Source organism: Trichomycterus rosablanca, chromosome 13, assembly GCF_030014385.1.
Source record: "Trichomycterus rosablanca isolate fTriRos1 chromosome 13, fTriRos1.hap1, whole genome shotgun sequence".
Classification (NCBI taxonomy): Eukaryota; Metazoa; Chordata; class Actinopteri; order Siluriformes; family Trichomycteridae; genus Trichomycterus; species Trichomycterus rosablanca.
Window position 1 is genome coordinate 32,440,311 of NC_086000.1, and position 144,179 is coordinate 32,584,489.

At 39.1% G+C, this 144,179-nt stretch overlaps 3 protein-coding genes across 9 annotated transcripts; 1 reads left to right on the forward strand and 2 right to left on the reverse strand.

Annotated features, from left to right (window-relative positions):
* Positions 1-11,669: 11,669 nt before the first annotated feature.
* kif13ba (kinesin family member 13Ba) lies at positions 11,670-83,238 on the forward strand. Its single transcript, XM_063008062.1, has 40 exons — positions 11,670-12,752; positions 21,037-21,130; positions 35,598-35,610; positions 35,718-35,778; positions 37,399-37,491; positions 38,150-38,330; positions 38,941-39,028; positions 39,543-39,677; positions 41,738-41,850; positions 44,988-45,099; positions 46,045-46,257; positions 47,305-47,415; positions 49,908-50,042; positions 50,504-50,634; positions 52,128-52,214; positions 52,316-52,509; positions 55,124-55,367; positions 56,498-56,660; positions 57,177-57,323; positions 57,412-57,561; positions 57,682-57,807; positions 60,172-60,345; positions 61,331-61,488; positions 61,858-61,990; positions 63,096-63,242; positions 63,364-63,393; positions 63,507-63,606; positions 64,282-64,408; positions 65,458-65,513; positions 65,599-65,729; positions 65,825-66,001; positions 66,136-66,228; positions 66,409-66,561; positions 67,370-67,447; positions 68,793-68,843; positions 68,929-69,067; positions 71,938-72,068; positions 75,659-75,724; positions 77,193-77,895; positions 79,055-83,238. The coding sequence occupies exons 1-40, from the start codon at positions 12,683-12,685 to the stop codon at positions 79,270-79,272; spliced, it is 5,526 nt and encodes a 1,841-aa protein (XP_062864132.1). The 5' UTR covers positions 11,670-12,682; the 3' UTR covers positions 79,273-83,238.
* A 5,451-nt stretch (positions 83,239-88,689) lies between these two features.
* hmbox1a (homeobox containing 1a) lies at positions 88,690-118,238 on the reverse strand. 7 transcript variants are annotated; one of them, XM_063007513.1, is made up of 10 exons: positions 118,146-118,238; positions 102,170-102,694; positions 100,378-100,463; positions 98,571-98,681; positions 97,434-97,590; positions 95,347-95,429; positions 95,153-95,248; positions 93,899-94,011; positions 92,160-92,285; positions 88,690-89,518 (listed from the first exon to the last, which is right to left on the reverse strand). In XM_063007513.1, exons 2-10 carry the CDS (start codon positions 102,691-102,693, stop codon positions 89,435-89,437), a joined length of 1,380 nt encoding a protein of 459 aa, XP_062863583.1. In that variant the 5' UTR covers position 102,694; positions 118,146-118,238; the 3' UTR covers positions 88,690-89,434. The 7 variants fall into 7 exon arrangements, with proteins under 7 accessions (XP_062863583.1, XP_062863582.1, XP_062863581.1 ...); XM_063007512.1 differs by having other exon boundaries at positions 93,899-94,014; XM_063007511.1 differs by having other exon boundaries at positions 93,899-94,017.
* An 18,403-nt stretch (positions 118,239-136,641) lies between these two features.
* kcnk13a (potassium channel, subfamily K, member 13a) lies at positions 136,642-139,922 on the reverse strand. The gene is made up of 2 exons (XM_063007905.1): positions 139,541-139,922; positions 136,642-137,632 (listed from the first exon to the last, which is right to left on the reverse strand). The coding sequence occupies exons 1-2, from the start codon at positions 139,881-139,883 to the stop codon at positions 136,731-136,733; spliced, it is 1,245 nt and encodes a 414-aa protein (XP_062863975.1). The 5' UTR covers positions 139,884-139,922; the 3' UTR covers positions 136,642-136,730.
* Between the last annotated feature and the right edge of the window lie 4,257 nt (positions 139,923-144,179).

Here is a 144,179-nt window from a genome sequence, read left to right on the forward strand (position 1 = left end):
TATCTGCTGTTACAACCACATAACCACCTACATGCTGTAATAGTGAAATATATAGTTAAAGAAACATTAACACATGAAAACTGTTTAGATGTTGTACAGTGTATAAACAGGCAAATATTCATTCATTGTCTGTTTTAACACCTCTGTATCCTGGTCTGGATTGCAGTGGGTCTGATTCACTGGGTAAAAGGCAGAAAAAAACCTGTACAGGTTGTGAGTCCGTCACAGGGAAAACACACACACACACACACACTCATACCTAGGAGAACTTAAGTATCTTCAATTAACCTGACTGCATGTCTTCGGACTGTGGGAGGAAATCAGAGCACCCAGAGGAATCCCACAGACACAAGGAGAACATGCAAACTCTACACAGAAAGGACCTGGATCACTCCACCTGAGAATTAAACCCAGAACTTTCTTGCTGTGAGACAACAGTGCTACCCACCGAGCCAACATGTCGCCCTAAACAGGCAAATGTCAAGAATATTGCTTGTGCACAAGTAGGTAGTCACACATCAGTCCTTATGCACTGGGAAACTGATACACCAGTGGGTGACAAATAAAAAAATACCAACATGAAGTACTTTAATAAGTTGTTAAGCCACCCTGAGCAGTCAGAACAGTTTTAGACCATTCATTCTACAGTCTTTGAAACTGTATTGGAGCAATGAAGCATTGTTCTTTCAATAGGTATTGTCTCAGTTCATGGTTTAAGATGATGTTTAACAAAATTAAATTAAAATTAAAAAATTTCTAGTTGAACTGGGTTAAGATCTGGTGATTGCAACGAAATGATTATTTTGGTTTATTTTAATGCTCATCAAACCACCCAGTAGTTTTTCTTGTCTGGTGGAGGGTATTGTCATGTTTGAAGAGACCATTTCTATCAGGATAAAATGATTTATTATATTGATCAGTTGATAAATTACAATAATTTTGAAATAATTTGCATTACTCGTTATCTCTAAGGGACAAGCATACCTGTTTTGCTGTGGGGGAATGTTTGTCGGCATGGTTCAGAGAAACACAGGGATCAAAGGATCAAGCCTTCAGGTCTGTAATATGTTTAGTATTCACGATGGGGAGATAATTAGGTGATTAAAATCACACAAAAGGAATAAAGCTCATATGGTAAAACCATCTATGCTATTTAAGAAAAAGTCCCTAGCTTCTTAGAATGCTCTTAGAAAAGATATTTACTTTTGATGCTCATTTTTTCCCCCCCTGCAATCCACTAATCCTTCTGTTGAACAGCGTGAGTCATTCCAATCCCTCAAATACCCCGTATCTCTGTATCCTCCTCCCCAACACACACAGCTTTCTCTCTGTATTCTCCATGAAGGCCTGTTAGCCATAAAGCATTTCATTTTTTTCTGAAAATCTGCTGACATTTTGTAACACTAGTACAGGATTCCATTTATGTTTTGCAGTGATAAATGACTTTTATCTTCCTATGTGCAGTACAGACGGGGCTTTAAAAAGTATTCCTCCCCCAAACATCTAACCATGAATAATAAAACAACAAAAACAATTGTGTATAAACGTAAAAACATGGAATTAGTTACAAAAAAATAGTTTGATTAGAAAACAGAGATCTGTTTATGCACTGATGACCAGAGCGGCATGAGATGGTCCTGGGTTTGAATCCCAGGTGGAGCACTTTGGGTCCTTTCTGTGTGGAGTTTGCAAGTTCTTCCTGTATCTGTGTGGGTTTTCTCCTGAAGCTTTGGTTTCCTCCCACAATACAAAGACGTGTAAGTGAGGTGAATTGGAGATGCAAAATTGGCTATGATGGTGTTCAACACTGCACTTGAATTGATGAATCATGTGTAACCTGTAACTACCTGTCTACATGAATGGAAGTAAAGTGTAAAACATGTTAAAATCCTAATAAACAAACAACAACAAACAATGAGGACCCAAAAAAAGCAGCTTTTTAAAAGCTTATTATCCATTAAAAGTTATTCATTAATACGTATTCATCCACTTTTTAGGTAATTAGTTGAGCCATTTTTGACATGCCAGAAGTTATTTTTATGAGCTGAAATTAAGTTTGCGTAACGTGATTAAGCATTCATTTTCCAGTTTATACTGACCAGACTGTAATTCCCTTCTCTTAAAAAAATCATGTTGCTACCACCACCATATTTTACAGGATTGTGATGCCCCAAAGTTTTAATTTAGTCTTATAATTTTCTGCATTTTTGTTGGGGAGTCTTTTAAGTGATGTATTGCAAATTGTGTCTTCCTTGTAATTCTTTTATAATTTATTTATTAAAATTTTAACGTCATGTTTTACACTTTGGTTACATTTATGACAGACACAGTAGTTACTCGTTACACAAAATTCATCAGTTCACAAGTTTAATATCAAACACAGTCATGGACAAATTTTGTATCTCCAATTAACCCAACTGCATGTCTTTGGGCTGTGGGAGGAAACCGAAGCTCCCGGAGGAAACCCACCCAGACATGGGGAGAACATGCAAACTCATCACCGAAAGGACCCAAACCACCCCACCTAGGGATCTAACCCAGGACCTTCTTGCTGTGAGGCGTTGGTGCTACCCACTGAACCACCGTGCCACCCTAATTCTTTTATAAAGGTTTATTTGGTGTGACACCTTAGATGTTGTTAATCCATGATTACTCTTTAGCTTTCACCAGTGACAGCTGGTGTCACAGTAGCCATTCTAACATACACTATATGGACAAAAGTACTGGGACACAATTCTTAATCATGTAATTAAGGTGTAACATTCAGTCTTGTTGCCACAGGAGTAAAACATCAAGCACCTAGCCATGCCACTCTCCCTTTACAAACATTTGTGAATGGGTTGTTCTGAAGAGCTCACTGAATTTGTACTTTAATAGGATGCTACTGCAACAAGTCAGTTCAGGACATTTCTTTCCTCTTTGATATTCCACGTTTAACTGTGAGTGGTATTAGCACAGCAACTCAGCCACGAAATGGCAGACCACGTTAAATTACAGAGCGGGGTCACCAAGTGCTTATGAGCATAAGGCATGAAAATGGCCCCTTAGTTCCGGTAAAGTTAAATCTTAATGCTTTAGCATACCAAGCAATTTTTCACTATTCTATGCTTTTAACTTCTGTTCCAGCTTTACTGTGCCCCATTGCACAAAGAAGGTCTATAAAGGCATGGTTGGCTGAGTTTGGCGTGAAAGAACTTGACTGGTCCGCACAGAGACCTGACCTCAACCACACTGAACGCCTTTGGGATGAACTAAAATGGAGATTGTAAGCCAGGCCCTCTTGTTAACATCACTGTCTGACCTCACAAATGCTTTTCTGGATAAATGGGCAAATATTTCCACAGACACATGCCTTCCCAGAAGAGTGGAAGCTGTTATAACAGCAAAAGGGATGGGGGACTTCATAATAATGGCTATGGATTTAGAATGGAATGTCATAAAAGCTCCTGTAGGTGTAGTGTATAGGTCTCCCAATACTTTTGTCCAAATAGTTTATGTTCTTCTAATTTGTTAACTAGTTTTAGAGGAAAGTTTGACCTAGGCAGTGTGGTTGTAGTTTTATATTTTCTTTACATTTTTTTCCTTTTCCAGATCTGTGGTTCTTTATGGATTAGATCTCTGAATATTCAGATTCGTTTTTGCCTTGATTTTGACTTATGAGGACATACTCTACCATACTAATAGACATCACAAAGCAGTTTTCTATTTATACTTGTAAAGTAATTGAAAACAGCTGAACCACCAATTTCTTAACACAATTCTTGACTAACAACAAATTTAGTAAGTTGGCTAGGTATTGTGTTTACTTCTGTTTTAAAAAACAAAAAAGGACCCTATTCTCATGTGATAACCATGGTTTAAGGCACATACTACACATGAGACATGGTTAATGAAATACTGTAGATGTATGAGCCTCCACCAAGGTAAAAATTAGGGTCATACAGTAAAAGCACAGTGGTCCTAGTCTAAGGCAGGGCACCTTACTTACCCATCCCACTTTTTCCAACACACACACACACACACACACACATACACTAAGTAAAGATAAGTGTCGCCTCTGAAATCGAACTCTCTGGCTGCCACTGTCTGATTAGCAGCCGGAACAATTACTCTAATCGTGTCATCTTAATGAGCTCCTGCAATAAGCCATACTGGGGCCAGTAATCCTTAAGACCTTCTCCACCAGAGCATCGTCTCTTATCACCCCTCATAATAATGATAAATCACTTCAAAACCAACAAATTGAAACATGCAAACATCCTGCTTTGATGATCTCATTGTTCCTTTTGCAGTTTATCAAACTAATGTTTGAACAGCAACATTTAATGATGGGCCAACAATGGTTATGTTTGTGAAAAAGCGCCTTTATGTATTCTATTATTTTCTTATATTTGTCTCGCAAATGGTTATATATAACAAAGCAGCCTGAGTAAACATGAAATACACTTTTAAATTATCATTTCAGCTTTTCAATGATGAAAACAATTAAAACATTATGCATCACCAACTGACTCAGTCTGAAAAAGTAATTGCACGCTTAGTTACTTAAATTAATACAGTGGTATCTTGTAACTCAACGTCCCCTAAACTCATCATTTCCCTTAAACTTAACGTGTTCAGTTTCTTTCTTTTTTTTTAAATTATTTCTTTCATTTCAAATTAACAATAACCAGCTGTTTTGTTCAGCACTCGGCTTGAGCAGTGCAGTAAAACGTCAGCAAAGTGCGCATATGAGACAAATCTGCATTTGCGTGGAATTACAGTCAAATTCACTCTGAAATCTCCACATGTATCTGTGTTTAGCTGGAATTTTTGGATTGAGTTTCAAGGTACCACTGTATTTGTGTTTGATAAGACTAAACACACAAGGCTTGATCACTGCCAGCCATGTTAAATCTAAACATCACTGACTAAAAGATTGAAAGACTAGACATAACATTTAATTTAACAGTTTGGAAAGGGTAACAAACCAATTTGCAAAGCTCTGGGACTCCTGTATACTTCAGTTATGAGCCATTATTTTTAAATACAGAAAACTTACAGTGGGAAATGTTCCCAGAAGTGGCACATCTACTGAAATTGATTCAAGAGCATATCATAGACTCAAAGCATTTTCAATTCAAATTTCAATTTGTGTTCCGCTGCTGAGAGATACCTGATTGCATCTGAGGAGAGCACGTCGCTGTACACACCTCGTCCGACACATGCACAGCCCTCCTCTTCTTGCCCCTGCATTGTGCACAGGCGTCTCTTCCGCCAATCAGGGTCCTTACACAGCGTATGAAGACCCACCCACCCACACATAGTCCGGCCCCCACCCTGCAGATACGGTGGCCAATTAGTATCTGCTGCAGGCACTGCCAATTATGCCTGTTAGATGGCGCCTAGTTGACCTGAGGCAACACCGAGTTTCAAACCGAGGAGTTCAGAATCTTGGCGTTGGTGTGCTAGCGGAATATCCCGCTGCGCCAAATGTATTCTTTTTAAAGTTGCAAGGCAAAAACTTTTGCTAACCAAATGGAACAAAATGGCTTGTCTTGCATCTGCCAAAAACACCTCAATGAGTCTCAAGCCTTCTGAGATAATGTACTGTAATTAGTTTAAAGTGGAACTTTTGGGAAAACATGAATCCTGGTGCTTACACTATTTGGCCTAAGTATATAGACACCCATACTTATTATTGAGTTTTTCAGCCACACATATTGCCAAGAGGTTAAATCAGTTATATGATAAAGCTTTTAAAATCATGATATTCCCTTTTTTATTCTGTCATTCCCTCCTTTAGACACCTAATTCTCAGCTCACATCTTAGCAAAAAGTATCTATCTATCCATCCATTCAACTATCTATCTAAAATAATATTAGTTGTAGGGCTGAATACCTCTACTCCATTGAACACATATGGGATGAACTGGAATATTAATTGCTAACCAGGTCTTATTGTCACAAACTGGTGCCTGACCTTACAACTGCTCTTTTGACTGAATGAGAAGTGGCCTCCTCCATTGGGCATCATTGGTTCAAGTTCCAACATTGAAAGTGAGCCAGACTTTCTCATCCAAGAGAACCTTACCTCACAAATGCTATTTACAAAAAATGCACAAATTTGAAACCTCTAAAATCTTGTGAACTGCTGTTTTAGCCACAGGAAAGGTGAGTGTTCTAAATTAATGCCTGTGGTTCTGAAATGGCGTTTAACAAGCTCATGGCTGATGTCCACATACATTTGGCCATATAGTGTAGCTCCACTATATTCTATAGATCTACACACACAGGAATTACACGTATCATGAACAGAGATGCATGCAGTCGCTCATGCTGATGTAAGTAGAAAACGGAGCTGTGGGGTTTAGAAGGCTAGCAGTGGTGCAAGGTTCAAAGCTAATGGCCTTTCCCCAGGATGCCTTGTCTAAACACATCACAGCGGCTCCCTCTAAGGCCCAGTGAGAGCCCAAACATGGTAACATTTACACTAAATTACTGCACTTCAAAGAGAACTGACTGTGTCCAGAAACAATTAATTAAGACCTGGCTGAAAATGATTACTTGTGAATCTTTTAATAGAATTTAAAGTTTAATGACTGTTAATAATTATTATTGTTTATTTAGGAATTTCTATCTACAAATAAAAATTTTAAATGGCTGGCAAGATTACTGATTATTTTACAAAACACCCCATGTCAAGCAAGAATAGAGAAAAATTCTACTTGCAAACCTGCAACAATTAGGGTCATCAGTTCTCAAACCATTAAAAAGTCTCAGTAATAGGAAAGCTAATTGAACACAGTAGTAAATACGCCTTTGTCCCAATGTTTCTGAGTGTATTCCAGGCATCAAATTCTAAATGTGGTTATACACAGTCAAGTCACATTATTACGACCACCAGCTAATATCCAGCGTAACCGCTGTGTGCAGCACGAACAGCAGCTAGACGGGCTGGGAGAGACTCAGTAAGGTCCTGGTAGGTATGCTGACTGCAGTGCATTCCACAGCTGCTGGTGGGGGCACGGGGGAGAATCCATAGAGTGAACATGACGATCGAGGTGGTCCCACAGATCCTCAATTGAATTCAAGTCTGGGGAATTAGAGGACCAGGGTAGTACTTGGAAGTCTTGGTCATGCTCCTCCAGCCAATGTGGGACATTTCTAGCATTGTGACATGTCACACTGTCTTGCTGGAAGACCCCATCTGCCCCAGGGGAGACAATTTTACCCATGGTACTTTTACCCATGATAGAAACGAGGGATATATGAGCAGACAGCCTATTGCCCACCTTATATACCCACTAAGCCAGCTCATAAAAGATGACTTCCTTCATGAGCTATGCACAGCTGCTGTCGAAAGTAGGAAGTGGTCATAATGATGTGACTCGACTGTATATTAACAACATTCCAAAAAGTTAAACAGTAAAAACATTGGAATTCTTGGTTTCTACTTGTGCCAGTGAAATAAAAATCATTTTGAACAGCCAGCTCAAAAAACAGTGTGAAATTTCTGTGAAATCTGACTCATGTTAGTGTACTGGGTTTGATTCCAGATGTAGACTGATTGAGGTGTTTGAGATCATTGTGTAATTAGAATAAACCATCTGTAATCATTAGACTAATCAGCCTGTCAGAAAGCAGTCCTACAATGTGCTGCATCCCATAATCCCTCTCCATCTTCCTTTAAAATCAGAATGCTATAGCCTGACTTCTGACTTTCTAATGCCTAAAGGGTTCTGCTTTCCAAGCAGTTCACTTATTGTTAAAGTCTAGGCTTTTGGATCACATGGAAACTCAGGAAGTAGAAAATGATTTTTTGTCATTAACACGATGTAAAAAGATGTGTTCAAAGAGAAATTATGTATAATGAATATGTATACTGAATATACTGTATATATAATTAATAAGATAAACAGTAAAAGGCAACTACTCTTTTGCAAAGCTGTTTTGACATTTACAGATTATATTAATAAGCTGCTGTACTTTTAATAAAAGATGATTCCATGCAGTTCATGGCTTGTTTGTGTTTTTGTGTGTAACTGTTATTTCTGCTGCTTTCAGGTCATCCTGCTACACTGTGAAATCTTGGTCATGGGCAAATATTTGTATTCATATTTGCATTTGGACAGCTGACTGTGCCCTTATTGGACCTTTTATTCCAAAAAAATTATATGAATTTATATGTTGGCCCATCTATGTGTCTCCACTCCTCTGAGAATATATTTTAAAAAGTCATGAATGTCTGTGTGGGAATTCGCAGCCAGTCATTCAAAACAGCATATGTGAGGTCAGGCACTAACATTAAATGAGAAGGTCTAGCTTGAATTGGATGTTCAGACTAATTTCATAGTTGTTAAATAGGGTTAAGCTCAGGGGCTCTGTGCAGACCACAGTGTGACAGTATCACTGTTCAACTTTTTGACATAACACATACATATACAGTATGTGGAGAAAAGATGGCCCCAGAGAGTACTATAAAAAAGGCAAGTCAGTGGAGGCAGTGTGATGCTCAGGACAATGTTTTGCTGGGAAGCTTTGGGTCTTGCCATGCATGTTGATGTTACTTTGCCCTGCAACACTGCACAATTGTTCAGGAACGGTTTAAGGAACATGACAAAGAGTTAAAGGTGTTGACTTGGTTTTAAAATTCCCCACGTCTTAATCTGATCAACTTCAGCTAATATCTTCATGGTGCCAGACAAAATTTCACCTTCAGAGGTCTTGTGGAGTCTGTCTCTTATGGTCAACCTGTTTTGTCAGGTTTAACACAACAATAGAAAAATGCCAATCAAGCGCAACTGGAACTTAAATTTGGTTTGAAGGTGGCTCCCTCTAGTGCAGCACGATTTTCATATTTAGACCAGCACTTTCCTTTCGTGTATGAGCAAATGAAGCTGATTACATTGGAAACTGTAACATAATAGTGATTATCCTGCATGTATAAAATGCTTAGTTTTTTTGTTTTTGTTTAGAAATGTAAGTCAATGAGACATTTGCTGTTTGTTTTAACTGGATCACAGGATCAACATCAATCAGAGATACCAGAACAAGACTATTTTCTACATTACTAATGAACATGTTAAAAATAAGCATTAAAGTCATTGTAAATGATTGTTTTTATAAACCTATGCAATGGGTCTCATGCACCTATGCAACATCTGGTCTTAATAACTAGTAAGGGTGACAAACACTTGTCAGATGGAGTAAATCATAATACCAGTGTTAGAGACTCCTACTGCTGCAGCATTCCTGCATTTAGTGCTCATCTCCAGCAGATGTCCTCCCAACATTACAGCTTGGTTTTCAATTCATTCAGAGTCTTACCATAAATACTGCTTATACACCGACCAGGCATAACATTATGACCACCTTCCTTATATTGTGTTGGTCCCCCATTCGCTGCCAAAATAGCCCTGACCCGTCAAGGCATGGAGTCTGAAATCTTTTATCAGAACCAGCATTACCTTTGAGCTACAGTAGTTCATTTGTTGGATCGAACCACACAGGCCAGCCTTCACTCGCCACATGCATCAATGAGCCTTGGCCGCCCATGACCCTGTCGCCGGTTTACCACTGTTCCTTCCTTGGACCACTTTTGATAGATACTGACCACTGCAGCCCGGGAACACCCCACAAGAGCTGCACTTTTGGAGATGCTCTGCCCAGTCCAGCCATCACAATTTGGCCCTTGTCAAACTCGCTCAAATCCTTACGCTTGTCCATTTTTCCTGCTTCTAACATCAACTTTGAGAATAAAATGTTCACTTGCTACCTAATATATCCCACCCACTAACAGGTGCTGTGATGAAGAGATAATTTGTGTTATTCACTTCACCTGTCAGTGGTCATAATGTTACTCCCGGTCAGTGTATACATATTCATGAAATGTGAATAAAAATCAACAAACTGGTTTTTTTTATTTGTGAAACATTTGATATATTCATTTATTTTAATAAGCATGTCGTTTTCTTTAGGGTTGCAGAGGATCCAGAACCCAGAAACACAACATGCAAGGGAGAAACACACCAGGGCAGGATGTCAATTCACTGCACACACACTGAAACATCTGCTGGGTACTCTTGGGGGGGGGGGGGCAGAGTACACAGCAATGTCATGCAGACATGGGAACAACATGTAAAACCTCACAGAGTGACAGAACAGATATAGTGCTTCCTGTTCAGCTCAAAGATTTCCATTTCTATCTTATTAGACCAGAGAATCTTTAACTTAATTCTCATCACTCCATTCAGAGACTTTTCCTGAAGCCAGTCTAGCCTTGTTCCTGTATTTGTTTGCATTTATTCATCTCTCAGGTCTTACCAAACTCTCTGTCACCTATCAGTCTTCCAGCGTGATGCTGCCATGTATCACCATTGGAATGATATTAGCCAGGTGATGTGAAGTAGGTACAATCTTAAAACTTCCTGGAGTTGGCTATTCATTTATAAGTACCAGTTCAAAGTCATTCAATCATAAAAAATTTGAATCCAGTTTAAATTGGTGAGAATGGCTAAGTATATGTGGCGAGAATATACAAAATTCATCAAAGACAGTAACAGGAGGTAAAAAAGTTTCCTCAGACCCTGTTGCTGTGTGGGATCCACACTAGCACTTGTGTCACTGTCTCCCACCAAATAAAACTTATATTAGTATAGATTTTAATGATTGTTACGCCCTCTCAGTGTATACATATTTATAAAACATGAATGAAAATCAACAAACTTTTGTTTTTTTGTGAAACATTTTATATATTCATTAATGTTAAAGCGTGTCATTTTCTTCAGGGTAACAGAGGATCCAGAACCCAGAAACACAACATGCAGGGGAGAAACACACCAGGGCAGGGCAAACTTAATTACTTTTTGGGAGCGGAAAGGTGGCTCAGTGGGTAGCACTGTCGCCTCACAGCAAGAAGGTAGTTTGGGAGCGGTCCGGGTCCTTCCTGTGATGAGTTTGCATGTTCTCCCCGTGTCTGCGTGGGTTTCCTCTGAGAGCTCTGGTTTCCTTTCACAGTCCAAAGACATTCAAGTGAGGTGAACTGGAGATACAGAATTGTCCATGACTGTGTTTGATATTAAACTTGTGAACTGATGAATCTTGTGTAACTAGTGACTACCTGTTCTGTCATGAATGTCACCAAAGTGTGAAACATGACACTAAAATCCTAATAAATAAATAATTACTCTTTTATACTTTCTAACTTACATGTTTTTTGTAAGCATTAGTTTATTTTTTGTATTTAGAGTCTTTAAAAAGCATTAAGGTTGAAACAATTGATTTGCTAGTGCACTGCACCGAGCATTTTAATAGTCCTTGGTGCACTATAATAGAGAGTGAGAACCCATTCAGACTTCAGCCTTCAGGTCTTTTTGACCTCACCACAATGACGGAGAAAGTCCTTGCGAACCACATTGGCCGAAGCTCAAATTGCTTCCTAGTCGACTTAAAGTACACCACACCTACACCAAACCCGTTGGTTCAGAGGATCTGTAGTGCACTTGAGTAAAAAAGCGTGAGTTATTTGGGATTCGGCCATACATTAAGAATCTTGTGACCTCAACACAATGGCGGAAAAAGCGCTTCCACCCCGCTAGAACACCCGGATTCCAGGCTAGTGAGGAAAGCTAACTGGCTAACGTTACATTCACGAGTTCACCGCCTCTGCGGGCGTTTGGCTGGAAGGATTCTTGAACTGAAACTGACTGGATTTTGTTTCATTTGCTGTTTTTACGCGGACATTTACCATGACATAGACAAGAACTATAAACATGTCGTCTCAGGGAATGTGGAAGATTTGTCAGAACGGATTTACTTTCCTGTCTGTGTTTTAATGATGAGATTGGACGCGCCGGATCCGTTAGCCAGCCTGTGTTGTTGCTATGTAACATTAGCGGTAGCATTATATGCTAAGATATTTCTTTAGTATTTATAACCTGTTGTCTCAGTGGCTTTGAAAACCATCTGTTATGTTTGTTTTGTTTTTAAATTGTTTATAAATTGAGAAGACAGGCAAATTGACTAAGTCGCGTTTTAGTAATACGTCAGCTCATAAATAACGCCCGCATATGTATAAATGTCTAAGATAGGTTTTCTAACATAATTTACTGAATGTGTTTTTACAGTTGTTATATTTTAACTACATAGATAAATAACTAAGTTAAGAAATAGGAAAACCGTCATGTGTCCTGTGAAGTTATTAGGGGGACAGAAGATCTAGCCCAAGTCCCCATTAAAAGTCAGTCTGGCTTTTAAACTGTCTTAAAGACCTGTTGGTCATATAGACAGATTTGTAGCTTAAAGCTGTAAATTTGGTTTGTATTAGTATTAACATTTTATAGAATCAATAATTCATAGTAGTTTCTCGGTTGGCTGGCTACAGGCTTCATGTACTTGTGCTGAACAGGGAGGTGGCTGTATGGCTTAGGCTGTTTTTGCCAGAAGGACTTCAGTTTAGTTTATTATCATAATAGTTCAAAATGGTTAATGCAAAAAAAGTAAAAATGTAAGGCAAATGCTGATCACTTTTATCTTTCCATATGGCGTTGTGGAAATGTTACAGAAATAAGTAAAAACATTGGCTGCAAACATTGCAAAGTATTGTGTATATATGAACTTATTTAGCTAGGTGCTTCATATTGGGTCATCCAGACCAAACCTTTTAAAAAAACCTGTCCTTATCAGCAACCTAAAAGCAAACATGGGAGAAGCCAGCCTGAACAACTCCAATGTGAAGGTTGCAGTTCGGGTCCGGCCTATGAACCGGAGAGGTGAGTCCCCAATTTTATTTATTCATGACATCACACTGATCACCCTTTTATAATGATGTAACACTGTGTGTAAGGATATAGAAGCAACTTGGAGTGTAAGTGTGTAGACACCAAGTTTGTTTAAGTATCCAAATAGGGATGGCCTAATGCAAATTTCTGACCATTTCAATACAATGGCAAAATGAAGTCAAACACATGAGATGTTAAGTTGAAGTATTGGCCAACATTTGATCCAGATGTGATACTGATACCTCATGTCATAGTGGTCATAGTCATGTAGGTCATTTATTCAAACAAAACCTTACCAGTGTGATGGTGCAATGCTTTAAAGATAGCGTGTCCTATATTCACCTGTTAGTCAACACCACATATCTTCACAGGGAATTTAACCCTTTAATCCAGTAACAATACATATACTAACAATCAGATGAGGGTATCTGACAGAAGTATGCTATATTAGCAAAAGTGCATGGCTCCCTGACCATGAACTTGTTGGACATCCTTTTCCACAACCATAAACATTAAGATAGAGTTTGGATATTCATAGTGTCAAAAAAGCACGTGTAATCGTAAGCACTGATGTTGAGCAAGAAATCCTGACTCGCGATTGACCTTCCACCTTATCTCAAAGGTGTTCAGTGTGGTTGAGGTCAGGGCCATGTATAGGCCACTGGAGTTCCTCCACAATAAACAACTCAACAAACAAGTCAATCTGCGAACCTCACATTGTCCACAGGGGTTCAGTCATGCCGGAACAGGAAACGGCCTTACCCAGACTGCTGCCTGAATGCTGTGAGCTTGTCAAGAGCAACACTGACTGCAAAACATTCTTCATTTAAAAATTTGAGACGTGTGAATGGTTGGCAGTGCTTTATTAAACACAGTCATTTTTGCTAATATAGCGGCTTGGGGTCTCCTGTAATGCTTAAAAAGAGACTGAAGAACACATGGCAAGGAATGTGAAACAATTTCTCTATACAGAAGCTTTCCAGATCCTTTAGATTCCAAGGTCCATGCTTGTAGAGTTCTTTTCTCAGCTTATCACACACATTTCCTATTAGGTTTAGGTCACAGTGCTGGAATAGTCATGTCAAAATAATTTCTGCTTTTATTTTGAGGTATCCTGCTGGAGACCAGTCGGGTTTTAATTATCTGCTGGTACTTGGTGGAGTCCATAATAGCATGTATCCTGAAATGTTGTATATTAAAACATCCTCACAGCATTACAGATCCAGCACCATGATTCACAGTGACAATGAGGTTCTCTGATGCATGCATGTTATCCTTGTGTCTACGCCAAACCTACTTCAGATGTTTGTTTACAGAAAGCCATATTTTGGTATCATCTACAACATATTTCCACAGAAAGTTCAGGTAACGTCTGTTAAACTGTAGGCACTTGAGTTTTGTTTGTGTTGTTTTTGTTTTGGTTTGTGACAGCAGTTTCTTTCTTTTGGCGACCTTCTGGTTATGTAGGTGACGTCTGCTGTAGTTAGGTTGATGTTTTTACCACAAGACCTAAATAATGTTTGCATTTCATCAGCTGAGAGATGAGATGAGAAGAGATGATTTGGCTATAATAGTATAAAATTTTGCTGATATTTTAATAGAAAAATATTTTTTATTGCCATTTTTTGTCATTGTATATATTAATAAAAGGTAGCTTTATTTTAAATGAAAACTTACAAATATATTTGTGGAGGAGACTGTAGTGTATGTTTCAGTATTTTAAGATATTTACATCACATAATAAAATTATTTTTTGATATGGTGAGGAATTTAACCCAAATCAACAAAACTAAGCATCACATCTGTGTCATTTCACATTACTTGCTTGCACAAATTGCCTTGTTACCGTGTCTGTGCCCCATGTTGAACTGCTAGGGCTATGAACTGACAAATAGTTTTAAGGAATGTCAAATGTAATGCCCCGTCAGGAAGAGCTTTAATTAGTGCTTGAACCGTTTGCTACTGACTCTGTATAAAATCTACAGTCTAAATGCTGAATTGATTTTTTGGATGTTACTGTCACTTTCTCTACTTTACAATGTTTTCTATTAAATGAAGAATGGAGACCTGTTGATGTAGTACTTGTATTTTGTTGGGGCTAGTGACTAATGATGGTCAAGACTATTCTGACTCCTAGTGACCATATGGATAGTGTTTCTGCAGAACATCCTGTCTTTTGTCTGGATCTTCTTCATTGCTCATTCATTGTTCCCCTAATTGTACCCATCCATCTTGTTGTTGGCCATCCTTTTCATTTTTACTTTCAATTTTGTCTTTTTTAGTGTCTTTATTGTCTTTATCAGCATTATTGTCTTTCTAATGGAAAATTACTTATTCATCTTAACAATTTGATTAAAAATATCAATACCCCCCATTTGCGGTAATTACAGCATGTTCTCAAGCTGGTTTGGGCTTGACAAAAATTGGACAATCCGTGTTATCCCAGCATAATTTTACATTATATTTTTAATAAATGCATGCAGAAATGTTTGTTGTGGTTTGGGTCAGGTAATTATGAGAAAAATCTGTGATAGTCAGAGCTTCTTGATGTTCCTGGGCATACAAGTAATTATTGCTTATCTTTGAGATTTGTAGTGAGAAACGTTGTGTTACATTTATGAAAAATGGCCAAGAAATGGTAAATTCTTGTCATTACTAAATGGCCACTAATGATGACAAGAAACATTAATAGTGCATCATACAACTTCTTATAGCCTCGTCGGTAGTTTTTGGTAGATAAATGAATGTTATCTAGTTCCAACAAATTAGTGTTGAATTAATAATAATATTAACACAGTGTCACAGTGATCCAGCTGTTTGTCTTTATGCAATGTTGAGCAAGACTGACGCTCCATGTTTCTAAAAACGTTCATTCTAGCTAAAATAACTGTAGTTTACACAGCATCTATTTTAATACAGATTTGTATAATAGTGTGTATGACTCTTTTTTTTTTTTTTTAACTGTTAGGGTTAAAATGGTTGGATTAGATTTAGATTTTTTTTAGATTTTATTTGTTTGCCAAAATGTATACATCAATATTGTTTGTTTATTTAAATTAATAAACAACAATCCTGACCGAAAAGGTGTAGTCTGAAGCTTTAGCTTTTATTTTATACATGTTTACTAGAGATTTCTGATCTTAAACGCCATAAAATAATGGCTGGTTTGCAGTTTGGGACATTGGAACGTTAGGTTCAATATCAAATACTAATATTCTAAACCTTGGGTGTTGTGATATTTTAGGCTCATTGTCCACCTCTAGGTGTAACCGTTGTTATGTAAACGTCTCAGTCTATAGAAACTAAGTTGAACTATATACAAACTATATAGAAACCTCTTACTGGCAGTGTGTTTTCATTGGGCTCCTACAGCTAGTCTGAATTGGAACCTGGCCGCTGGATGGTGTTTGCCTAAGAAAATAAAAGCCATCACAATCAAACAGATCTGCTTCCACGTATGAAGTTGGTCTAGTAACGTGATGGATTTGAGTGCAGAATTCAGTCACAAGACTAGTAGGTCAGAACCCACACAGCAGGACGTCAGTACACTGAGATTTACAGTGCTGTGAAAAAGCATTTGCTTCCTTGTGATTTCTTTTATTCTTACTGTTTTTCACACTGAATGATATTAAATCTTTCTATCCTTATAAATAATGACATATAACACTGGAGAACATGAGAAAACACAAAACTAATCATTTATTTTAAGGTAATATTAATATATTAATATTAATAATGTATTTCTCAATTCTGCTTGAGCTTCAGATCATTCTCCTTTAGATTTTTTTGATAGAAAGCAGAATTTATGGTTACCTTCAATTATGGCAAGTTGCAGCAAAGAATCCCTGCACCATCACACTAGCACCATCATGGTTAACTGTTAATTCAATGTTCTGTTTGTGGTTTACTGTCTACAAAAATGGTGTAGATTTTTTACATTATGTTGCAGTATTAATGTAAAATTCATTAAAGTGCATATTATCTTATAATAACCGACTGCAACTTTATCTAAATTTACAGAGTGCATCTTTGTTAGTTATGGTTAGGATGATTAGTTAGCTCTTGTAACGAGTTGTTCCGTACAGGCTACTTTTTCCCAAATATTTACTGGTTCTTCTCACAGTGTTTATGTTCATGTTACTGTTCTACATTACAGCCATGTTTACTGTTACACTGTTTTTCATTGACGTATAAAGACTTGTTGATATGAAACTTAGTGTTTTATATATTAACAGGATGTTGGTTATTGATTAACTGTTGACTTATTGGTTAATAGCTATTGGCAAAATTTGATGCATTAGTCCACAGAATATTATGCAGAAAGGCTTGGGGGGTAATTGAGGTTTTTTGGAAAATGTAAGAGGGAAGCCCAGGCTGCATTTCCTTAGATGCTCCTCTGGGCTTTTTTCTGATGTCACTACTCTCTGTGGAATTTTTGTGTGGCCACTTTTGGGAAAAATCATCATAGTTCTAAGTTGTATTTATTTGGAAATACTGACCTTCACTATGGTTTACTGAATTTCCAAAACGTTAGATATGTAACTTTAAAATAACTTTCTTATCTCTTCTAGACTATGTTTTGAGCGCAATATGCTCTTTTTCACATTGCTGGAAATGTTCCATGTAAATAATGTTTAGGTTTAGGAGGATGTTTAGAAGGGTTGTTAATAATCATCAGTTATATTTGGTTATGTGTTTGGGAGTTTAAGCGGGTTACTGAACAGCCTAGCCATTAGCAGTTGCACATGACAGTGCATTGTGCCTGAATAAAAATAAGGCAGGTTGCTTGAGGAACGGCATCTGGTGTAAAAACTGGATCAAATTAGGTATGTGGACCAGAATGGTGACCACTATAATACAAGAGCAGCTACAAGAAGAAAAATAAACAAAGTAAATTTGGTTGCTTAGACAGTTGTGAAACTAAGGAGTCATTTTTTTATACAGGTCTTGTTGGTTTTGATTTAGTTTTATTTTTAATAAATAATATAATTAAAAAAACCTTCATTTCGTGTTTACTCAGGTTGTCATATTTTGAGTTAATCAAGTGTGACCAACACTTAAAAATAATAGAAATTAGATCAAGACCGACATGTTTAAGCAATGATTTTAATATTCTTTAAATGTATTTCCATACATGAATGTAAAATATAGGGTACTTTGCAGACTCCCTTTGCTTCCCTCTTTTTTCCCTACTTTTGTTCCCTCAGCTGTATAACTGCTGGACAAAAGAAGGAAGCTGACCTGAACAAGCTATAATGAAACATTTGCTAACATTGCATAACAGTACATTCCAGAGATGTAGAAATTTTTGACTTTCAAGGAACAAGGTTTTATACCCACTTTTTGTTAAGACCCATGTGCCAAGCCCAAAATCAAATGCGAGCAAGGAAGTGTCTAACTTTTTAATAATTTCCTGATGTTTTAGACCGACAGGATGTTATGACGTCACCGAATCTATTGTCTGATTAAAACAGAGGGCTAATGAGGCATTGTTTATTATTAATTAGTTGCAGTTAAACGTGAGTTCTATGTTTGTTCTTTTTCACTCATTCATACAAGCCTGTCTTCTGTTACAAATGCTACAGATTAAAACCATAAATTAGCATTGTTGGTCATTATTATCAGCCTCACCCCCCACCCAGCTGTTTGCTCCCCTCTCCACCCTGGAGTTTGAACTGAAAAGGCTCAGCCCTCGGTAAAGGGAGGAAGCATGGGTTTCCTCTTTGAGCATGAGGTGCTCATAGGCATTTTGGTTTCATGCTGTATCCTCGCCAAGGATTTCTGAGTCAGCGACATCCTTTCAGTTCTCTTCTTAGTTTCCAACACAGGACACCGAACAGTTTGGGCTTTGTCCTGCTTATGGAGAAATTACTTTTACTTTCCATCATGTGCAAAATGCCATATAGACATTATGCCAATTCTACATTAACTTTTATGTAATATTTAAGTCATGATAATTGTTTGGCTTTATTATATTCTGTACATTTCTTTACAAAGAAAATGTCCAATTCACCAACTTTAAAAACCTTGTTGATGATGTACAGTGTATCACAAAAGTGAGTACACCCCTCACATTTCTGCAAATATTTCATTATATCTTTTCATGGGACAACACTATAGACATGAAACTTGGATATAACTTAGAGTAGTCAGTGTACAACTTGTATAGCAGTGTAGATTTACTGTCTTCGGAAAATAACTCAACACACAGCCATTAATGTCTAAATGGCTGGCAACATAAGTGAGTACACCCCACAGTGAACATGTCCAAATTGTGCCCAAAGTGTCAATATTTTGTGTGACCACCATTATTATCCAGCACTGCCTTAACCCTCCTGGGCATGGAATTCACCAGAGCTGCACAGGTTGCTACTGGAATCCTCTTCCACTCCTCCATGATGACATCACGGAGCTGGTGGATGTTAGACACCTTGAACTCCTCCACCTTCCACTTGAGGATGCGCCACAGGTGCTCAATTGGGTTTAGTCCATCACCTTTACCTTCAGCTTCCTCAGCAAGGCAGTTGTCATCTTGGAGGTTGTGTTTGGGGTCGTTATCCTGTTGGAAAACTGCCATGAGGCCCAGTTTTCGAAGGGAGGGGATCATGCTCTGTTTCAGAATGTCACAGTACATGTTGGAATTCATGTTTCCCTCAATGAACTGCAGCTCCCCAGTGCCAGCAACACTCATGCAGCCCAAGACCATGATGCTACCACCACCATGCTTGACTGTAGGCAAGATACAGTTGTCTTGGTACTTCTCACCAGGGCGCCGCCACACATGCTGGACACCATCTGAGCCAAACAAGTTTATCTTGGTCTTGTCAGACCACAGGGCATTCCAGTAATCCATGTTCTTGGACTGCTTGTCTTCAGCAAACTGTTTGCGGGCTTTCTTGTGCGTCAGCTTCCTTCTGGGATGACGACCATGCAGACCGAGTTGATGCAGTGTGCGGCGTATGGTCTGAGCACTGACAGGCTGACCTCCCACGTCTTCAACTTCTGCAGCAATGCTGGCAGCACTCATGTGTCTATTTTTTAAAGCCAACCTCTGGATATGACGCCGAACACGTGGACTCAACTTCTTTGGTCGACCCTGGCGAAGCCTGTTCCGAGTGGAACCTGTCCTGGAAAACCGCTGTATGACCTTGGCCACCATGCTGTAGCTCAGTTTCAGGGTGTTGGCAATCTTCTTATAGCCCAGGCCATCTTTGTGGACAGCAACAATTCTATTTCTCACATCCTCAGAGAGTTCTTTGCCATGAGGTGCCATGTTGAATATCCAGTGGCCAGTATGAGAGAATTGTACCCAAAACACCAAATTTAACAGCCTTGCTCCCCATTTACACCTGGGACCTTGACACATGACACCAGGGAGGGACAACGACACATTTGGGCACAATTTAGACATGTTCACTGTGGGGTGTACTCACTTATGTTGCCAGCTATTTAGACATTAATGGCTGTGTGTTGAGTTGTTTTCAGAAGACAGTAAATCTACACTGCTATACAAGTTGTACACTGACTACTCCAAGTTATATCCAAGTTTCATGTCTATAGTGTTGTCCCATGAAAAGATATAATGAAATATTTGCAGAAATGTGAGGGGTGTACTCACTTTTGTGATACACTGTATATATTATATCCCTGTATGTTACTTCACTTTATTTCACTAACCCACCACCGCTGAGGTCCAGGTTCAGATCTGAGTGATGCCGTATATATGATTTATCATGATGTGTAATTCTTGTGTTAACGATTTACTAACGCAGTGGTACAACCATGTTTGGACAAGTTTTTGTTCCATTTAAACAAACAGATTTTTGAAATTATTTATGATGATGATTTTTCTCAGCTAAGCCTTGTTACCTCTGCATCAACACCACTTACCACTTTTTTGTTTTAACAAGCCATCTAAGGACACTGTTCACTTATGTTCTGTTTACTCTTGGTATGTTTGTTTTTCTTCCAGTAGGACCATTGTGATGGTTCATGTTTTTTTTTTACTAATCCTTCTAGTTTAGACCCTGCTGTCTGACAACAGCCATTCATATCTCATCTCCTCTAACATTTATACTGTAATTGATTTAATATTTGTTAAATAAAAGCAGAATTAGTGCACTGGCAGCCAGTCATAAAGCTTTCAGAGACCGTGTTGACAACAGTGTTATGAGACTAATTATAAAACAAACAAAAAGTTACCAATCTCCTTTCAACAAATATATGTCTGTATTATAGCTCTAAGATTAATTATTTTTTCCTCTGGTTTTAACAGAAAAGGACCTTAACACTAAATGTGTAATTGAAATGGAGGGAAACCAAACCGTCCTGCATCCAGCAAGTGGAAACCTAGGAAAAACTGATGCAAGGTAAGCTTACAGTTCAATCAATCAGACGTGTCACAAGCAGTGTCACAGTTGCCATTGGTGCAGAGGATATACAGTTTATTTTTACTTATTTTTTAACAAATTGGATCATAATGGATCATAATAAAATCATCTTAAAGTTTCCTGCAACATTCAAAAACTTTACATTATTTTGTAGATGTTAGCTTAGCTAGAGTTGTTCTATTAACTTTTGTAGCATCACTTGCGTTCCTTTTTGTGCTGATTTGTTTAGCTGATGGAGTGGTTGCACTTTTGGTGAAGCTGAGGCTGTGGAATGTGAGATTTTATGTCTTATACATACAGTGCTACTTTAAATGCAGATTTTCTGGGTGAGAATGATATGATACGACTGTTTTAAAGTGCTTATTTTTGTAGATGTTTACACTTTATGGACAAAAAGTATATATTTAATATGTATGTATAAAAAGAATTCTATAAATGATTTGTATGCTTTCAACTGTGGCAGCGTACAAACATACACACAGTGATACTGATGTTATTTGCTAGAGGGTGTTGTCATATCAATGTTCATTTTTAGCCATAATTAGCAAGGTAGTCGTACAGCTTTGGTCTAGAATTAATGGTTTCAGTTCGGAAATCTCTGTCTAAAAATTCCTTTGGTGACTAAGTTCTCATGCCTCTTTAACCATTGTCATGCCTCTTTAACCATTATAGAAATATTTATTGTAGTCTTTGCAATTGTAGCTCCTCCTGTGAAAGGATTTACGCTTTGTTTGGTTCTGCACTTTGGTTGATTTAAATGGACAGAGATGCCGAATAATTCAACGTTTTAACACGGTTATGGTTCTTTTGCTTTGAGACAGTGTCCATTTGTAAAAAGTGCTATACAAATAAAAAAAAAAAGGCTATTTTTAAAGCGTACTTTCTACAGTGTCTTCACTCACAGATTGAAGGAACATATTAGATGTTGGACTGATGGTAGTTACTCGTAGTACACGTAAATGCGGCCTAATACTGTCAGGCTTCCAAACCGTAGTGACTTTGATAAAGGACAAATAATTATAGCCGAGCCGCTCAGGTGGCGCAGCGGTAAAAAGAGACGCGCTGCAACCAGGGCTGGATTCTGAGAACGTGGTATCGAATCCAGCCTTGCTTTACCGGTTCGAAGCTGAGTGGCTATGTGAGCAACGATTGGCCGGTTGCTCATATGGGGGGTGGGACAAAGAACCGGATGTGGGTCTCTCTCTGTCAGAATGCGATTACGTTCTCTGCCGGCTGATTGGAGGCGCCTGCACAGAGATGAGAGAGGGTGCCCTTAGGGTGTGTCTCTCCGCATGCAACGCTGGGTGGCGCCAAACTCGTCAATGTGCGGGTGGCAAAGATGCATCTGGCTGCTGCTCGTGTTTCGGAGGGGATACGGGTTAGCTTCAATCACCTCCGTCAGGGCAGGGTTCGGCATTGACGGAGAGGAAGCACGATGCTAATTGAACAATTGGATGCGCTAAAAGGGGAGAAAAAGGGGTAAAATTAAAAAAAAAAAATAATAATAATAATTATAGCCAGACAGCAGTAAAGTACCTCCACAACATCAAATTTGAACTGTACTCACAACTTTGTGGGTTAATACCAGATGTCATAGACTTTGGTGCTCATTAATGAGTCTGGCCCATTTCAGGTCATTTTAATATGTGTGTATAGAGGGATGTATGGAAACACGGCATTAAACCCCTCTGTGTTTGAGACAGCATAGACACAGGCCAGTCAAAGTGCTCATGCCAACCTCTGTCTGCCATTGAATGTGTCAGGGGTTTTGCTAGTACCAGAACTAAAAATTGGTTCAGTGGAAGAAGGTAAACGTGAGTGTACTGAATACGTCTGCATTATTTACTCAAGGAGGGATGACAGCATGATGGACTGTAGGATTGTCCATCTCACAACCTGATGAAACTGTTATAGTTCCAGATATCACAGGACACATTCAGAGATCTTGTGGAGTCTATTAATTAACAGGTCACAGGTCTTTAGAGGTATATAAGGTGGGCAGGCTCATCAGAGTAGAGTGAGATGGACTTTATTAGACTGGTGTTCGCTGGTTTAATGCTTTATTATATAGAAGTGATAAGAATTATCGTTACTTTACTGTGGGTAATAAATAATTTTCTTCAGCAGGTTTATGTAGAAAACAGGGCTGGAAGGTACGACCATATATTCTGTCTGGCAGTTGGTGTTTTGGCTGAAATATAGCTGAATAAAAATGCTTTATGCAATATACAAAAGAAATCATTAAGTTTGGAGGATGAGACTGGGTCTTCATATGTACACAAGATTGGGATTTACATTTACTTTTGTAGCAGACGCTTTCTCTCCAAAGCCACTCACAAGTATGACTAAATACAATTTGAGTAATTGATGGTTAAGGGCCTTGATCAGGGGCCCAACAGTGGCAACTTGGTGGCTGTGGGGCTTTAATTTATAAACCTTCTGATTACAAGTCCAGTACCTTAACCACTAAGCTTTTTAAAGTCACTTCAGATCTGTTCTGTGTCACACTAGGCAGAAAGATACAACACAAGCAACCTGTTAAAGGGAAATACCACAATATGTTATATACTAGTTCCGTGATGTAAAATACCATGAGATAGAATTTTGGCTATATTGCCCAAAGCTAGTAGAAGGTGATTAATGGTGTTGGCCATCCAGTGGGGCAAGAAAATAAAATAAATGAAGAATTTATCATTCTGCTTGGCACAACCATAACAGCGATGATAAGATAATTGAGATGTGTTTCCGAAGCACGTATGACTATGTGTGTAGTGAAGCTGGCATGATGGGGGCAGGGGGGTAGTAGTGTATGGTTATGCAGTCTACCCGCCCCTTCATCTTGCCATGTGTCAGGACATAACTCTCCTGAGTCTGACTCTCCCTATTTTCTTTGCCCTTGGTTGTCGTGACGACATGGAGGGAGGTTAACCCCAGGTCACGTGCAACTAAAGATTTTATGTTGAAGACACAAACATCGAATTTAGCTTTAGCATCTGTCGACCATAAACATTTTTCCTGACTTGTTTTATGGGGTTAAACAACAGAACACAGTTATGCTCTTTTGCGCCGTTTCTCTGGCTTTAGTGTGAAGACAAAGGACGCGATGGAGCACGTTTTAAACTTGGAAGTGAATTGATGCGCCGCCTGCTGCCTTCACACACAACAGACAGTTTAATTGCAGAGCTGAGTTCATGAGCACTGCAGCACTGAATTGCTGGATGTGTTTATGCCCCCTTATATATACACACACACACACACATCCTAGATGCCTGAAATGGCACAGTTCACATTGGCACAAGATGGCTGCTTATCTTCTACCCACTGATTTTTATTTACTGATCTAGATTAGACACAACATATGATATGCCAGATGCAACATTTGTGATGCCATGACCTCAGGCAGCTGATGGCAGTGATTTATATGAGTCTTAATGCCTGACATTTTTACTGGTACAAAGAATAGAGCCCATAGCAAATCCCTCCATGATTTTATACTCAGAGACCCTATGCATTGGGGTAAAAAAACAATAGCCCTAAATTCACATGCTTGTGATGGTTGCAGCAGCTAGCTATGTTTTGGTTAGTATTAAGTGTAGTGTAGTTATAATGCTGGTAGTATAATGCAACTTACATGCTACATTTACATTTACTGCGTTCAGCAGACGCTCTAGTCCTGAGCAACTTACAGAAGTACTTCCACAGTAAACATTTCCTACTCTAGTTTAAGTAGACGACAGTCCAAGGATACAAATCTGCTGAAAACTCAGAACAAAGTTGTTTTTTTAATTTTTTAAAGAAATAAATAAGAACATTAGTACGTACATGTTAGTTCTCAGTCTAAGTGCTTAGTAAAGAGGTGATTAAGGTTTTTAATCGTCATTTGAAGACAGTTAGAGACTCAGATGTTCGGACAGACAGCGCAAGTTCGTTCCACCACTTGGGTGCAAGTTCAGAGAAGAGCCTTGATGCTCGTCTTCCTCTAGTTCTGGGTGGCGGATCAAGGCGAGTGAGACTAGTGGCTCGGCGGTGGCGTGGTACAGAGCGGGAGTTCTCTAAGGTTTCTTGGAGCTGGTCCATTTTTGGCTTTGTAGGTGAGCTACAGAAGTTTTTAACAATGGCTTCTTTGTGACTAACAACGTATTTTTAAACATGTCTTATTGTATTCTTGAAGATTTACCTTACCAAAAAATAACTTTATTTTAAACTTTATCCAGCATGCTTGCTTCATATAATCCACCTGATACCAAGATCATCTCTATTGAATTAGTCTTAAAATGCAGTTGTGTAAAAAGTAGATCCCCGAGTGCCCAGGTGGCACAGCGGGATATTCCACTAGCACACCAGTGCCGAGATTCTAAACTCCTCGGTTGCCACCGGTCAGTTGGGCGCCATCTAGCGGGCATAATTGGCAGTGCCTGCAGCAGACACAGCTCTGCTAGGGCGGGGTGACCGGACTTTGCGGGTGGGGTCTTCAAACGCTGTGTAAGGATGCTGATTGGCAGATAGAGAGCCGCCTGTGCAGAGTGCATAGGTAAAAAAAAGGGCTGCGAGCGGGTCGGAGGAGTACCCACCTCAACTGCAATCAGGTATCCTCCAGCAGCAGAAGACAAATTGACTATGCTAAATTGGGAGAAAATGGGAGAAAATGCATAAAGAAAGCAGAAAAAAGTAGATCCCCATGGTGATTAGGCCTGTAACAATAATGCTATTGAATCTTATTGGCCATTTTATGAGCAGCACCTAGTATATAGGTGTACTTTGTGGGTATTTAGTGCTAAAGTGGAGAAATCTGTCTAATTGTTCTTCTAAAAACTGTATTTATAAGTGTAAAATATTGAGATTCTTTGTTAGGCTCTGATGTACAGGCTAGTAAACACGCTTTGTTTCTTTCTGTTTAAATGTGGCCCTTATTAGTTATATTACTGTCTCACTGTTTAAACGTGAACGGTCATTGTGTCACTGAGGTTGTACATCGACTGGTCTGTGTTCTTATGTACCTCAGTGTTGTTAAGTGTGATGTTGCATCGCTTCAAACTTTGTGTTGTCCCTTCAGTGTCATGTACAGTGAAATTGGACAGTAATCAGACTTTAACTGTTGCTGATTCTTCTTCACTATATTACCCCTAATGACAGTAAGGTAAAACATATTAGTGTTAAAAAATAATTTAAATTTGAAATTAAATTTAGACCTCCTAATTGGGGTTACATAAATTCTTATAGCTTCAGCTGAGTTTGAGACACATCTCAAAGTTAATTAGAGTCCACCTAATGCATTATAAATTGATTAAACATGTTTAGACTGCATTGTCAGGGAAAAAACACAAGCCACAAAGTCCATTGTCTGTGGATTGCCGTGATCAAATTGTGGCGAGGCAAAGATATAAATCAATATCTAAGGCTTTCAGTGTTCCCCGGACCACAGTAGCCTCAATCATTTTTAAGTGGAAGAAGCTTGGCAAAACCTTGAACCTTCCTAGAGTTGGTCGTCCTACCAAATTCTGGATCCTGGTAGAAAGGGTCATGATCAGGAAGGTGATAAAGAACAAAATTATCTCTCTGGAAGTTTTCCCCAGTCCAGTGCAGAGGTTGGAGAACCTGTTGGGCTAACAGCCATGGATGGACTAGTAATCAAAAGCCAAATTGTCACTGTTGGGCCCTTGGGCAGGGCCAATAATTCTCAATTGCTTATATTGTATTCAGTCATAGTTGTAAGTTGCTTTGGATAAAAGTGTCTGCTAAATCCTGGAAATGTAAATGTAAACAGATCTAAATAAATCAGGCCTTTATGGCAGTCCCACTTGGACTCACATGAGGAGAAAGAGTCTCTGGTCTGGTGAGATAAAAAGGGAACTTTTTAGGCAGACCAGCAAGCACTATGTCTGGCAGAAAACAGGCACTGTTCATTACCTGGCAAATACCAACCCTGTGGTAGCATCATGCTATAGGTGGCAGGGACAGGGAGACTCTAGAGACTGATTAAAATCAAGGGATGGATGAATGCATCCAAACAAAGAAACATCTTTGAAGACCTCCTCCAGAGCGCACATATATTGCCCTGACAGTGACCTAAAGCACACAGTCAAAAAGACACTGGAATGGCTTTCTATGCAGGTCTGGCCCAGCCAAAGCCCAGACTTGAACCCCATCAAACATCTGTGGAGGATCTAAAGATGTAATTGCTGCCAAAGAGGCTTCTACAAAGTTTTGAATAAAGTCTGAATAATTAAACATTCAGTTTGTTTTCGCTATTGTGGGGTCTGAATACTTTCTGAATCCCCTGTAGATTGTTAAGCTGCTCTTGTAATGCATTTCACAAAAGATTATTGTTCTTTGTGTCCTTAATGTGTTACTATTTATAGGTCTATTACAGCTTGTATTGTAATTTGAAACATGCAGCCTCTTCTCAGACTGTAGTCTGTTTTCCAAACCCCATATTAAGTACTACATATTTTATTAAGTATTTATGGTTTGGGACACAGTACGAGTTTACAGGCAGGGAAATCACATTTTAGACATTTTTACAGAGGTAACATGCACTTCAGTAATATGATAATGGGGAACCTGTGAATGTACATGAATGTCATCAGTGAGAGAGAGAGAGAACCTGTGTTAATGCTGTTACCTTTCCAGTGAGGTGGTAGCACGGCTACTTTTAAACAAGCCTGGCACGCACAACAAACAAGTACCTATGTAAAACAAACCAACTAAAAAAACAAATGACATGGAGTACATGCTTGGAAAGAATCAGGGAACATAATATATCTGCTGTCAGAAAGAACACACACACACACACACACACACACACACACACACACACACACTACACATTATAATTCAAGTCAAACATTCGCTTTCCATATAGCATGACCTTCAAGTGCAAGTCTTTTATTTCATCAACCGCTCTGTTCTGATCAAGGTCACAGTGGGTCTGTTTCACACCAGGCACAAGGCATGAACTCCTTGAACTGGGTGCCTGTTTATCCCATGGGCTTCGGCTTCTCTTGTCTCAGGCATAGTTGATCATGTCTGTGTATATGCCCGGCCAGCTGGTAGCACCACTGAGATTTGCCCCTGGTGGGCTAGCGTTATAGACCGTGTCATCACCCAAGTGCCTCAAGTACTTTGTTCAATTTAAGGAAAATCTTTTTATTAAAGGAATTAAAACTTTTTTTCATTAAATGCGCAGTGTTTATTGTGATGGTTATTATATGAAGACTTCTTTTGCTTAGGTATTTTAACTTGAAAAACTAAAATGTGCAGTGCAGGCTGTCCGGCTTGACACATCTAAATCTCAGTTATAATGGGGAACAGTAACATTTGGTTATGTTTTTAATATGAAAAATTTCAGAGTATTATATAAATTGTGTTGTTTTTCCCCTTAAAACCTATAAATAACTTAATAATTGTGTTATCAAGCAGGTTAACCACTCAGTTATATTCCCCAGACTGTGTATTTACAAATAAATTATAAACCCTGTAGTTTATTACTGCTTTATTTTGGTAGTTTTTTTAAATTAATTCTGAAGATAGAAGTGCAAGATAAAACATGGTTTTGTGCTAGATAAAACATGGCTCTTTCTCTTTAATAAGCTCTGAGAGCTTGCTGACACAGTGCACTTTGCCCCACTGACAGAGCTCTGCACTTTTAGTGCTGCCATTGTTACATTTAGAATTTTAGTGTTATTAGAAATTCTTCTTTCTTTTTGTTTAGAAACATTTCTATATTTCTAAAGGTGAGGTTTCTGAGGATTTACTTCTGTTTTTGTTTATTTTAGATCATGTTACACACTGTAGGTGGATTGTCTACATTTCAAGAGTTAGTTTGAGTGGAAATTAGCTCTGTATGCATCATGTACCCCATGGTGTCTTTTGTTGACCCCAATGTGCTTTTTTTCCCTCATTCCTTTAATCATTAGGAGATGTCTGGTTTAATTTAGGTCGAGTGTACAGAATGTCATGTTTCAAGGGCATTTGCTTATTCACAAACAAGTGAAGCAGAATCAAATTTTCTAATTGATGTCAATTCCGCTGGATAGATACTGGGCACGACAGTGAGTAAGAATTATTATGACAAATTCATATGACGCATGATAGCTGTCTGTAAATTAATGTCATTACTGTATTAGATCTGTTTGTACTTGTTCCGTTATTCCATTATTGAGTCAGGGGAAATTTTTGTGAAAGGATTTAGATTGAAGATGTTTAATTTTTGCATCGACAGGGATATTTAAATGATGTGTAGTGTACTCTGCAGTAGAGTCAGCCCACTGTTAGGGACTAAATATAATTCTAGCACAAAGAATGAGGTCTCAAACGTCCGTTTGTATTTTTGTTTGAGCGCCTAGATTTTGATTTATTGAACATTTGAGACAAGACAGTGTGAGGCCACTTGAAGTTGGTTGCCTGCTGTTCCTGGTATGGGAAGGGTACTTGCTTTTCAGCTGATGTCAGTGTGTGGTGTTTTAGCCTTTGAAAGCGTTCAAGTACCATAGGGAGCTGCAGAAAATATTGAATTGTGTGGTGTGATCATTCTGACCAGTCTATGATTCTCTGGATGAGTGCTAATTAATCATGACATTCACAAGAAACATGTAAACAATTCTGGTTAAAATAATACAAGCTGACTATCACCACTCAGTTTTATAAGTTACAACACCTATAAAACCTTTTTTCCTGCAATTTCCTTTGGGATCAATAAAGTGTTATCTTATCTTCCTTAAATGTATTTATTGATATGTACGTTGTTTCATTTTTAGCGCTGCCAATGTGGCTGCTTACCTTTTATAAGTTACATTAGTCAAGGGGTTTTCCTAGTTTCAGTACCAAAAAAAATGTGTCTTTATAATGTATCTTGAAGAGGGAAGTAAAGGGCTTCTGCTTTTTCTACATAACTTAGATGGCTTTAACTCATTTAACCCATCTAACATACGTTCAATAAATTCAACTGATTATTTCATTCAGTTAGGCCAGGAGACGAAATGTTATAGACCAAAACTTTCTACATGGGTGACATGCTACAGGATGAAATTAGCATGTTCTAAATCGTAATGATGGCTAGTGACCTCAGTTTTCACAAAAACTATTTTTTGGCAAAATAATGTAAGTGCCCAGATATGCAGGAGCTGCAGCTGCCCGCTAGGAAACGAACTTAGTTTGCATGCATGAGCAACAGAGAAAGAAGCAAGTATGTGTGCAGAGTGTCACAGCTGCAGATGCAATCCTCACCCTGTCAGTGCCGCTAAAGCTAAGAGGGCTCTTTGACTCGCCCAGAAGCAAAGTGAAAGCAGACTGAATACTAAAATTCAGAATGATTTGGAGCCTGCAGACTGACTTCTGGGTATTTTTTGAGTAATGCAGATTTAAAAATGAAATAGCGTACGGAATTTGTTCTCATCTCTGATCGTTCAGCCTGGTGTTGATTAGTCTCACCTGCCACAGAGGTATTTCTGGGTAATTTTAGCCATATGCCTTTGCTTTAAATTGTGAGGAAAAATGTTTCCCACTAGTTTTTTTCCCCCCATTTAATCTCCCAATCTAGTCATTTTAAATTCCTGATTGTAAATCCACTGCTCTTTGCACAATCCTCGGTCTTATCAAGGAGGAGTCGGATAACCACACGTGCCCAATCTGTGGGCACTTCTTAGTGTTGGTTCCCACACAGAGCCGTATCGCGTACAGAGAACCAGATACCCCGACTCGTTCAGGTGTCCAGACCAGTCCTGGACATCACATATCGCAGCGGCAAAAGAAGAGATTCCATTCTAACTTTCCTTCCTCAAACACGGCTAATTGTGTTTGTGTGGAGGCCAGGCCAGGTTGGTGGTTGTACTGAGATTCGAACCAGTGAGTTTGAACACCCCACTGGGATGTGCTAATGCCTTATTCCGCTACACCTTTTGGATTGCTCAGTGTAACGTGTGGAGAGCCACACACTGCCATCCGTGATCAGCTGCCCCCCCGTGCAGGCACCTCCACCTGTCAGCAAAGTTACACCAGCGACAAAGAATCCTATTTCAGCCATTGTTCCTTCCCTACAGACACACAGCCAATCATGTGTCTGTGTAGGTGCCCGGCCTACTGATAGCAGAGCTAAGATTCGAACTTGAAGGCTAGTGATCTTGCCTGTTGTGCTAGTGTGCTTTACTTGTGGCCACCCAAGTGCCTCAAATATCCCAGTTTTTAGAGTTTCTAACACACTATACATCACTGCTTGGGATAACTACGGCTGTTCTGATTTGCATCATTGCATATTAACCTGTGTCTGTATTAGGGCACATTCACATGAGAAGCGTTTTGTGCTTCGCTCACCGCGAGCCTGGACGCAAATCACCGCTTTGCTCAGCGCTTGGCTTGAGCGGTGCGGTAAAACGTCATCCATGTTCCATGACACGAATATGCATTTGTGTGAAATAACCGTCAAATTCACTCTGAAAACATCCACATGCATCTATGTTCAGCTAGATTTTTCTCATGGTTTCACTTTTAAACTTGTGTTACAGCTTGGGGTGCTGAGAAATTGTGAGAATCAGCTTTTTCAAGAGACTCTAAAACGCTTATCGTGAAAAAAGCTTAACGTGGCTTAATGTACTAAAAGAACAACACGCAACCACTAAACTTCTGTCAGTTATTACTGCTCATAAGTTGGTGGTGGTTGTTTTGGTACAATAAGTCATGTTAAGCTTTGTTCACGTTAAGCATTGTTCGTACTGCCACGTCATATCAACCAGTTCGTCTCATAGGAGGCGCTTTTAAAAGGTCAGTGGCAAACTGGGTCAAAGTTCAATCAGATGAACTTTTGCAAGCGCAACATGGCAAAAGTCTCACTCCAAAGGAAACAGTGGTAAAGCCAGCGCAAATGTGAATCCAACGTGAACGCACCCTTATGGAGATAAGAGTCTCGTTGGAAGTGGTCGGATAAGTCCTTGACTCATGAGTTATGGCTGTTTGGCCAAGGAGGAGCCTTGAGTACCATATACACATTAGAGACCTTTCTTCATTCTCTGACCTTCAGGTGTTCATGAGAACGTACCAGTTCTGTGCCTAAAATACTTCTTCAAATTAATTTGGAAACAGTGTTTTAAAAACAGTGTATTAAAAACTTCAGGGAACTATTGAACTATTCCAACAATCCTCTTATTTAATAGCATGTTATAAGAGACACTGTTACGGTTAAAGACTTTACTGTCTCTGTCTCAGCTCAGTGGGAGAACTAAGTGCTTTTCACATAGGTTCTGTCCTATTTGTCTCAGCTGTTTCTTTTTTACCCTGCCAGCTCTGTCAGTCCTATACTCTGTTACCCAGCGAATGCCCCCAAGCACCCTGACACATTCTGTCGAGGGGGGTTCGGGGTGGAGGGATTGCTCCCAGCTATTTCTACAATGTGACGAGAGACTTTTTGTTCCGCTTATTATCCAGTGACAGATCTTTGTGAGGCATGGCCTGATTTTAAACGACAAGCCAAGCCCAGGGTCTGAGAAACCAAAGTGGCATATTTTCTCTCAAGCACTTGTTCTCTGTTCTGCTGAGCTCTTTCTGCATTCACTTCATTGCCTCTTATATACTTTATTTGCAAATTTAAACACAGCTAATAGGGTTTAAAGTGAAATTCTTTGAACAACATTGTGTTGTACACAGATTTGACCTTGTTTAAGATGTGTCTAGTGTACACATTTATTTGTTTTGTACCAAACATATGAGGCTATTGTGCTAATCTATAAACTGAAGACTTGTTGCTCAAGCGCAAGTTAAACTCAAAGCACCAAACTGATCAACTCAGGCCCCTTCCATGCTTTTAGTACATTTCTCTTCATTTAAAAATAAAGGCCCAGGTGGTGCAGCCGGATATTCCGCTAGCACACCAGCCCCAAGTTTCTGAACTCCTTGGTTCGAAACTCGGTGTTGCCACCGGTCGGCTGGGCATAATTGGCAGTGCCTGCATCAGATACTAATTGGCCACCGTATCTGTAGGGTGGGGGCCGGACTATGTGTGGGCGGGTGGGTCTTCATTCACTGTGTAAGGACCCTGATTGGCAGAAGAGACACCTGTGCAGAAGAGGAGGGCTGTGCACGTTTCGGGAGAGGCGTGTACGTTTCGGGAGAGGCGTGTACAGCGATGTGCTCTCCTTGGATGCAATCTGGTATCTCTCAGCAGCCGGAAGACAAAATTTGAGTGTGAAAAATCGGGAGGAAAATGGGGAGAAAATGCATTTTAAAAAATAATAAAATAAAGTAGCTCTAGTTTGTATTAGATTATCATATGGCACTTGTCCTCTGCTAGAGATATCGGATGTTCAGGTACAGGACAGTATTTGTCCTGTGAGCCTATAAAGATTACCCAAGGTTTAAAAGACTGTTGTTTTAGATCAGAAATTGCAGTAAACCCATAGCATGAACTTAGTTTGACATAAGGTCAAGTTCTGTATGAGAAATATGTATTTTTGTTGTACTTTTGCTTTTTTGCAAGACACTTAGCAAGGCAGATCATTCTAATATAGTGGCAGTTTGCATAGCACGTCAGAAATTTGCATCATCAAAGCACTTGTGCAGCCCACTCGGAAGTCCACCATAAGGGAGACAAACTGAACAGCTTTTGTGGGTATACTTGCCAGCTTTGGTTTGGTTAAAACGAACCCTGGTGTGACACTTCACAGGAAGTGTGAATGCTTCCTTTCAAATTGTGGTGCACACCAAATAAGCAGACCAATATTGTTTGAGCAGGAGGGTCTATTTCTAAATGAATTCTGGTGCGATTTGTTTCAGGTGTGAACACAACACGAACCTAAACATGTGAGGACCAAGGAAACTGAACTACATTATAAACACAGCCTTAATCCCATTTTGGATTAAACTTGGTTCAGTTTTTAATATGCGATTAACAAGCAGTTAGCTGTTCATTTAAATCTGATCATCAGTCTAATAAACCGCCTGTAGCTGTTTTCATTGGTGCTAAGTGATGATGTTTGTTAAAAGGCAGTAAGCAGCTCAGTCTGAGCTTTTTCATTATTAAGCAAACATTATGTTTGCACTGATCAGGTCACAACCTGGGCAACCATGTTTGCGAGATCAGCGTACTTTATTGCTTTTCTGTTGTGTGCATGTAGAGCTGTGTGGCGCTATCAAGTTCTCCCCGAGACATGATACAGTTCTGAGTCAGAGATATATTTACTCTGTACTCCCAACCCTTTCTCACCAAGTAATGATCTCTTTGTGTTCCGGTCCACTGCACAAAGTCCAACTGATGGACCCTGGGATTTTGGCAAACAGGAGCTTAATTCCTGGGTCCTAGTGCATGTTGGTTTTATTGTTAATCATTTACATTTGTCATCTAGCAGACACATTTATCCAAAGCAATTGTTACTGAATACAATATAAGTAATTGAGGATTTAGATTAACAATGGCAATCTGGCTGTAGTAGGGCTTAAACCAACAACTCTCTGATCACTAGTCCAGTACCATAACTATTGAGAGAACACTGCCCTGCGGTTTTAATCTGTTTTGGACCAGTGGCTTTGCAGGTTGTTTCTACATATTTTGCTTACTATATGGTTTCAGATCTTTATCCAGAATTTAATGTAATACAAAGAAAACATTAGATTTTTTTTTTTCATGACCACTTATTATTAAATAATATTATTAAACAAAAGTATTAAATAAAAAATTAATTATAAAGTAATTGCCCCTAAACCTTAACACTTGTTGTCATCTTAGCAACAACAACTAGGCCCTAAAGCAGCAAAATATTTTAAAACAATCACACTTACAACACTGATTGTTGGTACAGTGCTCTTATTGGGGAAAACCAAGAGGGGTCTTCCAAAAAATTTCCACTTTTGACTCGTCAGTCCACAGAACATTATTTTAAATGATTTAGCAGTTAAAAGGCTGTTCTGTTTGGTAAATGGAAGACAACTCCCCCATACATTTTAGTCCCTTTCTAATGTTGGAATTATTAAAGCTGAGCCTTTTAAAGTAGCAGGACCTGCAGTTTTTGCGTTTTTGTTGACATGACATTGAAAGAGGATGTTTTTGGGACATTCGTGATCACAAACATAAATCGTAACAGGTTTTGCTTTTAGCTACTGAAAACAAAAGAGCATTTAAATAGCAAATGCACAAATATTAAATCTATATTCAAAGTTACAATGTGACTGCACAACACCGTTGAGATTAATTAGGAGATGTGAGTGGCAACTGATGACATTGTGGGTAACATGTCTGTATAAGAGGATTAAACCGATAACGCAAATGATTATAATGTAAATATTGTCTCATGTCACAGGTTTAACGTGTTAAATTGTATTTAGAGGCCAAATGTGTCCAACATTGAATGTATGCATGTAGTCTAGCACAGTCATACTCAAACTGTATTGAATAATTATGTACTACATATGTAATCTATTTCTTCTGTACCTCTTTACCATGCCGTTTTGAAACGTCCTGGAGCAGGAGTCAGCCCAAGGTAATTTAATCTCTTATTGGAATGCTCTTCACCTTGTCATACATTATAATTAATTCATATGAGAAATGAAAACATTCATTTATTCTTTTGTACTTTCTGACCCCTAGACCTTTGCATACGACTATTGTTTTTGGTCCATGGATGAATCGGAAAAGGAAAAATATGCAGGTGAGTCTGTTTTCTATATTTATCCTTTTACAAAGATTGGTTTAGATATGTCATCCAGGAACGGGCTGATAATATGATAATGTCATATTATTTTTTTTTTACTTTTTTTTTTTTATTTAAATTTTGTCAGAGACATATCCACAAACAAGTGAAAGACACAAAGTAGAGGATATCCTAAATAAAGTAAATGAAAGAACATTGTCAATTTGCAAGAAAACAGTACAATTGTGGGTCTCCATTTTAACATTAGAACATTTCCAAAGAAAACGTATTCCCATAAATAAACAAACAAACCTACAAACAAAATAAAACAAATAAAATAATAATAAATTTAAAAATACATAAATAAATAAAACAACAAATAATATTTTTAAAAGAGAATAAATAAATAAATAAATAAATAAATAGATAATAAATGAAAATATACAATAAATAAATAGATAAGATAAATGATGAATTTTTTTTTTTAAAAAGGGGGGGAATGGGGAAGTGGAGGGGGGGGGGGGGGTACTCAGTCTATCGATAATGAAGATAAAGATGCAATATGTGTAAGAAAAGGGCGCCATTTGTCATAAAAGAGGGTGGTGCGACTATTAGAAGTTGCCAAGATTTTTTCCATTCTCAAGGCCTGCAACACATCCGAAAGCCAAATTGAAATGAAAGGAGGTTTGGAAGATTTCCACAAACGAAGAACGCATCGTCTCGCCATCAGGGAAGTAAAAGCCAGCACCCCAGACTGCATGGTTGACATATGAGGGAGGTTCGGGGAAAATCCAAATATGGCGAGAGAAGCATCTGGGACAATATTTAAACCAATTACCTTGGAGAGGAAATCAAAATAATTTGTCCAAAATACAGACAATGTGGGGCAGAAATAAAACATGTGACCAAGATCGCAAGGAGAAGCACCGCATCTATTGCAACAATCATCTACTGATTGTGGATAAAATTTGGCTAATTGCGATTTTGATCGATGCACCCTGTGTAGAACCTTGAATTGTAAAAATTGAAGTCTGACACAGGGCGAATAATGTCATATTATTGCTAAAACGGTTAATCATCTAATGTTTAAACTTTGCGTCTTTAATTTCCCCCTGTAGCTCTGAAGCTACTGTTGCTGACAAAACACCTCACCCAAGTTCATTTTCATAACTTACATCCACTCTCGCCTTAGGCCACATACAGTTTTTAAAACAGCTTTACCAAGTTATTTATGACTGGTAAAGTTGTGGTAATCTTTTTGCAAAGTGGTTTATTTAGAAAATAATGTAGCTTAGCAACGTAATTTAAAATTAGCTGTAGATTTGAGAAGGTATATACATTCATTAAGCACCTTATAGGTATATGTTTTTAAACTAATAAGATGCCTGTGTAAAAGAATAGCACTTTACATTAATGAAAGAAGGGATGACACTGATAAACCTGAATAACTGTAAAAGGCATCAAAGTCTGGTTCATGTTGTTGGTTAAAAAGTCATTTAAATTCATTCTGACACATTCACTACATAACAGTTTTTCATTTAATTAGGCAGGAACACTTGTTAATGTAAAACTGTGATGTTTTTTATATTTTTATGTGACACTACTACTACACTACTATTTTCTTTCATTGGTGCCCAGGTCAGGATGTCGTGTTCCAGTGCCTTGGTGAGAGTCTTTTGCACAATGCCTTCCAGGGTTACAATGCCTGCATCTTTGCATATGGCCAGACTGGTGAGACCCATTTATTGAACTAGCCTTGGGAAAATGTAAATAAAAACAGACAACAATGATTTGCTGTGTTCAGTGAAAAACAGAGTAAGGACAAGAAATATACACAGTGATAAACTATGTTTGCTAACTGTAATCTGGATTTGCACTATGTGCGTTTTTCTGGAAGTGTTTTAATGATGTTATGGACTGTTGGTGGTGGTTATTTCTAAATTCCATTCAGTCTTGCATAGAAATTGCACATATATTGTCATATTATTGACTCTTACAGTTTTTTGCATCATTGCTTATAAGCAACTAAGGTTTATAGGCGTTGTAAATGTGATTACCCAATTATGACCGCATAACCTGTTTTAGACATGTTTTAACATTTAACAACATTCCTGGTCTCACGGAAGCTCTGTTCTGTTTTTTTGGACTTTGTTACAGGAATTAATTTAGAAATTAGCACATTTACAAACAGTAGTTTATAATGTAAGACTTTAAATAGGTCTTTGTGCTGTTTTCAGTGAATTTCATATTCAAGACACGTTAAAAATGACCGCATTTGGTTTTTATTTGCATTGTATCTACTGTCCTAATATTTTGGATTTGGGTTTGTAGCTTTCTACATATGTTTTGCTATGTGTGGTCTCATCTTTGTTATAATGTTATAATGCAGGTTCGGGGAAGTCCTACACCATGATGGGTTCGGCAGACCAGCCCGGTCTAATTCCACGGCTGTGTAGCTCTCTGTTTGAGCGCACTCTACAACACCAGAGAAAAGAGGAGAGCTTCACAGTGGAGGTCTCCTACATGGAGATCTACAACGAGAAAGTTCGAGACCTTCTGGACCCCAAAGGGTAAAGATCATTAAGTTTGGTTTCTTCCACATTACATTAAAGCATTCAATATGCCATTGATAAACATCAGAGATGTAAAGATGTACTGACCTCATATTCACGTACTAACCACATATCACATGGCAGCTTTCGATTAGAAGAAAAAAATGTTTTGTTGTATTTCTAAGTTGAGATTGGATGCCACAGGAAACACTTAACTATGCTATTTGTTTCCAAATCAACAAAATATGAAATCTGGCCAAGGGTGTTTAAACTTCTGAATGAGGCTGTATGGACTATTTAAAAAGTTATAAACTAACAGGCCAGATATCTGCAAAAATGTTAATGTTATAGTGACTTTCTTTGTTTAATTAAGGTGTTATAAATTATGTAGCACAAATGTGTGAGTGCGTGTGTGTGTAAGTTTTGTAATTGTTTTGTTGTTAAATGAATAAATTTTAATATTGTGTTACCTTGCGTACTAATTGAAGCAGTAGATGTATGAGATGCATATTTAGTGGATTTTTATCTTCTTTTTTTTTAGTTATGTTGTATATTTAAACATACCCAATGTTAACACGGCAACCACTAAAGATGTTGGCATTGATGTTCATTCGTTTTTTGTCCACAGAAGTCGACAGGCTCTAAGAGTACGAGAACACAAGGTCCTGGGGCCGTACGTCGATGGGCTATCACGGCTCGCTGTGGCTAGCTACAAGGTAAAGTCCCTAAATCTGCCAGCTTTTAACAGGCGGTGCTGTTTTTTTTTTTTTTTTTTTTTACATTTAATCATTATGACTTCATTATGTAAAGAGTTTAACTGCCAGCAAGACTTAATGATCGAACTTTGTGCTGTGATCAATGTTTATGTCATGGCTGTTTTCTGTGCATAAATAAATCTTGTTCCTATGGTAAATAACAGTAATGGCACTGTTATGTATGTTGCTGAAGCACATAGATATCATATATCCTATGTATTTGACTGGGGAACTCATGGTTATGCATGATAAATGTATAAATAGCTCATCACTATACAATACTGCAATTAATGGATCTACTAACACTATTTATTTAAAGAAGAATCATTATTTTGTAGTGGACAGTGCTCTATAAATAATGCAGATACATAATCAAACTATTCTAATCCAGTGCCATCTTTATATTAAATCAGGGCAATATGTGAGTGATAAATCATAGGAACTTATTGGTTTCTTTCTCTTCATTTTCCTACAGGACATTGAGTCATTAATGTCAGAAGGAAATAAATCTCGCACTGTGGCGGCCACCAACATGAACGAGGAAAGTAGTCGCTCCCATGCCGTCTTCAACATCATCCTGACTCACACACTCAGAGACCTACAGTCTGGGGTAATGTCTAACCCAGATGATCTCATGCTTGTGTCAGTGTTTTTCTCTCCTTATCAGGTGGGCAGTTCCAGTGTTAATGATGTGCTAGGCTGAAGCTTGTAGCTCAGCTTTCTGAATTCCAACTAAAGGGGGAAATAAAACGCCCCCTCAATTTTTACTAGGATAGGTCATTATGGTTTCCTACTCAGTATCTCAAACATGCGGTGCTTTTGAGTAACATTTCAAGTTCCACATTTTTAGTTCTGAGAAGTCAAACTGCATGAAAATGTTTCATCTAACTTAGGTTGACTTGCAAAGTGTTTTACACCTTCCTACAGGAAGAACATAGACTAGTGTTTAAATCTAAAATGCTGTTGCAGACTTTCCATCCTGATCGAGGGGTGCTGTGAACAACACACGCTCCCTTTCACATGTTCAGTACCGACTGCTTCTTTTTACCTGCTTGAGGCAGGTTCCTACAGGGATTAATATCAGAGGTCGATTTCCATTATCCCTCGCCCCCGTGCAGGAGCCATCGTTCAGCCAGCAAAAGTTATCATTGCAGCAGATATGAGGAACCCTACAGCCCTCTCCCCCTCAGACTAGTCGATCCGTGTAGGTGTCCGGCTGTCTGTTAGCAGAACTGAGATTCGAACTCATGAGTTTAAGGTGTCAGCACTGGTGGGCTGTCGTGCCTTACCGCTGTGTCACCCGAGCTCCCTCAGTATCACGTTTCTAGTTAAATAGTAATAGATTGGTTGAAAGACATGCTAACACTGGCTAGGGGGTGGGTTGCTTCTTGACTGCATTGCATGATTGAGAAGTAAGACTGGGGTGTACAAAAAGCAAAAATTATTATTTTGTGTTTTTTTCTGTATTTTTAAATGTTTGCTACTATAAATAGCCCATTGTGGCATTAATATTTTAAAAGTGTTTTAAATTTACTTATACTCTTAGTGGTCTTGATCTGTAATGTGAAAATCATAATTCATTTATGAGATTTAAATCCATAAGAGTTTTTATTAGCTCTCTATTACAGTAAATTCAAAGAGCCATTTCTCTAAAGGCAGACAAATTATTAAATAAATTATGCAGGTTCCTAACTCAAGGATCAGCTGAGCTGAGGCCCTCGTGCATGCTCACTCAGTTCGTCATCGGGCTGAGCTCACTTGCTTCCAGATCAATAATTCAGTAGTAGCTAAACCTACTCTAATCTCAGTATGTGCATATTGCTCAAATGCATATGTGTTTCTAAATACAGCAACAGTCCTAGCACTAACAGTTCAGAGATCCCAATACTGAGAAATCACTGCCTATCAGATTTAGTCAAATCTTGTGTCAGATAGTACACAGAAAACGGCACCTATAATTTTCTGTGAAGTCTACATGTACATGGTCAGTGTACCTGTGTAACCTGTTATGTTTCAACCTATAAACCTACACAGTCTTTCTTTTTAATCATTATCTGCTGGTCTGCAAAAGATAAACCACAATGAAGAAAGAAAGAAAGAAATAAAGTCATTTAAGGACATCGCAAAATTACAACTGGGGTTGCATTAAAGTCGTAAAGTATTTCATTTAAATTTAGCGTTCTGGTTTAGACTGTCTTACTGCTATGAATGTTCCGTATTCATATTTAAATGAGTGTATTTTTCCTCAGTGCAATGATAAGGGCAGAAATTTACATAGTATTTTCCCATACAAATGACCAGTTTGAATTTTGGAGCAGGTGTGGCTTTCAAATTCTTGTGCACTGCAATCTCTGCCTCATAGCTGCCAGCGCTTCTAATTATAATGTAAGTGAGATTGTAGTAAGATTTGAGCTTTGAGCTAGATTTGAGCTATCTGTACTTTATACTGCACAAGAAGAATGGCCCTTTGTGTCTTGGCTGGCATGATCCTAGTAACCTTTGTTCATTCTCACATAGCTCTGCATTTGTGCAGTGTGGTCACTCATACACAGAAAGCCAAACATATTAATACATAAGTAGGGATGTGAATGTAAAATTCATTTATTCTCTCTCTCTCTCTCTCTCTCTCTCTCTCTCTCTCTCTCTCTCTCTCTCTCTCTCTCTCTCCAGACTAGTGGGGAGAAAGTAAGTAAGCTGAGTTTGGTGGATCTGGCTGGAAGTGAGAGAGCTGCTAAGACTGGTGCAGCGGGTGAGAGGCTGAAGGAAGGCAGCAACATTAACAAGTACATATCGACTATCTTTCTGCCTTTAAACACGTTGTACTTTATCTGAGCTTTATTTAGCTTTTTATCACAGTTAGGGCTCATTTGCACAAATGTACCACATGACATAGCACATATGTAATGTGCTTAAAACATTTTTGTCGTCTCAATGCTGTGTGTGTGTGTGTGTGTGTACACTGGTGCTGGTCATAAAATTAGAATATCATGAAAAAGTTGATTTATTTCAGTAATTCCATTCAAAAAGTGAAACTTGTATATTATATTCATTCATTACACAGACTGATATATTTCAAATGTTTATTTCTTTTAATGTTGATGATTATAACTGACAACTAATGAAAACCCCAAATTCAGTATCTCAGAAAATTAGAATATTGTGACAAGGTACAATATTGAAGACACCTGGTGCCACACTCTAATCAGCTAATTAACTCAAAACACCTGCAAAGGCCTTTAAATGGTCTCTCAGTCTAGTTCTGTAGGCTACACAATCATGGGGAAGACTGCTGACTTGACAGTTGTCCAAAAGACGACCATTGACACCTTGCACAAGGAGGGCAAGACACAAAAGGTCATTGCTAAAGAGGCTGGCTGTTCACAGAGCTCTGTGTCCAAGCACATTAATATAAAGGCGAAGGGAAAGAAAAGATGTGGTAGAAAAAAGTGTACAAGCAATAGGGATAACCGCACCCTGGAGAGGATTGTAAAACACAACCCATTCAAAAATGTGGGGGAGATTCACAAAGAGTGGACTGCAGCTGGAGTCAGTGCTTCAAGAACCACCACGCACAGACGTATGCAAGACATGGGTTTCAGCTGTCGCATTCCTTGTGTCAAGCCACTCTTGAACAAGAGACAGCGTCAGAAGCGTCTCGCCTGAGCTAAAGACAAAAAGGACTGCTGAGTGGTCCAAAGTTATGTTCTCTGATGAAAGTAAATTTTGCATTACCTTTGGAAATCAAGGTCCCAGAGTCTGGAGGAAGAGAGGAGAGGCACAGAATCCACGTTGCTTGAGGTCCAGTGTAAAGTTTCCACAGTCAGTGATGGTTTGGAGTGCCATGTCATCTGCTGGTGTTGGTCCACTGTGTTTTCTGAGGTCCAAGGTCAACGCAGCCGTCTACCAGGAAGTTTTAGTGCACTTCATGCTTCCTGCTGCTGACCAACTTCATGGAGATGCAGATTTCATTTTCCAACAGGACTTGGCACCTGCACACAGTGCCAAAGCTACCAGTACCTGGTTTAAGGACCATGGTGTCCCTGTCCTTAATTGGCCAGCAAACTCGCCTGATCTATGGGGTATTGTGAAGAGGAAGATGCGATACGCCAGACCCAACAATTCAGAAGAGCTGAAGGCCACTATCAGAGCAACCTGGGCTCTCATAACACCTGAGCAGTGCCACAGACTGATGGACTCCATGCCACGCCGCATTGCTGCAGTAATCCAGGCAAAAGGAGCCCCAACTAAGTATTGAGTGCTGTACATGCTCATACTTTTCATGTTCATACTTTTCAGTTGGCCAACATTTCTAAAAATCCTTTTTTTGTATTGGTCTTAAGTAATATTCTAATTTTCTGAGATACTGAATTTGGGGTTTTCATTAGTTGTCAGTTATAATCATCAACATTAAAAGAAATAAACATTTGAAATATATCAGTCTGTGTGTAATGAATGAATATAATATACAAGTTTCATAATATACAATGGAATTACTGAAATAAATCAACTTTTTATGATATTCTAATTGTATGACCAGCACCAGTATATATATATATATATATATATATATATATATTTAGTCACTAGTCTATTACTTCTTTGTCATGTGCCCTACCACTGCCCTACATGTGTCATGAAGTATGTCATTCTTAGTCCATAGTAAAAGGGATTGACGCAAGTAGACCACTCAAATTTAAACAGTGCACTTTGTAAGGAAAGCATGGATTGTCATTTCTCTGCTTTTCTTTACCCTTATCAGTAAATATGAAAAATATGAATCATAGCCCAATGATAATTCCTAAGCCGTGGTTCATAAAAGAGGCCTGGCTGGCTTTGTGTCTCTGAAAAGACATACTAGCCCCACCCTACTTGGATTAGCAGCTGTCATGATAAAGACAAAAAAACAGAGCTGAAAATTTAGAGAAAATAGGTGGGAAAAACAATTAATGTATGTGTATATGTATATATCACAGATGCATTCCATCTGACCTAGATTATCTCTATTATTATCATAATAAGAATTATCTGGTGAAAATAATTTAAAAAACACAAGATAATTTAACAGCACAATGGCATATCCATCTCTGTAAGGCACCAAAAATAGCAGCAAAGGTAGTGTGCACATTTGGTCTTATCCCTCCATCTGATAAGCTGCAACCAACTTCCAGAGGAAATGATATCTGTAGTGGAGGCTTGCGCTGCTAGATCATTGTTCATTGATCTGCAAAATCTGTCCATGTGTGTATTTTAAGAACAGAGCTCTCTTCACACTGATTAATACCAGTTACTTACAAAAGTGAATATTAATTGCCAGAACCTACAGATATAAACCGATGAAAGACTGGCTTGTAATATAAATGTAGCCAAGGATGTATTTACTTATTTATTTATTTTTTCTCATTTTCCTATTAACCTTTCCAATAATACGACCAGCCCCGCTGCCTGGATCATAATGCCGTTGCAATCGCTGGCCAGTGGGGAAAATCCCTACATATTTATCCATAGACCATGGCTGCTGGCCCATATGATCAATAACTTAAATGACGACTACTGAAATGTGCCCTTTCTGTAGTAATTTATAGACAGCCTTTTTTGTAATCTATTGGGGTTTCTGTGGGTGGGTGTAAATTTTTTTGGATGGATGAAGGTTGAGGTGTAGCAGTCAGATTTTTTTAGATAGTAAATTGTGAGTATTTTGTAACATTGCTCTGTTTTCAGGTTTTTATGCATGTTAAAAATTCCACTGTTTAAGGCTGGATTTGTTCAGATTTCAAGCCTTAGGTGGTTAATAAACCCAGCCTTAAAGCTGGCTATAGGGTTGTGGTATGTACGAAGAAAGAGGGAATGTGTGTGGGTATAGAGGGACTCAGTGCCCTCTCTCTTTCTCTCTCTCTCGTTCTCACTTTCTCTTTATGGGCAGATCTCTAACCACACTGGGGCTGGTGATTTCTGCGCTGGCTGACCAAGGTGCAGGAAAGAACAAGAGCAAGTTTGTGCCCTACAGAGACTCTGTGCTCACATGGCTGCTCAAGGTAATAACAGAGCATCTAACGCATCAGGAAAAAATTCCACAGCGTTTCACATTTTCCTCTCATTCCTAATCTTTCTTTTTTCTTCAGACACATACATTAAAACATATAAGTACAGCTAATAATCCTTAATATTTTATGTAAATTACCCTCCACGGTGCATGGTATCATTTGAAGATCCAGGGAATCCAAAGAACTCTTTTTAAAGAGTAAGGCCGAAAATCACTCCCAAATTCAAGTGACTTCCATTCTTTAAGATAGCACTGTGTTAAAAAAACAACTGGCATGCTTCTGTAACACACACACTGCTTGTCTTGGCATTTACAAGTGTGTGTTAAGAATGCATTATGCAAACTTCTGCTGACTTTTCTGTGCACAGGCTCACCTGAAATGCACTATGTATTATGATCCGGCCAGTCACCTTTAACATTCTTTATGGAAATAATAGACATAATGTTCTCTGAGCAGAAGTGAAAAGATCCATTTAGATTGTAATCAGCTTAAAGTTTTTCATAGTATATTAATTCTTACTCAATATTAATACCTCCCCAGAGTTAAAGAAACATTTTCAGCTTAACTGTAACTCCCAGACACCAGCACTGGATAACAAATACAAGACTGTGAGCAATAATCTGCATACATTCTTTCTTGGTCTGAATTACAGGCCCATTAAATCTGCCAGTCGACTGTTTACGAGTAAAGCCGACCAAAATCCAAAAATCTTTTTTGTAAATACATGCTTAGCACTTAACCCTAATCTGGTTACATTCAAGTGCTTTCCAATATCACAGAATAAAAAAAAACAGTAAAAAGCAGCAGCCTAAACGTGCTAGCATATTCTTTACTAAAAAACTGAAACAGTGCAGGACTGAAACAAACTTTAGGCTTGCCAATATTTTTATTGCCAATTATTTTATTCCTACTACTACTACCTTTCTTAATTTACAGGACAGCTTAGGGGGTAACAGTCGGACTGCCATGGTGGCCACAGTGAGTCCAGCTGCTGATAACTACGATGAGACTCTATCCACACTACGCTATGCAGACCGGGCCAAAAGCATCGTCAACCATGCTGTTGTTAACGAAGACCCCAATGCCAGAATCATCCGAGAGCTGAGGGAGGAGGTGGAGAAGCTTCGAGATCAGCTCACACAGGCAGAGGTACACTTAAAAAGAAAAAGATTTGACCAACCACCCAGTCACATTTCACTTCCTCTACTGCTGTTGACCTCCACTCTTAATCGAGGAGTGCAGTGACTAACACACCCCCCTTCGGCATGTGTGCAATAGCCGACTGCTTCTTTTCACCTGCTTGAGGCAGGTTCACATAGAGAGCAATGCATTGATCTCTATTATCGCCGGTCTCAATGTGCAGGCACCATTGATCAGCCAGCAGAGGTAATAATTGCAGCATTCATCATTGTCCATATAGGCATCCAGCTTGTTGGTAGCAGAGTTCAGCTCTGGTTTGTAGTTTTTTTTATGTATATTAAAGTAGTATTAACGTTATATTATTATGATTGACTTCCGTTTCTTCAGCAGTTTTGTTGGTGCATGGCATTTTTCTAGTCATCAGTGTAGCTAATTAGCATTGAACAACTAGTATGTGAGAACAGTTTGTGGCTTCTTGTTTGTCAGTGTCTTATAAGGATGCCATGGCAGCCATGAAAAAAAGAATGTTACTGTTCAAAACACAAGGCTTCATATATACATACCTGTCTGATAAGCAGAAATAGCGTATAGTCCAGTGATTAATGGTTAGCATCCAGTTTTTATGATTGGCAAGCTGTCAAAAAGTAATCGAACAGTATTGTGGGTAACACAGACCATAAACACTTAAACCAGAGCATTAACTGTAGAACAGAATGCCAGTGAAAGCTGGTTAAGCAAAAAAGGCAAATAATTTAGTCACAAATTTGGTCACAACCATTATCCATTTTGCTTTTAAAGCTTAGCACATTGATGTGATTGCATTTGTATTCAAATAAACAGAGAAGTATTTGTAATAAAGACAACAAATACATGTTTTTTTCCTACTGGTTTTAATGGCTGGATTTCTTTTGTGAGATTCCAAATCCAGCTGCCAACACTAGAGTGCTGGTGTCCACTGGAAAATGTTACGTGAGAGTGTTTCTTTTAAAACTTAAGCTGTTGTGTAACGTTGTTATGGTGACATTGTGTTTCTTGTATTTCTGTGTGTTTTTTTAGTCTATGAAAGCTCCAGAGCTGAAGGAGAGGCTGGAGGAGTCCGAGAAGTTGATCCAGGAGATGACCGTCACCTGGGAGGAGAAGTTAAGGAAGACAGAGGAGATTGCACAGGTAACAGTCACACATCCACAAGCATAAGAGTATTAAAGCTTATCAGACACAATTAATTTCAATTCACTTTTTTGGATTTTTGTTAGTAGTTGAGTAAATAAAAGAATTAGATGAATGTTTTTATTCAGTTACTTTCACTATATGAATCGTATAATAGCAAAAAACACAAGGATAGAAAGATACGCATACAGAAAGCACAAATGAATTATTCTTAAGCAATAGAACACGAGAGGGAGTTATTCGCGATAACACGCAACCTCAAGTGTTTTATTGCTTTTATACAACAGTTTTTACAAAATAAAGAAAGAAAATAAATTAAAGAAGCCCTGAATTTCATATTAAATATGCTTTAATATTGACAATACCTTCCGCCAAAAAGTAGTTCCACAACGAATGAGTTGCTATGCAGCGGTAAACATTCCCTACCCTGCCTTAACACAGTAGGCTAAAAAAGGCATATCGTTTAACACTACAAAGCAGACATCCCAAGTTGCAAAAACTCATTTCAGGGAGGTAAGAACAAGAAGAAGAAGAAGGCAAGAACCTCCGAAGGAAAAAAAAAAGAAATAAAAAACCTCTCGCACACACCAAAGGATTATGGGTGATAACAGAACTTTTAGGTCCTGCTAACTGGGCTATTAAGCTAACTGTTCACGTTACAAACACATTAATGTTCCCTACATAGTGCACTAGATTGTGTATCAGATCATGGATTTATGTTCCCTACATAGTGCACTAGACAATATATTAGACAATTGATTTATGTTCCCTACACAGTGCACTAGATTGTGTATCAGATAACGGATCTAAAACGCGATCGGGAAAAAAGTCTGTGTCGCCTGCGTGCGCGTTTGTGTGCATGAAGCTTGTCGTTACTGGCAACGTGTCAGCGGAGTAATACAGTTGTGGTGTGAAAAGGCCGTGCTGTTATCACCAATATCACCACGGTTAGAACGCTTCTCAACCAATCAGATTGTAAGGTCGGAACTAACTGTTGTATAAAAAAACGTTACATAACAAATGTAGCCAAATTTGGTTGAATAATAATTGGCCGTTATTATATGATAGCCTAGCCTTTCTTAACTGTAGTGCCGTGGCGCCCTGGGGTGTCGTTTGGCTTTGTCGTTGGTGCTGTCAAAAATTTTCTGATGTTTTTGACAAAATAAAATGACTTACAGTTTCAAAAATTAATGAATGGAATAAATGCACAATCTATCATGGAATTGTGAAGTATTGGCCGCCACAATGTCAAAAACGCTAACTCTGAATACACTTCATAGTTCAGCGGATGTGTGGATCGTCTCGGGCTCAGGTTTCCCATTCATAGTAGTCACATTTTCTTCTTTTAATGACCACAGCGTAGAACAGTTAAACTATATATAAACTTAAAATGTATGACCTGAGGTAGTTCAGTATTCAGTGTTCGGAAATTACATTGAAACCTTTCCCCCCCACAGCAATAGCTGATTGAACTCGGTCTGCAATGTCCTTCTTTTTATATTGGGATGCAACATATCATCATAACCATTGAGAAATAACTTTCCACACATTTTCACATGTGCCATGTTTAGTACTACTGTGTGATGGCTTTCCTATTTGGTTAAGATTTAAATGCACAACATTTAAATGCATAATTTGGCATAACACCATTGTAGTGAATATTTTGCTATGCTGAACTGGCACATGTCTCCTGAGGATTCCCAATTTCAACTAGATTTTAGAATCCCATTTCTCTTCATGACTCTAATGTGATATTCACAGCTCTGCTTAATGTCAGCTTTTAAAAAAATATTAAAATGGATGGTTGACTTACTGTATGTTAATCATTAACATCCCTTAAGTTAACAGAATTTATCCAAAGCTGAAGCTGTGTTCTTATTAAAAACAGCTCTGTATGAAGCCTTAGACATGGTAAACACAGATATTTGCTCTTGCCTGTGTCAATCTTCTTGAACTTAAAATTTGCAAATGAGTTCCCTAGATTACTGTAGCCAACAGGATACAAGATTTTGATACTGGTGATGTAGACTTACAAAATTAAAAAAGAACATATATAACTATTTAAAGTACTCAGTATGTCATTATACTGTATAAATCTTAATCTTAAGTGTTGCTATAAGGCCAGTCTGGCAGCCGATGAACAGAGGCATCAACCAGCATAGATAAGCGAGTGATAACTCCTCCTCAGCACCAGCAAAGATAATCATTGCATCTAAAATGCATGTTACTCGTAATTGGCTTGATTAAAGATCTGCGAATTACTATGAACGGATACAGATTACAATGGATTTGTCAGAGGAAGGGAGAGCTGTAGGGATAATGGAGATCTGGGCTTGACTCAATACTCAATTGCAGGAGAAAATACAGATTGGATATGACTAGATTGGGAATAATTAGCAGGAAAATGCATAACTAGAAAAAAAGCTAAACTTTAAGCTAAACTTAGGTAATCTAAACTAAACTTTTGTGGTCTTAATTGTGATTCTGTTTAGGAAAGACAAAAGCAGCTGGAGAGTCTAGGAATTTCTCTTCAGTCATCAGGGATTCGTGTGGGAGAGGACAAATGTTTCCTGGTGAACCTCAACGCTGACCCTGCCCTTAATGAACTGCTGGTCTACTACTTAAAGGTATACCTGACGTGTATGGAATCACTGCTCCACCATTGTCTCACCCCCTTACAGACACACAGCCAGTCGTGTGTAGGCACCCGGCTGCTAGATGGCACAGATTCATGGGCTAGTGCATGGAATTTTACACTCAACTGGAACGTGACACTCAAATCCCACAACTGTACCACACAACTAATGCTTATTTGACACATTATTATGGTCATGCGAAGAAATTCTTTTTCCACGTATTCCTGCTTGTTTGACACCTGGGGTCAGAGCTCAGGGTCAGTCATTGTGCTGTGTCCCTGAAGCCGAGGGGGTAAGGGTCTTACTCAAGGGCCCAACAGTGCATACATGACAGAGCCAGGATTCAGACAGAGCCCATAACCTTCCAGTTGATATCCCAAAGCTCTTCTCACTAGACCACCACCGTGGTGTGTAGTCATAACTTACTGTTTGTTTTGGGTATCATTTTGCAGGAGCACACCAAGGTAGGCTCAGCAGACTCACAGGACATTCAGCTGTGTGGAATGGGAATCCAGGCAGAGCACTGTGTGATCGACATCACTCCAGAGGGGGCAGTCTTTCTCAACCCATATAGAAACTCCAGGTAAGTAAGCTTTTAGAAATAACAGGGCTAAAATATTGCTTATCAGCGTGGAAATCACAATGGAAAGCTGCATTAATAGCTACAAATGTTTTGAATATTGTGTTGAATTGATGTAGCAAGGCCAGATTTTTAACTTGCAACTGCTTAAAGATGCAGTATAACTGTAGACTATTGTGTGTTGGTATGCATTGATCTATATATCAGTTGGGTTTGACATGCTTAGTAGATTATTTTTATTCCAGTCTTATTTACTAACACCTTTTACACCATGAATGTGTAATTATTACTGACACTGTGCAGATAAAGTACTTGAACACATGACTGCTTTACACTTTAGCTGCGTTACGCCTCTACTTGGACATTTTGACTAACCGATTGCTAACTGAATTGCCGTAGGATTGCTAGGACCGCCTCATGGTGCAAATTAACGAGTAAACATGAGGCACTTGAACGCTGCGCAAATGAAAAATGTTAAATTGCTAAACACAAACCTTAAATTTAGAATTTCACAGCAAATCGCATATTACACAGGAAACGGCTCATTTCACGGTTTGCGGCATGATTTTCACGGCCATGAATTAGGTTGAGCCTTAACTATAACACATTACTTGTTAACAGAAGCTTGCATGGAGTCAACTCTCTGTCAGTCAGTATGTTGGCTAATTGACAAAGCACTGACCTAGAGTTTCAGTGAAACAGCCTAATTGGTACAATGTTCAAATGACTTCAGATGGTCACCCTCCTTTAAAAGTTCAGCATTTCATGATGGATTTCAAAAAGGGCAGTGATAGCTCAGTGGTTAAGGTACTGGACTAGTAAACAAAAGGTTGCCGGTTCAAGCCCCACCACCACCAAGTTGCCACTGTTGGGTCCCTGAGCAAGGCCCTTGACCCTCAATTGCTCATCGTGTTCAGCTCATTGTGTAAGTCGCTTTGGATAAAAGCGTCTGCTAAATGCTGAAAATGTAAATGTAAATTACTGAAACAATTACGTTTTGTGAAGCCACGTTTCATGTTTTTTTTTTTTTGGTTTTCTTGTATCTCCAAATGCTGATCACTTCAAAGTTTTCTTCTTTTAAACTTAAATAGATGAAGAAACTGTCAAGACGGTCAGTGAATACTGCTAGCAGAAAGTGGTTGTGCTGCGTATCATGTAAAAGGTTTATATGCTGAGGTAAACTACAGTATGTGCCCAGTCTCGCTGTGAAAGTAGCGCAAAACGTTTATCACGTTGACAATGTTTTGGTCTGTCCTGGCCCCTGTTGTAAATTTGTCTACATTATTTTTATTGCTAAAATGATACAACCATACTTCTAAGTAGTCAAATACAAACCATATATCCTGGACCATTTTAATTAAACACAGTTATTCACAGCATAAAAATAAAATGATAAGACTAAATACTACATTATGTATTTAAAATTGTATAGTTTTTATTGTCGTGATGTTTTGTAAAACTGGATATTGACAACTGCTTTTATTCTTTATTTGTAGGACGTGTGTGAACGGCTCTCCAGTCACCAGCCAGCAGCAGCTTCACCATGGAGATCGCATACTGTGGGGTAACAACCACTTTTTCAGGTCAGTCGTCACTAAGCTCAGTGTTGTTTATTACCTAACATATCTAGTGAAATGCGCGCGGTCTGCTGTGCCTCCCTTTCAACCTGGCATGTGCCCTACAGGATTAACCTACCAAAAAAGCGTGCCAAGCCCGTGGCTGAGGATGAGGAGGGGGAGGGTGTGAATATGAAGAACAGTAACAGCAGTGAGCAGTTGGATGCAGATGGAGACACAGCTAGTGAAGTTTCCAGTGAAGTCAGCTTTAGCTATGAATTTGCGCAGACCGAAGTCATGATGAAGGCACTGGGGAGCAATGGTGAGTCTAACAAAGCATGTATGTACCAGATCACGGTGACATTTGGGAGTTATTTCAGGGGAGCAGGTCGTCTTAGTCAACTATATTTTTGGGTCTACATCAGTGAAATAAAATTATCTGTATACAGTTAGTCCTCTACTTACAAACCTTCAACTTAAAAGCTTTTAAATATATGAATGTGTTCATTTGTTTAAAATTTAAACAAGTGCAAAATTCAAGATTGTGCTCGAATTACAAATTTAGTGGCAGCACGTAAGGTTAGTTCCTGTCTCTGTCGCTTGGTTTTGCACAGTTCCAAAACACGATATGCAGTATGCGTTATGTACAAGACCAAGTTGTCTTAAAAGTAGGGCTGTCAAACGATTAAAATTTTTAATCGCGATTAATCTCAGAATTTCATATAGTTAATCGCGATTAATCGCATAAAAAAAAATCTGTGTAAATGTTATAGAAAACAAGGATTTTTAAGTGAAATGTTACAGTTAAAATGGTGAACACATTTTATGCTAAATGTACTGATGTTAAAAACTGCTGGGACAAGAGAAAACTGTTTTATTCACTCACATACTAGGCAGTAATACTATCCAGTGGTTTAATGGACGTTTCTACACGAACTGAGTGTGTTTAGACTAGGGTGGCCAGATTCATAGTAACAAAAAGGAGGACATTACACCCCAAAAAGCCGGACATCATATTAGGAACAGGGGGACATGCTACTGCAACACACAGAATGAATCCAGAACCCATATAACAGAGTTTTTGACCAATTTAAGCAAGAATTATATAACAAATGACTGTTTTACTCACTAAATGTTGTGTCTTTTCATATTTAGGTCCGTTCATCGCTGCCTCAAAAGTTTACTTTTTGGCATTTTCACCGCGTTCCTGATCATGAGAGCTGAGTGATTGACTCAGGTAGCGCGGTGTTTACAAAACAGAGAGGGCGGGCGAAATTCAACCACCCAATCACAGACTAGCTTTTAGAGGGCGGACCTTCTCCGATTGGCCAGTGGTAGCTCTATAAGGAGTCAAATGAGGCTGTTAAACCAATGATATACAAAGCATTTGTTTCGACATGTACCTGAGCCAATGGTAAATAATATTGATCAAAAATGAAACCAGTTCACTCCAAAAGGAGGATTTTGAAGTGTCCGTCCTAGCGTTACGTGAATGGAGGACTGGCAGCTTCTTTATTATGCAAGTGCATTACTACGACACTACGACGCTCGGTAACATTATGTTAACAAACCGCAAATGAAAAACGGTGGCAAGTCCGACATTCAAATGTTTGTTCTACCAGTCAAGTCTCAACATGAACTAGAATTTGCGTTAACGGCACTAATTTTTATAATCGCGTTAAATTGAGATTGCGTTAATGCGTTATTATCGCGTTAACTTCGACAGCCCTACTTAAAAGAAAACTTTATTCCCGGACAGGGCTATATGGCCTAGGCTAACTATAATGCTGGATGTCTACGCTATCCCTGGACTACCTGTTCAGTATTTACAAGTGCAATGTCAGGCATCTCTCCTGACTCAAAGTGTTTCTCATGTAGGGTTTAAATCTGTGCAAGCAAAAAAAGTGCATGATGTTCCGCTTATTGGCACGGTCAGGAACAACTTGGAGGTTAATGATGTTTATAGGCTATCTATCACATTGATCTGATGCTTTAAAAAGATCTGATTCCTGATCCGAGCTGAATCCATAGCATAGTCAAACAAATACCAGGTCTGCTCCAGTGTGTGTACTCGAGCCCAGAATGTGGTTCAGTTTGATTAGTGTCTGTCCCACAGGCTGTTTCTGTTTCAGTAAAATGAGGTCAAAGGCTTAATTTTTTAACGTTTTAAATGTTCAGTACTGATTTTCATCATTAGGCTTTTTAGTGCTTTTTAATATACAACAGTTAGTGTAGACCAAGTAATTTGACTGTACAAGAGACACCCTTAAGTGCTGATATAGATATATACAATATAACTGCACTAGGTCTTAGATACTTTAACGATCGTTATTGCTTAGATTGCACTGCAGTGATGAGCTCATTTCTACAAATAACTTTTGATTTAAACTATGAATGGTTGTCAAGAGAGAACAAATGGGAAGTGGAATGTGGAAAATTTTTCCACAATTAATGTAAACGTGAAAATAAAATGTACATGGTACAAATTAACTGGCCTGCGGTAAGGTACACCTAACCAAACAAACTAGAAGCTATCTAGTGGACAGGAATATGTTTGTGTTGCCTGGCAGCAGTCCAGGAATATTTGTGCTGGCAGAGTAAAAGAAATGAGGCTGTGCCTTTATACTGAATGTCAGCATGCTGTGATTAGATGGCAAGCACAAGGCCACAGGCTGGTATTCAGGCTGAGAATGGCATGAAGTCGAGTGTAATATTGCTTTAGTAGCTAAATGTAGCTAATATATGTCATGAATTTTTATATGTAGTTGACCAGATTAGTGGCAAGGATTTGATGTCGGTGTGTATGACAAATGATTTGATGAAGGTATAAAAAATATTAGTCAGTCAGAATATAAGATGCTATTTCATCCCTGTATACAAATATATGGGTGCAAAGCTTTTCATTTCATGCTCACAATTCTGTCTGTGTCTCTCAGATCCCATGCAAGCTGTGCTGCAGAGTCTGGAGCGGCAGCATGAAGAGGAGAAGCGTACTGCTCTAGAGCGACAGCGGCTGATGTACGAGCAGGAGCTGCAGCAGCTACGCAAACGCCTGACTCCTGATAGGCAAAGCATGCAGAGTCAGCAGCACTACCGCAGCATGGAGAGACTCAGCCTCGGTGGAGTGTCGTCCTCCGCACCCAGCGCCCACAATCGTCTGCGCCAGTGGAGCGAGGAGAGGTATGAGAGCCGATGCCATGTCCTGCGATAGCATTACATCATTTTGCATTATTAACATGGTTCTAACAAAGGATTGTTATGAATTGATTGTTTTTTTTTTTTTGCATTTTCTTTTTTCACCCAATCGAGTCATTTCTGATTCCCCATTGTAGTTCCACTGCCACTTGCACATTTACATTTGTGGCATTTAGCAGATGCTTGTATCCAAAGCGACTTACAATTATGACTGAATACAGTTTGAGCAATTTAGGGTTAAGGGCCTTGCCCAGGGGCCCAACAGTGAACAGTAGTAGCTCAGTGGTTATGGTAAGTCAAGTTACCAAAGTGCGACACCGTTCCGGCCGAGGAGAGCCACACACCACACAAAGCTGTATTGCTTTCCTAGAGACATGTTGTGTTCTATGTGACTTCCCCTCTTGTGTTCGTGTCCAAAGTAGTCCCGTAAAAAGCATATTGGACCGGCAGCAAAGAGAAATCTTATTCGACCTTTCCCCCCACAGACACAGCCAACTGTGTCTATTTAACCCCTTGATCGGGTAGCACTGCTGAGATATGAAATTGCGAGCTTGAACACTCTGCAATAGTGTGCTAGCATATTAGACCACTGCAGCACTTATTTATATTTGTTTTTTTCTGTTTAATGTGTTTTTTTCTATAAGAGGTTAAATGGAAAATTAGTTTTATTTACTATAAAGATGACTTTTACTGGGCGCTCAGGTGTCACAGTGGCCTAATGTAAGATCTCAAGCTCCTGAGTTCGAATCTCAGCCTGGCTGGCCGGTTGGGCACCTTTACAGACGTGATTGGCTGTGTCTGAGGGTGAGCAGGCTCAAGGGATTTCTCACCTCTGCTGCAAATTCAGCCTCTGCTGGCTGGTTTAAGAGGCCTGCACAGAGACGAGGCAAAATGGAGATCAGTACGTGACTCTTTGTACACAATGCTGATCCCTGTGTGAACCTGCCTCATGCAGGTGAAAAGAAGTGGTTAGCTGCTACACACATGCCAGGAGGGGCGTGTCCTAAGTACAACCCTCCTAGGTCAGAGTAGGGGTCTGCAGCAGAAGAGGGGTTTTTCAAAAAGCAATCATACTCTTATTTTTTGAATGAATTTGACCTTTTTTTTTGCTTTAGGGAAGCTGTGCTGACCAGAAGTTTGCGGAAACTCCGGGAACAGATTGTAAAGGCCAATCTGCTGGTGCAGGAGGCAAGCTTCATTGCTGAGGAGCTGGACAAGAAAACGGAGTACAGAGTTACTCTGCAGATTCCTGCTGCTAACCTCAATGCCAACAGGAAGGTAACTCCTAATTAATCCTGCTGAGTATGCAGGAACGTTACTAGGTCATGTCTTGTGTCCTCAGTATGTCTTTCTATTCTCCCAGGGCTGATTCATTCCATTTTAAGGCTCAAAATTTTACGAAAGTATGTTTAACAAGCTTGTGGTTGTACACTGCTGTAGCCTGCCCAACTGTAACATGTCATGTGTGTTTATGGGCTTTTCTGCTCACCATGATTGTAAAAAGCAATTGTTTGCGTTATGTAAGCTCAAGCAAGTCAGACCATTTTACTCTGACTCGGAACTGCCGCTCACTGTGTAAATTTGTATAAAAATCCCAGCAGATGATGTAAATAATAACCTGACCTAACCTTGACCTGTATCTGTATCATTATATGCTTTGTCAGGCTGACACTTGATTGGCTGACTGGATCATTGTGGAAATAATTACCTGTTTCAATAAAGTTGCTCTTGAGTGTAAATACCTACATTCAGCACTCCTGTAGTACAATATCTTGGTTGTTTGTGTTTATGAAGCGTGATGCCGTGCTGAGTGAACCTGCGATACAGGTGAGACGAAAGGGCAAAGGCAAGCAGATCTGGGCACTGGAGAAGATGGAAAATAGACTGGTAGACATGAGGGAGCTCTATCAGGAATGGAAGGACTATGATGAGGATAACCCAGTGAGTTTTAAACCCTACTGACATCTGGTTGGATATAACCTTTATTGAGCTGATTCATTGGTAAATATTCCTCTTTTGTACCTCACAGGTGATGTGCTCATACTTTAAGAGGGCGGATCCTTTCTTTGATGAGCAAGTCAACCACAGTCTGATTGGAGTGGCTAATGTCTTCCTCTCCTGTCTGTTCTATGATGTAAAACTGCAGTATGCTGTGCCCATTATCAATCAGAAAGGCGAGGTATGATTGTACAGGATGTGATAAGTTAACCCCATTCAAATGGAAACGTTTTTAAAATAGGCTAGTGTAAATCGATCACTTTATTGGTGCTTTTTGTATGTTTATGTACATTGGTGATAGGTGGCAGGACGGCTGCATGTGGAGGTTGTGCGTGTTTCTGGAGGATTTGAGGACGGCATGGCTGGAGGAGATGACAATGACAGCAGCCCTGAGGGGGATATGCATGAGCGCAAACTTGTCTGTATGGTAAGTGGTAGAATCATTAATGATTTTCTGTGTGCACAGCCCTAACCCTAACCCAATAATCGTCAATCAGCCAAATTTCCTTCTTTGCATTTAAACTTGCTTTACATTTCATTATAAAACGGATAGTTCCGGTCCTAAAATCTGATTGGCTGAGCCGCGTTCGAAGCCGTTGTAAAATCCCCGATAAACTCACACCTAGGACCACCTCACATCATTCCATATTAATACGCCACTGAATCGAAAAAGTTAATGTTATTTTCGCCCTCATGTTGCCTAGCAACACTGTTAATCGAACTATTTTGCGTCGCGGAAGAATGCTTTATTGTAAGTTTATACACAATAAATACATTTATGAATTAAACATTGTTGTATTTATTATATTTTTTGTTGACCGCCGTTTTATAAAAGCAATAAGCCACTCGAGACCGTGCATTACTGTTAAGATTTTAGCACGGGGAAAGAAGTTTTAGGCACTCCGCTTCGCGTCGTGCCAAAAACGTCATCCCCGTGCTAAAATCACAGTAACGTACGGCCTCTCGTGGCTTATTGCTTTATTTAGCTCTCTAACTACTAAGCATTGTACAAACTGCACATCTACATTAGTATGCAAATGATTTCACATTTTTTGGGAAAGATTTATGATGACTTGTAAATGTTTTATTTATAATTCTACTTGAAATTATATGTTGCAAAATAGAAAGAATGATGATTCAGTGCAAAAATAAGAAAGCTAACTTGGTACATCAGATATGTATTGGGTTATTTTTCAAATGAAAACATTCAAATGTTTTTACTGATGTTGTATTTTGTAAATATAAACCTGCTGAATTTAATGCCTTCAATACACTCAAAGAAGCTGGTTACCACTTACCACTGTGTTGCATCATCTTTTCAATTAATTACACTTCTTAATTGTTTGTGATATAATGACAGCTTTTGCTGATGACTGAATTATCTTTTTACACAGAACTCGACATTTGTTTTTTTACTAAAACAAGCTGATATATGGACTCATCTGAACATAATGTTTGCACTGTGTTTTAGTTTATCTGGGAACTCTGTAATGAAACTGATGTTTGGCTTTCTCTTGCACTTTGAGATGCAGTGGCGGTTTGTGTTAAGTGACAACGATTTTTAGTAGTGCACCTTATGCCAAGTTCACACTACACGACTTTTTGATTTGTCGGGTCGCTGTACAGTTCACACTACACGACTGAATCTTTTGCACTCTGGAGTCTTTCAGTCGGTGTATATTTCACACTACACGACTGATCGGTGATAGGGGGGTTTCATACTACACGATTTATCATCAACTGGAATCACAGGCGAGCTTCTCTGGTCTCCCAAACTATGTTTTTTTTTTTTTTTTTTTACAAAAACACACATGAGAAGTGACGAGGGGTTTAATGATACCACGTCCAAAAATGCACGTCAACAAGTAGCGAGCGATCAAAGTGTTTGTGCTCTGATGTGCAGCGTAAAATCATAGAGAAAAAATAAATGAATCTGAGTGGATTTGGCAACACGAGCAGCGGGGATTGTTCTTTAAGTTGGAGGTTAATAAATATTTTTGCAATGATGTTTTGTAGAGAACGATCAGGTCAGAAATACTGTAAAACGTGTGTGTGTGCCGGTGTTTTCTGATATAAACTATATTATCCCAGTCCCACCTGTTTACACTCCTCTCCTGTGTTTCCCCTCACACCGTATCCTGCGTCCTCATTGGCTGTTCGACATAGCACTCACTGTCAGTCGCACAACTCGGATCAGATATCTGACATGCTAGAAAACTCGTTCCGGTCGCCGAGCGCTCGGCGAGCCAGTCGGGTGGAGTCGTTGGGTAGTTCATACATAGCGATTGAGAGCCGAGTTGAATGAGTAGAATGTCAGTTTCTTATGCAATGCTGTATAAGACCTCAATGAGCAATTAATTTAACAGTGTCTTCTGGCCTTGCCCTAAATGATCTGAGATTTGTGTGGATTCCCTAAATCTTTCACAATATTATTTATAGATGTTGAAAGATCTAAAGTTTTGCAGTCTTGCACTGAAAATGTCTTTTTAAACTGATTGACAATTCACTTACGATGACTGGCACAGAATGACCCATTTATGTGCATAGACAGAGTCTTTGATGAATACCCTTTTATATTACGATACCCTCACCTGTTACCAATTCACCTGCTTATTGTTAAATGGTTCAAACGTTTTAACCCTTATTTTACCCCGTCCCAACTTTTTTTGAGTGTGTTGCATTCATCAAATTGAAACCTTGCTTTTATTAACAAACTACAAAACAATACAAGTGTCTTTCATATTTTTTTTCAGTTAATAAAAATTTCCTATCATTTCTGTCTCTTAAATAGATTAAGATCCTGCAGGCTACTGGACTTCCCCAGTATCTGTCAAATTTTGTCTTCTGCCAGTACTCTTTCTGGGACCAGGCTGAACCCATCATTGTGGCTCCAGAGGTGGACCCATCTGCCTCCTCTCCAAGCAGCAAGGATCCTCACTGTATGGTGGTGTTTGACAGCTGTAAGGTGAGAATGACTCACTAACTCGGTTAATTAGCCTTCTCTTCAAAAACATCATGAAACATCTGGCATGAAAAAAGTGTTTGGTTAAATAATGGTTTGAATCATGTTGAAACATGAACGCTGGAGTCATGCTGCAGCATGGGAAGCAAGGGATTGCTATGGCTTCTTTAATAAGCTGTGGCTAGTGTTACTTATTCACCTTTGTGTAGCATATTACAGAGTTTGCTCCTGGCTTCGAGAATTTATATTAAAATTTCAAGTTAGTAATTCAGTTGCCGTGGTCTAACACATTAGCTCACCACTGCTAAGATCTCTAGCTCTAAAGATGGATCTCAGCTCTTTAAGCCGGTCAGATACCTACACTGATATGATTGGCTCTGTCTGAGGGTGGGCAGGCTGAAGGGACTCCTCATTGCTGCTGCAACTCCGACCTCTGCTGGCTGATGGATGGTGCTTGCACTGAGGTGGGAAATAATGGAGATCAGTGTGTGACTCTCTGTACGTGATATTGATCCCTGTGCAGGTGAAAAGAAGCGATTGATTGGCTACTACAGACATATTGGAAGGGGCATGTGTTAGGTACATCCCTCCTTGATCAGTACCACTAGATTGGGGGGAAAAATATTTTTTTCATAATTAGAATGTCATTTTCAGTGCAATTACAAACAAAATTTATGTTATCAGTAGGTATTTATTCATAAAGTATTAATGTTTAGTTCTAGCAATGAAGCATGAAACCGACCTTGTTTGAACCGTAAATTAGTATCTGATCTATTTTAAAGTGGATCCATTAATTCAAGCTTGCATCTTGGTCTGGGGTGCATATGCTCCAGTTCTGGTTCTGGGCAAATGTGTATTCATTTCTAATTAATTCTAATTAATTTGGCTTGCTTTGTGACTTCACCATAGCATAAGTGGAATCAGTGGAGCTTCGTTTTCCACCTTATAAAAGGTCATTTATTTGTTTTTTTTTTGCTCTGTGTGGTAGGAGTTGCCAGTTGCTGTAAGCGAGGATTTCATCGAGTATTTAACTGACGGTGCGCTGGCTATTGAAGTGTACGGCCACAGACAAGCTGATCCAGGCAGGAACCCTGCCCTGTGGGACCTCAGTATTATTCAGGCCAAGACTCGCACGCTGCGCGACAGGTAAGCAACAAAGGAAACCACTTCCCTCTTCTCTCCTGAGTACACATTCTACCATAACACACAGTGCACACACCGCCCACACCGGGGCGGGAGGTCCTGGATACGTTTACACTGTAGCAGTCCTGCCCGTTATATTATTTAGCTCTGCTGGCTCAGTGCCATGGGTTTTGTATTCGCTTTTGTTAAAGGCATAATACAGAACAGATTAACGCATTCTGTACAGTACAATGAAAAACAGAAATACACTTACACTATTCACACTTACACAACTATTATTTCATTCAAGTCAATTTGTGCAGCAGCTTTAAGAATAATACACAGTGCAACCTGAATAAGTCAGAGCGTGTCCTCATTTCACCCTCTGTCCAGGTGGAGCGAGGTGACACGAAAACTAGAGTTGTGGGTGCAGATTCTGGAGCTAAATGAAAATGGAGAGTACATGCCTGTGGAGGTGGTGCCAGCGGGAGATGTTCGCACAGGAGGCATCTTTCAGCTAAGACAGGTAAAAAGGAAATAATATAAATGTGTCTTGAAATACAGCTGAAATGTAATAATCAAAACTCCTAGTATTAAACCATTAAAATGGTCCTCATATAATAAGAACTTATTTGAATATATTTGAATTTTTTTGTCTAAAAATATTTTTTTGAAAGCCCTTAATTTCCCCTGCTATTTAATAACAGTGAGTAAACAGAATGCTAGAATTTACACCATCCAACTTTTTTTGTTCTGTTCTTAACCACATACAATTGCATTACATTGGTGCACTCCTGACACTGTTTTCAGGAGCTGTTCACTATGTAGTGCACTATTGTACACAGCCTTAGCCTTTTGCTACTGAGTATGTTGGCTAGCTACAGTTTTACTATACATTTCTACATTACATTACTATAAAAGTCTCAAGTTAAATTTAATACCACTAAATGTTTCAGAATATACCTTGTGTACACAACATCAAGAGAGAAAGAGCAAGACTTGAAAGCTGCTAGTAGCATAGCATAGCACTATCATTTATGTTTAGGGCAAGCGACTTACTATTGTGATTGGTTACAATCCAAGCAATTTAGCTTTAAGGGCATTGCTCAACAGCCTTGCTCAAGGGTCTTGCTTAATCAGTAAGCACATCATCATGGTCAATGGTAAGTGTTTAAAACTGAGTGCAGACCTTTCTTGCTATTTATTTAGTCACTTTCACACATGGTTCAAATATACATTTAGCAAGTCTTTACCCTGAATTGGTTTTGGGCTGGTTTCGGAAAGGGTAGGTGTTTTTTTTTTTTTTTTTTTCTACAAATTAATTGCAGAGATTTAGCTGCTTGCTGTGTATCAACTGTTTTTTGCATTTTTTTATTATTAGTGCTTTTTTAATTTTATTTCAAACTGGTGGTTACCTACAAAACTTTAGTTTGAAGTGGCTGTTTTATATATTATAATAATTTAAGATCATATTTTCATCTTTCCATATTAAGATGGCGCTCCATTTTGTCTTAAGACCACAGTGGTTCTTTTAATCAGTTTATCTAGTAATTACAATTAGCTTTTGCATGTTTTAAAAAGTGCATACATCATATTGTGTGAATCAATTAAATCGTTCATGTGTGTTGCAGGGTCAGTCTCGGCGAGTGCAGGTGGACGTACGTTCAGTGCAAGACTCCGGCACTATGCCACTAATAGCTGAGATCATTTTAGGAGTGTCCATCGGCTGCGTGGAGATCAGACAGTCTCGTCCAGCTAAAGGCAACGACATGCAGCAGGTGGAATAGTTTAAATTTATTTACAGTGACATTCTTACTGAACCCTTTCATACAAATAGATTCCAATTGTCCACGTTGTTCCATGCGGTTGGCATAATTGTTGCTTTGTTCTGTGTTTTAGCTGGAAGGGGATGAAATGGACAGTTATCAGGTTTGGACAGTTATCATGGTTTTTGCCATATTGTCACAATAAACCTTGACATTTTATAGTGAACGTTCTTCCTTCAGTGTTGCAAAAGTTAACTTGTTATCGGCCCATTACAGGAACGAGACCTGGAGCGTCTGCGGCACCAGTGGCTGTCTGCTCTTACTAAAAGGCAGCAATACTTGGACGAGCATCTCCAGAGCCTGGTCTGCAAAACGGGTACTGAGTGCCTAGCTTTCAGAAATCAATTAAGCAAAAAATAAGTAGGCTTTTTAATGTCCGCACAATACAGTCAGTCTTTATCAAAACAGCTCAGTGTCTGTAGATTTAAGCGTGTGGTTTTTATTTTTATTTTATTTTTATCATCCACTTTATTCTAGTCAGGGTCGTGGCTGGGTGCAAAGCAGTAATAGTCTAGACAGGGCACCAATCCATCTCAGGGCTTCCGCCATCCAATCACACTGTTCTAGAAGATTAATTTTAACATTTCTGAAGTAAACCTGTGTGTACCACACGTAAAATCATAACCCTACGTGCTGTGGCTTGCTTACTATTAATTTTAGCATATACAATGTACTGGGTGTTTTCACATACTTTTAAAATGCAGATTTCTAATCGGTATTCACATTTTGTCAGTTTCTTTTATCTGATGACTGTCAATGGTTGGCGCTTAACTGTTAGCTGATAAGCTTATAGCATCACTGAATTTCATATCGTCTAGTCTTTTATGCATTATTTATATTGTATTTTTTGTTTTTCTCTTTTAGTTCTTCTAGTTTAGTTTAAGTTCTTTTTTTAACCAAAACTATCTGAGAATTCTGTGTCATGTCTCAGGCTGTGTTAGATTATAGCAATGAATCATTCTAAGGTCTCATCTTGTGCATGTGTGAGCAGATAAATCAGAGGATGACATGGAGCGAGAAGCTCAGCTGCTCGAGTGCCGCCTGACTCTTACTGAGGAGAGAAATGCAGTGATGGTGCCCTCTGCTGGCAGTGGAATACCAGGAGCTCCTGCAGAGTGGTAAGTCATTATTGGCACAATTGTTCTTAATACATAACATGATTTGTAATAATTATTAATCGTTTTATTTGTAATGTATTCTGGAGTTGCAGTTATTTGATTGTAATGTGTTAAACTTGCATTTTGTAATTTTGAAGCCCCTAAGGGGGCTGTGGTTAAAATGAAGACAATGCGTTCCCTCACATGTTTTATATTCCATCATCAGAAATACACTCCCTTGCAAACGTTTTATGTTCTCTCACGCAAAATGCATTCCCCTGCAAAAATTTGGATCATCATGATCAATATCACTGCATTTGACTTTTACTCCAGTAATAGAGAATTGCGTGTACCACACTTTATGTCAAAACAGAACTTATTTATTCAAATTTTAACGTCATGTTTTACACACTTTGGTTACATTCATGAGAGGACAGGTAGTTCCTCGTTACACAAGATTCATAAGTTCACAAGTTTTAATCTCAAACACAGTCGTGAACAATTTTGTATCTTCAAGTCACCTCACTTGCACGACTTTGGACTGTGGGAGGTAACCGTAGTTCCCGAAGTAAACCCATGCAGACACGGGGAGAACATGCAAACTCCACACAGATAGGACCCTGACCGCCTCACGTGGGGATCGAACCCAGGACCTTCTTGCTGTGAGGTGACAGTGCTACCCACTGAGCCAGCGTGATCTTAACTTTACCTGAAATAAGTGTGTAGTGTAGCTGTAGTGTCGTCTTGCAATATTATTTACCTTCAGTTACAGTGAGTTATAAAAAAAAAAAAAACACTGAATAAACTCAGCAGAGACCTGGAACAATAGCTCTAACATGGGCATTGTTGTTAGGCCCTTCATGTGCCTGTTGTCTGACAAATATGTATTTTGCACATTTAAGAATGTGATGTTTTAAGAATGCAAAACTTTTTTAAGAGAATGCAATCCCATAACCTTTAGAGGTATTTAGTAACACATTTTCTAAAAAACCTAAATTCTAAGGTCTATTTTTGTATCTTAATGCTAACTTTAACTTTGAGGAACCGTGTTAATGCATCTTTCTTGGCAGGGTACCTGTTCCTGGGATGGAAACTCACATTCCCGTCCTCTTTCTCGACCTGAGTGGTATGTTCACTGTTGTGTGTAAAATTTTCCAAACCACTATTGGGCCTTTTTAAAAGTGCGGTGCTCACTTTTGTATGTCATTTAGCCGATGATTTTAGCTCCCAAGAGACACAGTCTTTGGAGACTCCAGAAGCTGGAGGCTGGGATGCCACACTAAGCGGAGAGGATGAGGACGACTTCTTTGACCTGCAGATTGTTAAACACTATGATGGCGAGGCAAGTGTATCATCCCAAACACATTTAAAAATTTCACTGTTAAAACAGAAAGTTTTAACATTGTTGAACTGGATTTGACTGCTTTTTTTCCACAGGTGAAGGCAGAGGCCTCCTGGGACTCTACAGTTCATGATTGTCCACAGCTGAGTCGAGGAGGCGCACCAGACCAGAGGGTTTACCTGACTATACGGACTGTGGTGCAGCTCAGCCACCCAGCAGAGATGCAGCTCGTCCTGCGTAAGCGCATCTGTGTCAATCTCGCTGGCCGACAGGTGAGCAGGATTTCTGATTTCTTTTAATTAAACAAAACACTGTTTTTTATTGTGAACGTTTATTACTTTATGTGAAGGAAATTGTGTGACTTATCCTAATACATGCTTTGCCGTGTTTGTCAATGGAATTTCAGGGTTTTGCCCAGAACTTTCTTAGAAGAATGTCCACTCGTAGCACTGTCCCTGGCTGTGGAGTGACCTTTGAGGTTGTGTCCAATATCCCAGGGGTAAGCGTGTAAAAATGAAGCCATTCTGCTGTGATTTTAGTCATTTTCTTGCTGCTATTAGGACAGTCTTAATAGTATAATGACAAATTAGCACTGGGTTTACAAAATGGTACTTGTAATATAACTAGTGATGGACAGCATTGTAGAGGATGTGTTGTAAGTAATGTAATTGTCCAACAGGATGGTCAGAGCTCAGAGGACAGAGAGATGCTGGCCTGCATGGCTGCCAGTACAGAAAACCCCAAGTCATCAGACAACGAGGCAGTCATAGAGAAATATCTACGCAGTGTCCTGGCAGTGGAGAACATATTAACTCTGGACCGTCTGAGACAGGCAAGAACTAGTTTTAATGAGTTATTGTAAAATAAATCTTTTTAAAAAGTAACCCTTTAATGGTCTGCTCAGCCATTGGGTTGAGCTTACTTTGAGTCTAAGAACTTGGGTAAAAATAAGCTCTATTTAAATAATCTTGTTTGAAACGTATCTACTCCTTGGTTGACGTGTGTTGAGCTCAAAAATATTGGTAGATGGTTTAAAAAAACACTTTTTCTCTTATTTATGCAGTTTCTCCCATTTTTCTACCGATTTAACATAGTCAATTTGTCCTCCGCTGCTGGGGGTCCCTGACTGCATTCGAGGAGAGTACGTTGCTGCTCACGCCTCCTCTGACCTGTGCGCAGTCTTAGTGGACCCCTTCTTTTTTACCCATGCACTTTGCACAGGCGCCTCTATCTGCTAATCAGGGTCTTTACACAGCGTTTGAAGAAGTTCGAACTAAGGACTTCAAAATCTCGGCTCTGGTGTGCTAGCAGAATATCCCACTGCGCCACCTGGGCGCAAAACACTTTTTCTAACCTATATGTCAATTTAAAGCTAGCAACTGAAAAATAATTCATGGAAGTTGTATCATTTTTGTGATCATCTCAACTGTTTGCTGGAGACTCAGTAAAAATACAGTCTGCACTAGTAGAAAATATGAATTGTTTGTTGTTGGTATCGTCCCAAGAAGCTAAGAAATGCAAATAAATAATTTTTTAAACATTTTTTTTCTTGGTGAGACCATTAAAGGGTTAACAGTTTTTTTGCTATATATCCTGAGTGGTATCATAAGGGTGTTGTACTTTTCCATGTTTGTTTTTAGGAGGTGGCAGTAAAGGAGCACTTGGCAGGCAAAGGAAAAGGAAACAGACGGAGCCTCAGCTCCCCCAGTGTGCACAGAGTAAGCACCCAGTTACTGCTCATATCAACGAGATTTAACCCAGGTTCTTACACTCAGGCCTCAAGTGAAAACAGGGCTGTTGGTTTGTTTTTTCAGTCTCTCTTGCATCAGAACACATTCTTATAAGTCTGCTATCTTTAAGTACATCTGTAGGCTGTAAGCTGTGTAATATAGGAAATCATTATGGTCACAGTTAAAGGAAAATTGGCTGTTTTTGCTTTCACTGGTTTGTTATTTTCATTGCATAATTATAGAGTCTAGACCTGACACCTAGATCATATCAGGAATTAATTTCAGTCCACATATCCATCAGAGCTGAACCACTGGATGATTCGATTATTACATAATCATATAATCAGTTATTTTAAGCTAATTGTAATTATTTAACATTTTTAAAATCGTAACCTCATTAAATTGATGAAATCACATTATGTATCATGTCATTACTGGGGTCAAGGCTTTTAAAGAATTAACTATTTGTAGCAGTTTTGTTGTTTAACTTAGCTACACGTGTTAATGTTCTGTCATGTAATCTCCGTATATTTCAACCATAAATTTTATATACACTGTATAACAAAAAGTATTTGGACACTTTAAAAACAAATGCTATTAAAACAGAGTGACCTCTATGTGATCTTTTTAGCTATAACAACAGTCACTCTTCTGAGAAGGCTTCGCACAAGACTTTGAAATATGTAGTATTTGTTTGGCTGGGCACTGATGTTGGTCAAGAAAGCTTAGATTGACGTTCCAGTTCATTCCAAAGCTGTTCAGTGGGGCTGAGGTCAGGGCTCTATGACGGCCACTAGAACTTCTTTAAACCGAACATTTCTTCATGAATTCAGTCATTAGAAGGGATGTCCCAATAGTTTTGTCCATCTGGCGTGTATTTACTGTCCATGTTAATTCATGTCTGTTTTGTATTACATAGTTAATAGTAAAAAAGTTAATGATATATTATTGCAATAAATCTATTACAGAACCTAAGACGAAAGGAAGTCAAGGAAAAATGATTGTTGCTCACAATTATTGACATTTGTCAACAAAAAATTTATAAATGTAATAGCAAACGGCCTTGTGAAAGTTTCTTAATGCAGAGTGTAAATGATTATCTGTAAAGGCTTTGCAAATTGTTCTGCTTCTATTATAATCATACTCCTAATCCTACACACAGCTCAAATGTGTCATTATTGACAATGATTACATTCGAGATGAGATCAGTTTTACATTCATTTGTCATTTCAGTGTAATTACACTAAGAAACTGTTTGGGTCTTTATTACCACAGACCACTGATTCATGCTTGCAGTGACTAGCATTGTTATTTTTTTTTTTTTTTTTCATAGTTATCTGGGAGCAGACAAGATCTTTCTTTAAACTCAAACCTGCAGGACAAGGTAGGTCCAGTCTCTCCTGTTATCCACTTCAGTTTGTAGAATTCTGAAATCTTAAATCTAAATCCATCTTTACTCCCCTGTAAAGGATCGATGGGAAAGTCAGCAGGATTTCTTCCTGAGCAATCCTCAGTTCAGCCGCTCACTGCCACGCCCTACCAGAGAGCCTACACCACCACCACAGAGCCAGAACCAAATCGAGACCCAGACCCAGGATCCAGAGCAAGGTAAACTAGCTGTTTAGATGTTCTGTCATCTTCATCACTAGTGTTTTCTTTGACTTACACACCATGTGCCTCTGCTCTTTCTCATAGTCTGATACGCTGTGCTGTTTTAAACTGATTATACACTGTTCCTTTACTTTTTTACTCTTAAGTCTATTTACACAATATTAATCTGCCTGGGTGATTTTAAATTAAAGAGCAATGTACTGAAATCTGATGTGGTGTAATTTCCACCACAGTACATGGTGATTTTAATTTATTTAATGACTTCACACTTTAGCCTTTAAAGCTGTAATTGTTCTTGCTGTAAACTATGCACACCTGTACATCCAGATGTCTGCCACTCCAACAGTGCAGCACCAAACTAATTTACAAATTCACAGTTAGAGTAGTTACATTATATTGTATGTTTATTTTTCCTTTTTACATTTTTTAATTGCTTTAGCCGTGCTTTATCCAGGCCAGGGCCACATTAGCTATCTAAAATATCTTGGCTGGGGAAACGATAGCATAAATCCAGTTTTTTTTTATTTTAGGTAATTTTTATTAATTATTTGTTAAGCTAAAAATTATAAATATGCGCCGCTCAGGTGGCACAGCGGTAAAAACACACGCTGGAACACCAGAGCTGGGTTCTCGAATACATCGTATCGAGTCGGGGAAAAAGCCGGATAGGGACTCTCTCATAACTAATGCAATTACGACCTCTGCTGGCTGATTGATGGTGCCTGCACAGAGACGGGAAAAGAGTGCTGATCCGCATATGCACTCGTCAAAGTGTAGGTGACAAGATGCATACGGCTGCTGCCCATGTGTCGGAGGGGGCGTGGGTTAGCTTCGTTCTCATCAATCAGAGCAGGGATCGGCATTGGTGGAGAGGAAGCATGACGCAATCGGGCAGTTGGACTCGCTAAAGGGGGAGAAAATGCATAAACAAAATTATATATATACAGTGTATCACAAAAGTGAGTACACCCCTCACATTTCTGCAAATATTTTATTATATCTTTTCATGGGACAACACTATAGAACTAACACTTGGATATAACTTAGAGTAGTCAGTGTACAACTTGTATAGCAGTGTAGATTTACTGTCTTCTGAAAATAACTCAACACACAGCCATTAATGTCTAAATGGCTGGCAACATAAGTGAGTACACCCCACAGTGAACATGTCCAAATTGTGCCCAAAGTGTCAATATTTTGTGTGACCACCATTATTATCCAGCACTGCCTTAACCCTCCTGGGCATGGAATTCACCAGAGCTGCACAGGTTGCTACTGGAATCCTCTTCCACTCCTCCATGATGACATCACGGAGCTGGTGGATGTTAGACACCTTGAACTCCTCCACCTTCCACTTGAGGATGCGCCACAGGTGCTCAATTGGGTTTAGTCCATCACCTTTACATTCAGTTTCCTCAGCAAGGCAGTTGTCATCTTGGAGGTTGTGTTTGGGGTCGTTATCCTGTTGGAAAACTGCCATGAGGCCCAGTTTTGGAAGGGAGGGGATCATGCTCTGTTTCAGAATGTCACAGTACATGTTGGAATTCATGTTTCCCTCAATGAACCGCAGCTCCCCAGTGCCAGCAACACTCATGCAGCCCAAGACCATGATGCTACCACCACCATGCTTGACTGTAGGCAAGATACAGTTGTCTTGGTACTTCTCACCAGGGCGCCGCCACACATGCTGGACACCATCTGAGCCAAACAAGTTTATCGTGGTCTCGTCAGACCACAGGGCATTCCAGTAATCCATGTTCTTGGACTGCTTGTCTTCAGCAAACTGTTTGCGGGCTTTCTTGTGCGTCAGTTTCCTTCTGGGATGACGACCATGCAGACCGAGTCGATGCAGTGTGCGGCGTATGGTCTGAGCACTGACAGGCTGACCTCCCACGTCTTCAACCTCTGCAGCAATGCTGGCAGCACTCATGTGTCTATTTTTTAAAGCCAACCTCTGGATATGACGGCGAACACGTGGACTCAACTTCTTTGGTCGACCCTGGCGAAGCCTGTTCCGAGTGGAACCTGTCCTGGAAAACCGCTGTATGACCTTGGCCACCATGCTGTAGCTCAGTTTCAGGGTGTTAGCAATCTTCTTATAGCCCAGGCCATCTTTGTGGAGAGCAACAATTCTATTTCTCACATCCTCAGAGAGTTCTTTGCCATGAGGTGCCATGTTGAATATCCAGTGGCCAGTATGAGAGAATTGTACCCAAAACACCAAATTTAACAGCCCTGCTCCCCATTTACACCTGGGACCTTGACACATGACACCAGGGAGGGACAGCGACACATTTGGGCACAATTTGGACATGTTCACTGTGGGGTGTACTCACTTATGTTGCCAGCTATTTAGACATTAATGGCTGTGTGTTGAGTTATTTTCAGAAGACAGTAAATCTACACTGCTATACAAGCTGTACACTGACTACTCTAAGTTATATCCAAGTTTCATGTCTATAGTGTTGTTCCATGAAAAGATATAATGAAATATTTGCAGAAATGTGAGGGGTGTACTCACTTTTGTGATACACTGTATATATATGCAACTAAACATATAAACTAATCAATTTTACAGCCCCCAGACTTTCTCTTTACTGTACACTTTCTTGAATTAAAAAATCATAAATCACTTACTTTACTGAATCCTAAATACAAATGCTTCCTACTGGATTTTAATTCCATAGCTTTTCCATCTAGTTCAACTACTGAGCATGTTGCATTTACATGCGCTTGCCTTCAACTTTTTGCACTTTTTCCCGTCCACCTCCACCACGCCTGTCCTTGTTTCTCTGTGTCTGTTTTCATCCTTCCTCCTTTCCTTCATGTACCTCTCCACCTCTGCTTCCTTCCCGACCTCCCCACAGGCCTTTCAGGGCTTGCTGCTTCTTATCTTTCCCCAGTCAGAGCCCTCGTCCCCCAGATGCCCAAGCTGCTCAAGTCGCTTTTCCCCGCTCGCGATGACAAAAAGGAGCTGCGTCCCTCTCCACAGTCTCAGGTATGTCCTTTTTTATTTTATTTTCACACTTTTCCATTTAAGCTGGACGAAATTAAGCGGTGGCTCAAAACCCAGACTGATCAGTGTGTAATAATTTTTGCTCCTCTTAACCTTACAAATGTCTACACCAATCAGATTCAGATCCAAAAGTGGAGAGAAAAAATGCAGTTTATAAAAAAATCTGAATTTAAATGTTTTTAGTGAATGTATTTGGTTTGCCAGTTTTGTGGGTGGGGAGAGGGGGGTGTCAAGGACAGGTTCTGGGGGTGAGATTAGCCTGTTTGGGTATAATACATTAAATCTAAACCAGAGTAAGGTAGAACCAGGTAACACAATCCAATGTAATGAAGCACACTTACTTTTTTTTCTTTTAAGCATTAAAGATTCATTTTCTTGGATGTTTTTAAACTTCATTATGACATTGCTGCTTTTTGTTTCCTGTTGGATTGGAGAGCATTAACACTTGTGTCTGAAATTTCAGTTGAACATTTTTTACGATCAGGCAAGGACCTTAGGGGCTTAAATGAATTAATAGTCGTTTGTCAATAGGACTTGTAGCCCTACAGTTCTTAGCATTTACTGATGTATAGTGGCTGTAGAGAGAAAATCACTTCTCGGCAGTAATTTAGTAGCAGCTGCAGCATTAAATGTATAGCCCATACATTTTTTATATGATCTCAGGCATAAAAATCATAGCAGAATTATCTACTCTGGACTGAACTTAACTCTCCAAAATCTATTGGTGTTCTTATACACTGATCAGCCATAACATTAAAACCACCTCCTTGTTTTTACACACATTGTCCATTTTATCAGCTCCACCTACCATATTGAAGCACTTTGTAGTTCTACAATGACTGACTGTAGTCTATCTGTTTCTCTACATGCTTTATTAACCCCATTTCATGCTGTTCTTCAATGGTCAGGACTCTCCCAGGACCACTACAGAGCAGGTATTATTTGAGTGGTGGATCATTCTCAGCACTGCAGTGACACTGACATGGTGGTGGTGTGTTAGTGTGTGTTGTGCTGGTATGAGTGGATCAGACACAGCAGTGCTGCTGGAGATTTTAAATACTGTGTCCTGTGACAGCGTACTGTGACCACTGATGAAGGTCTAGAAGATGACCAACCCAAACAGCAGCAACAGATGAGCGATCGTCTCTGACTTTACATCTACAAGGTGGACCGACTAGGTAGGAGTGTCTAACAGAGTGGACAGTGAGTGGACACGGTATTTAAAAACTCCAGCAGCATTGCTGTGTCTGATCCACTTATACCAGCACAACACACACTAACACACCACCACCATGTCAGTGTCACTGCAGTGCTGAGAATGATCCACCACCTAAATAATACCTGCTTTCTAGGGGTCCTGACCATTGAAGAACAGCATGAAAGGGGGCTAACAAAGCATGCAGAGAAACAGATAGACTACAGTCAGTAATTGTAGAACTACAAAGTGTTTCTATGTGGTAAGTGGAGCTGATAAAATGGACAATGTGTGTAGAAACAAGGAGGTGGTTTTAATGTTATGGCTGATCAGTGTATATACACAGACACACAGTACAGTGTTCATGGTACTTGGCCAACACTGATTCAAATTCAGATTTCAAATGTATTTTTATTTGTATTAGCACTTTTTACAATGGTCTCAAAACAACTTCACACATTCCAGGACCAAAAGCCACTAATGAGCAAGCCAAGGGCAACAACAGAAAGTAAAAAGTCCCTTAATATTACAACAGAGGAACCAGACAACACTGGATATATTTCTCTTCTTCATTTCCATTTAGAGTGAATTTGCTCTTGCTTTATTGCCAGTTCTCTCCAATCATGTCCCCAGGCTATGACAAAGAAAGCAGTAAATGTAAATTTATAGGCCATTGTTAGCCTTTCCTTTAAATGAAGGTACAATAAATAGCAAAAACAAACAAACAAAAAGCATTTTGATCATAGCTGCTGCTGCAGTTTATGCTGAATTATACATGCATACTTTGTTTTTTGTTTGTAGGCATTTATTCAAAAAGCGGCAGGAGTAACGTTGATAAAATTGGGATTCTTATAGTGAGGGTCTTCTTAACCTGCAGACTGTGGGCCATTTAAAGCTTGCAGCATATGAGGGGGCAACTTGCACTTGTCTGGCTTGAAAGATCAGCTATTCTACTGTTGTGGCCCATGTGACACAAAGAACCACTAGTGCTATGTGGCAGGATATAGATTTTTTTAAAATTAGTATCAGATGTGACATGTTTCAGTTGAATCCCCTGCTGTATTTTATGCTGTGAACTCTTGGTGTAGTCCTCTCTCCAGCTAAATTCACAAATATACACAAATCAATTCACATTATACACAAACAGCCAGTGCATGGTGAAAACATCTGCATGGCTTCAATGACACTGCTGCCTGCTGACTGAAATGACTCAGCTCATACAGGCTGTTTTAAAAGAGTATGCCATCATTCTCAATATTAATTTCATTGTCATGTCTTACTATTGCTTTATCCTGGTCAGATCTGTGATGGGTCCAGTTTCTGTAAAATCACTAGGCACAGCATTAACACCCCCAGACAAGACGTTTATACATCGCAGAGCCTCAGCTACGAACCCCTCTCCAGACATAATCAGTACTCTCTGTATGTAGACAGCCAACCAGTTGATAGCACCACTGGAGATGTGAACCCTGGTGGTTGTGGTTTAGCATAATTTAACGCTGCACCATCAAAGCACTTTCAATGTCAATTTAATTACATATAAATTTTACTCCCAAAATCATTTGCAAGAAAAAAAAGCCTAAAAAAGACTAATGTGGTCATTGTGTTTGTATCAAGCAGGGAGAAAAATGGCTTTGTAATTTGCAGTTGTGTTTGGATGATCTGTTTAATGCTTAATTTTGTATCCTGAGTTCAAATTCAAGCTTTGATGATGGAGATTTTATTTCCTACATCCTAGGAGTTCAGTTCTTTTTACAAATGACAAAGTTTTATTATCGACTGTACAGCAGGAAAGCTTGCATCCTCATGCGTTCCAGAAGGTTTAAGTAATGCCAACATCATGCCTTTGACATTTATAGTATCAGATTACTCATTTTTTCCCCAAAAATCAACATCACATTCATATAATCAAACACTTACTCACTTTCTTAACCGCTTATTCAATTAGGGTTGCGGGGGGTGCTGGATAGGGTGCCTATCCCAGCTTTTTAGTTGGCGCAAGGCACACAGTAACACCCTGGACGGGGCACCAGTCCATTGCAGCGCAGACACACATACATACACACTGCCATTCATTTATAGGGCAATTCAGTGTCTCCAATTAACCTGACTGCATGTTTTTGGACTGTGGGAGGAAACCGGAGCTCCTGGAGGAAACCCACGCAGATACGGGGAGAACATGCAAACTCGCCTGGGGATCGAACCCAGGACCTTATTGCTGTGAGGCGATAGTGCTACCCACCGAGCCCATATAAGCAAACAAATTTATAATTTATAAAGTGTCCCTTGATATACAGTATAACAAAAAAAACTAATGAATCCGATACACATTATTAATATAATATTTAATTTTAATAAGATACTTTTGATTTTTCAGCATATGCCTCGTATCATGATGCAGACAAGCAACTCGCCTGATGAACGCAGAGTTCGAGTAGAACCAGTAAGTTTTTCTTTGCCTATATTCACTGATGTTTTTATATGACCCATGATCCCTTAATTTTAGTTTAAATTATCCTAAAATATCAAAGAAATTTATTGACGAATGATTTGTGCATGGATTCATAAATGTATGCATGTAATAAATTATTTGGTCAAGTAAAACTGTAAAATCTGTCCCCTTAAGAGTCAGACACAAAAAAAACCCTGTCATCCTTAATTTAATGTTTTATATTGTTATAATAATAATAATAATAATATGTGTTAGGTATAGGGATGCATCGATACCATTTTTTCCCAACCGAGTACGAGTACAAGTACATGTATTTTAGTACTCGCCGATACCGATACCGATACCTATTTAGAATGATGCAATCTGGAGCATTATGGAATAGTGTAGTTTTTAGTGTAAAATAGTGCAGTGGAACAGTTGCTTGGGTTGCCATCACTAATTGTAAAAAAAAAAAAAAAAAACACCGCACAGACATCATTGAGAAAGCTTCTGACAAGCTAACGTTAACGTTCATTAATAAACGCACGTAATTAACGTTGTGCACATCATACATGCGATGCGATTCTGCTGATTGAAATATTTACTTTAAAAGGATAATACAGTCCGATCCCATCTGAGCCGATTCTATCAGCACATACATTCGTGGTTCACCTCGGTAAATCGTAAACGACTCTGAGTCGGCTCCCGCTCTGTGGTAATAACCAGTATAATTAAGCCTGAGCTTTATAATGTAAGCGAGTCGCACAAAATGTTCTGTAGTAGTTGGTGTTTATTTACAACCGCAACATTCATTATAACAGTAAACACGGAGAGATGACTGAGAAAAGAAGCTTAAAATGAGTCGACTCCTGAATCACTTGGATCGACACTGTGAACAGAGTATTGAACACAAACACGTCCTATAACAGCGGTCGCTGCTTTTGTATCCGGTTATCTTCGCTGTTAGCTCTATTTTGAAGGGTTTTTTTTTTTTTTCAAACGGAACTAAATAACATTAAACGTGCGTGTGAGCGTGGTCAGTGAGAATAATTCAATCTGTCTCCCGTGGGTGAAAAATGAATTGCTTTAGTTTTAGAAGTAAAAAAAATCTCGTAATGTCACGCCCCCCGGTCAGGCACTCGCGCCCCACAGGTTGAAAATCCCAGCAACGTGCACTAGGTACACGGTATCGGATGTTTAGTATCGGAGCCTCGTTTGCGAGTACGAGTTAATGAGCGCGGTATCGGGCTAATACTCGATACTAGTATCCGTACTCATGCATCTCTAGTTAGGTACAATGTCAAATCATTTCTGCAGAAATATACTAGCAAATATGTTAGGAACAAATTAAGAAGGAAGACGTTTGCATGATCCACGTTTCCTGCATGTCTCCTCTTATACATCTTTAATTTAGCACGAATTTTAGCATGTTGTCAGTTATGTGGGTAAACTCTTATTTTGTGGTCATGCCTTCCCATAGGTGCAAGTAATGGGGAGAAGTCCTGGCTCTGACAAACCCTCAGACAACCCTGATGCCCCTAACTCATTAATGCATGATTCTCATGACCTGCCCCTCAGCCCTATCAGTGAAGCGTCCAGTGGTTATTTCTCCACCAGCATCTCTACTGCAACCCTGTCTGATGTCTCTGCTGCCTGTGCAGACCTCACACAGAGCCCCAATACCCAAGGAGCACCAGAGACTTCCAGACGGGGGGAGGATGTGTCCCAGGATGCTCTAGTCTCACCTGCTAGCATCTCTAATACTGCTACACAAGCTGGCCTGCTTAAGAAGGAAGAACATCAGCAGAACGTAAACTCAAAAGACCTACAGCTTGCTTCCAAGAATGGAGTTTCTTCTTCTCACTCTGAAACTAAACTGGTAACTGTCCCCACAATAGTACCTAAAGCTGCTACAGATTACCCTTTCTCCCTGCAGAAAGTCAAACCCTCAAACCTTAAGTCCTTTAACCCCATTCAGACTGAGAATGAAAAGGATAAAGAAGAAAAAAGCAAACTCATCACCTCTGACAAGGATGTCAGCAGAAACACTGACCTCCCTTACTGGCTCAAAGTAGGGGAGAGCGTCATGGTGGCCAACAATAAATGTGGGACGGTTCGCTATGTTGGGAACACAGACTTCTCAGATGGCATCTGGGTTGGGGTGGAGCTGGATACTCCATCAGGTCAGTCAAAATGCTTTTTGACATTTGGTCTCAAGTGTAATGGCTTATTTTCTTTGCTCAAACTCTATTCTAGAGGTCTAGACAAGTGACTGAAAGCTTACAATTTCACTGCCCATGTGCAACATAGGTAGTCTTGCATTGATTTCTGCAATTTTTAAAACTCAATAAAAATACAAAAATGACAGGTATGTAAATGAAAATTTTTGTTTACAGAAAACAATATTTGATTTATAATAATAATACATTTAACAGCAAAGCTTTACTAGCACTGTTTTTCTGTTTAAAGCAATTTTCTTCCCAGGTGCACCTTTAACATGAACAATCATACAATGGTCGATTATGAGTTTGAATCCTGGCTCTTCAAAGCACTCAGTTTTTAGGCCCATGTGCCAGGCCCTTAACTTTATGTAGGCTGCCATATAATTGGCTGAGCACTGACCTTGTGCTCTGACCCCAGCATTTAGTCAAGCTGGGATATGTGAAGAAAAGCACTTTACCCAATGTGTTGTGCACATGGTGTAAAATAAAAACTGCAAAAAAGCTGCTAGATAAATAATTAATTAATATGGTAAGACAAACTTATTGTTTAGGAAAATATGTGTTTTTTATTTTATTATACCATATAAAAGAGGTCCTATAAAAGAGGTCCTCGCCTAAGGTGGTTCAGCGGTAAAACATGCTACATCGTAAACTTGTCGGCTCGAACCTCAGGTCTGCCACCAGCAGACTAAATGCCTACACGAACAACAATTGGCTTGTTGTTCAGGGTTGGATGCTGGAGGGGATTTCTCATAACTGATGCAATTACGGCCTCTGCTGGCTGATTGATGGCGCCTGCACGGAAATGGGGTATAAAGGGATCAGGGTGTGTCTCTCTGTACACAAAGCTGATCCACATATGAACTCGCCTTGTGCAAGTGAAAAGATGCAGTCGGCTACTGCACACGTCGGAGAGGTCAACATCAGTAAAGAGGAAGCGTAATGCAATCGGGTAATTGGATACGACTAGATTGGAAGGAAAATTGGGGGGAAAGTGCAAAAAAATAAAAAAATAATAATAAAAGAGGTCATATATTTGTTTTTGTATGGAAAGATTGCATTATTATTGAATGGCATGTTATTTAAGAACAATACTGATGTTACTTTATGTTTCTGCCAGGGAAAAACGATGGGTCAGTACGAGGCCGTCAGTATTTTCGTTGTGATCCTGGGTTTGGTGTGCTGGTACGGCCAGACCGAGTAAGTCCATGTGAGGTGTCCAGACGCAATGTGGAGAATCGGCGCATCGAAGAGTCCTCACCTCCTGTCCCCCGGATCAAAGGAGTTTCTGGCTCAGGCAATCAGAAAACAGAGAACCGCAAGTCCTGGGACAGCTAAACAGCACCGCTCAGTTCAAGTATGGAAGATGAGCAGAGACTCACCCCTGCTGCACCCAGAGACTGCTGACAATTCGATCCTGGTGCTCAGTTCGGCACAGAGGTAACACAACGTTCCCTCATTCTCACCTCTAATGGATCTACACCAGCTTAGCTGCTCACTTTGAGTGTAGCACCTTAACACTGTATAAACTGTGGGAGTGCAATGGGTCACCTCGAGACCTTAAACTAAAACTCTAGGAAAATAAGGCTTGCTCTTTTTGAGCTCAGATACTTATTATTCTTCTGCCCTGATTTGATCAAGTCCTTTTGTTGACTTTCTGTGATTATGCATGCTTGGTCTTTCCTGTTTAGTCAAAAATGTGTGCTGACATTCCAGACGGTGCCTTTGTGGATCAGGTTTTATTTCTTGTGGTTTAAAGCCATCCTCTTCTATAAATCTTTCCTACTTTCCTAACACTAGTGATAAAGCCTTTTTTCAGAGCAAAGTCATCTCAGGAATTGGTCAGAGATGTTTGCTTAGGTGGATTTAAGAAGGTTTTGCATCCTAAGCTGCCACACAAGGCTGCATGCACATATTACGAAATGTATTGGTTTTCTATGTGAAGGCAAGGTAGGTTAAGTCATTTAAAACTGGGAACCTTGGACGCTCGAATGGCGCAGCGGTCTAATGCACTAGCACACCGCTGCAGAGTCGAACTCACGAGTTTGAATCTCAGTAGAGCCATCGACCTCAACGCAACACCATCCACTCAAACACCTTTGTTTAAAGTAGGAAAGGTCGGAAAGGGTCTCATCCCTCTGTGGGTTTTATTTTAAATCTCTGCGCAAGTGTGTGCGGGGGATCACATGGAGCTTAGCGTGGCTCTCCATACGCAATACTGCTCTATGTGTGGGACCAACACTGTTAAGTGATAGAAGCATTCACAGATTGGACGTGTTGGGAGGAGGACAGTGAGATAGGGGTGATCAGACTCCCATTGATTAGATCAGTGGTTGATTCGTGATCAGGAATTGGACTAGATTGGGAGATAAATGGGGAAAACCCAGAAAAAACCTGAAAATGGAAAAAAAGATGGATTGGGAGCAGTGATTGTAGCTAATAGGTATAGAGCCACTGGGCACCTTGGGGTGCTGGATTGCCGTAGCACCTGAGCGCCTTTCTGACCACCTTTTTGTTTTTATTTTTTAACCATGGTCTTTCAGAAATACAAAATTGCAATTTATATAGAACCCTTTTGGCATCATGTAGTGTGAGGAGCAGCCAATGAGAGCACCAGAAAAAACACAAATACTAAATACTTAGGTGTCCCAAATAGTACCTTGCCTTAACAGTCTTCACTTTTAACAGCAGTCTATTATTGACTTTTATTTTCATCCTAACATACAAATACATTTTTATTTATTTTTGAAAGATTTAGCATTTTAAATCTGGTGTTTTGTGTCAGCGCTGAAATCTCTTGTGGTGTGAGCTCCGTACAGTGATTACGTAGTGCTTGCTATCATGCATTCATTAGAAAACTAATCCCGAACATATTGTTTGAGTTTTTGCATGAGGTGTAGTGTGCACTAGGCACATATTTAACTGGGCTGTCCTGCAGATGTTGCACTGAGTCTCCCTGATTGCCTCTGAATCCGAAAGAAGTCCGATATGAGGTGTTGCACTGACATCCGTGTATGTTGGGGGTGCCAATTAAATATGTTCTAGGGTCTAACATTTATTGATTTAATGCAACTAACAGCTTATAGAATTTATGGTATTAACAGATATTGAGTATACGTAAGTAAATGAAAACTGAAAAGCTACAAAAGTGGGAACATTGACACTATGGAAGTGGATGTACTAACTCCTGGCTGTTTGTTTGCATGATGAAACTTAAGTTGAATGAAAGTCATTCCATAAAAAGTATTGAGCATTTTGCTTCATTAATCAACCATGCACACAGCTGTGAATACATACCTTTGATTTGCTACTGTTTTTGCACACAGGAACGATGGGTTATACCATTGCTTTTTTGTCTTAAAGTCATAATGTGATTTCCTAAATAGATATTGAATTATTAAAATGATTTCAACAATTATATGTATCTATATTGGTTTTAGAATTTAAGGTTCCCTTGAATTAAAATGGTTATTGCACCTTTTATGTGGATATGTACTCACCTAGTGGGTGTTTTTTTTTATTTATATAGTGACTTAATCTAACCATGTAGGTCTGCATTTATAGGACTTGGTGCTGAAATTGAAAGCCATTACATTTCATTAATAAGAGGAGCAGTGAAGCGGTTAAATTCCACGAAGTATTATTTATTAATGTGATTATTCTTTAGAAAAAAACATGTGTAGGTAGCAAATACTGCGCCTAGGCTCCTAGTAATCTTTCTATCTGTATTGCATCTGCCTTGTGCATCAAAACATTTCAGAATATAGACAAGAAGCACCACAAGAAGCACCACAAGAAGCTGCTCTGATCATATTGAAGTGCAGTTATGTGATTAACATTTTTAATTCTGTGTCTTACTCATGGCTCTTGTGTTAAACATGTAACAGAAAGCAATTATAGAATGTCAGTGATTTTTTTGTTTGCAATGCTGCCAACCTTTAACTGTTACTATGACCATAAGTCCTACAGATCTAACAGTGTTTCTCAGTCCTGGTCCCAGAGTTTTTTCCCCACTTTTTCCACAAATTCTGCACCTAGTTTAATTAAACATCACTGATTTCTCCATCCAGAAACAACTTGTCTGAGCCCAATTACGAGAGGTGCTCTTAGTTGACTTCTAAACCAACACTATCACAGTTCAAGTACACAAGAACACAACCCAATAAGGCATTATGGGTTGACAGCATGTCTGTTTTTGACATCGACTGACATTTGGGGTCGAAGAATAAGTTAACACACCCTGACATACCCATACATTTGCTGCTTAAGTTTGACATTCTGGTCCCTGATTAATAAACAAAAAAATAAAACACTGGGTACATATTTAATACATTGTACATATTTAATGCATTTTTAAAAATTGTCAGTAGTTCATTATTTATCATTTGCTTGTTGCATTATTTTCTTTAGACACTCAGTGTTAATCCATTCATTATTATTTACATAACCTGTGCATTGTGAAACCTAAATGTACTAAATAGAAAAATAGTATACATTTTATTCAAAATTGGACCAGAATCGAGAAACACCTGATCCTTGATGGTAATGTCTTTTTAAATGAAGGAAGTCCCTTTACAGCCATACTTTTACTGACCAGCGTGGGTATCACCAGGGCAACGTACCGAGTTTACTAGATTTTAAAGTGCAATTTATCATAGATTTATGGCCATTACTCAGTAACTATGGTTCTCAAGTTTGGTTTTGCTCTGCAATTGTTTAGTTGTATGTTTTAGTGCTACTAATAATACTCATCATATTTGTAACATTTTAAGGTCTTATAAAACCCAGAGCAATATTAAAGCAATTACAAAGTGGCCTTTCAGCTCTGTTGCAGCTGCCGAGCCCATATCATCACAGCTAAAAATGTTCTTCTCTTGTTTGTGTTTCCGCCCCTGATGTTGGGTTCTGCAGGCCAGGTTTACTCTCTTCAGAAACCTGCTGAATTTCTTATTCTTCATTGAATTATTACTGGTTTGAAGTGCAGTTCCCTGTCTAGTGCTTTCGGTTTCGGACACTTGTATGTGCCTCTTCGTAGAGTTTCAGTGATTTACAGTTCAGAATCATCGTCTGATTTGTTGATATTGTTTGTGTGTATATTGCAGAGTATGTTTGTGTGTTTGTACATAGATGCATTCTGAGACTCCAATCTGAGCACAACGTTGTGATTAATTTAATTATTTGCAATTCTATGCTGATATCCAAAGAGTAATCATGTATAATAATTCATTTATAACTTCTTTTATATAAACTGTACAGTAATCTCCCTGTAAAGCAGAAATAAAAAGTGAACTGATTTATCTTATATTAATGTGAGACTGGCTGTCTTCATTTGCATGGATTTAAGTTTTTAGTTATATGAATAACGTTACATAGGCCTTACTGTGGTTTAATTTTTATAGTCATAATTGCATTAATATGTTTAAAAGTATTTACAATACTTGCAGTTTAATTTATTTATTTACAATAAATGCAGTTGTCCTATAATTCATGTGAATTTGTCTTTGAGCAGCTGTGCATTTTCAGTTCATTTCACACCGAACGCCAGGGCGCACCACCATTGAAATTCAAACCCGGATGCTATCGGTCAGCTGGACATTTACACAGACATGACTGGCTATATTGAAGAGGAACAGAGGTGGTGAAGTCCTGCAATGGCTTGGCGCACTGTCCAAGGTATTCCTGCATGGCACTCAGTGTTTTCTGATGGAACCAGACCTACTGCAACCTTGACCAGGATAAAGCAGTTAATGAAAATAAAATGAAAGCACTAACTAGCAAAAAAGTTTTTAATTACACACCCCAACTCCCTAAAAATTAGAATTCACAGCTGATGTGGCATTGATCAGTCTTTATTCTCTATAAGATACAGTACTAAAATAAACAAAGGTTTCAAAAAAAGTTTTAAAAAAGTAATAAAGCATACATATCCATTACTGAACAGTCTACTGTCCAAAAAAGGCACTAAATTCTGATATAGGAGTTACATGATTTAACTATTTTAATACAACAGTATTTGCATTATATAATCATATACAATATTTATATATTTTTAATATATTCACATATTGAACATGGACAGATCAACAGGACGGTCAGATTCCCTCGTGATTCCCTTAAACTGAAACATTTGATTGAAATATACAGTGTATCACAAAAGTGAGTACACCCCTCACATTTCTGCAGATATTTAAGTATATCTTTTCATGGGACAACACTGACAAAATGACACTTTGACACAATGAAAAGTAGTCTGTGTGCAGCTTATATAACAGTGTAAATTTATTCTTCCCTCAAAATAACTCAATATACAGCCATTAATGTCTAAACCACAAGCAACAAAAGTGAGTACACCCCTTAGTGAAAGTTCCTGAAGTGTCAATATTTTGTGTGGCCACCATTATTTCCCAGAACTGCCTTAACTCTCCTGGGCATGGAGTTTACCAGAGCTTCACAGGTTGCCACTGGAATGCTTTTCCACTCCTCCATGACGACATCACGGAGCTGGCGGATATTCGAGACTTTGCGCTCCTCCACCTTCCGCTTGACGATGCCCCAAAGATGTTCTATTGGGTTTAGGTCTGGAGACATGCTTGGCCAATCCATCACCTTTACCCTCAGCCTCTTCAATAAAGCAGTGGTCGTCTTAGAGGTGTGTTTGGGGTCGTTATCATGCTGGAACACTGCCCTGCGACCCAGTTTCCGGAGGGAGGGGATCATGCTCTGCTTCAGTATTTCACAGTACATATTGGAGTTCATGTGTCCCTCAATGAAATGTAACTCCCCAACACCTGCTGCACTCATGCAGCCCCAGACCATGGCATTCCCACCACCATGCTTGACTGTAGGCATGACACACTTATCTTTGTACTCCTCACCTGATTGCCGCCACACATGCTTGAGACCATCTGAACCAAACAAATTAATCTTGGTCTCATCAGACCATAGGACATGGTTCCAGTAATCCATGTCCTTTGTTGACATGTCTTCAGCAAACTGTTTGCGGGCTTTCTTGTGTAGAGACTTCAGAAGAGGCTTCCTTCTGGGGTGACAGCCATGCAGACCAATTTGATGTAGTGTGCGGCGTATGGTCTGAGCACTGACAGGCTGACCCCCCACGTTTTCAATCTCTGCAGCAATGCTGACAGCACTCCTGCGCCTATCTTTCAAAGACAGCAGTTGGATGTGACGCTGAGCACGTGCACTCAGCTTCTTTGGACGACCAACGCCAGGTCTGTTCTGAGTGGACCCTGCTCTTTTAAAACGCTGGATGATCTTGGCCACTGTGCTGCAGCTCAGTTTCAGGGTGTTGGCAATCTTCTTGTAGCCTTGGCCATCTTCATGTAGCGCAACAATTCATCTTTTAAGATCCTCAGAGAGTTCTTTGCCATGAGGTGCCATGTTGGAACTTTCAGTGACCAGTATGAGAGAGTGTGAGAGCTGTACTACTAAATTGAACACGCCTGCTCCCTATGCACACCTGAGACCTAGTAACACTAACAAATCACATGACATTTTGGAGGGAAAATGACAAGCAGTGCTCAATTTGGACATTTAGGGGTGTAGTCTCTTAGGGGTGTACTCACTTTTGTTGCCGGTAGTTTAGACATTAATGGCTGTATACTGAGTTTTTTTGAGAGAAGAATAAATGTACACTGTTATATAAGCTGCACACAGACTACTTTTCATTGTGTCAAAGTGTCATTTTGTCAGTGTTGTCCCATGAAAAGATATACTTAAATATCTGCAGAAATGTGAGGGGTGTACTCACTTTTGTGATACACTGTAACCTCAGACTAACTGTGGTGCAATATGGGTTTTTTTTTTACAAGCAGATTAGGAACAAAAAGTAAAATAAAAATCAAAACACTGGGATTGTGATTTATAATGAATAATGGTGAGGTCAAGGCTGTCAGACTTATGTAAATGGGTTAACTGTTGAAATGTTGCCAATGCTTGTGACATTCTAATTTTAATCATTAAGAAAAGGTCAACAATATTAAACTATCAATACTGCAAACAATTAAAAAAAAAAACAGGTTTTAAATGGGACATCTATGATGCTGAGTGTATTAAGATTGTCAGATGCTGCTTCTGGGTTTCATGCTTATCTCTCTTTTTCCACCATAAAGAGGTCTTGTTCAAAAGGGCAATCTGCCTCAGAGTATTTTATACTCCAATGGTACATGAACAACCGGCTCCAAATATATTGTACATTAATATTTGAAATGTGAATTAAAATGAGGAGGTTTAGGTTTTTCCTGATACATGAACATTTGAGCTTTTGCATTCATGCACCTTTGCTAATGACCCCATTCAGACTGAATTAAGATGTTACCAACACTGAAGCAGTCATTTTATAGTTAGCTTAAAGTTACTGAAGGAATAAATAAAACACATTTTCATTCATCCAAAGTAGTCAGCTAGGTTTATTCCTGATGTGTGTGTGTGTTTTAACTGTGTTTTGGAGCTTAGCATTGCAGAATTTAACCCAAAATCTATTCTAGATGGGATTCCAGAAGCCTCAGACTGCTTCCAGTGTTTACAGCTACAGTATGTAACTTCTTGGATATTTGTAGATTTTGACATCTCTATTGAAGAAATGTTATTGCAAGCAACTACTGGAAGAACATTTTGTGCTGGCTGGTATTAACGAGTCACTGCATGTTCAGGTAATGCCTAAGGTTAAGTATTACACAATTACTACACATGAATATTTAAGGGCACCCAGTGTGACCTACAGAAGCACAAGAACACTGTGTTCAGAGGGTTTTTCTTCTACTGACTTAATTATGCTTATGATAAAAAATAAAAAAATAAAAAGCTATGTACTGCAGTTTCAGGTCATGTACACTGACTTGTCAGGAGTTTTAGGAGACAGTGTAGCTCCCTTTCCACTTGAAAACCCTAGAATGATTTGAGGGAATTTATTCTTAATAAAAAATTTACCATCACGGGGGGTTGTCCTTTAAAAGTAATTCATTTCTGAATGACTCCAATTTAAAATCACTTTTGTTTAAAGCTAAGTTTGAAACAGAATATTTAATGGTAGACAAAGATTTTTCAGATGAGCGACACTTGAAGCGACTGCAGTCCTATACAGGTAAGTTACAGCTTATTGTTGCAGATTTAAATGAGCACATCTAACATCTTTATCTTCATTTGGTGTAAATGGAACATATATTACATCTTTAGCTATAAAGGCTGCTTTATGCTACCATTCGTAAAGATTCACGATGCTTCCAAATGATTAAAAATCCATGTTAAATCAAAGGGGTGAGGAAGAAAAGTCACTTACTGAACCAGATGTGCCGGCTCCTCTGCACAGCCGAGAAAATTAGTTTGTGAGCGGTTGGAAGGATATACTAACTAATGACCAATGGGGTAAAAATGATCTTTAGAGTAATAATACAGCTTAGGGTGCTCAGGTGGCACAGTGGTAAAGTACACTAGCCCACTACCATTGAGATCTGCGGTTCAAATATAAGTGGTGCTATTGGTCAGGCGTCTGGACGTACAAGATTATCTAATGTCTGGGGGGTGGGGGGGAGAGTATTAATACAGCTTAGATATTTTACATATTTTCTACATATTTTACTGTATTTTCTTAATGCAGACAAGCTGTTTTTATTAGTGTTCATTATATTTAGCATTATTGTCTTGTTGGAGGCACAAATCATTTGATAAGGTGCAGGCAGCATTATACACCAAACCATACAGTGCAGTTACACAGTAGTTATTATTAATAAAGATTAAATGAACTAAAGATTACATTTATAGCTTGTTGTTTTGTAATATAAAGCCAATTTTATCTTAATTTACATAAAAAGTCCTGGAATGCGCCCAGGTGGTGCAGCGGGATATTCCGCTTTCACAACCGCACAGAGTTTCTAAACTCCTCGGTTCGAAACTTGGTGTTGCCACCGGTCAGCTGGGCGCCATCTAATGGGCATAATTGGCAGTGCCTGCAGCAGATACTAATTGGCCACCGTATCTGCAGGGTGGGGGCCGGACTATGTGTGGGTGGGTGGGTCTTCATACGCTGTGTAAGGACCCTGTAAGGATGCCTGAAGAGACGTCTGTGCAGAAAGCAGGGGCGAGAAGAGGAGTGTACAGCGACGTGCTCTCCTTGGATGCAATCTGGTATCTCTCAGCAGCGGAAGACAAAAATTGAGTGCACTAAATCAGGAGGAAAATGGGGAGAAAATGCATTAAAAAAAGTCCTTAAACAATTTCAGTCCTAACTACTGTGTTCACTGCGCGCCCAATTTTAATGGTCAGCTAATAATTTACTCCCACCGTGCTGAACCGTCAAGGTTACAAGCAACATTCTATTTTATTTCTTTTTAGATGCACATTCATGGAAGCATACAGCAGCCTCATCAGTGTTCAATCACAAAAGCTTATTCATGACTGGAAAAATATTTTACAATAATATCAGCTTTTCGAGATAATTAGGAATTAGAGGAGATTGAGTAGTTTTTGACTTGTAGTTTCCACTTGCAGATCAAAAAGTTGCCAGATAAAGGAATAAAATACAAGCTTAAGAAGAAAGGAGTTCAAAATCATATATATATATATATATATATATATATATATATATATATATATATATATATATATATATATATATATATATATATATTTCTCCATTTAGGCCTTAAAGTGCCATTGTGAGAGTTCTTACTGATAATGCCAGTTACAGTGGATAGAATAAAAGTTTAATGAATCATTTATTAAAGTGGTTCATTCCACTGAAGTTCTGTCCATTAGTAATCAGGATATAATCATTCACAACTTACCATCTTGTGGAATTTATAAAAAGACAGAATTGACATGTACCTTAGTACTACAGTATAGAGTCTGTACACGCTGTATATGTTTACACAGATCATCCAGTCCAGTGCTGCTTGATGAGTTTCTTTAGTGTTCAATACAGAAGTAATAAAAACTGAGGTTACACATGGTACAGTTAACAGCATTCGTCCGATTGCTTTTGAAGTAGACTGTGTTGAGAGCTGACCGAACCCTGGTCAAGTGATGAAGCATGTGATCATTTGTAAGGCTCATATGTTTTACTGATGCTAGTGCCTGATCTTAATACTGAGAACAGGGGGAGAGGTAAATAATATTCATCACACTAACTTTACTAAGAGGAACTGGAGTAGGAGACGAATGGCACCTTGTGTAGCTTTATGTTGGATGTTGTGTTTAAGGACAAGTCATTGAAGGATTAAATATTAGGGATGGGCACAGTGTTATTCAGATATCTGAACAAATCCTAGTATGACAGTCTGGTGTTGTATATGTCATTTGTAAATGATTTGAGTAGCTGAAAATGTTAGTCAACAAAAAGACTGAACTGATTAAAGGAACAATCCAATAGCTTTTGATGCATTTTAAGTCTATTTATGTTTTTTAATTATGTAATCATTTGCTTTAAATTTACATTCTTAGATATTGCACAGGGCGGCACGGTAGCTCAGTCGGTAGCACTGTCGCCTCACAGTAAGAAGGTCCTGGGCTCGATCCCCAGACGGGGCAGTCCGGGTACTTTCTGTGTGGAGTTTGCATGTTCTCTCCGTATCTGCGTGGGTTTCAGTCCAAAAACATGAAGTCAGGTTAATTGGAGACACTGAATTGCCCTGTGTGTGTGTGTGTGTGTGTGTGTGTGTGTGTGTGTGTGTCTGTCTGTGTCTTGTCTGTCTGTCTGTGTCTGCCCTGCGATGGACTGGCGCCCCGTCCAGGGTGTTACTGTGTGCGCCTTGCGTGACCCTAATGAATAAGCAGTTAAGAAAGTGAGTGAGAGATATTGCACATTGTAATAATAATAATATTTTAAAACACAACCTAAATCAGATATATTTTTGTTGATTCTAAATTTTACTTAATTTTATCTAATCTGTCTACAGTATTTTAATCCAAATTTAAAATAGTTACTTGTTAGAGCTGCACACAATAATTAAATGTTAAACGTTATGTTTAAATGTTATTAAATATAAATGATTCACATTCCAAAATTATTTGTATACCAGTGTGGATATTTGAATAACAGTGGTTAAAATGCCCATCCCTAGTTGCAAACACACTGGGTTGCCAGGTTATCAGATGTATACAGGAGGTATACAATAGAACAACAGGATTGATATACCATTCTGAGCACAACAGCAACACCAACATTGACTACCGTGATGGTACAGTTTGTCATTATGAATCTACTCAGACTTCTCCTGTCCTTCATCAGTGCCATTTTTTGCATTGCGGCTTTACTTGACACACCAATACCAGCACCAGACAACACTGTGTTGTTGCCATGTTGTGTCACTGCTGTGCTGAGAATGATGTACCACTTAACATTCGGTCAGTGATGGTCCTACAGCAGTCCGTTTCAATTATGAATAAGTAACAGACGGGCTAGAGTGTGTAATAGTGAACCTATAAAGTGCACCTGTATAGTGGTGTACTTAATTAACAGTCAGTTAATGTAGATAAAGGGCAAAACTGGTAACCCAGAGTATTTGCATTGTGCAGAGGACTTTAGTGTTATAAATGGATTTTATGTACATTTTACTGCATTTAGGGTTAGTAGTAACCACGTTAGCTGGCCTGGTTTAAACATCCCTAAAATAAATATTTCATAGATCCACCTACAGTCATTAAAGTATTTTAGTAAGCCCCCCGTCCTGCTCGTTTTCTGTCTTTGCAAATCTCACACTTAAAATGAATTTATAAAACAATCTGAGTACACACAAAATACTGTTTTTACTTATTATTATCCAACACCAACTTGCCCTGTGTGTAAAAATAGTAGAGAGCAAAACTGAGAGATCAGTCAGTTTTGACACACCAACCACAGAATCAGTTTTTCTTTTATTTTTTTGGTCTGGGTTGTTTTGTGATTCTATAATAAGCTGATGTGCTGTTACAGGAATTTTGTTAAACCTGCCACATGTTTCAAGTTTCTGGAAGGTTTGAAGATCACTAAAGTCCCAGAGGCTGAGAATTGGCTTTTTAAAATGATTTAGGCTAATATAACAACTTTCATATTCTATCCTGCATTAAAGTGATGATTTTTGTCAGCTCTGTAAAATCTAAACAAGTCCAGTTAAGACCAATTTTCAATAAAATCTGGGTAATAAAATAACTAGGGTTTTTTTTTTTTTTTACTTTTTTTAAGACAGGGTTAGTTGGCGTAGGATACATTTTTTAACTGATTTTAACTAAAATAATTCAAAATAAAGATCTTACACATTAGGTGTGATGTATGCAAACATAGAAAAAATAAGGGGGCAACAACTTTTTATAGTAAATAGGTTTAGCTAGCTTGGGGATGATGGGGATTGGTGTGTGACTTTCTGTGTGCAATACAAATCTCCAAATAAACCCGCCTGGCGCAAGTATAAAGAAATGATCAGCTACAGCACACGTGTTAGTTATGGCCCTCCTTCATTAGGAGCTAAGGTCTGTAGCAGTAGAGGTGAAATATGATGGGGGTAATTGGATAACACTAGATTGGGAGAAAAGCTGGGTATAAAAATTAAAGAAATTGATAAAAATTAAAAACACACCTTTCCCAGTTAAGGATAGCATCTGACCCATCATTCAGCAGGTACAAGCTGATTGGCCATGCTTTCTGTCTAAGAGGGATAGAAATTCTGTCTTCCATATCAGTCATACAGTGCAAGCACAAGCCGTTTGTGAGGTCAGGTAATCAGGATGGTTGACGGCCTCCTCCAAGCACCTTGTTCTACTGGGAATGGGGGCGGATATTTACATTGAGTATAGCGTAGTTCTCAGGTTTCCACACAGAGCCGTATAATGTACTGGCAGGTGATAAAAGGTGGCTGGCGGCATGTCATGGGGGCAGGTGATGGTCTACAGCGCTACAGTGCAGAACGGAGGTAGTGTAAGCGCCAGCGGAGTCACAATCGGGAATTGGAAATGACCAGATTTGGAGAGGAGGTTACATAGAACCTATGTAAAATTTAAATAATAAAACATCAGGGCCTTGACATGATTTCCTACACTATATGTGTTCGAGTAATGAAGGAGACGTCTATACAGGCGTGTTTAACAGCATTATAATTCAGGGCAGGTCCTAAAGTCACATCATTTCCTACCCTTTCCCCTCCTTACCCCAGGTCCATCTCACCCTTTGGCAGATACAGTGTGTGAGTATGTTTAAGAGTGTGTGAGTGAGTGAGGTATCCTCAGTCATCGTCCAGCACCTCAACCTTGACGCTGTTTCTGCCTCGTCCCTGGTGTGCCAATGCCAGGATGCTGTGATTGACAGCTGCCATCTCCACCGCCAGACTGATGGGGTCCTGGTGCTCGCTCGCTACCATGCTCTCATCCTAAAAAAAGACAACATTATCAGTATAAAACTTAAACCGCCTGATACCCCACACTTCTGCCTAACCTGGCTCTGCAACACACCTTGCCATAACCTGAGGTCAGGGCAGACTGATACACGGCCTGGTAAATATCCAAACAGTGATTAAGAAAGTTTACATTTCTGTAGGATATAGACGCAAACAAAGTGTTCTATAAATGATTGGTGATCCCAATCAAGGGCTGCTCTGAGAAACCAATGAGCAGAGTGGGCAACTACAATCGCCTGCTGCATGGCTAAATGGTCTAATAAGTAGCAGCATGTGAGATGATTTGATAAAGCCTGAACACATACAGTAGAAATGTAAATAACAGTAAAAATTGATTTGTAAACCCAGTTTGACCTTAGTTAAACAAATCAGTGTAACTAGAATGAAATCTATGCATATTATACATTTAAAATAAATTTGAGAGGAGGGCAATTTAGAACTAGGAACCTTAATATAATGTTTAAAAACATATATCAAGCTTTAGTATAAAAGCAGCATCCTGAAAAGATCTTGGCCCTTATGATTAAAGATGGGCAGAGGCTCATTGCTATGCCAAATTTACATCAGCGAATAATCCAACAGTTTAAAAACACTGTTACATAACAAAAATTGCAATAATTTTAAATATTCAAACCAAAGGTTTAGTTAATCCAGAGAAATATTTGTGCATAAATAACAAGGCCAAAAAACACTGTTGAATATCTGTGACAGACATTTATGGTTTAGTAATGGATGCTTCACGCTGCCCTCTAGACAACTTTTTATTCAGGGACATTCCTGCTTTTCTCAACACAACATGAGCATGCCATGTTCCACACATGTTCTACCAGCATGGCTGCATAATTAAAGAACGCAGGTGCTAGACTGGCCTGCCTGCAGTCCAGACCCGTCTTTCACTGAAAGAAACTGTTGCAAATCTAAGTGCAAGATGTCTGAACAAGGTAGAACCATACAAAAAGCTCACAAAAAAAGGATACTCGCAAATAAATATGGTGACCAAAAACATAAAAAAACAGCAAAATACATGCAAAACCAGGTGAGTTCCCTCCAAAAAATAAGTGTCACAGTTTAGAAAAATAGCAGGTTTGCCAACAGAGGAGCTGGCAAGTCAGGGAGAAACCATGTTCTATTAAAAAGCAAATTAATGCCCACAAGGCACAAGTGAATTTTAATTAAGAGAAACGAACAAACCGCCTAATGGCAAATGCCAAAATGGCAACACGTAACTCAAACATATATTGTACACCAAATGGGTGTTCTGACTTTTACTCAGTTAGATGGGATTGCATTGCTAAATCATTCATGCTATTATTGTATTATTCAACTTGTTAGCAGATACCCCTAATTTAAGGGGTAATAATTTTAATAATTAAAATGCAGTAGTCTAAGTTCAATACAGACTACATAGTATGCAGACACTTGGAAACATCTCCTGGGAGATAATACTTCCCCTCTACTGAATCCTACTGCTCCTTTTTTTTGTTTTTAGAAAATAAGAATATAATAACAGCTCTGTTATTCTAAGGCAAACATGACTGGTTATGAATTGGTTTAAGTAGTAACAGTGTAAAAACATCAGATCTTACTGTTCCTAAGCCCTGCTCAGCACCCGGCTCACTGTAGTCATTACCGTCGATCTCGTCGCTGTTGGAGTGACCGCCTGGGCTCTGCACGTCTATCCCATGACTCTCCAGGATTGCTGCTTCTTGGAAAAAAACACACCTTGCCATCTGAGGTCAGGGCAGACTGATACATGGACTCATAAACATCTAAACAGTGATAGAGAAACTACATGAGCTAAAGGCAAATACCGCTGACCGACTTGTGACTTGGGTTTGTCCGAAAACCTAGTGAGCTGCCTTGCTGCCTACTGCCTACCTGGGCAGCTGCCTCAGTAGAGCGGATTCTAATAGGACATTGAACTTATAAGGCAGGTTATTCAGATACACAACTTAGACAGCAATAACAGTTAGCCTCAGGCCATTAAAACCAATAGGCTGAGGCGACACAACCTCAATCTACCTCCGTGTCCTAAAAACCGTTAAATTGTCACTGGCAAACCCGAATTTGCAAATAAATGACACTTGTACACCTTTATACAAATAAAAAATCTATTAGAATTTATTTTAATTTGAAAAGAACTCCTAACTTTACATTCGTCCGCCATATTTAAAATCTTTGGCCAGAAATGTTGCTTCACCGCTAAGAAAGCATCAGATGCTCCCTCATTATTTAGTGAGTTATCGCTTCAAAATAAGGCACCCTAATAGGCAGCATTTTAAGGCATCTAAGAATTTGGACAGCCTTCTTCTCGGGAGTGTGTAGGATGACATAAATGCGTCTATGTAGAGAGATCACTAGGTTTTCGGACAGACCCTTTGTCATGGCCACTTATCACTGAAAAGATTTCGTTAATTTATAAATGAATGACATGAAAATAGTAAACTCAGCTTTATAAAGCTAACACTCAACTGAATGTGTGGGGGAATAAATTATTGGATGGCTGAGGGATTATGAATGATTGGGTGAGTGAGTGGACATATGGATTGATGGGTTGGGGGAGAGATGTGTAGACAGGTGGGTGGATTAGCTCGCTGAGAGTATGGATCAGTCAGTAAGAGTATGGATGGGTGTGATTATGGATAAAAACATCTACAAGCATTGATTGCTAACACAAGAATTGATTTTGAAATGTTATATTGCTGACATTATCTACTTTAATACTTTTATGTGTCCAGTACTAACAAAATCAGACACATTCCAACCAATCAGCACAAGTTAAATGACTCACTGCAATGTGTTTAAAAGACAGCATGCTCCCCACAGGGCTTCAACGTTACCTATGTTTGCTCTTCTCTTGATCTCTTTCCGCCGATTAGCAAACCAGTTATAGACTTTTAGAGACGTGACCCGCTCCAGATCAGAAAGCTTCTTTCCTATACCAACATGTTACCAAGCAAGTTTAGCAATTCCAGCTTTATGTCATTATATTTGTGAAATATTTAAATGTACTTTTCTGTTTAGTGAATCTCACCTGGCTTTTGTATTACAGCGTTGCAGGCGTTGGCAATTTCCTCCCGCTTCGCCTCATCAGGGTACTGGTTCTCATTAAAATAGCTAAAGCAACACATTGGATTGTCAATAAACTAGTTTAGCTTAAAGCAAATATTATCCACTATATAAGTCAACAAAAATTAAAATAGAACAATTCCACCTTTTTTGAACACACTGGTTTATTTTCATTTAATGCTGGTGTTAAAATTCAATCAGCCAATCAGTTTTATGGATACAAGTGAATTCTTTGTGAATACCACCAGCTCCATGTTACCCACCAAATTGTGCATTTCTTATCTGGATCATTTACCGATAAAATCTTAATCAAAATACAGTCACAATTATAATCAAATCAAAATGCTGTTTTACATGTAATTTTCAAGTCCGCTAAAATTGTCTGAGATTTACATTTATGGCATTAAGCAAATGCTTTCATACAAAGCAGGGCGGCACGGTGGTTAAGTGGGTAGCACTGTTGCCTCACAGCAAGAAGGTCCTGGGTTTGATCCCCAGGTGGGGCGGTCCGGGTCCTTTCTGTGTGGAGTTTGCATCATGTTCTCCCCGTGTCTGCGTGGGTTCACTCCGGGTGCTCCGGTTTTCTCCCACAGTCCAAAGACATGCAAGTGAGGTGAATTGGAGATGCTAAATTGTCCATGACTGTGTTCGATGTAACCTTGAGCACTGATGAACCTTGTGTAATGAGTAACTACTGCTCCTGTCATGAATGTAACCAAAGTGTAAATGATGTTAAAATCCTAATAAACAAACAAATCATACAAAGCGGCATACAATTTTTAATTAATAATCCAAGCAATCGAGGGTTAAGGGCTTTTTTAAGGGCCTAACAATGGCAAACTAACTGTAGTGAGAGTTGAACCAGCAACCTTCTTAGTACTAGTCCAGTAACGTGTTACTTAACATAACAGCTAGCACTGCTTCTAGTTCTGTTTCTCGTTTATATTTGACCGTGTTGTAAAACACCAGATTCAGCTCATTACACTCATTAGGAATTTAAAATTAGCTAATTAACAGGGGACAAATCAAGCCTTTCAACACTGACACCGCTGAGGAATTTGCCAGCCCAGACTTAGAGACTCACACTGTGAGCAGAATTGGGTTAGGCTGCTTCTGAACTGCTTTCTCATTTAGAACCCACTGAGATTCTCACAAACAAAACATTTTTTATGCCTTTTATGCAAAACTGGACCAATTTCAACTTCTTGCTCTCTGCTCTTCACATTTCTATGTTGTTATCATGGATTTAACTGTTGTTGTTGGGGTTTTTTTTTTCGTGTTTTTTTTTTTTTTTACATTTAACGTTCAGCTGGAAAGCACAACTTTATGCAAATTTGCCCAATATAGGGACATGGCTAGAAGTTCTGACCCCACTCCAACAGGCTATACAGTAACACATCTACAGACACACAGCTACATTTTGAGTATAAATGGAAAAGCATCTACTTTTCTCGACAAGTGTCCATGTGAACCGTTATGAACCTCTAGCCTCAGTATTTGGTAGAACACCCTTTAATATCCTCTAATAAGCAATTTTGGTGAATGCTAACAAGTTTCTGATGCTCTCTCAAGCATTGATCAGGCCTTTGGTTTAAATTCTGGGTCTTCTCATACAGTCAAGCAGGTTTGCTGATGCACCATAAGTTAGAAGCTTCCGCACAATTCTCCCAATAGTGTCTTCAGTGTTTACTGTCTTGGAAATGTTATACTCATTGCCTTTTAGTGCTATCGAATCTCCTCTCGTAGCTTCCTAGTTTTGACCATGGTTGCAACACAGTTTGAGCACTTGAATTTCTGGGTGGTGTTTTTAAATAACACATCCCTTCTAAAGCTAATTAATAGTGGTTATTCCCAATGGTTTATTCATGTTGCAACCCCAATTGTGGTCACACAAACATATATAATGAAGGGGTTGAATAATTGTGACAGGGCAGTAATAAGAAAATATCCTGATACTCTAAAATGCTACATCATTCATTTTCTTTCCTCATTTGCTGCATTATTCAACTGATAAAGACTCCAACTACACTTTTATTTATGCACTATACCCACCTCTCCATGACTGCGAGACACTCTTTCCTCCAGGTGAAGCGGCTCCCTCTTCGCAGACGGAAACTTCCAGGGCTACAGTTGATTGGGGGAGCACTGGGATGCCATTCTACAATGTCCTCCAGAACCATGGGGGGTGGCCTCATTGCCAAAGTAGCACCTGGGACACAGAGGACAGCGGTTCAAAACCTTAACAAAAAGAATGTTAGTGTGGATGTAAATGCAAAAAAAATATGTACACTACAATACGTTAAAAAAAAACACCAGTTGCTAGATTGTTATATAATAATATTATCAGTTAAAACTGTATTTAAAAAATTATAATCTTGTTGAATCTACATAATGTCTAAAAGAGAAAGGTGAGTGCCATTTAAGACACGGCATATATGCATCAACAACAGGAAACAAGTTTTGTTAACACTGTCATTGCCTTAGCTTTACTAGCACCCCACATATGCATTAAAATACATTGTTTGGGAACCCAGGTGGCGCAGCAGGATATTCTGCTAGCACACCAGCACAGAGATTCTAAAGTCCTCGGTTCAAAACTCGTTGTTGCCACCGGTTGGCTGGACGGCATCTAGTGGGCATAATTGGCAGTGCCTGCAGCAGACACTATTTGGCTACCGTGTCTGCTAGGGCGGGATGGCCGGACTATGTGGGTGGGGTCTTCAAACGCTGTACAAGGACCCTGATTAGCAGATAGAGGCGCCTCTGCAGACTGCATGGGTGAAAAAGAAAGGGTCTACGCACAGGTCGGAGGAGGCACGAGCAGGAAATATACCTTCCTCGAATGCAATCAGGGATCACCAGCAGTGGAAGACAAAATGACTACGATAAATCTGGAGAAAAATGCATGAATAAATAGAAAAAAATACATTGTTTGGTTAGCTTATTTTTACTTTTATAAACGTGTTTAAATGTAGAGGATGTGTGTATACCAGCGCCGTCTCTTTAATTAAAGCAAGCATTTATAACACTGAAAATGCATTTCTATGTGGGGAAAAACATGCAAATGTAAATCTATAATTAACACCAGTGTGAATCAGAAAGCATTGCAAAAATAAAGTGGCATTAACTGTGCCCAGTGTGGTTTTCTTTAAAAGCTGGTGTGCTCATTAGGGTTAAATGGGACCTTACCAGGAGTAGTCTTCTCCAGCTGGTACCACCGATAGAAAGCTCTCTTCTTCTGCTCGCTCAAGTCTGAACCCTGCTGCAGGAGCCAGTGTGAGATCCGACTCTGACTGATACCTGTAAAGCAAATCAGTATTTGTAAAGGTTGAACAAGCTCATACTGAACCAAATTATATCAGACACCGAGCTGGTATTTCAGCAGGCACATCTTCCATACAGGTGTATTCTCCATAAACAAACTCTCAACGTCCCAAACCTGACTCAGTGCCTCAAATACATTTGGAATTTTAAATACAAATCTGAATAATTTAATTACAGGTAAAATTCTTTACAGTCATTTGTATCCTGACTTTTTTTTCTATTTTATGTATGCATTTTCTCCCAATTTAGTCTAGTCAATTTGTCTTCCGCTGCTGGTGTATCCCTGATTGCAGTCAAGGTGGGTGTAATGCTGCTCATGCCTCCTCCGACCCGCATGCAGCCCTTAGCGGAACCCTTTTTCACCTATGTACGCTGCACAGGCGCCTCTCTATCTGCTAATCAGAGTCCTTACACCGATGTTGTGAACCGATGTTGGAGACTCCTCAGATGTAAATAAACGTGTCTGTAATTTTTCTTTCTGGATTGTTGAGTGACTTCGGTTGATTTATACACTTCAGCTGAACTTAATTCTTTTTCCAGTCTATAAGACATGGATTGTTTTTCTTTTCTTTTGGTTGGTGTACGATTGCTGCTATTAGTGATTAATGTGAAATGTTATTGTGAAAGAAAATAATTGCACAGTGACTCGACAGCATTTGAAGACCCCACCCACATAGTCCGGTCATCCCCGCCCTAGCAGAAACGTGTCTGCTGCAGGCACTGCTAATTATGCCCACAATATGGCGCCCAGCCGACCGGTGGCAACGCCAAGTTGCGAACCAAGGAGTTCAGAATCCTGGCGCTGGTGTGCTAGCGGAATATCCTGCTGAGCCACCTGGGTGCCTATTGTATCCTGACTTTGTGTGGATTATCTGTGTTGTGTCAGTCAAATTCACCAACGTTTACAATGTTCAATACAACCACAAATTAGAAAATGTTGAGACAGTATGGAAAATGCAAACAAAGAAAATCCACTGTTCATTATATTTACTTAATTTTATTTCATTGCAGATAGAATTAACCCAAGATATTTTAGAATTTTATGATTTGTTACAAAAGCAGTATCCACGAAAAGGCTGAGTCTTTAAGAAAGAAGCAAAGATGGCCAGAGGATCTCCACTGTGTCAACAAATGCGTGAAAAAAATTTATGTTTAAAAACAGTGTTTCTTAAAGAAAGTTTCAAAGGGATTTGCATATTTTATATAGTGCATAATATTGTTAAACAATGTAAGGAATCTGAAGGAACTTTAGTGCATAAAGGGCAAGGGTGCAAGTCTAAGCTGAACACCCGTGAGTTCCAATCCCTCAGACGGCACTGCATCAATAACCACCAATAATGAATGTATATTAACAAATGAAATAAAGTTGACCAGAACAAAGTAAATGTAATAAACACTGCAGGTTTTTTTTTATTTGCATTTTGCATTCTGTCCCAACCTTTTCTGGTTTGCGCTCAAATCCAGTCTGATACCAATCCAGTGTTTTAGGCTGGTTTTGGCCCTGAAGTAAATGCTCAGTATTGGGCTAGGACACTTATTACTGTTTATTAAATAATACATTTAAAAATATACAGTTGCATTCAGAGATACTGGGTCTCAAAGATCTTGAGTTTCTATTTAGTCCTTTTATCACAAAGCAGTAACTGGTATAAACTGGTTCTGTTGCACTAACCTGTGACTTGAGCAACGACAGCCTGTGAAATTCGCCGGCTCCCGAGGAAGGCTTTGATCTCCTCTTTAATTATATTGCTATCCTTTCTGAAGAGATGTACAGATGAGGAAAAAAGAAAGGATTTTAATATATGTCTAAAATACAGACGGCACTGCATACAGAGTATGTGAGACACAACCAAAGTAATAATAACAGCCTACTAGGACTGTCAATTTTTCTTTTCAAATACTAATGAATTTGAATAAATGAAATTATATCTGCACAACTAAGTAAGTGGAGAAAAAGACTAAACGTTTTATTTTGTTGTCATTGCACAAAAGCCTAAAACATTTTTTCTTCGATTTAATTTATGCATTTTCTCCCAATGTAGTGTAGTCAATGTGTCTTACGCTGCTAGGGGATCCCTGATTGCACGCCCTCTCCGACCCATGCACAACCCTTTGCAGAACCCCTTTTCACCTATGCACTCTGCACAGATGCTTCTCTATCTGCCAAACAGAATCCTTACACAGCGTTTGAAAACCCCACCCACATAGTCCGGTCATCTTGCCCTAGCAGAAACGTGTCTGCTGCAGGCTAGTGTCTTTATGCCTGCTAGATGATGCCCAGCCGACCGCTGGCAATGCCGAGTTTCAAACCGAGGAGTTCAGAATCTGGCGTGGTGTGCTAGCGGAATATCCCGCTGCACCACCTGGGCGCCTGTAAAAAGCCTAAAAATTTAAACTGAGCTCTTGGAACAGATATGGCACCAGTCCTTGAACTTCTGCCTTTACAGTACAAGTGCTGAAGAAAACCTTAATCAAATTTGTGTTTAATTGCTACCTAAAACCCTCTGATGATTCAGCTTAATTAAGGCTACATAATCAAACTCAACAGACTGAACAGAAAGAAACTGTTTCTTCCAATATCAAAATGCCAAAAGTTACGTATCTTTCAAAACGTGTTTCCTAAGTTTTTGATTAAATTAACCTGGTCCTTTCATCTAGTAAAAAAGGAAATTCATGTAAATTGTGATAACTGTTTCAGTACTCTAATTAAAAAATATGTAAGCATTATTAATAGTAAAATCTTTTCATCAAGCACTTACTGGAATGGCTCTCTTAAGTGATCTAATCTAAAATAATGTTCTATCGGGCATATAGTGAACTATGCATGGTCCGACACCACTGTTAAACCCTATACAGTATAGTGCAAGGGATCTTCAAAAAGTTTCTGCACTTTTATATTTTGGTTAGAAACGGTGAGGGTGGGAGGAGTAGTAACTTGTCGTGTCTGAGAGACTGAGAGACGCTTATAGTCCGGATTAAGCACCATCTGATTTCCACCTTTTTGGACATTCAAAGAAGCTTTAAGGGGAAGAAGGTTTTCATGTGATGATGATGTGAAAGCTGGCTATGTGCTCAACCAAAAATATTTTTTGCTGAAGACATTAAAAAGTTGGTACGACTCTGGAAAAATGCATCACACAGAAATATGACTATGTAGAAACGTGATGTCCTTTGTTTTTGAAATTCTAAATAAATGGAGTTTAAAAAGTGCTGAAATTTTTTAAAGAACCCTCGTGAATAAAAAAAACACTATTAGTAATTCAGCCCTTGGTGCTCGGGTGATGCAGCAGCCTATTACGCTAGCCCACCACCGCTGAGATCCATTATCGAATCTCAGGCAGTGCTATTAGCCAGCCAGACATCTACACAGCCTGACATGTAAATTAAAATAAAAACAGCTGTATGTAGCACTGCAAAGCTTTGTTTATATAATTCCAGCCATGCCATGCATCCTGCCCACTGACCTCATCATCTCCTCCACCTTGTCTTCGACATCCACCTCCTCCTCAGTGGGCTCCAAGATGAAGGAACGAGCAGGTATGGTGTAGTGCGGTGGGGAAAGTTTCCCGTTGCTTACAGGTGGCAAGATGTCTCTGCCATTCTGCACTGGTGGTGCCACCACTGGCATTGACATGGGCAGTGTGACAACGGTAGGGGGCGGTGAGGTATCATAGCTGTTAGGAGATGGAGACAGAGTGTTGCTGTGGAAAACGGTTTGTGTAGCGACGGAGGCGGATGAGGACGAGGTTGCGGCGTTGCTGGACGGGGGGGTGGAGTTGGAGCCGACGTGGCTGTTGCTGGCTCCTCCTTGCGCTTCTCCTCCACAGGAGTGGCGTGGGCCAAACTTCTGCATGTGCTCACGCTCTAGCCGGTCCAGAGTGTCCAGCGCATGCAGGATCTCCTGCTTGGTCATTCCGCTCCTGCGCAGCCGCTGCAGCAAATCGATCTGCTCGATGGTGAAGCGAGGCTCGTCCGCATAATGAGACATTCTGATCAAACACAAAGCAAAGACAAACAGCTTTCATCATACAGGATTTACAATAAGTGGACTTTGTTTAAATGCATCCTACAGCAACCTAATCACTACAATACACCTGTCAGAGGTACTACATAAATCAATTATTTCATTTAGCAATTATTTATGGTAATAGTAAATACTTAAGACATTTATTGACAGAATGAAATTATAACCAAGTGATTTTATATAATTAATAATTAAATTTACTTTTGAGGCTTATAAATATAACCATGACTGAAAGGTAAACGACAATAAGAAATCAACAGTTTTACAACAACCTGTTACCAAAACTGTTGTAAAATTTTGTAGAAAAAAACAAGAATGTCTACAAACAAGAAGAAAACAAGAATTGGATCACACTGTAAAACCTTTATTACTAATTCTTAATAATAAAATAACAACCTTTGAATCAACTTCGACACCACAGCAGCTTTTTTCCTTTCAGCTAACAAATCAATTTTACATCCCCCCTCATCTCAAAACTCTGCTGAACAATATTATTATATCATTAAGATGTCGATTCAAGTCAATCCCAAATCCTGACGACCAGCTGAACACCAGTTGGTTTCTCCAGAACATTCTGACTTCTGTTTAAGTCTTCAGGCAACTTAATGGCTCATTTACAAATTTTCCTTTATTTACAAAGTATATGAATCCTGTCATATTAACTTTGTAAATAATAAAGCATTTAAGTGCTTTAAATACTAAGAAGTATTTTGGGGAGTTGCTTGTAATCATTCATCTTTAATGGATTTGCTAAGCTACCACCACCACTAGGGGGCCACTGGGAACTGGGACTAGACTAGCATAAAAACTACTAGAGATGTACCAATCGGGGTTTTTGGCACCGATTCCGATCTCCTTTCAGGGACATTGGCCGATAGCCGATTCCGAGGGGGGGGGGTTAGCAGTAAATTAAATAAATAAACTTAAAAAGAGCCTCACAGTGAAGATAAACCGGAGCAGCGCGCGCGCGCGCGTGTGTGTGTGTGTGTGTGTGTGTGTGTGTGTGTGTGTGTGTGTGTGTGTGTGTGTGTGTGTGTTTGTGCCTTTAGAAGAGACGCTTTGTTCACAGTATCGCTATAAGTGATTCATTGATTCATGAGTTTAATCGTTTTATGTGAAGCGTAAGTTTCTCTTCTCAGTTATCTCTCCGTGTTTACTGTTATTAATTAAATGTCGTGGTTTTAAATAAACACCAGCTACTACAGAACATTTTGTGTGACTCTCTTACATTAAAAAGCTTAATTAAAAAGCTTAATTAAACTGCTATTACCACAGATCTGTAACCGACCGTCAGACTCGTTCCGTCTAAGCAGCTAAAAGTTCAGCAGATGATCCTGAACTAACAAATTTGCTAATGAATAAACTTTTGCCTCCGATTGGCTCTGTAACGTTTTCTGTTCTCATCTACATCACAAGTAAGAACCGCTCACGATTTACCAAAGTGAACCAGGAGTTTATATAACGTGCTGATAGAATCGACTCAGATGTGACCGGGTTGAATTATCTTTTTAAAGTAAATATTACAATCAGCAAAATTACATCGTATGTATGATGCACAACGTTAATGATGTTATTTTAGGTCATGAAGAGCTTTCACTGTGGTTTCTGTACGATGGTTGATGAATGGTGATGTGATGGTTGGTGCTTTGTAGCTCAAAGTCTGGATCGATCCACTGAGCTGTTAACTTAACATGGTCTTTATATATCACACGATCGGATCGGCTACTTTTAGGAAATATCGGCCGATCGCCGATAGCATATTTTGATTAAAAATCGGCCGATACCGATTCATAGCCGATCGATCGTCCCATCTCTAAAAACTACATACTGTTTTTTCCCATGATTTCTTGATTTCTACTCCAACTTTCTAGGTCATAAAGAAAGAAAACAAAGACATAAGAATCATATTTGTAAAAACACACTTTAACACACCAGCTGTGGTAAACATCAATGACATTAATTAAAACAGAATAATTAACACTGTATTATATTAACATGAAATATGGTGTAACATGAAAAAGTAGAAGCACCTAATTTGGTCTTGTTAACCTCACAAAGTATTTCAGTGATGAGAGTGTGTGTGTGGAGAATGTATTACAATTTAAGCTAGATAACACACTAGGATGCAAAAGATTCTGATGTAGGTAACACTGATTGTAGCCCTAGTTCCTTGATTTATTTGGTGAGCATTTAGAAAAAATAGGACGTCCTTAAAAGATTGTCAACGTCAATCAATTTTCAGGTCACAGGCTGAAAAACGTAAGAGCAAGAAATCGGGTATTTTGGGCTGCATAACTGTAGCAGAGCAACAAAGCTCCTCCATATTTGCTTTCCTTCTAAATATAACATTCATATGCATTAACTCAATAAGAACCACATTTTATTAGTCGTGTAAGAGGTTTGATCTCAGAGTGAACTGTGCACCGTGCTAAACGCTGTTACACCTTTTTCCCTTTTGTCGCAACACAGATCCATATATCCAGTGATTAACAGCATTAATCAAACAATAAATCAATAAATCAATCTAGTAAACCATTAAAATCTCCCTATCTGGTCATTGCTGATGGTAATTCATTACGTTCATAATTAATGCCAATTTAATAATTAATAATATTAAACATCATATTAGATCATTTATTTTAAAAATATCTTCAGATTATATTAGCTAAAGCCACATATAACATCACATTAATTTTGAGCATGGGTCTGATAAAAGCACATTAGATGAGTCTCTTTGCTAGTGGGCTAGCTGTTCAATGTTTAATCTGTCTACTCTGACAATTCGCTGACCTAAAGCTCATCCACAGAGACCTAAAAGCTCATCCACAGAGACCTAAAGCTCATCCACAGAGACCTAAAGCTCATCCACAGAGACCTAAAGCTCATCCACAGAGACCTAAAGCTCATCCACAGAGACCTAAAAGCTCATCCACAGAGACCTAAAGCTCATCCACAGAGACCTAAAGAGAAGTGAATAATCTATTTCTTTTTTTTATTCATATTTTCCCCCTCTTTTTTCCCCAATTCTTATCCCTCAGTCTAGTCGTGTCCGATTACCCTGACTGCGTCCTCTATACTGATTCGACCCTTCACCGCTGACTGAGGACGCCTCTCAACTGACATGCGCCCCCTCCGGTATGCACAGTCAGTACAGATAGTGCATTTTTCACCTCCACGAGTCGAGTTCATACACTGACGGGCACTGTGCACGGAGGGCCACACCCCCATCAACATTATTCCTCAGCCCTGTGCAGGCGCCATCAGTCAGCCAGCAGGGGCCGCAGTCGCACCAGTTATGAGGACCTATGATCCGACTTTTTTACCCTGTAACCCTGAACAACAGCCAATCGTTGTTCATGCAGCCGCCCAGCCTAGTCGGCAGAGCTGAGGTTCGATATGATGTATTCGAAAACCCAACTCTGGTGAGCTAGCGTACTTTATCGCTGCGCCACCTGGGCGGCGAATAATTTATTTCTTTATTTATTAGGATTTTTACATCATGTTTTACACACTTTGGTTACATTCATGACAGGACAGGTAGTTACTTGTTACACAAGATTCATCAGTACAAGTTTAATGTCAAACACAGTCATGAACAATTCAGTGTCTCCAATTCATCTCACTTGCACGTCTTCGGACTGTGGGAGGAAACCAGAGCTCCCGGAGGAAACCCACACAGACACGGAGAGAACATGCAAACTTACAGTAAGGACCCAGACTGCTCCACCGGGGAATCAAACCCAGGACCTTCTTGCTGTGAGGTGCTACCCACTGTAGCATTGTTCTTGTGTTATCTTGGTTGAGGGTTTCTTTAACAGTTCCAGGTATGTGTAGTTGTTATCTCTCTCTAGTGTATTTGGGGCATTCGATTAGAATATGTTTTATTGTGAGCTGTGTTTGACATATTTTACAGGTTGGGGGATTGTCTCCTTTATTGACTCCTAGTATTGGTGAGTGATTTTTGTATGACCTATTCTGCATCTTGTGTATATAACTTGGTCCACTCGTCTTTCTTGGTGTGTTCTTGGCTTATTGCTTATATCTGGATGTATCTTGTGTAGTTTGTTGGCTGTGTGTCCCACTCAGTTTGCCATTTTTCCTTGATGTATTTATTTGTTGTTGGCTTGATAACTGTTGCAGGGATTTTTGTGTTTGTTGTATTTTGCATTATCTTTCTGGCTAATTTATCCGCCTTTTCATTTCCACTTATTCCACTGTGTCCCGGAACCCAGCACAGTTTTTTGTTGTAAATCATTTCGGTTAGTCTATAGATGGATTTTTGTATACTGTGGGGCCAGTGATAGCTCAGTGGTTAAAATACTGGACTAGTAAACAGAAGGTTGCCGGTTCAAGCCCCACCACCACCAAGTTGTCACTGTTGGGATGAGCAAGGCCCTTAACCCTCAATTGCTCATCATGTTCCACTCATTGTGTAAGTTGCTTTGGATAAAAGCGTCTGCTAAATGCTGAAAAGGTAAATGTAAATGTATACTGTTAATAATTGGATGGTCTGCTTTGCCATTAAATGGCTTTATATTTAAAAGTGGCACCAGCAGGCACTGAATTCTTACAGAGTGCCGCGATACAACGCAACGCTACACTTTGTGTGTATCCTTCACTTCTCATGCCAGTACCTAAACCATACAGCAGAGATCACTTTTACAGCAATAATAAAAACTCCATCCAACTTTCTTTTGCTCAGACAGTCAATTGTGTCTGCTGAGCACCCAGCCAGGCCGATAGAACAACTGAGATCTAAACTCACAGGCTTAAACTCTCTATAACTGGTAAACTAGTATTTTAATCTGCTGCTCCATCGAAGCACCACAGGTGAGTTTTGAATAAGTTTATTAAGATCCTGGTTTGTTTTTTACTTGGTACAGGAAAAAAGTGTTAAAACAAATCTCCTTTAAATTATACACATGCTACACAAAGATCCGATCTGATCTAATCCTTGTAATTATTTTAGCTGATCCAATTAGGAGTGGCCACAGTGGATCATTCCTCTCTACAGCTGATTTGGTACCATTTTTACACTGGATGCCCCTTTTGACATAACCCTCATGTTTATCCGGGCACAAAGGCTGCACTGATTTGTGTCTCCCTGAATGGCTTTGTTCCTGTAACACCATCCTTCTTCTGTGTTTGTGAGCCCGGTCTGGGATTTGAACCCTCTGGAATTCAGGCACTGCTGTTACCAGCTGTGTGGCCATTCCCATTACACCACACAAACTAATTAGATGTTTTACACAAAGATAGACTAAAAACCTTGGGTATTCCGTAAACAATGACTTTTATTATTGAGCATTGATGTCAAAATGAGCAGTTAAACCAAAAACTGCTCCTGCGTATTGAGTATGTCATTTTAACAAGCCAAGCTACAGAGAAAATCCAGCAATTACAAGAGAAGAAAACAGCCGTACCGAAACAGAACCAAATAATTTTGTTTAGTTGTTGCTTTTTATTGCCGTTCTTTATCGCCGCTACTAAATGTGGTGTCTCTGTGAGGTGAAGCCAAGGGTAATGCATGCATTCCTGCAGGATTTGCAATTTACACAGCACAAAGTGAGCTAAGGCTGCACTCAGGAGGCAGGAGATAAAATTCAAGGGAAAACTGCCAAGAAAAAAATTCCATCTGAGATAGCCAAGCTAGGTTTAACAACAAAGGAGGCTCAGAAGACGTTTATTTAAGAATAATTCTTTTAGTGCTGAGCTCAGCCTGCACACAAGTCCAGATACTTTCATACACATACACACACACAATACCAGGGGGATTTGCTTGGAATAAAAAAAAAAACAGTAATAAAACAGACTAAATGCACACACGCTCTTTCAGATATTTGCAGTCCTTACTTAGCAATGTGCGAACCATATGGCCCAAAATTATACACTGTTCTGTACTCAGGAACTGTTTTAGAAACACACACCAGACAGAACCGAATAATCCAACCAGCTCACACACTCAATATGAAACATTTCACTTTTATTCTCAGCCAAGACACACAATGCAAATATAACAGCAGCTGTGTGTTAATGACCACATTTGGTTTGATGGTTCTAATACTCGTCTCACGTCCTTGCTGAGATCTTAGTTATATTTTCATGCATTCCTTAATTTTTATTAACTGATTAACTGATTCTGGTCAGGGTCGCATTGGCTCTGGCACTGGATGCAAGGCAAAACCACACCCAGGACTGGCCACTATTACACTGAAGGGCAGCACTTATTCACAGTCATGATCTCTATCAAGAGCAAATTCAGCTCCTTGTGTTTTGGGAAGTAAAGAGTACATCAGAAGAGACCATAAAAAGCCACAGGAATGGTAGAGCAAATAAAACGCTTCACATAAAGTGACGAGGAAGTGAGGATTAAACCAAAGTCTCTAGGACCCTTGATGCTATGTAAAACCAAATTCCAAGAAAGCTAAAATATTGTTTTTTTTTATCCAAACCATGCGTCACTTTTTACTGCCATTTTCACTCAGTACTTGGTGTAATCTCTCTTTTCAACATATCAAAATCTACTTCTATAAAACTTGATATGAGTCCAGAGCAAGGGATCACTCAGTGATTTTATTGAAAAAGATGCAAAATTTCTGGTTAGATCCCATCTAGAACTGACAATATATCAGTAGTAAAACCCAGCAGTACTAGAGGTCTGGGGTCCAGCACGATTTGGTGAGTGTTTTGTTACAACACACCTTCTGAAACTGGTTAATCAGGTGTTTTTTTATATATATATTATATATATAGTATATATATTATATACACTGTATATATATTATATATTATATATATATAGTTTATGCATTTGCCCGATTGCGTCATGCTTCCTCTCCACCAATGCCGATCCCTGCTCTGATTGAGGAGAACGAACGAAGCTAACCCACGCCCCCTCCGACACGTGGGCAGCATGCCGTATGCCTCTTATCACCTACACTTTGACGAGTACAGTGCAGCTTAGCGTTGTGTACGGAGAGACACACCCTGAGAGCACTCTTTTCTCATCTCTGTGCTGGCGCCATCAATCAGCCAGCAGATTCGTTATGAGAGAGACCCTATCTGGCTTAATCCCACCCATGTCTGAACAACAGGCCAATCGTTGTTCATGTGGCTGCTCAGCCCAGCCGACAGGCAGAGCTGAGATTTGATACGATGTATTCGAGATCCCAGCTCTGGTTCCAGCGTGTGTTTTTACCGCTGCGCCACCTGAGCGGTGTGAATCAGGTGTTTTGACCAGGTAAATCACCAAAAACTGCTGTACAGAAAGTCATTTAAATCGTTATGTACTAGTATGCTGAAGGGAAATTTTGCCAAATTCCTCAACCAATTAACTGTTGACCAAAAAACTCCCCCATTCAAACACACCAAAACACAACACTGACTTTCCTGTCAACAGAATGCAAAAACGTTTTGTTAAATACAATAAACAAGCTTATATATGGACAAAAGTATTAAGACACCCCTTTCAATTATTGAATTCATACGTTTCAGCCACAGCAATTGCTAACAGGTATAATAAATCGATTACATGAAGGAAATTACATGCCTCCAACTTTGCAGCAAGAGTTTAGGGAAGGCCCTTTTCTGTTCTAGCATGACTGTGCCCCTGTGCACAAAGCAAGTTCTTTAAAGACATAAAGAAACTCCAGTGACCTGCACTGAACAGCTCTGGAATTAACTGGAACATCAACTAAGGCTTTCTTGATCTACATCAGTGTCCAGCCATACTAATGTTCTTTTGACTGAAGTGTCACTGTGGGAATTCGTATCCATTCAAAGTCTTGTCAGACTTGTCCTTGTCCTCACAATAAGACAGTCCCAAGACCGGATAAAAATAAAAGAAAATGCATCATAAAGAACATCCGACATAAAATTGAGTGAGTATCAGGTATGTTTGTAAATTCAAAGACCTCATTCCCGCTTCGACCACTTTTGTCAGATACAATTAAACACATCTTTAAATTATTAAATAAAAATTAGAATAATAAATAAATCTTTTACAATAACTGAGCATCACATCATGGCTGGTGAGAACAGATGCCAATTCTGATAGATCAAGGATCAAGTGATTTATGGTCTGTTTTTACTGGTTTATAAAGAAATAGTACAAAGTACAGATATTTAATGTTTGACATAATCAACTTTATTTTTTTATTTTTGTAAATGTAATACATTTGTGCCTGCAACACATTCCAAAAAAAAGCTGGGACATGGGCAAATCAATGCTATGATCACTATAAAAAAATTATATTATTTTATTAATCAGAAATGCCTGTAAATGAAGCGTTAACAAAGGTTTGGTTATTCATAAGAAAGGACAGGTCGAAGTTCACCTGCATGAATGAATAATTCAGCAGTTCAACAGATTAAGAACAACATTTCTCCACACACAATCTATTTACGAATTAAAAGATTTTGTGAATTCGGAGAATCTTCGGGGCGCCCCTGACCCTTGATCCCTCAGACAGCATCGCATTAAAAACGACAAGCAGTGGCTTGAGAAAACTTCAAAAAGTCCCATCAGTTAACACGATTTGTTGTTGCATCTCCAAATGCACATTAAGACTGTAAAGCAGAATCTATACATCACTGACATCCAGTAACACCACTGACTGAGCTCAACGTCATCTGAGACCTGGGCAAAGTGAAAACATTCAATGTTTGAGTAATACACTGATCAGGCATAACATTATGACCACCTCCTTGTTTCTACACTCACTGTCCATTTTAATAGCTCCACTTACCATATAGAAGCACTTTGTAGTTCTACAATTACTGACTGTAGTCCATCTGTTTCTCTGCATGCTTTGTTAGCCCCCTTTCACTCTGTTCTTCAATGGTCAGGACCCCCACAGGACCACCACAGAGCAGGTATTATTTAGTTGGTGGATCATTCTCAGCACTGTAGTGACACTGACATGGTGGTGGTGTGTTAGTGTGTGTTGTGCTGGTATGAGTGGATCAGACACAGCAGCACTGCTGGAGTTTTTAAACACCTCACTGTCCCTGCTGGACTGAGAATAGTCCACCAACCAAAAATATCCAGCCAACAGCACCCCGTGGGCAGCGTCCTGTGACCACTGATGATGGTCTAGAAGATGACCAGCTCAAACCGCAGCAATAGATGTGCAACCGTCTCTGACTTTACATCTACAAGGTGGACCAACTAGGTAGGAGTGTCTAATAGAGTGGACAGTAAATGGACACGGTATTTAAAAACTCCAGCAGCGCTGCTGTGTCTGATCCACTTATACCAGCATAAACACACACTAACACACCACCACCATGTCAGTGTCACAGCAGTGCTGAGAATGATCCACCTCTTAAATAATACCTACTCTGTGGTGGTCCTGTGGGGGTTCTGACCATTGAAGAACAGCATGAAAGCAGGCTAAAAATTTATGTAGAGAAACAGATGGACTACAGTCAGTAATTGTAGAACTACAAAGTGCTTCTATATGGTAAGTGGAGCTGATAAAATGGACAGTGAGTGAAGAAACAAGGAGGTGGTTTTAAGGTTATGGCTGATCAGTGTATGTGATTTAGTATTTTAGTGCATTATAGATTTTCTGAAAGAGGACGCATCAGGCAGAAAAAGATCAGAATGTCATAACACTGGTGCTCTGGGTAAAAGCCGTGATGACCTGGTTCTTGTACCATGAGGAAAGAGGGAGTGAATTTCTACTGAGATTTTATCCATACATGTGTGATAACTACAGCTTTGTTCTTGAGTCAAATATCAAAACAGCAATAATCAAACAATAACTTTTTAATTTATAGATTATTATTAAATCAGTTAGTCATTCAAACAGTAGTATTTTGTCACTATGATGTATTTCCAGTGGACACTTTGGACACTAGAATAAATCCCTTCACCCGTTCCTGTACGTTCACTCAGCGTAATGGAGTGGGCTTTGTTCATCAGTAGTGTATACATGTAGCAGCCTATTTCCCTGAGATCAGCACTGGTCATTTTTGTGTCTGCTCAGCAGAAAATGTCTGAAAAGGTTTCTTGAACGATTTCTGCTCACCCAAGCACTGAATCTATGAAGCCATGACACTTCTGAAGAATCCAATGGCATCATATTCAGCAACTCAGCAAAAATTATAAACAGGACGGTTGGTACATTATGGATATTCAATCTAAACTCATATTGACTTGCAAAGTGCCGCATTGCTTGCGCACGCTCAGCATCAGAGAGACAGCGTGCATATCTGATCATGTGTTGTGGTGGAAATTCACCTGAAATAAGAACATTACCAAGTTCTCAAACAAATATTTTATATTCACAAGCACGAGTGGTCACTCTTACCAAAACTCAGCATGCTACAAAATCTGATAAGCAAAGTCATGAGTTTATAGACGAATTCATGAATTGTTCATAAAATAAAAGACAAAGGATACAGCATATGAGTGGTTAGAGTTTAACACAGCAACACCTACGATCCTTTACGATCCTTGGGTGGGTCGCGAGCCAAAACAATGGGTCGCAGAGGAAAGAAAAAGATTGAATAACAGGCACAAAAACACGAAATTACCTTGTACACGACCGCCCTCTTCTGGAGGCTTTACGTTACATCTTGTAAACCACAGTGGGACCAGATTTTTTTTTCTATTTTATTTATGCATTTTCTCCCATTTTTCTCCCAATTTAGCTTAGTCAATTTGTCTTTCTAGCGGACCCCTTCTTTTCACCCATGCACTCTGCACAGGCGCCTCTCTATTGGCTAACCAGGGTCCTTACACAGCTTTTGAAGACCCCACCCACATAGTCCCTTCATCCCGCCCTAGCAGAAACATGTCTGCTGCAGATACCGCCAATTATACCCGCTAGATGGCACCCAGCTGACCGGTGGCAATGGCGAGTTTCGAACTGAGCACATCTGCTGTGCTAGCGGAATATCCCGCTGCCCCACCTGGGCGCCTGGGACCAGATTTTTAATAATTTTATTAATAAAGTAGATTTCGTTTTGGGTTTTGTTTTGATGCATTGTTTGTGTTACCTGGGTCGCAGTAAAAATCCTGGACAAAATAAGGGTGGCTTGAAAAAAAGTTTGAAAACCCTGCTTGACTATGTCTTATTACAGTCTGGCGGCCTTGACCACACATTTCTCATCTTACTCTCACGACCTCGGTCACCGGACATTTTTTAACCAAATGTAAGTACAGGGTAGAAACTCCTGTAAACCTAGACTCTGTGTATCAAAAATCGTTAACTACACACGTACACTGTAAGATCAAACTAAGTTCACTGGAGAACTAGGTAAAAGGTTACTAATAGGAACATACAGTGAGAATATACTTTAAAACTGTAAGAATATATGTAATAAAATTAAATAAAAAAATTACAGAGATCATTCAGGAAAATATCACATGTAAAATATTCATGTGGTTCACAGAAACCTTTCACAAAAACATCTGGGGAATTCCTCCCTAATACTTGTTTATGCCTCCTTTGCCTTAATAACAGTGCCAAGCCTGTCAGGTAATTCCAGCAGGTGCTCAGGTGTTACAGCCATCTATTACACTAGCCCACCACTGCTGAGATCTGGGTTTGAATCTCAGCTTTACTATCAGCTGGCTTGACATCTACACAGACATGATTGGCAACATCTGTTGACTTGTGCCCTGACCTGGTTAAATCGGTTAATAAAAATGAACGAATGAATGAATAATTCCAGCAGTGTCTTCTGTTTAATTCTTTTACTAATGGGGTGCATGATGGATCTGAGGTCTGAAAAATAAATGAACCCATGAATAAATGAAACTCAAGGTCATGCATCACCAGGGGTGACAATAATTGTGAAACAAGGTTTTGATAAAACAGGGTTTTTTCACTTAAACTAAATGTATTTTAATTAAATATTAAATTTATTATACATATAAATTAAATCTCCTAAAATGAAGAATTAGACCAATTACCCCATAAGACCTTTTTAGGGGGCCAATAATTAATGAGCTGACTGTATAACATGCAGACAAAGTATTTGCATAACAAAACAAAAAGGCATCACCACCATATGTTGTCAAAATCAGATATTTATATATTATCTATTCCTTAATTAGAATTATGTCATTTACACACTTTGGTTACATTCATAACAGTTCAATCAAGTTCAGTGTCAAACAGTCATGGATAATTTTGTATCTCTAATTCACTTTACTTGCCCGTCATTGTACTGAGGGAGGAAACCGGAGCTCCAGAAGGAAACCCACGCAGAGACAGGAAGAACATGCAAACTCCACACAGAAAGGACACAGACCGCTCCACCTGGTAATCAAAACCAGGACCTTCTTGCAGTGAGGCGACAGTGCTACCCACCACTCTGCCGCCCAGTAAAAATCAGTTAAGGCACCATGGAGTCTGGTGAAAGCAAGACATTAGCAGAACAATCCAGCACCTAGTACACCTAGTAACACCAGTCTAACCAATGAGGCTAGCAAGTAAACAGAACCATTTTCTTTTATTATATACTGGGAAATTCTGTTTCAGCTCATACAGTGCTGTATGATCCATGCTGGTATAAATGTTGGAACAGTAATTACTGATCTAATTTATATGCAAATCAGTAAGCACCACATGCAATTAATTAAACTACTGCATTGATTTAAAAAAAAAAAAACACATTACAACACAGAGATCCATGTAGCACATTATTTGGTGCAAACTTCTGAACTACTAATTCAAAATGCTGCATAAACAAACTCCTACAGGGCCACCATGTTTACACCCATAGATCTACTACCAACATCAGATGAGGGGTGGTCAACATTAGTGAGTGCAGAGGTACTGGAACTTACACATTTAAGATTCTTTAGAGTTAGAAAGGATGAAAGATGTTTTTCCAATCTTTAAAATGTCTAAAATATTACGACGACATTAGACATTTATTAGTATTAGTGCACATATTGGACAGTCTATACCCTGTGGGGGTAGACAATGGTCTACTAGTAGAAATTTGATAAGTATTACACAAGTGTACTATATACAGTAAAACAAAACAGGAGTCTATACCCGGGCTAATTTAATTGAGCATGTAGGGTCTCAATATTAACTCTTGTGTTGTCTGAGGGAAAAAAATGAGCAGTTATCATGTTTAAAAGCAATTTGTAAAGTAATAACTTTTCCTACAGTGACTGTAGATATTCACAAACTATGGTGAGACATTGCTGACTCTTAGAACAAGTGAAGAATTCAGAATGTTGAGACTACACAAGACATAACCTGCTGCTGTTCATACTTTTAGGGCTGCACTTGCCTCTGGCGGCATGCCAAAATACTACTTTCCACTTAAGTGCACTAAATAGGACATCAGAGATTTCTACACTGTTTAGTGCACTATATGTGCAATTTTGGATTCAGCCTCAATTAAATGTGTAGTGAATCCTTACTGATATATGACCCACAGGACTGTAAGTGCACTACAAGTGGACATAATGGACACATATAGAATCTGCATTCTGACTGGCAACCAGTCACACTTTCAGAAATGCAATTCATTTAGACTGGATCCTAAATAGTCACTTCTTTTTAAAATGCACAGACACAGGATTGAGTCCTAACAAAATACAATATTTAGAACACATAATTACAATATTTGTATTTCTATTCTATTCAAGAAATATTTAAAAATACAGTTACATTATTGCTTTTTAGAAAAAGATTATATTTATAAGATTATTATTTATCTTCATCAAAGCTTTATCTAGGGCAGGGTCATGGCAGTACCGGTTTCACTGGGAAACACTGTGCACAAGAAAGGAACACCCTAGAAAGGGCGCAAATCCATCGCAGGACTTATCACACACCCCCCAGACCTATCAAATCATGACAAAGATGTCCAGCCAGCCAATAGTACATCTGATAATCAAACCCAGATCTGGTGGGCTAGCATAATAGACCACTACTCCACCCAAGTGCCTTCAGCAAAATTCTGGCATATCCATACAGACCTCCATGTGATACCCAACAGTACTGTGACTATTAGGATGAAATCCTCAGGAGCCCCTATCAGACTTTACGCTGATGCAGTGGGCCCTGGGATCCTCCTGGTGCAGAGCAATGCCCAGCATCATGTGGCCAGGGTGTGTAGAGAGTTCCTGGATGATGAAGGCATCGATACCATGGACTTGCCTTCACGTTTCCCAGACCTGAATCCAATTGAGAACCTCTGGGAGATTATGTAGCAGCACATCCGACACTGCCAAGTAGTGCCACAGACTGTCCAGGAGCTCAGTGATGCCCTGATCCAGGTCCAGAGAAGATTCCCCAGTACACCATCCGCCGTCTTATGAAGACAGACAGAGTTTGCTCAGCGGTTAAGGTACTGGACTAGTAATCAGAAAGTTGCTGGTTCAAGCCCCACCACTGCCAAGTTGCCACTGTTGGGCCCTTGAGCAAAACCCTTAACCCTCAATTGCTCAAACTGTATTCAGTCATAATTGTAAAAAGCATCTGCTAAATGCCACAAATGTAAATGTAAATTAAGACATTGCCCAGACGTTGTCGGGAGTGCATACAGGCATGTGTGGGCCATACACACTACAGAGTCACATCATTGACATTATTAAATTTATACAAATTGGATCAGACTGTGATTCCTAATTTTACTTAGATTTACTTAGATTTTTGGGGTGATTTTAAAATCCAGGACTTAGTGGGTTGATGATACTGGATTCCATTGGTTCCATTGGTTCTCAACAAATTATTATATTATTATTATATTATTATATTATTATATTATATTATTATATAATAATTATTATATAATAATTATATTAATTATATTATATTATATTATATTACATATTATATTATATTTATATTAGTAAAGATTTTTAACTTTCATCTTTCATTCATTGAGGTCCAATGTGTAATTTAAGAGTGTGTGAGTGCACACTCACACACACACACACACGCACACACTCACACTCACACACATTCCATCATACCAGGATGATTAAGGTGTCAATGGTAAAGCAATGGAGGCGCCTTACCTGCAGCCACTGACACTTCAATCAGGCTGCATCCCAAATCACTATTCCTAATAAAGTGCACTACAGATAACACACAGCATGTTGGTGCACTAGATGTTTGCAACCCGACTTGCAAAAATACTTAACTGTTTGGTGTTAGCAGCAAGTGAAATAATGCATGCAATTAAAAATGCATGTATAATAAATACATCAGTGATCAGACCAGGGTGATGTATTATCAGTTATCAGGATATGGGATTAAACTTAAACTAGATGCCATGTGTTTAATCAGTAGTTTTAGTGCATATACAGTGTAAACAATCTCTGTATGCCAGTATGTGTGTGTGTGTAAAGCAGGTATAATGTGATATATACTGTATACTGTATGGCAGCAGTTATAATGCATCAGATCGTTATTATAACCAGCGGATCTTACCTTTCTCTCTAAGTGCTGGGCCTCCGTCCACCAAAACATTTAATTTATTTCCCAATAATTCTGGTCCCCACAGCAAAACGCGTCCTTAAAGTGTCTCTGTCACCAAGCACACGGTCGCATCTTCACCCCTCCGTCTCCTCCTCGCCCCCCTCCTCTCTCACTGCGTCTCTCTTCAATTATCACACCGCATTTCACTGCAAAAAATCATCTGCCTTTGTGTGACTGACAGAAGCCATATTGATATGAACGGTACAGCGTGCGCGGGGTATCATGGGAAATGTAGTCTTGTCCTGCACCGCGCCTACAGGCAGAAACGTGTGTGCTTATAAAGTATAGCAGAGGTATTTTCCACAGTATATAACTATATTTATTTATTTATTAGGATTTTAACGTCATGTTTTACACACTTTGGTTACATTCATGACAGAAGCGGTAGCTACTCAATACACAATGTTCATCAGTTCCCAAGTTTAATGTCCAACACCGCCATGGACAATTTAGTGTCTCCAATTCACTTCACTTGCATGTTTTTGGACTGTGAGAGAAAACCCACGCAGACACAGGGAGAACATGCAAACTCCACACAGAAAGGACCCGAACCGATCCACCTGGGGATCAAACCCATGACCTTCTTGCTGTGAGGTGACAGTGCTACCCACTGAGCCACTGTGCCGCCCTATTAAGTGTATCAGAGTTATTTTCCACAGTATATAAATATATTTATTTATTTATTTATTAGGATTTTAACGTCATGTCTTACACTTTGGTTACATTCATGACAGAACAGGTAGTAACAGGTTACACAAGATTCATCAGTTCAAGTTTTTAATAGCAAACAGTCATGGACAATTTAGTGTCTCCAATTCACCCCACCTGCATGTCTTTGGACTGTGGTAGGAAACCGGAGCTCCAGGAGGAAACCCACGAAGACATGGGGAGAACATGCAAACTCCACACAAAAGGACCTGGATCGAACCCATGACCTTCTTGCTGTGAGGCGACAGTACTACCCTAGAGTTATTTTCCACAGTATATAAGTATATTTATTTATTTATTAGGATTTTAACGTCATGTTTTACACACTTTGGTTACATTCATGACAGAAGCGGTAGCTACTCAATACACAATGTTCATCAGTTCCCAAGTTTAATGTCCAACACCGTCATGGACAATTTAGTATCTCCAATTCACCTCACTTGCATGTTTTTGGACTGTGAGAGGAAACCCACATAGACACGGGGAGAACATGTAAACTCCACACAGAAAGGACCCAAACCGATCCACCTGGGGATCGAATCCATGACCTTCTTGCTGTGAGGCGACAGTGCTACCCACTGAGCCACCGTGCCGCCCTATTAAGTGTATCAGAGTTATTTTCCACAGTATATAGATATATTCATTCATTTATTAGGATTTTAACGTCATGTTTTACACTTTGGTTACATTCATGACAGGACAGGTAGTTACAGGTTACCCATGATTCATCAGTTCAAGTTTTTAATGTCAAACACAGTCATGGACAATTTAGTATCTCCAATTCACCTCACTTGCATGTTTTTGAACTGTGTTAGGAAACCTGAGCTTCGGGAGGAAACCCACACAGACACGGGGAGAACATGCAAACTCCACACAGAAAGGACCCTGACCACCCCACCTGGAGATCGAACCAAGGGCCTTCATTTACATTTACGGCATTTAGCAGACGCCTTTATCCAAAGCGACTTACAGTATACAGTTAAGCAACTGAGGGTTAAAGGCCTTGCTCAAGGACCCAACAGTGGTAACCTGGCAGTGGTGGGGTTTGAACCAGCGACCTCCTGCTTACTAGTCCAGTACCCTAACCACTAGGCTACAACTGCCCTTCTTACTGTAAGACGACAGTGTTACCCACTGAGCCACTGTGCCACCCTATTAGGTGTACTAGAGTTTTCACAGTATATAAATATATTCAAACTGTAGTTGGAAAAACCCTCTAGGGCAGCACAGTGAGGCCGATGGTGGTGCTGCACAGCATCACTGATCCTGGAGACACATGCTCTAGGTATTTAAGGCTTGGCTGGGCTTGTCTTCACAGGTTTCCTCACAAAACACATTGTAGGTTGGGTTAGGTTGTAGCCTAGCGGTTAAGGTACTGGACTAGTAATCAGAGGGTTGCTGGTTCAAGCCCCACCACTGCCAGGTTGCTGCTGTTGGGCCCTTGAGCAAGGCCCTTAACCCACAATTGCTCAGACTGTATACTATCCTATGCAACTACAGTGGGGCCAAAAAGTATTTAGTCAGCCACTGATTGTGCAGGTTCTCCTACTTAGAAAGATGAGAGAGGTCTGTAATTTTCATCATAGGTACACTTCAACTATGAGAGACAAAATGAGGAAAAAAAAATCCATGAAATCACATTGTAGGATTTTTAAAGAATTTATTTGTAAATTATGGTGGAAAATAAGTATTTGGTCAATAACAAAAGTTCAACTTAATACTTTGTAACATGACCTTTGTTGGCAATGACAGAGGTCAAACGTTTCCTGTAAGTCTTCACCAGGTTTGCACACACTGTAGCTGGTATTTTGGCCCATTCCTCCATGCAGATCTCCTTTAGAGCAGTGATGTTTTGGGGCTGTCGCTGGGCAACACGGACTCCACAAATTTTCTATGGGGTTGAGGTCTGGAGACTGGCTAGGCCACTCCAGGACCTTGAAATGCTTTTTACGGAGCCACTCCTTCGTTTCCCGAGCGGTGTGTTTGGGATCATTGTCATGCTGGAAGACCCAGCCACGTTCCATCTTCAATGGTTAATGAAGAATGAGAATTTGCAAGGCAATCTATTATTTTCTCTTCCAAAGACTCATGGAACATGTGGCATGTATTATGGGTTGCTTCCGCATCCCACTCTTCTATTCTTTCCTGACTTTGTGAATTTGAAGAGTTTAGCTAGTATTATGATACTTCAAGATAATTTTATTGTTCCATCAAGTTATTTGTTTTTTTTTACATCAAAGTTACACACTAAAAGAGAAATGCACTTTGATTCAATGAAGTCTAGGTGTTTGATTATTTTATTGTTAATGATCTCGGGAAACGTGGAATTAAATCCCGGACCAGATGCTTGTTTATCTTTTGATACACCTGCTGATTTTAAATCAAGAAATGGTCTTGGTTTTATTCACTTGAATGTTCAGAGTTTATTGGCAAAAATGGATATGGTTCGTATTTGTGCACATTCCACTGATGCTGATGTTATTGTACTGTCTGAATCATGGCTAACTAAATCTATACTGAACAAGGAGGTTTCTATCAATGGTTATAATATTTACAGAATTGATAGACCAAAAAGAGGTGGTGGTGTTGCCATCTATGTAAAATCAAAGTTTCAGTCAAAGATGCTTTTTTCCAAGTCGGTGACAAAACAGTTTGAATTTCTAGCGGTGGATTTACAAATTTCGGATACCCAACATATCACTGTAGTTGGTTGTTATAGAACTCCATCAGCTACCAGTGAAGCTCTTTCAGCTTTGATACAGCTCATCGTTGGACTAAATGCAAAGGACCTTATAATTATGGGTGATCTAAATTGGAACTGGCTGTTGCCTGTTTCGGATGAATTTAAAGCTCATTGTAATGCTTTGAATCTATTTCAGTTGGTTAGCAGTCCTACCAGACCTAACTCCAAAAATCCTGAAAAGGCATCATTAATTGATCTCATACTGACAAATGTTCCTCATAAATATACCAGTGCCTCTGTGTTTCCAAATGACATCAGTGATCACTGTGTCATTGCCACAGCAAGGAACATCAAGATTCCTAAAGCTAAACCTTGTATTATCATGAAACGAGATATGAAGCATTTTTCTGAACAAGGTTTCATTCATGACTTATATCATGTAAACTGGAATAGAATTTATGCAATTCCTGATGTGGAACATGCTTGGAATTTTTTCTATGACAGCTTTTCCAAAATAGTTGATAGGCATGCTCCTTTCAAAAAATTCAGGGTAAAAGGTCGTAACAATGCTTGGTTTACATCTGAGCTTTCAAATTTGCTTCATGAACGCAATATGGCATGGACCAAAGCATGGAAAACAGGTTCTAGCTCTGACTGGCTCAGTTTTAGGAAGCTTCGTAATTCTACAACAGTGGCAATAAGGAATGCAAAAGCTCAGCATTTTTTATCTGAAACATCAAAAAACCTAAATAACCCTTTGAAGTTTTGGAAGACTATTAAGTCAATAAATGGAGATATAAGTCACTCAGAGCTTCCAGCTTGTATCATGAAGGACTCTCAAGTTATCTCCGATAGGTCTGAGATGCTTGATTGCTTCAATAGCCATTTTATTGCCTCAAGTTCCATTTTTGAATCTCTCAGTGTTCCACAGAATAAAGTTTCTTCTGTTTGTCCTAACAATCAGTTGTCAGTGGCACAACCTTTTTATTTCAATCCTGTAACAGTTTTAGAGGTATTCAACGCTATTAAAGATTTAGATGCCAGAAAATCTGCAGGTCCTGATCAATTGGAGGCTTTTTTCTTAAAGTTAGCTGTTGATTTTATCACACCGCCTTTAACGTATATTTTTAATCTTTCCTTGAGCTCTAATCGTATTCCTTTGATTTGGAAATCTGCTTATGTACTCCCCCTTTTCAAAGGTGGTGACCTTATGGATTTAAATAATTATAGGCCCATCTCTAAGTTGTCTGTATTAGTTAAGGTTCTGGAGTCCCTAGTCAGTGAACAATTGAAAGATTTTTTAATCACAAATAGTATTTTAACTAACTTACAATCCGGTTTTAGAAGAATGCACAGTACTACTACAGCAACTTTGAAAGTAGTAAATGATTTTATGGATTTTTTAGATAAAAAACAACAATGTGCCGCCCTCTTTATTGATTTGGCAAAAGCCTTTGATACAGTAGACCATGAAATCATGCTGAAAAGGCTTTTTGAGATTGGAATTTCTAAGCAAGCAATAGCATGGTTTAAGAATTACTTGTCCAACAGGTCTCAGTGTGTGCGTATGGAAGGTTTCTCTTCTACCTGTCTTAATGTAACTAGGGGTGTTCCTCAAGGCTCAATTCTAGGTCCACTACTATTCATAATATATATAAATAATTTGGATAAGAATGTACCACATGCTAAATTTCATTTTTATGCTGATGACACCGTATTATACTGTGCTGCTCCAGCAGTACAAAATGCTCTTGAAAAGCTTCAAGCAGCTTTTGATGTGGTTCAGTCCAATCTGTGTGACTTAAAACTTGTATTGAATGCTGAGAAGTCAAAACTAATGTTATTTTGTAATGCTAAGTCTAAATCGCAGATTCTTCCATCCATTGTTACTTTTCAAGGTGCTCAGATTGAGGTAGTGTCCCAGTATAAATACTTAGGTTTTATAATAGATGATGCGCTGACCTTTGCTCCCCATATCCACCAGCTGATAAAGAAATTAAAACTAAAGTTGGGTTTTTATTTTAGAATTAAATCATGTCTGTCTTTTGAGGCTAGAAAACGTCTTGTTGCTGCTTCATTTTTGTCTATCCTAGATTTTGGGGATGTAATTTATATGCATGCATCTTCACAGGTGTTGCATTTATTAGATTCGGTCTATCATGGGGCCTTACGTTTCATCACAAATCTTGAAGCTCGTACCCATCATTGTGTTCTGTATGCCCGCGTTAGGTGGACTGCGTTGTCCTCCCGCAGACTTTATATAAGGCAATTTTGGGTTTGCTACCATCTTATCTCCTGTTTTATATTGTAAACAGATCCACAGGGGGTTATTCGCTGCACTCGGAAGATTTAATTTTATTAGAAATACCTAAAGTCCGTACTGAACTTGGTAAAAAATCATTTCAGTTTGCTGCTCCATCAGACAGGAACCAACTTCAGAATGGTTTGAAGCTGAAGGAGTTGGTCTCGTTGAATGTTTTTAAGACAAGACTAAAACATTACGTTCAGGAGGCATCTTGTTGTAAATGTTTTAATTCATAAGATACTTCTTAGCTGTTTTATGGTGTCTATTTTCTTAGCTGTTTTATGGTGTCTTTTTTGATAAAAATTTGTAAAAACTGTTTTGCTTTATGTATTGTAACGGATGTGTGTTGCTGCCATTCTTGACCAGGTCTCTCTTGAAAAAGAGATTTTAAATCTCAATGAGATCATCCTGGTTAAATAAAGGTAAATAAATAATGCTCTCACTGATGGAAGGAGGTTTTGGCTTAAAATCTCACGATACATGGCCCCGTTCATTCTTCCCTTAACACGGATCAGTCGTCCTGTCCCCTTTGCAGAAAAACAGCCCCAAAACATGATGTTTCCACCCCCATGCTTCACAGTAGGTATGGTGTGCAACTCAGCATTCTTCTTCCTCTAAACACGACGAGTTGAGTTTTTACCAAAAAGTTCCATTTTGGTTTCATCTGACCACATGATATTCTCCCAATCCTCTTCTGGATCATCCATATGCTCTCTGGCAAACTTCAGACGGGCCTGGACATGTACTGGCTTAAGCAGGGGGACACGCCTGGCACTGCAGGATTTGAGTCCCTCTCGGCGTAGTGTGTTACTGATGGTAGCCTTTGTTACTTTGGTCCCAGCTCTCTGCAGGTCATTCATCAGGTCCCTCCGTGTAGTTCTGGGATTTTTGCTCACCATTCTCATGATCATTTTGACCCCACGGGATCAAGGGAGATCATCAATGGTCTTGTATGTCTTCCATTTTCTTACAATTGCTCCCACAGTTGATTTATTCACACCAACCTGCTTGCCTATTGTAGATTCACTCTTCCCAGCCTGGTGCAGGTCTACAATTTTCTTCCTGGTGTCCTTCGACAGCTCATTGGTCTTGGCCATGGTTGACTGTTTGAGGCTGTGGACAGGTGTCTTTTATACAGATAACGATGTCAAACACGTGCCATTAATACAGGTAACGAGTGGAGGACAGAAGAGCCTCTTAAAGAAGAAGTTACAGGTCTGTGAGAGCCAGAAATCTTGCTTGTTTGTTATTGACCAAATACTTATTTTTCACCATAATTTACAAATAAATACTTTAAAAATCCTACAATGTGATTTCATGGATTTTTTTTCTCATTTTGTCTCTCATAGTTGAAGTGTACCTATGATGAAAATTACAGACCTCTCTCATCTTTCTAAGTAGGAGAACTTGCACAATCAGTGGCTGACTAAATACTTTTTGGCCCCACTGTATGTAAGTCACTTTGGATAAAGGCGTCTGCTAAATGCTGAAAATATAAATGTAAAACACCTAGAAGTTGATTGACTACTAAAACTGCCCATTAGGTCTGTGTGAGTGAGTGAATGTGTAAAGGTGTGCCGCCCTGTGATGGACTGCACCTTGTCCAAGTGTATTCCTGCCTTGTGCTCATTGTTTTCAGGTGGTCCACCACGACCCTGACCTAATAAAGCTTTTAGTGAAAACAATCAAAATAACAAAATCTTTATAACGCTCATAAGTAGTGGCACTAAAAAGTTCAATTGTGTAGATAAACTGTTTACAAAATGTTATGAATTCACTAGATAACTAAGAACAGGGCCAAGTTGTCATGTCCATAATCCAGTCTGCTTCTCTTGGTATGATCTACTATATATTTGTAGTAAGTTGTCAAACAACTTACAAAAATTGTCCTGAGTTCAAGTCATTGTCAAAAAAACTGGTAAATCACTATGAAAAAAAGTCTTTAATACAGATGTACATTCTGATTATTATTATTTGTAACAGTAGTGGTGTTAGTATAAATATAGATAGGAATACTAGTATGAATGTGAATTATAAATGGGGCAGTGGTTAGCTCAGCGGTTAAAGTACAGGACTAGTAACTGAAAGGTCACTGGTTCAAGACCCACATCTGCTAGGTTGCCACTGTTGGGCCCTTGGGCAAGGCCCTTAAGTCTCATTTGCTTGCAATGTATACTGTCGCAATTGTAAGTCGCTTTGGATAAAAGCGTCTGCTAAATGCTTAAAATGAAAATAAATAGACTACCTATTTACGGTGACCTAAACAGAGGCACTGAGCTCTGTTCTGATTAGTTTGGGAATCACTGGCCTAAACTTTGTTCACATTGTATTATTTTGACAGGTAAACATAGCATGAACAGGTAAACCATAACATGAAAATAACCTATAATACAGACAAGACAAGTTATAGAAAGAAGATTGTCTGTATTACATATTATCAGTATGATAAGTTACATACTTATTATTAATAATTATTACATATTATTAATATTAACAGGATAAATGTTGTCAGCAAATGTTTTGCATGACAATACTGGTTAGTTGACTTCCCTTGAAACAGGAAAACAAAATCGATCCGTTGTAACTAAATTATGGTGCTATTAATAAAGTAAATCAATATTAAGTTTGGCAAAAACGACCGAAGTTTAACAAGTCAACAGGTTTGCTTGTACATAAACGGGTATAATGGCTCCCTCTAGTGTGAGTTCATGTTTTACTCCAGTCCAGTAGAAAGTATAGGTGCAGTTTCCTAGAACTGCACATTTTACCACAAAAATATATAAATAATTATATAACTTACTCTAAAGAAGCTACCGCCTAAACTAATATGATTATTAATTGTAACATACTATTTTAGCATTTGCAAATAATTTAGCAAAAGACAAAATTAAGGTTTATATATACTGTATATACTGTATATACAGTGGGGACAGTGGTAGCCTAGTGGGTAGAGCTTTGGGCTATCAACCGGAATATTGGCGGTTCAAATCCAGGCTCTGCTATGCAGCCACTGCTGGGTCCTTGGGCAAGGCCCTTAACCCTCTCTGCTTCAGGGGCGCCATACGATGGCTGACCCTGCGCTCTGACCCCAGCTTCCAAACAAGCTGGGATATGCGAAGAAAAAATTTAATTGTACTGTACACCTGTATATGTATATATGACAAATAAAGTATATTTTCTTCTTTTTCTTTTTCTTCTTCTATACAAATACCACACACCAGGCTCACATCTAGTGGTTTTGATTACTTCAGAATAAAACCAACTGTTCCTTGAGGATTCCATTACTAGTAGTGCATGTTAATACAAAAATTCACCATGGTTGCACAAAGGCTCCACGATAAAGTTGTAAAAAGGTACAAGTTAGGAAAAGGGTGCAAAAAAAATTCTGCAGCTTTAGCTATCCCTCTAAGTACCATTCAGAGCATTATCCGAAACTGAAAAATGAATAGCACATTGCCATCAGGCCATCCCTCCAAACTGGATGACCAAGTCAAAGCCTTCAATAATGTATTGTAGCCAGAGGCGATTTAACCTGCCTGTGAGCCCAGGGGCTACGGCTCGTTGTCGGCCCCCACGTATAGTTTTAATAAAATCAGTACACAACGCAAGACAACAGAGTTCAGTGGCGTAACTAGGAGCTCATGGGCCCCAGTGCAAAAAATTATTTTGGGCCCCCCTATATATATATATATACAGTATATATACAGTGTATCACAAAAGTGAGTACACCCCTCACATTTCTGCAAATATTTCATAATATCTTTTCATGGGACAACACTATAGACATGAAACTTGGATATAACTTAGAGTAGTCAGTGTACAACTTGTATAGCAGTGTAGATTTACTGTCTTCTGAAAATAACTCAACACACAGCCATTAATGTCTAAATAGCTGGCAACATAAGTGAGTACACCCCACAGTGAACATGTCCAAATTGTGCCCAAATGTGTCGTTGTCCCTCCCTGGTGTCATGTGTCAAGGTCCCAGGTGTAAATGGGGAGCAGGGCTGTTAAATTTGGTGTTTTGGGTACAATTCTCTCATACTGGCCACTGGATATTCAACATGGCACCTCATGGCAAAGAACTCTCTGAGGATGTGAGAAATAGAATTGTTGCTCTCCACAAAGATGGCCTGGGCTATAAGAAGATTGCTAACACCCTGAAACTGAGCTACAGCATGGTGGCCAAGGTCATACAGCGGTTTTCCAGGACAGGTTCCACTCGGAACAGGCTTCGCCAGGGTCGACCAAAGAAGTTGAGTCCACGTGTTCGGCGTCATATCCATAGGTTGGCTTTAAAAAATAGACACATGAGTGCTGCCAGCATTGCTGCAGAGGTTGAAGACGTGGGAGGTCAGCCTGTCAGTGCTCAGACCATACGCCGCACACTGCATCAACTCGGTCTGCATGGTCGTCCCAACACACCTGTATAAACCTGGTGCTGCATTCTGATTGGCTGAGCTGAATGTCACTCACATACTAGCTCTAACGTTCATGTTGCTTAACTGAAACCACCAATCAGAATTACAGCAGCTCGTTAGAGATTATCTGGCCAATCACCAGTCAGAAATATGAATAACGTGTAAATGATTTACAAAATCATTGGTTTGTAAGCTTCCCCATTCATAACAAAATAAATAAAACATAAAACAGCCAATCCGGGGCCCTCAATTATTTGGGGCCCCTGGGCTGAAGCCCAGGTAAGCCCGTGCATTGAATCGCCCCTGATTGTAGCTTTGGGGGTCTCTGAGACCCAAAACAGAAGTGTATAAATTATGGGGTGTTTAAAACACATTATCAGTATAAAAATATAAGGTAACAAGCTGATTGAAAAATATTTTGTGAGCTGTTAAAGAGGATCTTCGTCTCAGGGACCCCAAATAGAACATGAGGGTTAAATAAATAAATGAGCAGTTGTATATAATATACACAATTTCACTGTAAGAATGTAGTCATTCAGCCATGAACTGTTTTATTTCTGACATTTTACTGAGGGCTAATGTGGCTGACAAAAACTAAAGTCTATTTTGCGCCACATTATTGTCATTAACACTTGCTTGAGGCTGTAAAACAGTAGGAGTAGCTTTGTTTGCACATTTGAGTTTTAAGTAAATCCAAACTATTTTTGTCTTACACAAAAATCTTTTCAATGATTTTCTACATAAAAATAAATAAATAAAAAAAATCAAGTGACAGGGAAAAATAAAATTTTCATTAAGCTTCAGTTTAAAGGTATTTGCTAAAAATGTTGAATTTAATTTTTATTATTTGCCCTATAGGTTAAATTTAGCAAATACAAAAAAAATTCAATTAAAATATGCAGAAGTTTGTTCCTTGTCTAGGATGTGTTAATCTTATTTCTTTCAATAAAATATGGAACTGGACCAGGGTTGTTCAAGTTTTTGCATAACACAGGAGCCATAGAACAGTTGTTTTAGTCGTGTAGTACCAGTCAAAAACTAAATAACAAACAGACACCAAAAAACATGTTTGGCTGATTGACTATAATAGGAACAATGGAAACTGTTCCTATCAGGCACTGTCACTACAGGGTTGCAAATTCAAATACTGAAGGGTTGGTGGTAGTGAGCTTGCATCTAGAGGGTCCCAATGCAGAGGACAAAAAAGATTTTTTACTACTACAGTGACCATTACATATTACATTCTGACATAATTTAATGTATTTTTATAGCACAGAAAATAAACGGTACGGGACCATAAATGTAAACCATAAAGGAACATGAAATCTAAAATATTAAAAATGACTTATTTTGTACAGAGTGTTCCCCTCTGACAGCAAAAACATCCAGAACACTTCAGTGCATCCCATCTGGCTTTAAATAGGTAAGAGAATCACTTAAATGTATTAATTAGAAGAAAAAAATTTTATTCTGCTGTCAAACAGCAGCTGTGTTAATGCACAAAAAGCTCACATTTTATAGTCAGGTAGTGTTTACATTTCTGTTTTTATCATTTCTAAAGTCTATATTTAATCGTTGTTGCTAAGCTGCTATCTATCTGGGAAAAATACGTCTGGGCCTGACTGCAGCTGTGCAATCATTATTTAGAGTAAATAGATCTAATACAGTATAATGGCATGAGTACAGACGTACAGGGCATTAGTGTCACACAATGAACAATAACAGGGTTACAAAATGATTTAATAAACACCTACTGCTTTTACATTTACAGCCTTTAGCAGACATTTTTATCCACAGCAACCTACAACTATGAATAAATACAATGCAAACAATTAAGGATTAACCGCCTTGTTCAGTGGCCAAACAAAGTCAACTTGTCTGTGCAACCTTCTGAGCACTAACACATACACCAACACATAATTTACTGGTAATATCAGTAAGTGTTATGGCTGAATTCTCCATCACTGCAACAGCAATGACCAAAAAAACATAAACCTGGCTTCTAATCATTGTGAATGTTTAGTAAAAGAACATGTATTAGTGTAGAGGGGAAATAAGTAAAAGACTTGCCAAGATGTAACCGAGAGATTTGTCTTACACTTCCAAGTTAAACTGATAAAATAGACTTGAATTTTTGACATGTCCTCCACATGGGAGGACAGTGGTGGTTACAGTAGCCTAGTGGGTAAAGCTTTGGGATATTTTGGGATATCAATTGGAAGATTGTGGATTCGAATCCCGGCTCTGCCATGCAGCCACTGTCGGACCCGTAAGCAAACCTCTCGGATCCATGCAGTGACTGACCCGGCTCTCTGACCACAGCTTCCAATCTGTGATATGTGTAAAAGTGTAAAAGAATTTCTGTACTGTACACATGTATACATATATATCACCAATAAAAAAACATCATCTTCATATACTGTATGTTTAAATTAGCATGCTGGAGAGTTTCTATATGTTAAGTTCAAAAGGGTTTTTGGCATAAAAACAGGAACCAAGTCATTTAGGATTGTTGCATAAAAAGTGGCCTCATTTTTATGATAAAAATTCAGCCTAAACTAACACATTATAATAACTCATTAACACACTAACAATTGTAATTTGTATGTTTTGACTTTAGCCTTATTCTAATTATGATCATCATCATCATGATCTGGAGCCTACCTAAAACAAATCAGCAATACAGCCAGGACAGAGTTCCAATCCATCCCAGGGCCTTAATAATTAACCCATTCACTTATAGGAATCTCCAGGACTTCATTAATTCAGTGCTTGTACTTCCACCAAAATGTTGGTGTCACTTAAAAGGCTTTTTCCTCAGGGTCTTACAGAGATGTAAGGGAAACAGTCTGTTACCTGAAACTTAATAGAAGATGGGTGATGCAACGAGACAGTTACATGATGAAAAGTACAGCAACAAAATAGGCAAATCTGAGTCCAGACTTTTAGCCAAGTGAGATGCTGTGGCACCGCCTGAAGAGGGCAGTTCAGCCAAGAAATCCAGGAATGGTCTTAAATTCCTTCCCAACCATTCTGATCCAGTGTGCTTTTGTCAGAGCAGTAGTTATAGAAAATGATATTGCTGCTAAACTAGGTTAATGTTATTTAAACAGAATAATTTACATATTTTTTACAGCCTGAATTGAAAAAAAAATCAATGTGTTCATAAAAGATAAATAATAATTTGTGTGTTATGGGTTTAAGCAGAATGCATCATCAAGCAAAAATAAAAATAAATCCAAATGGTTAAAAATGTTTATTGTAGCAATCCAGACTCATCTGGTTTCTGAATACAATTTATTTGGAAATGAACCTATTTGGATCTGAACATGAAAGAGGCACATTTTAATATCATAAGTTGTTTATTTCTGTGGCTGTTTCCAACTGCATAATAAGCACATTTCTGCAATGTAAGTACAAGGCGAGTGAGTAATACTTTATTTATACATTATATGGCATATAAATTATACATTACACATTTGATTCTTTGTGTAAATTCATGCTGGTCTAACAAACCTATTTATCAAGTACAAGTGTATTATTTTATAGCTGGTTTAAGTTTATATGCTTTTTCTAGACTAATTCTAAAGAATAAGTGTGTTACAGAGAAATACAACTGTCACATCTTCTTTTGCAAAATTTCCAAGGATTCGTCACCTGTTCCAATAAATTCACTAATTTATAATTGTAACGTGACATCAAACGAGAGAAAAACATGAGATCTAATTAGTAAAAACAGCAGCTTTACAGCACTGGGTTACAGCTGTTCAATTAGTTCTACTCTGATCTCACTCTGATCTGATTATTTATTCTAGTGGAAAACTAGCAGATTCTTATTAAGTGAAGCATGTACTCTCCTCTATTAGCCTTTATAAAAATAGCTCATTTCTCAGTAATAAGCTAAAACTTCATTTTGGTTTATTATCTAGAAGCAGAAGGTAATTTAGCTTTAACATTGCAGCAACATTTTAACATTGCTGGGTTGGTACCATCATCTTTTGTGCCTTCACTGTAGGTGTAACAATATGCATACATATCATATATATGGGGGTCTCAATATATATGATATGTTCTCCCCGTGTCTGCGTGGGTTTCCTCTGGGTGCTCCGGTTTCCTTCCACAGTTCAAAGACGTGCAAGTGAGGTGAATTGTCCATGACTGAGTCTGATATAACCTTGTGAACTGATGAATCTGTAACGAGTAACTACTATTTCTGTCATGAATGTGACCAAAGTGTGTAAAACATGACGTTAAAATCCTAATAATCAAACAAACAAACAAATGCCAAGGGTATTCCTCATGACATTTGCAATTACATTCCCTGCTGGCTCATCAATGGTACCTGCACAGAGACAGGGTATAATGAAGATCAGTGTGTGACTTTCCAGATAAAACCTTCTCTCACAGGTGAACAAGAAGCAGTCAACTACTGCACATAAAAGGGCGTGTGATAGTCATGGCCCCCGTTGGTCAGGAGTGGAGGTCAGCAGCAGTAAAGGAAGTGAAATGCGCTTGGGTAATTGTATACGACCTTTTGGGAAAAAATGGGGGAAAATACATTAAAAAACCCTTTGCTGTCAAACCAGCCTTCATTCTTTGTGACATGGATTCCACAAGAATCATTTTAATATTTTGGTCTGCATGGACATACTTTCATATAATTAAAAAAACACACATTCTAAAAAAGGTATTCCCTACACCTGTACACCACCAGCAGAGTTAACTGTTTACATAAGACAGGTTGGGTCCATAAAGTTATGCTATGAATTTTTATGCTAAATTTTGGCCCAGAAACTGAGGTTCTTACAGAACTGAACAGGACTCAGTTTCAGAGTTAAGAATGCTCACAAAGTCTAACTCGATAATCACAAACCATTCACACCCACTTCATGCCCTGGAGGTGTTTCGACAGAGCACCTTCAGTCACGAACTGATTCCACCTAAGAACAGGACTGGACGCTACAGGAAATCTTTCCTAACAGCTGCAATTACAGTTTTCAATCATTCATAATAATAATTTATAATAAATACATATCATTATTGTACACCAGCTGCTAATGTTTTTGCTAATCTATCTAGATGTCGTATTCTGCTGTTGTAGCTCAACCTCAAGGTCAAATCTGTGATTCTTTTCTAATTACATAGCTTGTAAAGAGTAACAAGTGCCTTCCCTTTTCCCCCTCCATTGGCTTCCAATCAGGTGGTCTTCAGTTCTCTCTCATTGTAATAATTTGTTGACTGAGGAGGAGGCCTGATACTATCATGCATTGCCTCCAACACATGCATAGTCGCTGGCCGTATCTCTTCATCTGCTTTCAATGGAGTCTCAGAAAGCTGTATTAAGATACACTAAACTCTCCAGATCATCCTGCTAGTGCAGGACAAGACAGTTCTCCTGCTGCAATAAATTGTCAACCTTTTCCTCTTCTATAGACACAGCCAATCGTGCCTGTGTGTGGATGCAAGACTGAGCTTTGATCTCAGCGGTGGTGGACTAACACAGAGCTACAAGACACCGTGCCTTGCACCCACTGTGAAATTTGGTGGAGGATCAGTGATCTGTGGGTGCTTCATCAAGGCTGGAATTTTGCATTTTGTTCTTTATGAAGCATAAATCAAGTCATGTGCATGGTTATTCTGGACAAAAACATGCTTACTTCTGCCCTGACAATGTTTTCAAACACTAAGGGTTGTTTTGTCTAGCATGACATTGCCAGGTCAATCACACAGGCAGGGCAATCAGAGTGTGGATGGAGGACCACTAGATTAAAACTCTGTCATGGCCAATCTCCAGACCTGAAACCCATTGAAAACATCTAGAATGTAATCAAGAGGAAGATGTGTGATCACAAGTCACCCACTGCAATGTGAAACACTGGTGGAGAGCTTACCAGGATGCATGAAAGCTGTGATTGGGGTTCAACAAAATCTTTTTTTAACCTAAAGTCTTCCTAGGGAAAAGCATTAGTATTGAGTTCTTCAAAAAATTATATGAATTTGTTTAGATTTTAGCAAATAAATCACTAAATTACAATATTTGATTTGGAATTTTAGAGAAATGTTTTAGCAGTTTGTAGAACAAAACAAAAATGTTTGTTTTACTCAAACAGATAAACCACTATTTTGCAGTGGTTTATTTGTTTTATTTTCCAGAACTATATAGTGTATCGGGCGGCATGATGGCTCGGTCCGGGTCCTTTCTGTGCGTAGTTTGCGTGTTCTCCCCATGTCTGTGTGGGTTTCCTCCGGTTTCCTCCCACAGTCCAAAAACATGCAGTCAGGTTAATTGGAAACACTGGATTGCCCTATAGGTGAATGGGTGTGTGTATGTGTGTATGTGTGCCTGCCCTATGATGGACTGGTGCCCCGTTCAGGGTGTTACTGTGTGCCTTGTGCCCATTGAAAAGCTGGGACAGGCTCCAGCACCCCAAAACCAACAGACACCCGCCCCCCATGGCGCTAACTGGATAAGCGATTAAGACAGTGAGTGAGTGAGTGTATATTGTATCATTGGTGAAAATATGACAGCAGAAATTAAATAGTGTAATTTATGTCATTACACAGCTAACCCTTCACCTATATTATGTATTTTTCACTAAGAACACTAAATTGAATGCGCCTTAAAAACACATTAAAATACACAACTGGATCAAACTGACCACTGCTGTACCCTTAAAAGGCTGAATGTTTGTTTACATCCAGTGGACATGCATGACTAGGGTAAGGGTTAGACTCCTTTTTCTAAGAAAGCAGTCACTCTCTCTTCATAAATTGATTTAATGGGTTGAATGATTAACTTGATTTGATGAAAATGTGTTTTTGGTTGCTTTCCAAACCTTTCATTTGTAATCATTTAAGTCATGCTAAAATAAAATGGTACCACTTCTCCAAATCCTTGCTGAAATGAATTCATAAATTAATTTTTAAAGCCAATTGTGTTTAAGCCACTTAACATTAATGAGGTTGGGCAAGATAGATTAGCCTTATTCACTATTTAATTAATACCAATTTAAGGGTGTATGGTGCTCGGGTGGTGCAGCGGTCTTTTGTGTTAGCCTACTCCCTCTAAAAACCAGGTTTGTGTCTCAGAGACGTATACACAGCGATGACAGGCTACGTCTGAGTGGAGGATGGCTGAAGCCCTGCAATGGATTGTTGACCTGTCCAGAGTATTATTGCCTTGTGCCAGCATTTCCTAGTGGAACCTGATCCACCCTGACCAGGATAAAGCGATTGATTAAAATAAATTGAAATGAATCATTTCAAATGTTGTTAATTATATTTTCTTAACATAGATGATTGCAGATTTATAATTAATTGGGAAGCAATGCTCTAAATGAAATATTAATTTTTAAACACCGATCAACCATAACATTAAAACCACCTCCTTGTTTCTACACTCACTGTCCATTTTATCAGCTTCACTTACCATATAGAAGCACTTTGTAGTTCTGCAATTACTGACTGTAATCCATCTGTTTCTCTGCATACTTTGTTAGTCCCCATTCATGCTGTTCCTCAATGGTCAGGACCCCCACAGGACCACAGAGCAGGTATTATTTAGGTGGTGGATCATTCTCAGCACTGCAGCGACACTGACATGGTGGTGGTGTGTTAGTGTGTGTTGTGCTGGTATGAGTGGATAAGATACAGCAGTGCTGCTGGAGTTTTTAAACACCTCACTCTCACTGCTGGACTGAGAATAGTCCACCAACCAAAAATATCAAGCCAACAGCACCCTGTGGGCAGCGTCCTGTGACCACTGACGAAGGTCTAGAAGGTGACCAACTCAAACAGCAGCAATACAAGAGTGATTGTCTCTGACTTTACATCTACAAGGTGGACCAGCTAGGTAGGAGTGTCTAATAGAGCTGCTGTGTCTGATCCACTCATACAAGCACAACACACACTAACACACCACCACCATGTCAGTGTCACTGCAGTGCTGAGAATGATCCATCACCTAAATAATACCTGCTCTGAGGTGGTCCTGTGGGGGTCCTGACCATTGAAGAACAGCATGAAAGGGGGCTAATAAAGCATGCAGAGAAACAGATGGACTACAGTCAGTAATTGTAGAACTACAAAGTGCTTCTATATGGTAAGTGGAGCTGATAAAATGGACAGTGAGTGTAGAAACAAGGAGATGGTTTTAATGTTATGGCCGATCGGTGTATACTGGCAGTCATTGAGGTCATCAACCCAGTGCCGAGCAAACGTACAGTTTAATACCTTTTTCTGAGAGTACCTGCAAAACATTTCTTAAACATGACATCCAAGAGCAGCAATTCTAGACATGAATCTGAACAAGTACTAAAATGGAAGGCAGTAAATACAGATAATCCTAAAATATCAGGATGGTACATGTTGGTCTTACATAGTTCTTTCTAGTTCTTATATTGGTTTGTTGGCAGTCAGACTTATCTGTCCACACTGGTCTCAGCCAATCTGTTGTTCATAATACCCAGAGCTCCAACTCCACCAGAGAATTCATTATGACGGTTAACAGAGCCAGGCGGTCTTGGATAGCCATTGGCTGTCTCAGATAATTGCTTTTGCATGATAGCCAGGTTGACCTTATTAGCAGCCAAGAAGTCCCTCATGGAGATCATTTCCCCAGACATCCTGCGCCCATCCGTTTCACTATCGTTCACAGCATCCGTGTCTATAGATATGTTCCTCACGCGTGTACGAAAGTGTCCAGGCATCACTGCATTTCTGCCTGGCCGAAGGTTTCTCCCAGGACAGTGTCGACATGGGATTTCTAGCTTCTTTAGAAGCCAGTTTAGAACCTGTTTGATGACTATAGAAATAACATTGAAGAGCGAGTAAATGCAGCAAGCTCCAGTCAAAATGAAAAAGAAATTGCCCAGGCTGTAAAGTGTCTGATTTTCATAGGTGGCGCGCTGGCCGCTCACCATGTCCCCAAAGCCGATGGTGCTAAATGCTACAAAGCAGAAGTACAGAGAGTCCAGGTAGCCCCATCCCTCCATAGACGAGTACATGGCTGAAGCACAGCAGGATATGATTAAAGCTGCCACACAGAGAATCAGCATCACACAGTAAACCGATGGCTTCCACCCTGCCAGGCTGTCCTCATCATGCTGTCTCGTGTGACTGGACTCATGTCTGCTGTCATGAGGTAGCACTCCTTTGCGCCGATGCTGGACCTCGTAGCAGGACTTCAGTACAAACGCCAGGACAGTTATAATTCTCTCTAAAAACAGGTTGAAAAACAGGATGGTGGCTGCACAGCCTATTAGTCCGTAAAAGATCAGGAAGATTTTGCCACCCACTGTGGCCGGTGTGGTCATCCCAAATCCTGTACACAATGTAGGAGGAGAAAGAAATTTGGCATCTGTTTTTAGAAAATGGACACAGTAATTAAAAACCAACTAAAAGTAAAATATGCTTACTATGTTTACTTATATTTACATTGACATTTTTAGCATTTAGCAGATGCTCTTATCCATAGCGAACATTACCTTACTCTAGTTTAAGTAGACAACAGTCCAAGAATATAAATCTGCTGAAAACCTGTTAGAACCAACATTTTTTTTTTTTTTGCAAAAAATGAATAAGCGCGTTAGTAAGTAAAAATATAAATCTAACATGTCAGCTGAAGTGCTTAGTAAACAGGTGGGTTTTTAATCGTCTTTTGAAGACAACGAGAGGCTTAGGTGTTTGGACAGACAAGGAAAGTTTGTTCCACCACTTGGGTGCAAGTACAGAGAAGAGCCTTGATGCTTGTCTTCCCTGAGTTCTGGGTGGAGGATCAAGTCAAGCGAGACTAATGGCTCGGAGGTTGCGTGGTACAGAGCGGGGTTTTATTAGACCTCAAAGGTAACTTGGGGCTGGTCCGTTTTTGGCTTTGTAGGCGAGCATCAGTGTTTTAAACTGAATGCGTGCAGCTACAGGAAGCCAGTGAAGAGAATGAAGAGAACGCAGCAGTGGGGTGATGTGGCAGTGTACTTATATAGTAATCTTTGTCAGTATTAATTATAATTTTGTCTTAAGCAAAAGTCTGGACACATCTTTTTAGTGCATTATCTATAAAGAATTTAGAACAAGAACTTTCAGGCAATAATTCAGCTGATCATTTTTGGATTTGTGTATATGATCCCAAGAACTCCAAACCCACACTGAAGTTTGTAGGTGTGAAAGTCACGATACGGAGCTGCTTCTCTGCAAACAGTTCTGGTGCATTACATCATCATACTAAAATAAGAACTTGTCTCATCAGTCAGGAAACCAAATCTCAAATTTCAACAAGTCTACAACCGCAAACATGAAGCCAAACGCTTCAAAACTGATTTCTAACAAAGGGTTAAGAAGCTTTAATGTCTGAGAACCCAGTTTTAAAACTTCAAGCCCATTAAAGAGACTCTTGTAACTCTTATAAGGTGTCAATATTTAACCAAAATGCTGAAAAAGCTAATCATTTCATACTGAACATATCTAGCTGTAACTAACAGCAAGGGTGTAACAGGCTCACTTGTTGTCCAGTTTGGCAAGAAGCTTTAATAACAGTGTCATTTACAATGCCAATATGAGCCAGCAAGGAGCATGGAGGTGCAGATGACTGACAGTGACAGTTTCTTTATTCGGCAGTCTCTGCCCCTCATTAAGCCTTAATTCGTTGCAGACGTTGAGGATCTTTAAATTCCGGCTTCGTTGACCGGCTCTTAGCTGACTCATTGTCTTTCCACCTGCACTCACATACAAGGCTGAGATGCTGGGTTTGTCAGTGTCCAGCTCTTTTTTTCCTGCAGCTCTTTTGATGTCGTCATAATATTATCCTGGATACAAGCTGCCTCCAGTGAGGTCATGGCAACATTCCTGTTATGAGTCTTATCTATGCCTTTTTAGGGGCGATTAGAGGCAGCCAATTCTTTATCCACGTGATTTGTGGAGGTAGACGCTGATGCAGTAACCAAAGAAAACCCATAGAGACATAAGAAAACAAAGCAAATGTCTTAGAGACACTGACTGAGGGCAAGGGTTGAACTCAGGTACTAATGGCTCATTGCTGTGATGCAACCACTATACCAGCTATATTTATATGTACTGGGAAAAACAGGAAACCTCATTAAAGCAGTTGCTGACAGCTATTCTTCGACATTTCTTAAAAAGGGGTTTTGCATAAATGGGATTCCCTATTTTCTCAGTACAGGAAAACTCTGTAGTCAGACATATGCAATAGAAAAGGTTTGTAAATATATCTTCTTACCAATAGTGGACACAACAGTGCCCACAAAGTAAAAAGCTCCTGGGAAATCCCAGCGAGCCCTTGGTCTGTCCACACGGATCCCAGCCCCTGTAGCCTCCTCGTAGGCACGCAGAAACTCCTCCAGATCCTTTCGGCTTACGTTGTGCTTGCGGCTGAACTGCTCGAAATTGCGAGCCCATCGACCCTTGGCCTGCTCCTCCTCTGGTCGCTCGAGTGCCGAGAATACAGCAGCCCCACACACCAGGTACAGCATGATGAGCAGTGCGAGCATAGCAAAGCGTGCCGTGTCCTCGCTCGGGGCACCAAAACCCAAACACCAGCATGAGCCTCGACATGCCATCATGTTCCCATTAAGAACAGAAAAGCTCTCCACATCTTAGATCTGACCTGAGTCCTTATGCAAAGACTCAATTCTGGCTGCTCAGACATGATGGTAGGTCTTTGCAATAAAGTGCATTTTATGACAAAGGAAAGTGCATCAGAGTTCCCAGAGCAACATGGAAAGGTGTTCTTTTCTATCACAGAAAAATGGAACTCATAAAAGCAAATGTTTGTAGAACTTGCTCCTTAAACATAATGGTTGGTCTTCTTCTGTAGTTAAATGTCTCTCAAAGAAACTATCATCGATTCGTAAATCAAAGTCCGTAAGGGTTCTTCTTAAATACTGTATTTAACTTACTCATTTTTGCAGTGAAATAATTCCACAAAAATGCCCTGGTTTTTAATTTCCATCAGCTTGAGATAGTGTATTCAGTCTTTGTTTTGGAGTCAAATGAATTTTACTATGTAAAAAATCATCACAGTTCTCAGCTTGGCATTATATACTGTATCACAGGACCATTATGCACCCCAGGTTTCAATTTCAGTCATCTTTTGCAGTAAAATGCATTACATAGAATAAAACCCTTGCATGTCCATAATGTTTACTTGACTTGACATCTTTACGTGTCTTTGGTTGCACTGAAATGCAGTTTGTCTTTAGCTAATTAACCAGCATAAAACTTTGTAGGATTCCTGTCTTACAGTAACATGGATTTCAGAGAAGAACAGCGTAAAAAAAGTTTTGCATATCTATCTCCACCGCTTTGTACATTTTAGTCATTCTTATTTGAAAGTAAATAATATAAAAAGTAGGCTTTTTAAATGTATTGTTTGTTTTAAAATACATTTAACTCTGTTCTCTGATTTGCAAACAAACTTTGTCATCTATGTCTGCATGCAAAAATCAATAAACTTTACATTTATTTACTGTAAACTGCATTTCATAAAAGGTTCCATGTCTGTATATGTATTATAACTCCCAAATTGGTATATCAAAAGTCATACTTGGTTTGTATTTAAAATTAAAAGTATGTCATCTATTAAAGATGTTCATGTAGGGTACTTATTTTCTCATAACATTTCAGTTCATGATGCTTCCACTTTAAACAGGCTGTTTATATATAATAATCAGATTATTTCTCACTTATTTGCAGTAAAGTGCATTTTATAAAAGACAATGCACCCGATGCCTTAAAGCCTCATGTTTAGACATTGTAGTCACTGTTTGCAATAAACAGCATTTTTATTATAGGTACTTCGAGCCAAGAAAAGTCGCAATGTTGTTGTCACTGTGTGGATTGTATGATGCTAAAGAAAGCGCACAACAGCGTCCAGATGAATGTAATATATAATGAATAAAATGAATGTAATATATAAAGAGCTATGTTTAAAACATTTGTCGGTCGTCTTAGCACCTGGAGTTTCTACATGTGTCCAGATGTGAAGATTGACGTATGTTTGGAATAAAGTCCAGGTCCACATGCAACGGTCCAGCAGATTTTCTTCATATAATTATTGATTGTTCTGTCTTTGTTACATATAAAGTCTATTTTATAAAATAGGACCGGATTCCACACGCCAACGTCTATAGAGTTGCAGGGATTTAATAGTGAAACGACTTTTGGACAGCCTGGTCGATCTAGTCTGATGTAGTGTAATGTATTGTAGAAAAAACACCTGGTTTCCAGGTGCGTCTTTTTAAATGTTTTGCTTGACTTTAGTTTCACTGATATGTATTTAAGGGTGTAAAGAGTCCAAGTTCATATGGAAAATATTTGGCCAAAAAAAATTCCTTTTTAGTTTTACATTAAAACTTTTTAATTAAGAAAACGCACCAGACGTTAAACGCGCCCTTAAATATGCCAATCTGACTTATATATTAAAACTTTTTAATCAAATACTAATAGCCTATTTATTTTTAAAAGCTTTTTCTTTTATATGATAATTAATCTGGGTTTGTTTCGCAATAAAATTCATTTGACTAAATAAAAAGAATGAGTAAATAATCACACATGTACCCAAAGCTTCAGTTCTGTATCCTGGCTGTTTTGCGTTTGTCTCCAGAAACTTTATATCCACATGCAAACGTCAATGCAGTAACATGGATTTTATAGTAAAACAGCTTTTATAGAAAAAAAAAAAACAGTATAGTCGGTCTTCATTCCAGATTTTTCTTAAAGCACTGGTGTCTAGTTTTTCATGTGCTTTATATGTGCTTTCAGTAAATGCACTTCAGCTTGTAAAGAGTCCAGGTTCAAATACAAAAGTCCTGACGCTCTTATTAGATATCATGTGTGTTTTGTAAAATGTATTTTATAGAACTTGTTATAGTTCCTCCATAGACTTTTTAGACAATAAACACAACAAGTACTAGGCACAGCGAGGGCATGCAAATGGTTGATTGGTTGACTAGTTGCAAAAGTACCGACCCTTCAAATATAGAAGACAATGTTGTTCTTTCTGCAAGTCACCAGCCTCCAGATTCCAACTTTCGTAGCTCTCAGCAAAATGCATTTCATAAAAGCAGCCGCTTATTTAAAAAAAAAAAGTCGCATTTGTTTTGTTTTTTTTGGTGTATTTCTTGGATTTTAAAACGAGTTCCAGGATCCGCGCGTAAAAGTCCATTAGCTTCCTTTTTGCATCAATCAATCCAGTATTATAGACGATTGCGCACTAGCTTACATCTTCATGGCGCGCAGCATTAACCATGTATTAATCCACCCACAGCTGGAAGATAAAGTCCTTTTGCCTGTCGGTATTCGAAACCAAGAACTTAAAGTGCGCACAAGTTTAGTTTTGGTTAGGTGCTGTTCCTCATCTGTCTGCGCTGCACCTGCTCTCCGAGAGAAAGCGAATGAGAAGGTGTAGGAGGCAGAGGCAAAACCAGCGGCAGAGAGAGAGAGAGAGAGAGAGAGAGAGAGATGATGATGATGGTGATGATAGTGATGATGATAAGAGAGGGAGGTTTGCTGATAAACTTTTACATCTGGCATCATTTACCTCTAGGTCACTACGACAGTCTGCATGGTTGCGACTAATGACGAACACAAGCCACTACGATGCTGACTGGATAATTAAATGAACAGGTACAGGTGTACAGGTTTTTGTAATGATGTGACGAAGGAGTAACTGCTGTACAGTATTGACAGGACAGGTAGATTACTCGTTACACAAGATTAATCAATTCACAAGTTTAATATCAAACACAGTCATGGACAATTTTGTATCTCCAATTCACCTAATTTGCACGTCTTTGTACTGTGGGAGGAAACTGGAGCTCGCAGAAGAAACCAACGCAGACACAGGGAGAACATGCAAACTTCACACAGAAAGGACCCAAACCGCCCCACCTGGGGATCGAATCCAGGATCTTCTTGCTGTGAGGTAACAGTGCTACCCACCGAGCCACCATGCCACCCTCTGATTGAATAAAATACCAAAAGAAGGCACACAGAATCTTAACAAAGCATTCAGGTGGCGCAGCGATAAATTACACTAGCCCACAACTGCAGTGATCCAGGGTTCAAATCCCCAGTAGTGCTATCAGAAGCACCCAGTAGGGCGTCTACATACGGACATGAATCGCCATTCCTCGGGGGTTAAGACCGAGGTCCCACGATGGATTGGCATTCTGGGGTGGGTTACTGCATCAAGTTAAGTGATTCCGGGAAAGCCGGACCCACCACAACCCTGACCAAGACAAAGTGGTGTTAAAACGTGACAATGAAGTGAAATGAAAAAAGGGGAATTGGGGTGGTGTTGTTGGGGCAACATAAAAGCCAGCAAAATGTTAAATGTTTTGTTAGATTATGTGGGCATATTTAAATGCCATCTGCCTTTGTTAATAAGCACGTCTCCCTGCAGATACAAAGTGCCTTGGCATCGACTCAGGCTATTAACACTTTCCCAAATAAAGTGGTGAGGATGTGATTAAATATGACTCATATCCAGAGTTGCTTTAAGCCCTTAATTTTTTTAAGTTGCTTTAAGACAAATTTATGTAAACATTTTTTGAAGCAACTTTATAGATTCCAGATACAAAGACACCCAATAAACAAGCTGAGGAAAACCACGGTGCCAGACTTGATCCAGTCCGGTTTTCAGACAGTTTTTGGCTCTCTGGAGCAGGCCCCAAATTTGGATCCACACTGAGTGGAGGCATAACATGATATGAAAAGAAAATAAGCATATTTTCTATTTACATATTTTTATTTACATATTTATGTGGGCACATTAATCCTAATTCAATGATACTATCAGATTCTAAAGATGAGTAATTGAACATAAACACCAATGAGCCAAAACATTAGCGAAAACC

Bases quoted from the DNA above. Each gene is read 5' to 3' on its own strand.
- hmbox1a (XM_063007511.1), bottom strand. From the start codon at position 102,693: ATGTCTCATTATGCGGACGAGCCTCGCTTCACCATCGAGCAGATCGAT. The intron at 94,018-95,152 runs GTAACGTTGAAG...TTTTTTTCCAAG, and splicing joins CAAGAGAAGAGCAAACATAG to AAGCAGCAATCCTGGAGAGT. The intron at 89,519-92,159 runs GTGCTGGACGAT...AAACCCACGCAG, and splicing joins GAAACAGCGTCAAGGTTGAG to ATACGGAGAGAACATGCAAA.
- kcnk13a (XM_063007905.1), bottom strand. From the start codon at position 139,883: ATGATGGCATGTCGAGGCTCATGCTGGTGTTTGGGTTTTGGTGCCCCG. The intron at 137,633-139,540 runs GTAAGAAGATAT...CATTGTGTACAG, and splicing joins CACTGTTGTGTCCACTATTG to GATTTGGGATGACCACACCG.
- kif13ba (XM_063008062.1), top strand. From the start codon at position 12,683: ATGGGAGAAGCCAGCCTGAACAACTCCAATGTGAAGGTTGCAGTTCGG. The intron at 66,002-66,135 runs GTGAGCAGGATT...ATGGAATTTCAG, and splicing joins TCAATCTCGCTGGCCGACAG to GGTTTTGCCCAGAACTTTCT. The intron at 66,562-67,369 runs GCAAGAACTAGT...GTTTGTTTTTAG, and splicing joins CTCTGGACCGTCTGAGACAG to GAGGTGGCAGTAAAGGAGCA.